The 144179-nt window shown below is 45.3% G+C and overlaps 2 protein-coding genes across 2 annotated transcripts; one reads left to right on the top strand and one right to left on the bottom strand.

Annotated features, from left to right (window-relative positions):
• The first annotated feature begins 26069 nt into the window (after positions 1-26069).
• On the top strand, positions 26070-103799 carry LOC137525463 (large neutral amino acids transporter small subunit 4-like). Its single transcript, XM_068246561.1, has 14 exons — positions 26070-26323; positions 41830-41895; positions 54134-54323; positions 54414-54469; positions 59828-59904; positions 72684-72776; positions 78240-78373; positions 79359-79516; positions 84837-84989; positions 93842-93968; positions 96268-96382; positions 97536-97609; positions 100325-100448; positions 101430-103799. The coding sequence occupies exons 1-14, from the start codon at positions 26191-26193 to the stop codon at positions 101571-101573; spliced, it is 1644 nt and encodes a 547-aa protein (XP_068102662.1). The 5' UTR covers positions 26070-26190; the 3' UTR covers positions 101574-103799.
• Positions 103800-111076: 7277 nt separating this feature from the next.
• LOC137525462 (phosphatidylinositol transfer protein beta isoform-like) lies at positions 111077-143670 on the bottom strand. Its single transcript, XM_068246560.1, has 12 exons — positions 143552-143670; positions 139687-139717; positions 137328-137473; positions 134246-134337; positions 134125-134132; positions 125865-125939; positions 124422-124505; positions 124267-124344; positions 123222-123332; positions 115832-115954; positions 115657-115745; positions 111077-112252 (listed from the first exon to the last, which is right to left on the bottom strand). Exons 1-11 carry the CDS (start codon positions 143569-143571, stop codon positions 115698-115700), a joined length of 816 nt encoding a protein of 271 aa, XP_068102661.1. The 5' UTR covers positions 143572-143670; the 3' UTR covers positions 111077-112252; positions 115657-115697.
• Between the last annotated feature and the right edge of the window lie 509 nt (positions 143671-144179).

Raw genomic sequence — 144179 nt, 5'->3', positions numbered from 1 at the left:
GGCCTTAAAGCTGCAGTGGCCAATTAAGTAAAAAATAGCCTGGTCTTTAGGGGGATTTAACACTGCGGTCCTCACTCCTCAAGTGGTTCATTTCATTTTTTGTGCTCAACGCGCAACCCAGATCCAAAATATTAGTTTTGGCCTCATTAACTTTGAAGTTGGAGCTCTGGCTAAATTTCTTCATTATTGCTCGACAGAGCTGATGTTTCTGACTAAAATCTGACTAGATTAGCCGCATGCTTGCTTCAGGTGTGTGATTCCCCAGAGGCGGGAACAGTGAGAGAGGGATGACTGAAATCTACACCCTAGCAGGAATAACTGGAAATAAACAGTGCATAGATTTCAATCATCAAGGTTCAGAAGAGGTTAAAGCACACCTGATGTGAGGAAACTTGCTTCAAGTTAGATACTTACCTATGACAAGGGAAGGCTGTGGATTCCAGAGAGGGTTCCTGGTCCTCTCTCCGTGCTCTTGTTCCACTGCTGTCCGCCATTCCAAATTTGCGCCTTTGGGACTCCTCGGAAAGCTTCGAAAGTACAGTATTTTTTTGGACTATAAGACTCACTATTTCTTCCCCAAAAGTGGGGAAAAAGGTCACTGCGTCTTATAGTCCAAATGCAGGGAGTTCCTGACTTGTCAGCGCCTGCCAATATGAACCTCCAACCCGCCGCAATGTCGGGGATTCCCTGTACTGTGCCCATGCAGAGGAGGACACAGGGGGACAAAAAGGGGCAGAGACAGAGGAAGACACAAGAAGGACAGAGGCGGAAATATGGAGGACACCGGAGGACAGACACAAGGGAGACAGAGGTGGACACATGGAGGACAGAGGAGGACACAAGGGGGACACAAGAGGTACAAGGGGGCATGAGGTACAAAAGGGGCATAATCCACAAGATGCCCTTTTACCATGGATGCACTAGGCTTATTATATATATATATATATATATATATATATATATATATATATATATATATTTTTTTTTTTTTCCCCTGGTTTTAGTCCTCTAAACCTAGGTGCGTCTCATGGTCAGGAGTGTCTTATAGTCCAAAAAATACATTACTTGCGTCCCCAATCTCTACAGACTCGCAGGCTGGGGATAATGGTCTGCAAGTATATTTAAAATGGCCACGGCCAAATTTAGGTGCAGGGTTAAGCCAAAACATGGCTCACCCGGCTCCTGCTAAAAACTATTCCCTCTCCGAGTTGTCGCAACTCAGGGGTGAACATGTATCGGTAATTTGTGCACCGGCTATTGTCTGAATGACCTCTTTTTTTCTGGTTTTCACTCTGGAAATTGCCCGCAAATTATTGACTGAGAGACATTATAGCCGTAATTCCCATTACGGTCTATGCCGGCACCCACGCGATCGGTGCAGTGCTACACCGAAATGAGCAGATTCGGCCCCAGCTAGCTAGTAGTAAAATAAGGCATATGTGGTATCATTTTAATCGTGAAGGGCCAAAGAATATATTGTTATGGGTTTTATAACTGTGGGACTTGTCATGTTAAAATTACGAAGGGTGAACACTGAAAAAAAGTGTATTTTCTGCATTTATGTCCAGTTTGACCTACAAAAATGCCTATGAAATAAAATAATTTTTGTAATAACTATTACTAATAGAAATCCTAGATTGTCCTGACAGAAATAATATATATATATATATATATTATTTATTTATTTTATTTTTTTTCACTTGGATGTTATAAACAATGAAGAAGTTATTTTGGTTTCAATAGCGGCACAGCTGAAGTGTCAGACTTGTCAAAATTTTAGAAGTCAGCTGAAATAGCTAATGCATGTATACTTATAGCCACTTCCATGGAAAACATCTTGTTTTAGTAGAAGAAAGAAAGGAACACGAGAGCCCAATGTAGTGTAGTATGTTAAGTCACCAAGGTATTCGAATCAAATGATGTATATGTATTAATACTCACAAAGGTGGGATACCACTGTGTAGGTGGGTGGGGAGATTATAACTTGACCCCACTCAGGCAGGGCCGGTTCAAGTAACAATTGGGTCCTAGGGCAAAATTAGCCTGGGGGCCCCCAACAGACACCCCTGACCAAAAAGCACCATTAGAGGCCCTTTGTTGCAGCCAAATTTCCCTCCTGGGCCCTGAGCTGGCTGCTGACCCTCCCCCAATCACCTCCCAACTTAACAGACTCTGCAGAGTCCCTGGGGAGCAACAGTTAAGATGGGGGAGGGATACCTTGGGGGCCCCTACAGGTTATGGGGCCCTGGGGCAATTGCCCATTTTTTCCTATGGTACCTCCGACCCTGCACTCAGGTTTAGAAGTTGCTCTCTGTAGACAGGAAATAAGGGGTAACACCCCTCCACCAGGGGGGGACTTAGCAATATGAAACGAAGCTTGGAACAGATGCGCCAAAGTAGGGTAAAAAACGTTAACAGAGGCGCTTGACTTTGATCCAGACCTGTACTAATTTTTCGCTCGCTGTGTTGCCTGATGAAGCAGGATAGAACCCGCGAAACATGTTGCAATTGGAGTACTTGAATACATGGTATGATTGTTGAACTTATACCAACACAGTCTTTGTTTATTTGATGAGGAGGTAAGTCTACCACTACTGCCCCTTTTTAAATGGTTTTTAAATGTTTTACCCTACTTTGGCGCCTCTGTTCCAAGCTTCGTTTCTTTTTTTAGTATATTGGCAAAAGTGAAGAATCCATTTGAACCTCTGCCAGATCATTACCACCGTCTTACTCTCTACTATTGCGATACCAAGAACTCAAATTTGAGCTCATAATGCCACAAATGAAAGAAGTGAACAACAGCAACACTTGCCAGACATATGACAGATGTTTTTCTGCTTTCTTCACTCTGGTCATGATGAAATCTACCCATTTCCTGTTAGGTTAGAAAAAGAAAAGTAGGAAGTTTTACTCCTGTGGGGTCTATCACAGCAGTATATATCCTAAATTAGTTGTAAGGTTTATTTATTCAAAATAAAATAATAAATAAATAAATAAAATAAAGCTTAGCGTGGAATTGGTACTTAAAGAGACTCTGTAACAAATTGTTTATCTTTATTTCTTCTATGCTATAAGTTCCTATGCCTTTTCTAATGTGGTCTGGCTTACTGCAGCTTTTCCTAATTGCACAGTAGCTGTGTTATCTCTGTTATATGATCTAATCTTCTCTCTATAGTCGGCACAGTCAGGCTGAGGCAGTCAGACTGGAATGTGCAGGGCTGCTTGTGATTAGCTAGAAGCTGTACACACCCCCTGCAGGCTCTGTGTGACTAACACACTCTGCTTAGCTGAGCCTATTAGAAGCTGGTTAGTTTGTTTGTAAACACTGCCTAAAACTGGCAATTACAAGCCAGGTTTGCAGCAGAGAATGGCAGAAACAGCACAGAGGGGACCAGGAGCACATAATGAATAGAATGGTATGCTTTTTATTGTAAGAATTTCAGAGTACAGATTCTCTTTAAAGCGGAAGAAACCATATACATGAAGACTAATAATAATAATAAAAAAATACTTGGTACTCTCACAATCCCTGTAGCAACTGCCCCTGTATCCAAAGCCTGGCTGGGACCATGGTAAATACCGGTCCTTATATTCATCCTGTCTGAGCATCTATCCAAAATTGCTCCAAAATCGCTCTAAAAACCACTCCAAAATAGCTCCATAAATTGCTAAAAGTTTAAGATCACTCCAAAACTGTCAACTGCAAAAAGGCAACAAGGCACTGTAGACGGCTGCCATGGCCACAGGGCTCTGGCTTCTTCCAGCATTTTTATGCCTTTCTTCCCCTCGTTCCCTGACTACTTGCTAAACTCCTGATTCCTCCTGATGCCACGAGCTCGGTGTGGCATGTGGCACCCATAAGATCCAGCTTCGGCTGGCATGAGCCAGCTGAAGAGCCAGCTGATGGGCCATGGGTGGAGAAGCTGCTCTGGGATGCAGCATGCGGTGCCTGTGCAGGCCGCAGCCACCGGGGAGCTCTGGGACTTGCAGCTCTGATGGTCTGTCCATTTTCTCGACACCGAACTGGAGGATCCAGCTGTGGCCTGCAGCCTGCAGCATCTCTTACTGCAGCTGTCCGCTGCATGGAGCCATCTGCCCTGACACCGCTGAATCCGATGCACAGGATCCATTCTCTGGGTCAGCTCCAGCCTCTAGACCTAGTCAGCTGGTATCCCGACACTCCAGCATTGCGGGAGTGAGCTGGGTGGACCAGCTGGCTACTGACCGTGGAGGATGAGCGGCAGCCTGAGGACCCCTAGTTAGTAGTAGGCATGAAAGTTCTGCTTGCTTCCGCTGCTGCCTGCACATGCCACCGCCTGATCCATCCATTCATCTGCATCTATCAACAATGCCTCTTGCCACTGACTCCATCCTGAGGGGAGCCATGCCACCACCTCCGACCCTGTAGTCAGTTTCCTGTGGGAGGGGTTTCACCACAATATCAGCCATACAGAGCCCCCTGATGATCCGTTTGTGAAAAGGAATAGATTTCTTATGTAAAAGGGGGTATCAGCTACTGATTGGGATGAAGTTTAATTCTTGGTCATGGTTTCTCTCTAAGCACAGAACAGCTTCACAGGATTCAGCTGGAAGGAGGAGCCCTTCACAAATCATGTCTAGCCTACACTGCACTAACTGTAGAACTGCTATTAAGCACTTCTTAATCTGTGGCAGTTTAGGAATGGATTTGCACTTTTCTGTAGTGAAGTTCTAGAAATCCACAATAACTGCCGCTATTAACTAGGAACTGAATTTTCTTATTATCATGCAGAACAGTTCCCCCTCCTGTTTAGAACTGTTTAAGAAGAAAAAACTGTCCGTAATGCTTTGATAAATCTGGCCCACTGCCTCGGTATGCTTACTATGTACTACCCCACCTCTTGTTCTCCCCCTCCCCCCATTCCTTTAGATTGTAAGCTCACAAGGGCAGGGCTCTCTCACCCTTTTGTGTCTTGGAATTACTGCACATGGTATTCATCATGTTACTTTTGTCACTGTAATGACCAATTCTGTACTTTGTATCAATTCTGCATTTTGTCACAATTCTGTATTTTTTAGATTGATGTATGCCATTTGTCTTTATGTACACCATGTCTGTTCTTACTTTGTACAGCGCCACGGAATATGCCAGCACTTTATGTCAATCATAATAATAATAATGCACATTTCACCATGTTTAACACAGGACTCCTCTTACAAATTCAAATCACAAAAAATCTTGGAATGTATTCTGTTTGTCAGTAGGGGACCGCCTGTAAATTAACCACTTCACCTCCAAGGGTTTTTCCCCTTAAAAAACTAGAGCAATTTTCACCTGTCAGCGCTTCTTCCATTTATTCGCCTATAACTTTATTACTACTATCACAACGAAACAATCTATATCTTGTTTTTTTTCGCCACCAATTAGGCTTTCTTTGGGGGGTACTTTCTGCTAAGACTTATTTTATTCTAAAAGTGTTTTAACAGGATAAATAAGAAAACAATGGAAAATATTCATTGTTTCTCAGTTTTTGGCCATTATAGTTTTAAAGTAAAAACCCACACATTTTATTTGTCCATTTGTCCCGGTTATTGCAACATTTAACATTTTTCCCTAGTACAATATAAGGTGCCAGTATTTTATTTGGACTAAAGGTGCATTTTTTCAGTTTTGCATCCATCCCTAATTACAAGCCCATAATCTATAAAGTAATAGTAATATACCCTCTTGACACACATATTAAAAAGTTCAGTCCCTAAGGTAACTATTTACGTACTTTTTTTATTTGTAAATTTTTTGTAATTTTTTTTCCCCAAAAAAATTTGGGGTAACTATTGGGGAGTGTAGGAGGTCACGAGTTAATTTACAATGTAAAAATAATGTAAAAATAGGTCCTTTATTGAAAAAACAAATATGTACTATTTGTCCACAATATGTCCTCACAGCTGACTTCCAAATGCGTAGTATTACTATGCAAAAAGGAAGTGGTACGTGGACGGTCTTTGTGAATGAAGGCGTCGTCTCATAGACAACTGCGGCCATTCACACGGGGACTTAGATCAATGAATGGTAACTGTCTTCCTATTAATTGACCTAGCGGCTAACAATCGGCTGCGGTAACTAGCGCAGGGGGGGGGGGACGCGAGTGGGAATGTGCGACGGGGAGGGACGTAATAGCTACGCCCCTGCACAGAGTTATGGCATTTTGCAGGAAGGCAGTTAATCGCCCCGGGGGAGGGGATGTGGTTAAAGTGAACCTTAAGTCCCCCCAAAAAAATGAGATGAACTCACCTGGGGCTTCCCTCAGCCCCCTGCAGCCGATCGGTGCCCTCGCAGCTCCGCTCCGATGCCTCTGGACCCGCTGGCGACGACTTCCGGTTTCGCCGTCACCGGTCGACAGGCATGGGAACGCGAGTGATTGTTCGCGTTCCCAGCCTGTATATCGCCCCCTATGCTGCTATTGCGACCTCCTGGCCGCAATAGCAGCATAGGGGGCGATATACAGGCTGGGAACGCGAACAATCACTCGTGTTCCCATGCCTGTCGACCGGTGACGGCGAAACCGGAAGTCGTCGCCGGCGGGTCCAGAGGCATCGGATGCGGGGCTGCGAGGGCACCGATCGGCTGCTGGGGGCTGAGGGAAGCCCCAGGTGAGGTCATCTCATTTTTTGGGGGGGACTTAAGGTTCACTTTAAACATCCTCTATGTTTTATATTGCTTTCTTATTGTTATCAGTGCGGTGTATACTATCTTTCTGTTGCTACACACGGATAGTGACTGCTTCTTAGTGCATTTATCCGGATGCCAAAAAATTATACATTAAAGAGAATCTGTAACACATAACAAACACGCCCAACCCCCCCCCCCCCCCCCTCCCTTCCCTCCAGGGGATTCTTACCTCTGGAATCTGGATCCTAATGAGTCTTCCCTATCCTCCTAAGCCTCATGGATTCAGCGCCGCCTCCCCCAAAAATACAGCAGACAAGGATGTCAACTGTAGCGCCTGCAATATTCACCTATCGCCATCCTTGGTAGGCACAGTAGCGGCTTTCCAATCAGGCTCAGGCGCAAATAGCCAGGCCAGACTGGGTCCACTCTGCTGCGCAGCCATGAGTAGCCTGCGCAGTAGAGCAGACCTGATCGGGCCTGGCTATTTCCAACTGTAACTATAACGTTGTAATTTTGATAACGATAATTATCGTTATCAAAATTGCCCCTACAGGGCACCCAAACCGTCCATTAGCCGCTGGCACCCACATTTCCTGTTTTCTTATAAAGACTGACATAGGAAATCTCTTGTACCTCTGTTCCCTTCCTCCCTGCCAGCCATTGTTCCCTATGGCCAGGGAGTCAGGATTCTCTATGTCAATAGAGGCGCTGAGCTTTGTACCAGACCTGTCTGAGTCTTATGCTCCTTTTATATTGCCTGATGAAGCCAGAAATGCTCATGAAACGCGTTGCACTTGCACTTTCTGTAATATATAAATACATCTTTTGTTGTTTGAATATACACAACATCCGTGTGTGTCTGCCTGGAGGAGGTAAGTCCACCACTGCCTCCTCATTTTGACAATTTTAGCAAATGTTATCCTTCTGTCACCTTTGTCTGCTTATACAGGATTCTCTATGTGCTTTGCTCAGACCTGCAGTGGCTCTGTCTATGCAGTGACCACGGTAATCATGGCTGCCTGTAACGATCGGTGTAACACAGAGAGGGTCTGATTACCGGTGATCTGCAGTATCACCGAGAATACAGAATATACCCGATTATTGATGATCTGCAGTATCAACGATAATCAGATATATCTTCTAACCTCTGGACACCTGAGAGATGAGAGTGTTTGGTGCAACAGTAATACTTTGAGGAAAGCACCTGTAGGATAGGTGCTAGACAGTAAGAGCTACTGCTATGGATCAGAATCCTTCCACAGGTCTGGTGCTCCCCAAGGGGCGGAGCCAGACTGAGACAGTGGGAAGGACAGAGCGTGAGTGACACCAATGGTGCAGTGTCACTGACTGGTTAGTGAACTATCTCCAAACTGGGACGATAGTTCTCGAGGTCGGACAGGCCAGGTCGGCAACAGATAGACAGATCAGATACAGAGACAGGAGACAGATGCAGATTCCAGAGACTATCCGAGTTCAGTAACAGAGTATCAGAATGACAAGGTACAAAATCAGAGATCAGAAGAATGGGCAGGGAAGCAGAAGGTCATAACAAATAATCAACAATGCCTAAGCTTGAGTGTGAGCTCCAAGATTCTCACACTCCAGGAACTAGACTAGAATATAACAAATAATACAGATGGTACTGAATTCCTAAACTAAGGTGTGAGTTCCTTGGCCATCAACACTTTGGAAACTGAACTAGAGAATAATACAAATAATATCAGATTTCCTAGACTAAAGTGTGAGATCCTTGGCCATCAACACCTTGGAAACTGATCTAAAGAACACAGATACTGACAAGGTCTGAGTGCTACCACGTAGTGATCGCAACGCCAGACACCAGATGAATGACCAGCACCTAGTATATATACACAAGCACTCTCCAGCACCTCCCCTAAGTGCTGGACCAATGAAGGTTGCTGGAATTGTCAGCTGACCGGCTTGGTCAGCTGACCCCCTTCTGACTGCCATAAAGGCCCTGCCTCTCTGCGCGCGCGCGTCCTCCTAAACCAATGTGGACTATCAGTCCCAGCCACACCAGTCAAGCGTTGTAATGTTTCTGCCGTGTTGGATGCGGAATCCGCCGCACCGCTGTCCGCGCTTTCTCCGCATTCCGCATCACTGAGAGGAGCAGGCCCATGCAAGCAACCTGCCGCATTGGACGCGGAATCCGCCGCCCTGTTGTTAGAGCATGTGGCGGTTTCTCCGCGCTCCGACTGCGCGCCAGCTTCCATGTTGAACGCGGAGTCAGCCGCCTCACCTTGAGTATTGGCAGCGGCTTTTCTGTGTTTTCTCACACTGCCAGAGATGAAAAAAAAAAAAAGAAAAAACAACTCATGAAACTCAAAAATACTCATGAATATCTCATGGAGGGAAGTTGATGCAATAATTTAGTCCTTCACCATAAACTCATGCCTCATGAACTTGAGTCACTAAATTTAGTTCTGCTGAGTCTGACCACAGTACTCTGTAAAGAGCTCTCTCAGGGTGTTATAAGTGAAACTATCTCTATTCATCTTCACTGGGCAGAAACCAACTTAGTTTAACTAAAAAGCAAGGGGCCTTCCGGTGGTGATAATTATGTGAGGTCAGTTATTGGACTTTTGGCAATTGGCTGGGTTCATATATTCTTTTAATGTTTGTATTTGATTACTGTGTGATTTTTTTATTGCAATACTGATTGTTTGATAAGTAAATACAAGTTTAGAAGTTTTTGCAACGCTATCCTCTCACTCATGTTTGCCCCTCCCCCAGGCCCAGATTTACATAACAGGAGCCTGTAGGCACAGATGCCCTGGCACCCTAGACCTCGCCCTCCATGACCCTACAAACCCCCACCGAACCGCACTGCAAATGTGCTGGATGGCCCAGCTGTCACTTTCCCCCTATTCCCCTTTCCCCCTGTAGGTAGCTACAGGTGCCCCTTAGTATTAGATAACAAGAAGTACCCTCAATATTAAGTAGCTTGAGGTGAAGTATTAAGTAGCTATAGATACCCCCAGATGAAGGGAGATCTTGTTAGTGGAATGCAGAGAGCAGGGTGAGTAACCTCTCCTTTACGCTCTGCTCGGGACTCAGCATAGGGAAGGAGAGAGGGAGGCGCTAGGGGAGGGGAGTAGGCCACCATTCCATCATCAGGCACCTGTAGGCACCTGCCTACAATGCCCAAAGGTTAAACACGGCCCTGCCCTCCCCTCTATACCACTTTTCTAATTGAATTATGTGGCACGGGAAGCCAGAATTAGTATTCATTTCATACACACACATATTATTTTAGGATTGAGCTACTCCCCCTCCCTTTTTTATGTGTTCAATTTACTAAGACTATAAGCAAGCAGCGACTAGAGTTAAAGGATACACAAGGTGACATGTGACATTGATGAGATAGACATGTACATTGCCAAGCACACAGATAACTGGGCTGTGTTCCTTTTTTTTCTTTCTCTGCCTGAAACAGTTAAACATCAGGTATGTAAGTGAAAGTTTCCGCCCAGTCAGGAATGGGCCGGAATATAGTAAACCTCACTGATAAAGAATTACAGCCATAAACACTTTCCTGGCAGAAAATGGCTTCCGAGAGAAGGAAGAGATAAAAAGGACCAATAGTTCATAGAGTTTAGCTTTGGCATACTTTAATGAATGTGTCATTGAGAAGAGACCATGTAGCAGTAAAAACTTAAAAAGTAGCTCTAAATCTATATACTGTACATAAAATCGGATGTATGTGTGTGTATGTATGTATGTATGTGCCACGATCACTCGAAAATGCCTTTCAACAAACCTTAGTATACAGATCCCTTACTACCTGGGATGATATGTTCTGGGGGTCTCGCGTCCCTTCTGCACACCTCGGCGGAGCTACAAACAGCCAATCAGATTTCACCCATTCACGTCAATGGAAAAAATGTAAAAGGCTGCCATTCTCATACTAATCAAGCCAGAGTCCCCACACTTGGCACAGTTGGTCACTTGGTGACCGAGGTTACAAGTCCAGGAAAAGTGGGCGGAGCATTAAACAGCCAATCAAATTTCAGCCATTAATTTTTAATGGGAAAATGTAAACTGCAGCCATTCTTAGACTGTTAATGGCAGGGTTCTCAAACTTGCCACACTTGGTCACTGGGTGAATGAGATGAAGATTCAGGAAAGTGGGTGGAGCCTACAACAGCCAATCAAAATTCACCAATTGATTTTCAAGGGGAATATTTAAACTGCTGCCATTCTTACACTGTTAATGGCAGAGGCTTCAAACTTGCTACAATTGGTCACTGGGTGACTGAGGGCCACATTCACTAAAGGGGCGGGGCCACAAACATCCAATCAGAATTCCTTGCTGGATAAACTGCTTCCATTTACACATTTTTGATGCCAGGAACCTGAAAGCTCACAAACTTGGATATTGAGTGACTGTGTGTCAATGGTACATAAAGTGGGTGTCAGGCGTTTTGTCAGACGGTTATTTAAACTGTTACCAGAAGTATGAAATCAATAATTTAAAGTTCCTTGAATAGTGGGAGGAGCTTTAAACTATGACACATGCCCAACTTTTGAGTTCAATTATTGTAGGTTTCTCACAGTACTGGTTCAAACATGAAATGTAGACCAATTTGGAAAAATATGAATTTAATATCAAATAAATATAACAATGTATCAAAATAATATAAAATTGCACTTTTGATTCATATAAGCTCGCAATATAATTTTTGCAATGAGCTGGATGATACGACTTCAATGGATCAATTAGCAAACAAGCAAATCCATTTCATATAAACAGTCTGTCATATTTACCTATGGTGCATAATTATGAATCAGCAGATAATGGGTGTTGTTCCTCATACAATCTATAAGCAATAAACTAAATGACAGGACTTCTATCTTTGTCTACGAATGACATATGTTCGCTAATAATAAGGGACAGGACAAATTGGGACTAATTTGAACTATCTAAAGGTGGCCACACACGATACAATACAATGATCCGATTTTACAGTAATTAGACAAAAATGATCGTATCTCTAGAAAAATCGAAAGCTTTTTTTTTCATTTCGACTGAAAAATCCGATCGGATTTCCCGTTTTTTTCGATTTAAATCGATCCGGAAAGCCAGATATTTCTCTTCAATTTCTACTAAAGATTGTATGGTGTGTATTGCATTGTCAATTTATTAATATACACACCCTAGCAATTTTCTCTGAGTTTCCAATCATTTTTATTATAATTAAGGAAAAAATTGAACATAAATGTGTGGTACATTGGTCATATTTTTGAAATGTTAAAATCAGTCAGAAAAATGTATTGCAATTCTGAAATTGAACAGATATTTAAAAAATTGTATGGTGTGTGGCCACAAAATTGTTCCATCTATTGTTCCATCTTTGAATTTTGAATGTGGTATTAATAGAATAAACTTTGATCTCCCAGTTCGTATAACCTTCCCATCAAGATTGAACAATGGTAAAATTCCCCAGTAGACAGCTATCTGATTAGAATTGATTACCTAGTGTCTCCTACGGGTTTATTTAGTGTTAGCTATCTAAAACTAGTTTTGTAACCTTCTGGCTTTTTGGAAGAATTTGACATTAAACAGTCAGGCCTGGAACCCACTGAAAACCGCAAACGCAAAACGCAACCGCTAGCGTTTTGTCTGAGCGGTTTGCAAGCGGATTCATGCGCGTTTTTGGTCGTGTTTTGCAACATTCTATTTTTTTGCCCAGCGGGTGCCTAGCGTTTTGCGTTTTGCGTTTTTATCCTGATTGGTCCTGTGAATTATTTTTCATTTTGTTACAGTGTGCTGAACCGCAAAACGCTAGCAAAACCGCTCAGTTTAGGTTTTGCTGAGCATTTCCGCTAGCGGTTCAATACTTTACATTGAAGCGCTAACGCTCCCAAAATGCTGCACGTCCTGCGTTTGCGTTTCTGAGAAACGCAAACGCTCCTGTGGAAGTTGCCCCATCCATTAACATTAGCCCAGCGTTTTGGCAAACTGCTAGCGTATCGCAGTGCTGCCAAAACGCTGCCAAAAGCGCTCCTGTGGGTTCCAGCCCTAATTCTCTGGCATAATGCTGAAAACACATTCTGAACTAATATAACCTCAATCTGTATATGAAGAATATAATATTATCCACTTTTATTATTAAGTGACTAGCGTATATGTGTCCTTATCGCAGTATATATATATGCAACTGCATATATGCATTTACACAATACACTCCCCTAATAAACACATTCCACACAGGTCAGCACAATATCAAAATTATAAGTTCACATAAGACATAACATTATTAACATTTAATATCTATCCCATATGATTCCATTACTGATGATCTGCATTGGATTAATTTGAAACTAATTGTCATGGTTTTAAGCAATACACTTCCTTATGAGAATTCACTCGTACTGATGGTTAATGGGTAATAACTAATAATGTAATGTGGGTTTTATCATTACCCATATAACAATTAAGACTGGCATAACATTTATTCCATTTATCATAATTAATACGATATATATATCATTTCAATGTGGCAACGATTAGCCTTATAGGAGTTAAATTATTGTCATTCTGACAATATTCCTCCTTGAAGCCTGGCTAGAATTTGTGAATCAGCAAATATATATATTATATATATATATATATATATATATATATATATATATATATATATATATAGCTTACTTCATAAAGGGAAAATTATTTTGATTTTATATGAGGTTTACATATAATTCTGGCTATTATACTGATATATATATATATATATATATATATATATATATATGTATATATGTATTTATATATATAAATAACATCCTAGGTATTTTATATTCTTAATTAAAGTGGAACCAAATTAAGCATACAAGATTTCAGAAATAAAATCTATTTTCTAAATTAGAATAATAAATAGCAGCCTTTTTCCAGTTGCATGATGACAAATATAAAATATTTTAATTTATTGGAGGAACCCCTCCCTTCCTTTCATATTGCCGGGACAGAACCCAGGCTGCTACTGATGATGTCACAGGGCAGGTGATCTCAGCTTGTGTGAGATGTCACATAGACAACGCCCCTGTGAGGGAGGGTAGCTGATGACAAACACACCCATGATCTAAAACCTCTTACTAAGCTCAGAAGTAATGGCTGCCCCCAGTATAACCCTAGTTATGCAAAGAGGAGGGTGAAAAGCATGTACTGAAATGCTCATAGGCTTGAAGGAGTGTTCATTTATCTTTGTATGTGTCAGAGTGGTTCAACTAAATATTTTGAATTAAAAAAAATGTGATTTGGGTCCGCTTTAAAGAGAACCCGAGGTGGGTTTGAAGATTATTATCTGCATACAGAGGCTGGATCTGCCTATACAGCACAGCCTCTGTTGCTATTCCAAACCCCCCTAAGGTCCCCCTGCACTCTGCAATCCCTCATAAATCACAGCCACGCTGCTGACAAACAGCTTGTCAGAGCTGGCTGTGTTTATCTCTATAGTGTCAGTCTGCTGCTCTCCCCGCCTCCTGCAGAACTCCAGTCCCCGCCTGCATCCCTTCCCTCCCTGCTGATTGGAGGGAAGAGACGGGGGCAGGGACCGGAGCTATGCAGGAGGCGGGGAGCAGCTGAGACTGACACTACAGATGTAAACACAGCCTCACAGCACGGCTGCGATTTATGAGGGATTGCAGAGTGCAAGGGGACCTTAGTGGGGTTTGGGATAGCAACAGAGGCTGGGCTGTATAGGCAGATCCAGCCTCTGTATGCAGATAACATTCTCTAAACACACCTCGGGTTCTCTTTAACATACATTTATATAAACTTGTTTTTCTTTTCAGTTCATTTTATATTAGACTTTAAACAGAAACACTTTGCTAAGACTATCTCTGTTTTGCATTCCAAACTTTGTTAGCTATTTGGGGTTGGGACAAAAGTCCAGGAATTTGCAAGGTTACTTAAATCTTTGACAAATATTCCAAGTCAACATTCTGTAGCAACTGTCTGTCTCTCTATGGAGAAATAGCCTGATTCATCTTTAAATCTTACTATAAAGTGTAACGAAATACCTATAATGTATAGCTAATACGATAGTTGTTTATGAATAACATTTAATCAGAACACCTGTATGAAAATATAATAAATCATACATCTCATGAACTTCACCTTCTGTAACTATAGGAAGTAAACATTATGCCCATCTTTATTCAATCATCTAAAAGAGTTCAGTTAATTACTAAATCGATGATCCGCCATATTGGATTATTCGACATGGGCAGAGCCAAAAACTAATTTCACTGGCCAAATATAAACTGCAGCCATTCTTATACTGTTAGTGGCAGGATTCTCAAACTTTGCACAGTTGGGCACTGGGTGACTGGGGTTATTATTCAGGAAAATGGGTGAAGCCTACAACAGCCAATCAAAATTCACCTGTTGATTTTCAAGGGGAATATTTAAATTGCTTCCATTCTTACAATGTTTATAGCAGATGCCTCAAACCTGGTACAGTTGGTCACTGGGTGACTGGGGGTTAAAATTCAGAAAGGTGGCAGAGCCACAAACAGCCAATCAGATTTTTTTAATTTTAATGGGAATTTACAAATTATTGATACCAAGGACCCCAAAGCTCATAAACTTGGTAGTTGCAGGGGAGGGGTTGAGCAGATCTTAAGCACTCACAGCCACTCCGGGTGCCAGCTCCTGATGAGTCAATTGACGAAACCGGTAGGGCGGTACCCGGAAGTGGCGGCAGAGTGCGAGGATCTGAGCGTTCGGTGAGGAGTGAACGGCTGTGCGCGCGGCAGCTGTTACCAGCCTCGGAAAGCCCTCGGTGGCCCACACAAACGGGGGAGAGCCCGTTCAAAACTCATGTGCTGTATACTACTTTTAACGTGTAAGTGCAATATTTTTTAGTATTAAAACTTTTAAAGCAGTATTACGCTATGTTGTGCCTCTCTTTGGAGGTTTGCATATAAGATTATATGAAGAGGAAAACGTAAAGTGGGAGTATTGGAGAACCATTGATCCTGTTACGGAGGTCCTAATATCTACAGGAGGCACTAGATCGATTGGTCGGGGGTGACCAGGGAATAACCCCAAGGCGCCATTAGACCATATTGTTGGTCTTACAAGACGGTGAGTCGCACTCTAATCGGGTGTGGTGGCGGTGATACAACCTGAATTTATAGCAAGAAAGAATATAAGGACTGTGTTGCGCTAGGGATCACTGATAAACTGTCTACATATTGAAATCCCAGCGCACTGCCTAATTTTTGGACACACTTGTTGGAGTACAGAGTGCGCGGTGTTATCTTTGATAATCATAAACTTGGTAACTGAGTGACTGTGTGTAAATGTTAGAAAAAGTGGGCGGCGCCAACAACTACGTTTTTTACATGGGAAAATATAAACTGTAACCATTCTTACACTGTTAATGGCAAGGTTCCGAAACTTGACACAGGTGGCCACTGGGTGACTGGGATTAATATTTAGAAAGTGGGTGGAGCCTACATCAGCCAATCAAAATTCACCTATTGATTTTTCAAGGGGAATATTTATATTGCTACCATTCTTACACTGTTAATGGCAGAGGCCTCAAACCTGATACAGTCAGTCATTGGGTGACTGGGGTCCAAATTCACTAAAGGGGTGGAGCCACAAACAGTCAATCAGATTTGTTAGATTGATTTCAGCCATTCTGTTATTGGCAGGGTTCTCACTGGATGATGGGGATTAATATTCAGGAAAGTAGGTGGAGCCTACAACAGCCATTTAAAATTCACAGATTTTCAAGTGGAATATTTACATTGCTGCCATTCTTATACTCTTAATAGCATATGCCTCATATCTGGTACATTCAGTCACTGGGAGACTGGGGTTTAAATTCTGAAAAGGGGGCGGGCTACAAACAGCCCATCAGATTTGTTTAATTTCGATGGAAAAATGCAACTTATTGATGCCAAGGACACCAAAGCTCCAAAACTTGGTCATTGAGTGAATGTATGTCAAGGTGAGAAACAGCCAAAAACAACTAACTTTTTACATGGGAAAATATAAACTGCAGCCATTCCTACACTGTTAATGGCAGGGTTCTCAAACTTGACACAGTTGGTTACTTGGTGACTAGGATTAATATTCAGAAAAGTAGGTGGAGCCTACAGCAGCCAATCAAAATTCACCTATTGATTTGCAAGGGGAATATTGAAACTGCTGCCATTCTTACATTGTTAAAGGGAAGGTTCAGGGACTGTTAAAAAAAAATAAAAATCCGCATCCACTTACCTGGGGCTTCCTCCAGCCCGTGGCAGGCAGGAGGTGCCCTCGGCGCTGCTCCGCAGGCTGCCGGTGGTCTCCGGTAGCCGACCCGACCTGGCCAGGCCGGCGGCCAGGTCGGGCTCCTTCCGCGTTCCAAAATGCGCCTCACAGCGGCGCGCTGACGTCATCGGACGTCCTGCGGGCTTTACTGCGCAGGCTCAGTAGTTCAGTAGGCGCCGAGGGCACCTCCTGCCTGCCACGGGCTGGAGGAAGCCCCAGATAAGTGGATGCGGATTTTTTTTTTTTTTAACAGTCCCTGAACCTTCCCTTTAATGGCAGAGGCCTCAAACCTGCTACAGTCGATCATTAAGTGACTGGGGTTCAAATTCACTAAAGGGGAGGAGCCACAAACAGCTTGCTTGATAAACTGCTTCCATTCACACAATTTTGATGCCAGGAAATCGAAAGCTCAAAAACTTGGTCATTGAGTGACTGTGTGTCAAGGTTACAAAAACTGGGTCTCAAAAACAGATCACCCTGGGAAAATGTAAACTGCAACCCATCTTCACTGTTAATGGCAGGGTTCTTCTCAAACATTGCACAGCTGGTTACTGGGTGATTGGGATTAATATTCAGAAAAGTGGGTGGAGCCTAAAACAGCCAATCAATAGTCACCTGTTGATTTTCAAGGTGAATATTAAAATTGCTGCCATTCTTGCACTGTTAATGGTATAAGCCTCAAACCTGGTACAGTTGGTCATTGGGTCACTGGGGTTCAAATTCAAAAAAAGGAGGTGGAGCCACAAACAGCCACTCAGATTTGTTTTTATTAATGCCAAGGACCCGAAAGAAAGCATTCCAGGTAATGTACTATGTGTGTGCCAAATTTCATTCAAATCCGTTCAGCCGTTGTTGCGTGATCGAGTAACAAGCATGCAAACATCCAAGCTTTCGCATTTATAATATTAATGAGATTGATGCCACACATACAATTATTTATCTCAGTTTATTTTTACTTCAGCGATCGCAGGTTGCTGTACATGTACTACATTTCAGAGAGAAATATATAGCGTGCGTACAACACTGTGGTTTAGATTTTGGCCACTTATGTCATTTCGTTTGACACCCCTGGACTAGTCTCTACAAAACATTACAGAACATTCATAAAATGCTTTTCTCCTGGCAGATTCAAAGCACCAGAGCTGCAACCACTAGGGTGCGCTCTATAGGCAGGAGCAGCATTAGGAAGTCTTGCCCAAGATCTCCTTACTGAATAGGTTCTAGCTTACTGAACTGGAAGAGCCAAGATTCGAACCCAGGTTGCCTGTGTCAGAGGCGGAGCCCTTCCCTAGTGCTATTCAGACACTGCCCCAAAAATAAACTATGTTAGTTGTTGGTTTAGGAAAATATAAATATGAAAGTGGACTAAGAGATCCTAGGTGGAAAAAATAAAATGTCCCCTTATAAATACTGTATATTTTGTTCTAAAAACAGTAAAAATACTAAAAACAATTAAATCATATGTTCTATTGAAAGGAGGCCACACACAATGCAACAAAAAGTTTTGATTTTACAGCAATTAAACAAAAAAAAAAAAAAGAGATTGCTTGTACAGAAAAGTTTTTTTTCTTCATTAAAAATTAGAAAACAGTCTGCAAACTTTTTTATTAATTAACAAGACTTCGTTTGATTGATGCTTTTTGCTTCCTTACCGACAACGCTACAAATGTTTGGAGGGTAATTCTAGCGTGTTTTTTTTTTACACATTCATTTTCACACATTTAGAATTGGTCAGAGTTTTAGTTGCTGGAGAAGCAGTCTAAATTTTCTTCTGTGATTACCGCAGGAAAGTACCATGAATGTTTTGCCCAGTAATCGGGCCAGCAGAGATAGCAATCTAGCTCTTCGTGGTGGTATTTCCCATTATTAGCCAGATCCATATTGCAGCCCGATTCCTCTCGGTACTCATTTTCACAATGATATGAAACTTTATTTATAAAGTGCTGACACATTACACAATAGGTAGGGTAGACATTAAACCAGTGGTGCAACTACAATTCATGGGGCCTCCAGCAAAACTTTGATTGGCCCCCAAATGTTCACACCCCTTACCTTGTCTCCACTTGGAGCCTTCATGGCCTTGAGGCCCATCTCACAAGAGTTATCAAACAAGTGTGGCCATCATGGTCTTCACACCCATAACTAGTGTAGCCACAAAACACCTGATCTGAAGTATAGTCCCCGGTATCAGAGGAAGGGAAGGTTGGTAGTTGGGAACTCCATAGCTCTGGGCCCCTCTGCGATCCTCTCTAGTTATGTCCCTGATTACAACTAGTGTTGGGCAAACACCTAGATGTTCGGGTTCGGGCCGAACATCGCCGCGATGTTCGGGTGTTCGCGCCGAACTCCGAACATAATGGAAGTCAATGGGGACCCGAACTTTCGTGCTTTGTAAAGCTTCCTTACATGCTACATACCCCAAATTTACAGGGTATGTGCACCTTGGGAGTGGGTACAAGAGGGAAAAAAATATTTGAAAAAGAGCTTATAGTTTTTGAGAAAATTGATTGTAAAGTTTCAAAGGAAAAACTGTCTTTTAAATGTGGAGAATGTCATGTTTCTTTGCACAGGTAACATGCTTTTGTCGCCATGCAGTCATAAATGTAATACAGAGAAGAGGTTCCAGGAAAAGGGACCGGTAACACTAACCCAGCACCAGCAGCACACGTGATGGAACAAGAGGAGGGTGGCGCAGGAGGAGAAGGCCACGCTTTGAGACACAACAACCCAGGCCTTGCATGAGGACAAGAAACGTGCGGATAGCATGCTTTTTACCGCCATGCAGTCATAAATGTAATAAAGATGAGAGGTTCCATAAACAGGGACCGTCAACGCTAACCCAGCAGCAGCAGACGTGATGGAACAGGAGGAGGCGCAGGAGGAGAAGGCCACGCTTTGAGACACAACAACCCAGGCCTTGCATGAGGACAAGAAGCGTGCGGATAGCATGCTTTTTACCGCCATGCAGTCATAAATGTAATAAAGATGAGAGGTTCCATAAACAGGGACCGGCAACGCTAACCCAGCAGCAGCAGATGTGATGGAACAGGAGGAGGCGCAGGAGGAGAAGGCCACGCTTTGAGACACAACAACCCAGGCCTTGCATGAGGACAAGAAGCGTGCGGATAGCATGCTTTTTACCGCCATGCAGTCATAAATGTAATAAAGATAAGAGGTTCCATAAACAGGGACCGGCAACGCTAACCCAGCAGCAGCAGCAGCACACGTGATGGAACAGGAGGAGGCGCAGGAGGAGAAGGCCACGCTTTGAGACACAACAATCCAGGCCTTGCATGAGGACAAGAAGCGTGCGGATAGCATGCTTTTTACCGCCATGCAGTCATAAATGTAATAAAGATGAGAGGTTCCATAAACAGTAAACAGAATGCTATATAGTGTGGCTGAGCGAGCGGTGTACTACTATTCCCAGCAGACACAGAGTGGCAGTAAACAGAATGCTATATAGTGTGGCTGAGCGAGGTACACAGAGTGGCAGTAAACACAATGCTATATAGTGTGGCTGAGCGAGCGGTGTACTACTATTCCCAGCAGACACAGAATGGCAGTAAACAGAATGCTATATAGTGTGGCTGAGCGAGGTACACAGAGTGGCAGTAAACACAATGCTATATAGTGTGGCTGAGCGAGCGGTGTACTACTATTCCCAGCAGACACAGAGTGGCAGTAAACAGAATGCTATATAGTGTGGCTGAGCGAGGTACACAGAGTGGCAGTAAACACAATGCTATATAGTGTGGCTGAGCGAGCGGTGTACTACTATTCCCAGCAGCGACACAATGACTGGGGGGACCCTGGCTAGCGTGGCTGGAGCGCGAACTACCCTGCCTGCCTACCCAAAGCTAAACCCACAGACAAATGGCGGAGATATGACGTGGTTCGGGTATTTATTTACCCGAATCACGTGACAGTTCGGCCAATCAGAGCGCGTTCGGGTCCGAACCACGTGACCCGTTCGGCCAATCACAGCGGTAGCCGAACGTTCGGGGAACGTTCGGCCATGCGCTCTTAGTTCGGCCATGTAGCCAAACGGTTTGGCCGAACACCATCAGGTGTTCGGCCGAACTCGAACATCACCCGAACAGGGTGATGTTCTGCAGAACCTGAACAGTGGCGAACACTGTTCGCCCAACACTAATTACAACGTTACAACATTACAACATTAGACAACGTTACACAGGCAGGGACATTACAGTGTCAGAAAAAGCTGAGAGAAGAGAAAAAAGCATGTACAAGATCGCATACATTTGCAAGCATATCTCACATGCTCACGGAGACACCTGACAAACGGAGCTTGCCTGGACTCCAGACCTACTATGTACCACTGTTGATGTCCCCTGCTGGCCACGGTCAATGTCCCAGGAGTGGAATATTGTGCATGTGAGATATGTTTGCAAATTTATGCGATCTTGTACGTGCATTTCCTTTGCAATTTGCAAACTGAATTTAAGGTATTGCACCATAGAGGCGCTCTCTTCTCTCTCCATTTTCTGATACAGACACTTGTCAAATCCCACCGCTGGGAGAGCTGTTCTGGATGCTACCTTTCCTCCTTTCATTCATTGTCTGACACTGGCATTGGAGAACTGATTCACTTTGGACATAAAATCTTTTAGTCCTGGTTTTAACATGCAGGGTGCATATACAGTGGCTTGCAAAAGTATTCGGCCCCCTTGAAGTTTTCCACATTTTGTCACATTACTGCCACAAACATGTTTTATTGGAATTCCACGTGAAAGACTAATACAAAGTGGTGTACACATGTGAAGTGGAACAAAAATCAAAAATGATTCCAAACATTTTTTACAAATAAATAACTGCAAAGTGGGGTGTGCGTAATTATTCGGCCCCCTGAGTCAATACTTTGTAGAACCACCTTTTTTGCTGCAATTACAGCTGCCAGTCTTAAGGGTATGTCTCTACCAGCTTTGCACATCTAGAGACTGAAATCCTTGCCCATTCTTCTTTGCAAAACAGCTCCAGCTCAGTCAAATTAGATGGACAGCGTTTGTGGACAGCAGTTTTCAGATCTTGCCACAGATTCTCGATTGGATTTAGATCTGGACTTTGACTAGGCCATACTAACACATGAATATGTTTTGTTTTAATCCATTCCATTGTTGCCCTGGCTTTATGTTTAGGATCGTTGTCCTGCTGGAAGGTGATCCTCCGCCCCAGTCTCAAGTCTTTTGCTGACTCCAAGAGGTTTTCTTCCAAGATTGCCCTGTATTTGACTCCATCCATCTTCCCATCAACTCTGACCAGCTTCCCTGTCCCTGCATGAAGAGAAGCACCCCAGAGCATGATGCTGCCACCACCATTACTGACATTGGGGATGGTGTGTTCAGAGTGATGTGCAGTGTTAGTTTTCCGTCACACATAGCGTTTTGCATTTTGGTCAAAAATTTCCATTTTGGTCTCATCTGACTAGAGCACCTTCTTCCACATTTGCTGTGTCCCCCACATGGCGTGTGGCAAACTGCAAACGGGACTTCTTATGCTTTTCTGTTAACAATGGCTTTCTTCTTGCCACTCTTCCATAAAGGCCAACTTTGTGCAGTGCACGACTAATAGTTGTCCTATGGACAGATTCCCCCACCTGAGCTGTAGATCTCTGCAGCTCGTCCAGAGTCACCATGGGCCTCTTGATTGCATTTCTGATCAGCGCTCTCCTTGTTCGGCCTGTGAGTTTAGGTGGATGGCCTTGTCTTGATAGGTTTACAGTTGTGCCATACTCCTTCCATTTCTGAATGATCACTTGAACAGTGCTCCGTGGCATGTTCAAGGCTTTGAAAATCTTTTTGTAGCCTAAGCCTGCTTTACATTTCTCAATAACTTTATCCCTGACCTGTCCAGTGTGTTCTTTGGACTTCATAGTGGTTTTGCTCTCAATATTCTCTTAGACAACATCTGAGGCCATCACAGAGCAGCTGTATTTGTACTGACATTAGATTACACACAGGTGCACCCTATTTAGTCATTAGCACTCATCAGGCAATGTCTATGGGCAACTGACTGCACTCAGACCAAAGGGGGCCAAATAAATACACACACCCCACTTTGCAGTTATTTATTTGTAAAAAATTTGTAAAAAATGTTTGGAGGGCATTACAGTAGTCCAGGCAGGAGATGACCAGAGCATGGACCAGGAGTTTGGTGGTTGGACCAGGAGTCGGGGGTTGGGTCGGGGTGAATTGTGGTGAGGTTGCATAGACAAGAGTCGCTCGACCTGGAAATGTTCTAGATGTGGAGAGTGAAGGAGAGTGCTGAGTCGAGGGTGACACCCAGGCAGAACGGGTTTGAGGGACAGGCAGATGGACATGTTATTTATAGTAATGGAGACATTGGAGAGAGGAAAGGATGAACAGGGTGGGAAGATCAGGAGTTCAGTCTTTTCCAGGTTGAGTTTCCAAAATCTGTTTGACATCCAGGTGGAGATAGCAGACAAGCCAATGGAGATTTCATCCAAGGTACGGGGGAGAGATCAGGGGTGTGAAGGTAGATTTTTAGTGTCATCAACGTATAACTGGTAGTTTAGAGTTGAGACAAAGGCCATTATGCAATTAACTTTTTCTCCTGAGTTTTCTTCCAGGTGATATATTTATATCTTGTCAATAAAATGCCTCTTTAACCATTTATGCCTCTAGGACGTAGTACCTACGTCCAGGAGGCCACGTACGCGTCCGCACGCTCCCGGCCCGCAGTTCGTTAGCCAGGCAATCAGTGAATCGGGCTATGGTGCCCGATCACTGATTCCTCTCCCCTGCTGAAAAAGCGACAGCTTCTCTCGGAAGCTTCGCTTTTTCTGGCTTCATGCGCCCCTCTAAGCGTATGTTACGCTTAGAGTGACGTCATGTAAACAAACTCATGGCTGCCATCTTGTGGCCCAAAAGTTTTTTAAATATGAATGTAAAGATCAAATAGTTCTATTTTTTTTTTACTTTTAAACTTGTAAATAGTGATGGATGCAAAACGGAAAAAATGCACCTTTATTTCCAAATTAAATATTGTCGCCATTCATTTTGATAGGGACATAATTTAAATGGTGTAATAACCGGGACAGATGGGAAAATACAATACGTGAATTTTAATTATGAAGGCATGTATTATTTTAAAACTATAATGGCTAAAAACTGAGAAATAATGATTTTTTTCCGTTTTTTTCTTATTCTTCCTGTTAAAATGCATTTACAGTAAAGTGGCTCTTAGCAAAATGTACCCCCCAAAGAAAGCCTAATTGGTGGCGGAAAAAACAAGCTATAGATCAGTTCATTGTGATAAGTAGTGATAAAGTTATAGGCTAATGAATGGGAGGTGAACATTGCTCGGATGCATAAAGTGAAAACGACTGAAGGCTGAAACTGGTTAAACAACCAGCAAACAAGAAAATATTCAAAATAATTTTGGTATTACTTTTTACCTACTTTTAGGTGCTTTTTCAACTGCAAAGTGCTGAAAAAAAGTTAATTTAAAAATATGAAAAATTATCTCTTAGGAGAAAACTCAGGAGAAAAATGTAATTGCATATTGGCCCATGTGAGAGATGAGTTTGCCAGGGAGGAGGTTTAGAAAGGGAGGGGTAGTGGGCCATGGACAGAGCCCTGGGGGACAACAGAGAGGTGGGTGGGGTCCATATTTATGCTTTCATGTCTCAAAACTATGGCAAGTGCTCAGGTTATGCTAAATCAGCCTGAATCGTCCACCAATCACTATAATCCTTTTGTGTCATGGAATGTTATTAATTTAATTGCTTGCACTCTGTTAGACATTTATACATTTTAGTCATCATGTTAAAACCACTTAACGACCAGCTAACGCCCATAGGCGTCAGCAGGTCTTAAGTGGGTTACCATGGAAACAACAGCCACTCGATCGAGCGGCCTTTCCATGTCAGTTCACGGAGGGTGTCTCCGTGAACAGCCGGAGAGCCGCCGATCGCGGCTCGCCGGCAAAATGTAAACAAGAGGGGAAGAAATCCCTGCTGTTTACATCATACGGCGCTGCTGCGCAGCAGCGCCGTAGGGCAGATCGGCGATCCCCGGCCTCTGATTGGCCAGGGATCGCCGTCATTTGATAGGCTGAAGCCTATCCTACAATCAGTCCTGCGCACATCAGAGCCATAGCGAGAGGCAGGAAGGGAGGACGGAAAACGCTGCGGAGGGGGGCTTTGAGGAGCCCCCCCCCCCCCCCCGCTCGGCCACACAAAGCGGCGGCGATCAGACCCCCCCAGCAGGTCATCCCCCTAGTGGGGAAAAAAGGGGGAAGTCTGATCGCCCTGCAGCAATCACGATCTGTGCTGCGGGCTGCAGAGCCCACGCAGCACAGATCTCTAAAACACAGCCCGGTCCTTAAGTGGTTTTAAATCAAATTGTAATCAGCAGTGCTGTATCTTGTATCAGTGTTCATATTTGATGTATATCATTGTCTGTATCATTATGTATCTCTTGTTTGTTTTCTTATTACATATTCATTGTACAGCGCCACGGAATATGTTGGCGCTTTATAAATAAATAATAATAATAAAAATGTATTGCAGGCTTTGAACTTAACCCCCCCCCCCCCCCCCCATCATTTTGGGAGACCAGACACATTTTCTACTGCCTTTAGAACTCTCAGTAAGCGAACATTCCGCAGAGATCACCTGCCCAGTACTAAAGGTGCTGTCGTTTGTGAAAAATATCAGAATGTAAATCAGGGAGAGGAAAGATTTTACAATAAGCAAACACTGGCTAAATCATTTATACATGAATATTGTTAAAAGAAATAAGCAATTTTATTCATTATGTTATTTTGATGTCGGTCCCCCTTTAATATTCATCTTATTGTAGGTTTCTTTTAGTAAACACGCTGCATGTTCCTGACCAGTCTTGTTAATGTCACAGGCAGTAACGTAGCTCTATGATCTTCAGATACCTCTTGTTTATGAATTGCTTTGTAGACAAGTAATTGCTGTGTAATCTATGTGTGTTTATAGTATGCTTGTATTGTACACATGGCATTCCTTTGCCTGGCTGTGTCAGGTGGACCAGGATTGGCTGCTGTCATTGAGGGTTAGGAGAATAGCTGTGTCATGTGTAAACACGGGCTTGTGAAGGCTCAAAGCACCATCAGAACTTGAGATCAAGCGATTTAACGGACATCTCCTTCTGTGGACTATGTAGCCCAGCTCTCAAATAATCCCACAAGTGTGCCCTGAATTCTCCGGTAACCCCTCCGAACCACGTGCAGCGAGATGGGACGGAGACTCTGGGTGCTCGGCTCAGCCCTGCTGGAGACTTTGCTGTTTTCGGGATGTCTTCTTGGCTGGAACTCCCTGAGCCCCATCTTGATGGAGTTGGGGGTCCTCGCTCAAGACTGCTACTCAGGTCTGTATGGGTTTATTTTTGTTTGTGTGTAGGTGTAGGACTATAAAGCTTCAGACACATGCCAGACTGAACTCTAGTGATGCATAATCATAATTTCGCATCGTAATTCGCAATTCTGATGCGAAATTATAATGCAGAATTTCAAGAAAATTCATAATTAATTTTGCATGTAAATGTAATCCAACTGTAATTTTGCATAATTACGTTAAATTTTATGTAATTTTGTGCCAAATTTGGCGGTTAATAGCAAAGCCCCCATACATGCTATCATCACCAAAATTGCTATGTATGTTAAAGGAAACCAGAGACGTATTAAAGGATATCCGAAGTGACATGTGACATGAAGAGATAGACATGTGTATGTACAGTGCCTAGCACTGTACACAAATATCTATGCTGTGTTCCTTTTTTTCTTTCTCTGCCTGAAAGAGTTAAATATCAGGTACAGTATGTAAGTGGCTGACTCAGTCCTGACTCAGACAGGAAGTGACTACAGCGTGACCCTCACTGATGAGAAATTCCCCTTTTTACCTCGTTCTTGCTCTCAGAAGGCATTTTCTATTAGGAAAGTGTTTTATAGTTGGAATTTCTCATCAGTGAGGGTCACACTGTAGTCACTTCCTGTCTGAGTTAGGACTGAGTCAGCCACTTACATACCTGATATTTAACTCTTTCAGACAGAGAAAGAAAAAAAAGGAACACAGCATAGTTATTTGTGTGCCTGGCACTGTACATACCCATGTCTATCTCATCATGTCACATGTCACTTCGGGTATCCTTTAAACTAAAAGATTTCTACATACATACATACAGTACCTGGGGCTTCCTTATGCTCCATCTGCACGGATCACTCCCACGCCGCTGTCCTCAGTCTTCTCCCTCTTCGGTACCAGCCACAGCCAGTTTGCGCATAAGAAGTGCGCCCTCTATGTATCTCACCGGCGGATTTTTGAAAATAATTTTTCAAAAAGACCTTGTAGTTTTAAAAATGCAAAGGAAAAATAGTTTTTGAACTGTGACTTTTCTGAGTTTAAAAACCATTTGCCTTTGCATTGTTAAAATCGATTTTCTCAAAACCTGCAAGGTCTTTTTTTTTAATTATTTTTTTGACTTGTACCCACTATTCTTCTTAAAGAGACTCTGTAACAAATTTTTGATCCTTATTTCTTCTATCCTATAAGTTCCTATAGCTGTTCTAATGTGCTCTGTCTTACTGCAGCCTTTCCTAGTTGCACAGTGGCTGTGTTATCTCTGTTATATGATCTAATCTTCTCTCCTCTGTTGGGTCTGTCAGGCTCAGGCAGTCAGGCTGGAATGTACTGTGCTGCTTGTGATTGGATAGAAGCTATACACACCCTCTCCAGGCACCCTGCACACTCTGTATGACTCACACACTGAGCTACTCTCAGCCTATCACCTGCTATGTCTTTTGTTTGTAAACACTGCCTAAAAATGGCAATTACAAGCCAGGATCACAGCAGGGAGTGGCAGAAACAGCACAGAGGGGCACAGGACAACATAATGAATAGAACGGTATGCTTTTTATTGTAAGAATTTTACAGTACAGATTCTCTTTAATAACATATGTATCAATTTTGGTGTCCATAGCCTGTATGGGGGCTTTGATATTCACTGCTAAAGTCAGCACCAAATTACGTGAAAATTTCCGTGAAATTACAAACGACTATACGAAATCAATTGAATTTACAAATTGTAATTATGTACAGGCGTAATTGCGAAAATGTGCGCATAATTGTTATTAGCTGATTACGATCATCTCTACTGAACACCACCAAGGCTGCTGTTTAAGGGCTGTCTCAGTTGAGAATTGTGTACAATTGTCCATTGAGGTTATTTAAAGGGAACCTGAACCAAGTCAAATTATTTAAAATAAACACATGATGTACCTGTAAATGAATATTACATACTTACCTCACCGTCAGTTCCTCTCAGAAGCTCATCATTTTCTTCTTACAATGATTCCTTCCATTTCTGACAAGATTTTGTCAGAACTGAAATATACCAGTTGCTGCCAGTTATACATCAGGTGCTGTCAGTTATAACTGAAAGGACAACTGATGAGCAAGGTAATGTCCATGTTTCAGTATGGTTCAAGGGGCGATATTACAGTTTAACAGTGTGTTGACCAGGAAGCTGTTATGGAGTAATGGCCATTTTCAAAATGGAGGACGGAGAATTCCATTGATCATAGTGGACAAACAGGACGCAGGAGAGGAGAAAGAGATGGACTACACAGGAGGTAAGTATGTATGTTTATTTTGACTTTTGATTTTCAATTCAGGTTTGCTTTAAATAACTGACACCCCAGATCTTGAAGCAATGTCCAAGCACATTGTTCCCCTCCTTATGCTGCCCACCAGAAACCTCTCCATTGTGAACAGCACTGTCATCCCTCCTTCCATCCCCATAGCAACAGTATGCATGCTCAGCTGTAGCCAAGGGATGCATCTGTATGAGCTCCTGGCCAGAACTACTTCCCTACAGGTGTCACTTAAGGTGTGTAGTTTACACACCTTAAAAGGAACCCGAAGTGAGATGAGTGTGGAGGCTGCCATGTTTATTAAACGGGGGTGGTTAGGGTTAGGAGTTGGGAAGCGGGTTGGTGCAGAAGGACAGTTTTTGTCATCAGGAAGGGGGGCGGTTAGGGTTAGGCACCACCAGGGGGGTCTTTTGGTTATGCATCAGTGGGGTGGTCTTAGGATTAGGCACCCTCCAGGGGGGTTCTTAGGGCTAGGCACTAGAGGCCTGCATCGGGTGGGGTACCCGCAAGTTACCCAAAATGCAGATTGGGTTCGGGTACCCATTTGGATTTTTATTGGGTTGCGGGTCAGGTGCGCCCACCAGATTCAGCAGAAAGTGGGTTGCGGGTTGGGTTGAGAGCTGGTCTGAAAATTAGACCCACACAGGACATTAGGTTGGGTACCCGCAAGTTACCCAAAAAGCAGGTCGGGTATCTGTTTTGATTTAATCGGGTTGTGAGTCGGGTGCGGGTAGTGGGTCTGTGGGTGCAGGTCAGGTGCAGTTACCAGATTCACCAGAAAGCGGGTTGCGGGTCAAGTGTGGGTAGCGGGGCTGTGGGTGGGTCTTAGGGTTAGGCACCCCCAGGGGAGGTTAGGGTTAGGCATTGGTAGTGGAGGTATCTGTGTGAGGGTTAGGTTTAGCAAACCAGGTGATTTTGGCACACACACAGTATGGCAGCCTCCATATACTTCTCACATTAGTTGTCCTTTAATTGCTTCCATTGTTTGGGATAATGGCTATAATAAAATATCTGTTCACCAAATCAGGAATGTAGTTCTGTTTTTTATATGTATTGTTTAGAGGAATATCCGGATAGCCCTTTCCTTTACGTGTTCTTGTCTATACTTTTTCTCTTTTATATATTTATTTTTTATGATTGATATCATGTTACGTGCACTAGGGCCATGTTTTTTGTTTACTTATACTTTTCATGAGATCTCTGAATCGAAGGTATATGGAGGCTGCTTAAAAGGAATTAAATATGGCAGCCTCCATATCCTTCTTTCTTCAGTTGTCCTTTAGTTTAAAGCGCACAATGTATTTCCAACATTTTTTGATGACCCCCCCCCCCCAGTTCTAGACTTTTGGCTGCCTGAGGCAAACATGTGGTGCGTATATATTGGCAGATTTGTGGCGGTGGAATTGGTGGTTATGGTTAGGCTTCGGTGGGGGGTTATTTTAAAGCTAGACATCACTTGGGGGAATATGTTAGAGTTGGGCATCGGAGGGGGGAGATGGTTAGGCTTAGGCATCAGCAGGGGGGTTGGTTATAGTTAGGCATCGGCAGGGGGATTGGTTAGAGTTTGACATGAGAGGGGGAGCTGGTTAGGCTTAGGCATCAGCAGGGGGGGTTGGTTAAAGTTAGGTATCGTCGGGTTTTCTACGGAAATTCTGATTTCTGCCAATACCATTTTTTTTCTGATTCCGCAGATTTCCATTTTCCAATTTCGATTCCCAAGTCTTTTTTGGTCACTTTTTACATTCCCTTATTGGCCAAATAATTTCGAGTTGACTTTGCGTTTTCTGATTGGTCTAATGCTTCCAAGTTCTGTGACTTGAGTCCAATACAGAGTTGTGGCAATGCAGTATTTCTGAGCAGAAATGCGGAAATTTCATTTCCGCCGAATCTGAATGAACATCCCTTGTAAAATGTCCTTTCCCTCGACATTGTTTTGTGCAGACATCATGTATGGAATTATAGACCAGTGCAGATTCATTTTTAAATGTAAACAATGAATCAGAATCAGAATCAGAATCTTTATTATCGCCAAGCACGACTGGGTCGTGCCCGGAATTGGGCTTGGCACTTACAGGGTACTGATACAGGATATAGATACAGATACAGGACAAAACAAGCAGTCAGGAAGGAACACATTTGCAGAGAGAGACAATGTAGCATAAGTAACAACACAGAAAACACACAAAAAACAACCAAAAGAAAGTCAAAAGAAAAGTCGGCTTGAGCTAGAGCACCGTCTATGTGTAGTGTGCCGCAGTGCCGGCACACTGTTTGGTGTGGGGATGGGCAGTTACGTGGAGAGAGTTCAGAAGGTTGACAGCCGAGGGAAAGAAACTGTTTTTATGCCTTGAGGTCTTGGTGAAGATGGACCGGAACCAGAGTCTCCGGCTCGAGGGGAGGTGACTAAAGAAGCGGTGCCCTGGGTGCGAGGGGTCGCTGGTGATCTTTAATGCTCTGGAGTACAGCCTGGAATGGTAAAGGAGGTCCAGAGAGGGAAGGGATCTCCCGATGATCCTCTCTGCTGATCTGATGACCCTCTGCAGTTTGAGTCTGTCGCTGGCAGAGGAGCTGGCGTACCAAACCAGGATGGAAGAGCATAGGACAGATTCGATTGTAGCGGTGTAGAAGTTTGTCAGAAGTTTTTGGGCCATACCAAACTTTTTTAGTTGGCGGAGAAAGAAAAGTCTCTGTTGGGATTTCCTCTGTGTGGAGGCAGTGTTGGCCTTCCACTTCAGGTCATTAGAGATAGTTGTGCCCAAAAGGCGGACGCTGGGGACTCTTTCCACCTCCTTGCCATCGATGCAGATTGGGGGCGGGGTGGAGGCGCATCTCCTGAAATCAACAATCATCTCCACAGTTTTCGCTGTGTTTAGAACCAATCCGTTCTCTCTGCACCAGTGACAGACACCTTCAACCTGGTGGCGGTACTCTTTCTCATCATTATTGGTGATGAGACCGACAATGGTCGTGTCGTCAGCGAATTTGATTACTTTTACCGAGTCTGACGTGGATTTGCAGTTATTTGTATACAGAGAGAACAGAAACGGCGACAGAACGCAGCCTTGTGGGGCTCCTGTGTTGGTGATCCTAGGTTGTGAGGAGATAGTGCCCAGCCTAACAACCTGGGACCTATTGGTGAGGAAGTCCGTGATCCACAGGCGCAGGGTGGGGTGGACTCCTATTGCGGCCAGATTGTCTTGCAGTATTTTGGGGCTGATGGTATTGAATGCTGAGCTGAAGTCCAGTAGAAGGATCCTGGCGTAGGAGTCTGGTCTGTCCAGGTGATCATAGACGAGCTCCAAGCAGATGTTAATGGCATCATCAGTGGACCTGTTTGCTCTGTACGCAAACTGGTGTGGATCTAGCAGTCCCTCTGTGGAGTGCTTAAGGTGGGGGAGCACCATGCTTTCAAAAGCCTTCATGATCACGGATGTAAGTGCCACGGGCCTGAAGTTGTTGAGGTCAAGGGTACCCTGCTTTTTGGGGACGGGGATAATGGTGGACCTCTTGAAGCATGCGGGTACTTTGCCTCCCTGGAGGGACCTCGTGAGGATGGAAGAGAGGGTGGGAGCAAGCTGCCGAGCGCAAGTTTTCAGGCAGGCTGGTGACACACCATCCGGACCGGAGGCTTTCCTAGCATTTAGCCTTAGCAGGTGTTTCAGTACATCCGCCTCCCTCACTGTCGGTGGGGGCGGGTTCGGGCCCAGGGCGTCAAAGTCAGAGGATTGTGGGAGTCCCACAGGTGTTGGCTGGTTCTCGAATCTGCAGTAGAAGTCGCTGAGACTCTCTGCCAGCTCAGTGCTAGGTGTAGTATGCTGAGGGGGAGGTTTGTAGCTGGTGGCAGCCTTAAGCCCTTTCCACACAGCTCGTGAGTCGTTTGAGAGGGTGCTGTCACGGTCTGCTCGGATGAGGCTGAAACCTGGGAGCTGGAGGGCACTCTCAGGGATGTCGTCATGAAGCCACGTTTCGGTAAAGCAGAAGACTGGGGTGTTGTTGCCGAGTTCCCTCTTGTCGCTGAGGAGTCTCAGTTCATCTAGCTTGTTAGGGAGGGAGCGGACGTTTGCTAGGAGGACCGCGGGGATGGATGACCGCAGGCCTCTCCTCTTCAGCCTCGCCCGAACACCTGATCGACAGCCCCTGCGGCGTTGGTTGGTGTGAGGCCAGGACGTAGAAGCGGTGATTTCTTGGACGTGGTTCCAAACAGAGTTGGTCAGGAGCCTGTCCTCCGGATGAAGGGCTGAGATATGTTCCCATTTGAGTAGCTGTGCCCTGGAGTAGGAGGTACGAGGGGGGTAGAGTAGCGTTGGAGACATGGATGGTAACCCAGCACTGTGCAACATGGTATGTACACCAGTAATAGTGATGGTACTAGTGCGCACAGAAGTGCGCTAACAGGCCGTCTGTGGTGTGACATAGATGTAAAAATAACATGTGCAATACAGTCCATCCGCCGTGTGGCGCAGATGTAAGAGGCATGTGCAATACAGTCTATTGGTAGTGTGACTCAGATGTAAAGGGCCTGTGCAATAAACAGTCCATCCGCAGTGTGACACAGATGTAAAGGGCCTGTGCAATAAACAGTACATGACATTGACATTCCAGTACTGTAATGTCACTGAAAGACAAAAAAATGGTTGCATAAATTGGCAACAACAAAAAATGTACATAAAAAATGATTATTAATTGATCTGTGTGAGAAAACGCGGAAAAGCCGCCGCGTGTGCTCAGAACAAGGCGGCTGATTCCGCATCTAACGCGGCGGTTTGCACGCATGGGCCTACATCTGCTAGTATGGCTGAACGCGGAGAAACCGCCGCATGCCCTGATAGCGGTGCGGCTGGTTCCGCGTCCAGTGTGGAGGGTGGTACACAACACATGTCTGGTGTGGCTGGGACTGATCGTCCACACAGGTTCAGAAGGACGCGCGCGCGCGCTGGGAGGCAGAACTTTTATGACAGCCAGAAGGGAGTCAGCTGACCAAGCCGGTCAACTGACGATTCAATCAGTTCCCATTGGTCCAGTACTTAGGGGAGGCGCTGGTGAGCGCTGTGCTATTTATACTGGGTGCTGGTCATTCACTGGTTGTCTGCCATTGCAAACACTTACGTGGAAGCATTCAGACCATAGTCAGATCCTTACAGTATGTTTGAACCAGGGGTTCCTGGGAATTCACACTGACCCAGATTTCCTTGTACTGTTATTATTTGTTAGACCAGTTCCTGGGTGTTGAGATCAAGGCCCTCACACCCCAGACTAGGAATACTGTGTATCTTCTGTGTATTCTCTAGCATAGTTCCAGGGTGTTGAGATCAACGCCCTCACACCCAAGACTAGGGAACTGTATTGTCTTTGTGTTATATTCCAGACTAGTTCCAGGGTGTTGATGATCACGGAACTCACTCCCAAGACTAGGGAATTGTATTATCATTTATGTTATACTCCAGACTAGTTCCAGGGTGTTGATGATCACGGAACTCACACCCAAGACTAGGGAATTGTACATTCATTTGTGTTGTGCATCAGACTAGTTCCAGGGTGTGGAGACCACGGACCTCACACGAAGACTAGGCATTGTTTAATATCTGTACTACCTTGGGAACTATCTCTCTCCCTTAAGAGATAGTCTCCTGACCTGCTAGTAACATCCACCCTTCAGGTGTCTCTCCTGTGCAGGTTCCTCCTACCTTCAGCCTGACTCCACCCCTTGGAGAATCTCAGGCTGTTGGAAGGTTCCTGTGTCAGCATAAGCAGTATTCCAGGCTGCTTCTTATCACCTGCTCTGCAGGTGCATTACTCAAAGTATTACTGTTACACCAAACACTCATATACCTATTAGGTTTGCAATATATCTGACTATCGGTGATACTGCAGATCATCAATAATCGGGTATATATCTGCATTCTTGGTGATACTGCAGATCGCCAGTGATCAGATTCTCTCTGCATGCTGACAACAATCGTTACAATCTGGTTTTTATTTGGCTGATTTTGGCTCCAACTCCTTTACACAAGATTTGTTTTTGTTTGTCTTTTAGCTAAAGTGAGGTTTAGCTATTGATATATCTTCATAACATCTTTTTTTCTACTTTAACATTTATCAGTTGAAATTAAAATTTATTTGGTTGTAAACAATAAAAAATAACTGCAGAATAAAAGAAAAAAAAACCCGCCAGCACTCTACAGTTAATTAAACATTTAAGACTGCAATTATACATCATATTGTACAGAAAAACAATCAGTGTAATGGAGTAATATAAAATTTCCAGTCATTCGTAAAATGTTTCAATAAATGCTAAGTATTGGAAGAAGACTGCGCAGAACAGAGGTCAAGGCTAGAATGACTGAGTTCATAATTAACAAAAAGTTAACGAGCATCTTTAAAGATTCCCGTAAAAAGTGTTTACATGTTTGGTTGCCTTGGTTTCAGATAGGATTACCTGGCCTGGTTGCTGACACACACACCTCATATTAGAAGGATTAGAAGGACACATGAGTGTTGGCCAACCCTCTACTCAAGCCTTCCTCAGCCTTTTTATAATGGGAGAAACCCTTCAAATTATTTTTGGATCTCACGGAACCCCTGCATTAGTGGGGAAAGGGGGAGGGGGGGGGATTTATTTTGCTGGACACATGGGCCATATGCAATACACTTTTTCTCCTGAGTTATCTCCTGGGAGATCATTTTCATATTCTCTTTAAAATAACTTTTTCAGCATTGTACATTTAAAAAAGTACTTGTAACGAGAGAATCTGATTATTGGTGATCTGCAGTATCCCCAAGAATACAGATTTATACCTGATGATTAATGATCTGCAGAATCACCAATAATACAAGTATAACTAACCTCTGGACACCTGAAAACGTGTAAGTGTTTGGTGCAACAGTAATGAGTAGAATCACCAGAGGAGCAGATGACTCTAATCAGAAGAGTTAGACTCTACTGCAGTCAAAGGACTCCTAGAGGATGAGTCCCTGACTAGTTTGCAGAGAGGTCCCTCTTAGAGACAGGGGGTCCCTGCAGATGGACTGAACACCCAGGGGGCGGGTGACAGCCAGAAGGGTCGGTCAGATCGGGTCGGCAACACACGAGCAGATAAGGTACAGAGACAGAAGGCTGATTTGGTAACCAGGGACAGGCAAGGTTGGCAACAGGTAATCAGAAATGCGTAGGTACCGAATCAGAAAGCAGAAGGAGAGTCAGGAAAGCAATAGGTCATAACAGATATCAAACCAGGCCTAGTCTTGGGTGTGAGGTCCGTGGTCTCAACACCCTGGAACTAGTCTGAAGTATAACACAATAATAACACAGTATCCCTAGTCTTGGGTGTGAGGTCTGTGGTCTCAACACCCTGGAACTAGTCTGAAGTATAACACAATAGTAACACAGTAATCTGGCTAAGTGTGGATTCCCAGGTCCTCCTGGTTCAACCACACTGAAAGATCTGACTCAGGTCTGAGTGCTAACACATAAGCATTCGCAACGCCAGACAACCAGCAACTGACAGGCAAGGAGTATATATAGCAAAACGCTCCTCAGCGCCGCCCAGTTCCCTTCAGCCAATCCCCTGCCACGCCGGGATCAGCTGATCGTCCCGATCAGCTGACCCCTCTCCTATTGGCATAAAGAGCCTGTCTTGCAGCGCGCGCGCGCGCGTGTAGCTCTCCATCTGTGTGCACTACTAGGTTCAGACAAACCAGACGCATGCTGCTGCGGAGAAACCGCCGGTCTGAACGCGGTGTCTCCGCAATCCATTACAGTACCTAAAAGTTGATGAAAAAACACTATTAAATTTATTTTTAAGTATTTTCTTGCTTGCTGGGGGTTTAAATGGCATTTTGTGACAAGGGCACATATGCAATTAAGTTTTTCTCCTAAGTTTTCTCCTAGGAGATCATTTTTCATCTTTGATTTAGAGTAACTTTTCAGCTCTTTGCAATGGAAAAAGTACCAACGTGTAAGTGAAAAAGTACTATCAGAATTATTTTGAGCAATTTTTTTGCTTGCTGGTGGTTTAGAAGGCATTTTATTGACAAGTTTGAACATTTGACTTAGGAGAAAACTCAGGTGAAAAAGTTAATTGCATATGGGCCAAGGGGCCCTATGCAATAACCAAACTATAACCAAGCGATAAGTGCTGGCGAGTTCTCAAATTAGGAGTCAGTAAGGTCGCCTAATGCAAATGCATTTTACACCCCCGGGGCGGAAAATAACTCGCTTGGGCGATATAATCGCCCAGCAAGTTCCTTTCCCCCTATGCAATTGCATTTTTCACCCCCCGGGAAGCGATGCTTCCCGCCAAACATTGATGATAACTTTTCACCTGCTCTGAGCAGGCGAAAAGACCTATCGCCGGTGTTTTATGCATCTGGGAGCCTCCTTTACTGAGGAAACCAAAGATGCCAGGGATTTAAATCAGTCAGTTTTGACTCCTTACCTATTTAAAATGTAACCAAAAAACATACCTCCATCGTTCTGTCTCGCCGCATGTCCCACGCTGCTCCTCCGCTCATTCTTCCTCCATCTCTGTGCATTGTTGGAGCCGGCAAAGCATCTTTGAGTCTCCCGCCGGGTCTCCCCATTCGTCCACTAGGTGGCCCAATGAGAATCATCCTGATTCTTATTGGTCCAATTAGAATCAGGATGATTCTCATTGGGCCATCTAGTGGACGAATGGGGAGCCCTGGCAGGAGACTCAAAGATGCTTTGCCGGCTCCGAGAATAGAGATGGAGGAAGAATGAGCGGAGGAGCGGCGTGGGACATGCGGCAAGACGGGAACGATGGAGGTATGTTTTTTGCCAGGTCCTGCGGTAGCGACGAGCGGCAGGAGGCGACTGGTGGCGGGTAAGAGCCATGCGACGATGCGCGCGCATCTCCCGGGGAGCGAGGCTGCAGTGCTGAGGTGCTGAAGGACAGCTCCCCTGCACTAATGCCTCGCTCCACACCAATACCTAGTATTCACCTGAGTTCTGCTCCTTTACGCAAGGACATCGCTCAGGTGAAACTGGCAATTGAATTTGCCGGTAAATTCTGAGCGATGTGAGGAGATAAGAAGCTCGCCTGTTTTAACCTACTTTGGTTCCTGGACGTAGAAACTATGTCCAGAAACCATGCGCGCTACCGCGCGCTCTCGCGGCCAATCGCGCGCGTGCACTTGCGCTACCGGCCCGCGGTTCGTTAGCCAGGCAATCAGTGTATCGGGCTATGGTGCCCGATCACTGATTCCTCTCCCCCGCTGAAAAAGCGACAGCTTCTCTCGGAAGCTTCGCCTTTTCTGGCTGTAATGTACCCCATACGTCGCTCTAAGCGTGTGTTACGCTTAGAGTGACGTCATGTAAACAAACTCATCTTGTGGCCAAAAAGTAAAACTACAACTAAAAGTAAAAAAATTTAATTCAAACACACATTTACATTATAAATCACATGTTTACATCCCACCCTCCCAAAACTACCCAAATAAAATCTTTAATATAAAAAAAAAACATGTAAATATTTACATAAGGGTCTAAACTTTTTAAATATTAATGTAAAGATGAAATATTTCTATATTTTTTTAATTTTAAACTTGTAAATAGTGATAGATGCAAAACGGAAAAAATGCACCTTTATTTCCAAATAAAATATTGTCGCCATACATTGTGATAGGGACATAATTTTAATGGTGTAATAACCGGGACATATGGGCAAATACAATACGTGAGTTTTAATTATGGAGGCATGTATTATTTTAAAACTATAATGGCTCAAAAACTGCGAGATAATGATTTTTTTCCGTTTTTTTTCTTATTCTTCCTGTTAAAATACATTTACAGTAAAGTGGCTCTTAGCAAAATGTACCCCCCAAAGAAAGCCTAATTGGTGGCGGAAAAAACAAGATATAGATCAGTTCATTGTGATAAGTAGTGATAAAGTTATAGGCTAATGAATGGGAGGTGAACATTTCTCAAGTGAAAACGCGAATGGGTTAAGTTTCTTATCTCCTCGAATTGCAAGGTGTGAAAATATCACCTTGGAGAAAACTCAGGTGAAAAAGTGAATTGCATATGGGCCCTGGTCTTTAAAAGTTGGTGTGGTTGTTCATTGTAACAACCTTGATGTTTATTCCCCATTCTATGTTAGTGCTTCTTGTTATAGACTTCTTGTTATAGACCACACAATTAAAGTGCTCCCACATTTGGATTCAAGAGAATCTGTAACAAAAAAATACTCCCTCTGGGAGGTACTTACCTCGGGAGGTGGAAGCCTCTGGATCCTAATGAGGCTTCCCCCTTCTTCCTAAGTCTCGGCTATCCAGCACTGTCAGCCCCTGAACAGAACCTGTGGATGCGAAATAGAGCGGACCCGATCGGGCTCTGTTATTTCCACTAGAGCCCATTGGAAAGCCGCTAGTGGGCCTGCCTGGAGCACAGATGGTAAATATTGCAGCCGGCTACTGCACCTGAGCCACTGCCGACAAGGATGTTGACTGAGATTTTGGAGGCTGCCAGCGCTGGATCCCTGTGACTGAAGAAGACGGGGGAAGCCTTATTAGGATCCAGAGGCTTCCCCCTCCCAAGGTACGGACCCCGCAGGGTAAGTTGTTTTGTGTTACAGATTCCTTCTAAGGTGAAATGGGACCCTAGGCAAGATATTAACTTTGGACCTCTTTAATGGGCACCTGGCCTATATCTTCCCTGACATATCATTGTGGTACAATAAAATCGCCATCTTAGTACAAGGAATTTTAAGAGAAAAAATTTTGTGGACTTGTGTCCAATAAGTTGCAATGTGAGGTCAATCCCACCAGATGTGGTCAAACGATGCTGGGGTATAACCGTAACGCCAGAAATCCGCAGGGTAGGATGGCAGAATCGTATTGATTGCTTCAGGTGTTTTTTTGTGCCATCTAATGAGTACGGTATCTTATTCAGCCATGTCTTTTGACCAGAGCCCCTTTTAAAATCAGCCCCCCAAAATAAATAAATAACCATACCAAACCCCACCCAAGAATTTTTTTTAATCTTATTTGAGAAAGGAGGTTAGCAATCTGGGAACTCGGGAGCAGTGGTGACCTAAAATGCTGACATTCTTTTTGAGGTAATTTTTTTGCAAAAATAATGAAATATTAGACTTTCAAGCGCACATGCCTTCGAAAATTATTCCATAAGACTTGCATTTTTCCAGTTTTTGTCAAAATTTTCTAGCTGTTTTTGCTGTTATAATCTATATATATAAAATGTATGTGTATGTATGTGTGTGTGTGTGTGTGTATGTATGTGCTGCGATCACTCGAAAACGGCTTGACCGATTTCAACGAAACTTGGTATACAGATCCCTTACTATCTGGGATGATAGGTTCTGGGGGTCTCGCGGCCCCCTTGCACACATGGGCGGAGCTAAAAACAGCCAATCAGATTTCACCCATTTAAGTCAATAGAAAATATGTAAAAGGCTGCGATTCTCACAGTAATCAAGCCAGAGCCCCCACAGTTGGTCACTTGGTGATAGAAGTTACAAATCCAGGAAAAGTGGGCGGAGCAGCCAATCAAATTTCAGTCATTCTTTTTAAATGGGAAAATGTAAACTGCACCCATTTTTACACTGTTATTTTCACCTGTCAGTGCTCCTTCGCCAATAACTTTATAAGTACTTATCACACCAAAAAGATGTTTAAATTGTTTTTTTTCGCAACAAATTACGCTTTTTGGGGGTGACATTTGTTTTCAGTAATTACTTTACTTTCTATGCATTTTAAAGGAAAAAGCTAGGGAAAAAAATAAAAAATAAACTATTTTTACAATTCCATCCCATATAGATTTAAAATAAATAAAATAAACAATGTAGTTGTTATGTAATGTAAAAAATTAAACTACTATAAATAAAACACACACATTTTATTTGTCCCAGTTATTACAATGTTTAAATTATGTCCCTTAGTACCATATATGGTAATAATATATTATTTGGAAATAAAGGTGTATTTGTTCTGTTTTGAGTTTGTAATAATCACAAGCCTTTATTTACAAAAAAAATAACAGTAATATACCCTATACCCTCATGCCATACATAATAAAAGTCCCTAACGTAAATATTTACCTTTTTTGTAATTCTGTCTTTTTTTTTGGGGGGGGGGGGGGGGAGTTACTATGCAGGGGCAGGGGGGGAGGAGGTATTTATTTAATGTAAAAAGGTGTAAACTGTAGTGTAAAATGTGTATTTTTATTTTTGTATGCATTTTTTTTTACCACTACATGTCCTCACATGTACTAGTCTGTGTACTTTGAGCAAGTACACAGACAGTGTTTTTACCTGAAAGATCATTGGCTTACAGGCAATTTGGTTGGTACAGGGGACTTCTTCCCTTTCACCAATTGCGGCTCTCCGAGGTCCGGTGGGTACGTGCGTTAGGTGCGCGAATGGATGGCAGGGGTGGCGGAGGACATTTTAAAACCTCCTTTGGTGCCTTAAGTGTGACCAACAGGACGTTTTAATACTACTGGTGGTCTAGTAGTGGTTAAGCCATACTCCCATACTCAGTGTTTGTAGATTTTTTAGGACTTAAGTGGAAGGATGATAATGACTGCAGTGAGTCAATTTACAACTGTGGAAGCAGTGGGAACTGTTTCGAAGCAGATTAATCAAGCAGGGATCATACTGGGGTCAACATGCCTAAATTATTCAAAAGGACACATAGGCTAATAAATAATGTAAGTTTATTGGATTGCCCATAGATCAGGTTTATTATTGTAAGAAAATTTTAGCACATATCTAAAGAGGAACTCCTGTGAAAATAATATAATAAAAAAGTGCCTCATTTTTACAATAATTATGTATAAATGATTTAGTCAGTGTTTGCCCATAGTAAAAGCTTTACTCTCCCTGATTTACATTCTGACATTTATCACATGGTGACATTTTTACTGCTGGCAGGTGATGTCAGTGGAAGGAGATGCTGCTTGCTTTTTTGGCACTTGGAAACAGCTGTTATTTCCCACAATGCAATAAGGTTCACAGATGGAAAACTGTCAGGACCATGGTCATGACATCATACTGTGGGAGGAGTTTCACCTCAATATCAGCCATACAGAGCCCCCTGATGATCCGTTTGTGAAAAGGAATAGATTTCTCATTGGTAAGGGGGTATCAGCTACTGATTGGGATGAAGTTCAATTCTTGGTTACGGTTCTTCTTTCTGCTGCTGTAGCGTCTCTTTATGACATTATTTAGTGTGTCCTTCTCTCCACCAGATGCTGGGCTGCCTGAAGAGCGGAGTAACAATACTACACCACTGTATGATGGGAATGACACAGCTGGTGAGTATTACAATAATGGCACAACCAGCGCTAGCCTGTGTGACTCTGGGAGGGCCCAGAATAAATGAAATCAAGTGTTAGAATCTGGTGCTGTGTCCGATCGTGCGGCCATAAAATTTACGCTGCCCCCTATGTGCAGTACGATCCTGTGCTGCCAGATTTCCTATTCTATAATGGTGTGGGCCATATCTCCACAACCACGCCTCCTAAACTCCCCAAATTTTGAGGGAATGGAGGGGGACCCCCAAACTGCTTCTGTAGCAAATTTCAGCTCCCCAGCCCTGTTGATTCCTGAGATAGATTTATTTACTCTATCTCACGAACCAGTGGGGGACTGCAAGTTCAGGGTGTCCCCTCCGTACTTTAACCATTTGAGGAGTGTAGAAGGCGTGGCTGCGGAGATATTTGTGGTAATTAGTTTAAAGTCTTAACATGGGCATTGCTCATTGAGGAAGGCAGTTCTATGGTAGCACGAACAGACACTGCACTGGCACCACGTGGATCAGAACTTAACTACCTAACGACCAATGGGTGTGACCGCGGCAGCAGCCCCAGGACCGTCTAATGCCAATTGGCGTCAAGTCCTGGGGCCGGCTAATACAGGAGATCGCGCGCAGGCTGCATGTGCATCTCCTGCTTGGGGGAGCTTTGCCCTGCCTTCAATCTCCAGGCGGCGATCAACGTCTTTCTGCCAAGTACAGCGTTGTGATCTGCAGCAGCGGGCAATTAGACCCCACCAACAGAGAGCTCTGTTGGTGGGGAGAAAATGGGGGAGGATTACTAGTGTGCTGTGTTGTGCGGCCCTGCAGCTTGGCGTTAAAGCTGCAGTGGCCAATAGAGGTGTACCGAACGGTTCGCCGGCGAACGGTTCCAGGCGAACATTGGGGGTTCGCGTTCGTCTGCGCCAGGCGAACTTTTCCGGAAGTTCGAATCGCCCCATAATGCACTATGAGGGTCAACTTTGACCCTCTGCATCACAGTCAGCAGGCACATTGTAGCCATTCAAGCTACAGTAAGCCCTGGAGCCCCACCCCCCCTTATATAAGGCAGCCTCCGGCGGCCATTACAGTCACTCGTGTGCCTGCTAGAGAGAGGAAAGCTGCTGCAGACTTTTTCTCTTAGGGACAGATTAGTTAGGTTCTAGGCTGCTTTGCTTGTTCCTGACTGAATAATATTGCTTTTAAAGCACCCAGCAACAGCTCTTTTCAGAGCTCAACCTGTACATTTTTTTTTCTGACACTTTTGTTGCATGCACAGCCTTGCTAATTGATAGTGTGTGTGCCACTGCCAGCAGCCCAGCACATTCAGTGACTGACTGCCTGTGTGTGTGACAGGGAGCTGCACATTGTACTACCCAGTACTGCATATACCCCAGTACCTGTTGTGTTTACTTAACCCACCTCATCACTGCATATACCTAGCTTTGTGTTGAGTGAACCCAGCTCACTGCATCTAACTACCCAGTACCTGTTGTGTTTACTTAACCCACCTCATCACTGCATATACCTAGCGTTGTGTTGAGTGAACCCAGCTCACTGCATCTAAGTCTAACTACCTGTTGTGTTGAGTGAGAACCCACCTCACTGCATCTTAAGTACCTTTACTGTATACTGTTCAGTGAACCCAGCTCACTGCATCTAACTACCCAGTACCTGTTGTGTTTACTTAACCCACATCATCACTGCATATACCTAGCGTTGTGTTGAGTGAACCCAGCTCACTGCATCTAACTACCTGTTGTGTTGAGTGTGAACCCACCTGGCCACCTCACTGCATCTAACTACCTGTTGTCTTGAGTGAGAACCCACCTCACTGCATCTTAAGTACCTTTACTGTTGAGTGAACCCAGCTCACTGCATCTAACTACCTGTTGTGTTGAGTGTGAACCCACCTCACTGCATCTTAAGTACCTTTACTGTTGAGTGAACCCAGCTCACTGCATCTAACTACCCAGTACCTGTTGTGTTTACTTAACCCACCTTATCACTGCATATACCTAGCCTTGTGTTGAGTGAACCCAGCTCACTGCATCTAACTACCTGTTGTGTTGAGTGTGAACGCACCTGGCCACCTCACTGCATCTAACTACCTGTTGTGTTGAGTGAGAACCCACCTCACTGCATCTTAAGTACCTTTACTGTTGAGTGAACCCAGCTCACTGCATCTAATTACCTGTTGTGTTGAGTGTGAACCCACCTGGCCACCTCACTGCATCTAACTACCTGTTGTGTTGAGTGAGAACCCACCTCACTGCATCTAACTACCTGTTGTGTTGAGTGTGAACCCACCTGGCCACCTCACTGCATCTAACTACCTGTTGTGTTGAGTGAGAACCCACCTCACTGCATCTTAAGTACCTTTACTGTTGAGTGAACCCAGCTCACTGCATCTAACTACCTGTTGTGTTGAGTGAGAACCCACCTCACTGCATCTTAAGTACCTTTACTGTTGAGTGAACCCAGCTCACTGCATCTAACTACCCAGTACCTGTTGTGTTTACTTAACCCACCTCATCACTGCATATACCTAGCTTTGTGTTGAGTGAACCCAGCTCACTGCATCTAACTACCCAGTACCTGTTGTGTTTACTTAACCCACCTCATCACTGCATATACCTAGCGTTGTGTTGAGTGAACCCAGCTCACTGCATCTAAGTCTAACTACCTGTTGTGTTGAGTGAGAACCCACCTCACTGCATCTTAAGTACCTTTACTGTATACTGTTCAGTGAACCCAGCTCACTGCATCTAACTACCCAGTACCTGTTGTGTTTACTTAACCCACATCATCACTGCATATACCTAGCATTGTGTTGAGTGAACCCAGCTCACTGCATCTAACTACCTGTTGTGTTGAGTGTGAACCCACCTGGCCACCTCACTGCATCTAACTACCTGTTGTGTTGAGTGAGAACCCACCTCACTGCATCTTAAGTACCTTTACTGTTGAGTGAACCCAGCTCACTGCATCTAACTACCTGTTGTGTTGAGTGTGAACCCACCTGGCCACCTCACTGCATCTAACTACCTGTTGTCTTGAGTGAGAACCCACCTCACTGCATCTTAAGTACCTTTACTGTTGAGTGAACCCAGCTCACTGCATCTAACTACCTGTTGTGTTGAGTGTGAACCCACCTGGCCACCTCACTGCATCTAACTACCTGTTGTGTTGAGTGAGAACCCACCTCACTGCATCTTAAGTACCTTTACTGTTGAGTGAACCCAGCTCACTGCATCTAACTACCTGTTGTGTTGAGTGAGAACCCACCTCACTGCATCTTAAGTACCTTTACTGTTGAGTGAACCCAGCTCACTGCATCTAACTACCCAGTACCTGTTGTGTTTACTTAACCCACCTCATCACTGCATATACCTAGCCTTGTGTTGAGTGAACCCAGCTCACTGCATCTAACTACCTGTTGTGTTGAGTGTGAACGCACCTGGCCACCTCACTGCATCTAACTACCTGTTGTGTTGAGTGAGAACCCACCTCACTGCATCTTAAGTACCTTTACTGTTGAGTGAACCCAGCTCACTGCATCTAATTACCTGTTGTGTTGAGTGTGAACCCACCTGGCCACCTCACTGCATCTAACTACCTGTTGTGTTGAGTGAGAACCCACCTGGGTTCACTCAACAGTAAAGGTACTTAAGATGCAGTGGCATCTTAAGTACCTTTACTGTTGAGTGAACCCAGCTCACTGCATCTAACTACCTGTTGTGTTGAGTGTGAACCCACCTGGCCACCTCACTGCATCTAACTACCTGTTGTGTTGAGTGAGAACCCACCTCACTGCATCTTAAGTACCTTTACTGTTGAGTGAACCCAGCTCACTGCATCTAACTACCTGTTGTGTTGAGTGTGAACCCACCTGGCCACCTCACTGCATCTAACTACCTGTTGTGTTGAGTGAGAACCCACCTCACTGCATCTTAAGTACCTTTACTGTTGAGTGAACCCAGCTCACTGCATCTAACTACCTGTTGTGTTGAGTGTGAACCCACCTGGCCACCTCACTGCATCTAACTACCTGTTGTGTTGAGTGAGAACCCACCTCGCTGCATATAGCTAGCATACCCCCGAGATGGACAAAATGGACAAAACAGGTAGAAGAAGAGGTAGAGGCAGACCCAGAGGAATGCCACCAGGCACCGGCAGGTCTGTGGCTGTGCGAAGTGGTGTTGCTGTGATTTCATGCGGACCTGCCCCAAAATACAGTGCTCAGAAGAAGGCATGTGCCATCACTTCCCAAAATCGTGAGGAGGTGATTGAGTATTTAACACAGAACACCTCATCTCCCGCAGCCACCAGCGCTACAACAAGCACCACATCCGCTGCATTTGACACTTCGCAGGAGTTATTTGGTGGTGGTGGTGAAATCACTGATTCAGAGCCACTACTGCAACAACAACAAGAAGGCGCAGGTACACCACCTCATACGTCTGAGTTAGGTGGCGATAGTATGGACGTAACGTGTGTGGATGGGGATGATGGTGGACCACCTGAAGTTGGTGCACTTGAGGAGGTGTCTGAGGAAAGCGCAGCTGGCAAGGAGGATTATGATGACGATTATACGGATACCACATATGTTCCCGGTAGAGGAGATGACCAGGGAGACAGTTCAGAGGAGGAGTCAGAGAGGAGTAGGAGGAGACGACTCCATGATAGAAGCAGAGGGAGCTCGTCCTCAGAAACAGCTGGGGGCAGTGTCCGGTGCCATGTATCGCCAGCTATGGCCAGGGAGCACACATGCCCTTCAACGTCAGCTGCTGCTGATGCCACCGTAGCGCCATCACCCCAGGGGGGCTCAGCGGTTTGGAAATTTTTTCACGTGTGTGTCTCAGATCGGAGCAAAGCCATCTGTTGTCTCTGCCAGCAAAAATTGAGCCGTAGAAAGGCCAACTGTCACGTAGGGACAAGTGCTTTACGAAGGCACCTGGAGAGAAGGCACAAACAGCTATGGCAAGAACACCTGAGGAAAAGAAGCACCCCTCAAAAGACAAGCAGCGGAGAACAACCGTGGCAGCTGTCACAGGGGGCTTCTGCTGCTCCACGTTCCTATGGTATTGTTCGTGACTGGGGGGAGGAAGAATGGATATGGATACACTTTTAAACAATTTAAAAATACAACCATCTAAACTTTCAAACAATTTAAAAATACAACCATCTAAACTTTCAAACAATTTAAAAATACAACCATCTAAACTTTCAAACAATTTAAAAATACAACCATCTATCATTTTCAAAAAATTTAAAAAAAGGGCAAAAAAACTTGCCCTCCGTAAAACATTCTTGGCAAATGCTTTCGACTTGGTTTGTCTTCCGCTGGCTCAAGGGTCCATCTGACCACAGATGCCTGGTCTGCAAAGCACGGTCAGGGCAGCTACAGCATGGGTCTCAGCAGGCTCCCACTTCGGGCCGCAATCCAACCTTCATTCCCCGCGGTGACAATGGCAGACTTGTCCTCCATAACGGATTCCCGTTAAAGGATTTAAAGTTAATTCATTTCAAATACACAGCAGGGCCTCGAAAGTCCGCCTCCTGTATTGTTATTTTTGGTCACTACCTCGGGGCGGGCGTGCATGCATACCTGCTGCCCTCCTTGGATGTGTAGTGGTAGCCGTTTCTCAGGCTCCACACCGGATTCCATCCCTCATTCCCCGGCCATTACCCGGGGTCACAAATGACAGACTTGCCCGCCTCCATATGATTCTCGTGAAAGGAATATGGTGTCATCTTTGCCCGCCATAACTGGTTCTCGTTAAAGGATTTAAAGTACATTCATTTCAAATACACAGCAGGGCCTCGAAAGTCCGCCTCCTGTATTGTTATTTTTGGTCACTACCTCGGGGCGGGCATGCATGCCTACCTGCTGCCCTCCTTGGATGTGTAGTGGTAGCCGTTTCTCAGGCTCCACACCGGATTCCATCTCTCATTCCCCGGCCATTACCCGGGGTCACAAATGACAGACTTGCCCGCCTCCATATGATTCTCGTGAAAGGAATGTGGTGTCATCTTTGCCCGCCATAACTGGTTCTCGTTAAAGGATTTAAAGTACATTCATTTCAAATACACAGCAGGGCCTCGAAAGTCCTCCTCCTGTATTGTTATTTTTGGTCACTACCTCGGGGCGGGCGGGCGTGCATGCCTGCCCGCTGCCCTCCTTGGATGTGTAGTGGTAGCCGTTGCTCAGGCTCCACACCGGATTCAAACCTCTCATTCCCCGGCCATTACCCGGGGTCACAATGGCAGACTTGCCCGCCTGCACAGGATTCTCATTGTAGCGGCACTGAACAAGTACACAGCAAGTAGAAAATGTAAATTAAAAACAAAACGTAAGCTTTTTAACAATGCCATGGAAAGTTGAGAAGGAAGTCACACATTACCTGACATCACTGAGTGAGGAAGAGCAATCACGCCATGTTGCGCAGTAGTCCAGCATGGCCGTCACTACACAAACAGCTGTTTGCGGTGCGTTACACAGTGAGTTTGGTGTGTCAGTGTGAAGCAGTACTCTAATTACACTCCCTGTTTGATGTATACACATGCAAGATGTTTGAAAGCACGTTAGGCCTGCAATTTAGCATTCAATGTGATTTCTGCCCTTAAAACGCTGCTTTGCGTCACATCCAGATTTTTCACTGGGACTTTTGGCATGTATCCCACTCCGCCGTGCCCCCCTCCAGGTGTTAGACCCCTTGAAACATCTTTTCCATCACTTTTGTGGCCAGCATAATTTTTTCTATTTTTCAAAGTTCGCCTCCCCATTGAAGTCTATTGCGGTTCGCGAATTTTTCCGCGAACCGAACCTTCTGCGGAAGTTCGCGAACCCGGTTCGCGAACCGAAAATCGGAGGTTCGCGACATCTCTAGTGGCCAATTTAACTAAAAGTAGCCTGGTCTTTAGGGGGGTTTAGCACTGTGGTCCTCAAGAGGTTAAACAGCCACATTCAGCACCATTTCAGCACCGGACAGCAGGATGGGATGTGTTCCATTTAGCTCTGATACTTCCTGATTCCAAGCTGGGAGGAGGAAGTGTCACAGCTAAATAGAACACGCCCCATCCTGCTGTCCGGTGCTAAAATGGTGCTGAATGTGGCAGTTCACGTTCCAAACCACGTGGTGCCGGATTCTAACACCAACACTAATGTTTGTGGTGGTGGAGCACTCCTCTCGATGTTCAAGTTTGATGTGCCACGGCGTTTCTGGCAACACTCCAGAATCTAAGTATAAGGCAAAAGGATGAAGCCGGCACCATCAGATGAATTTATGCTCTTTTAATAGATAATGAACATGCCAACAGCCAATATGCGACGTTTCAAGGCACGCAGCCTCTTTCTCAAGCTAAGCTGTGCATGACAAAGTAAAACAGTGTATCGTCAGCTTTATATACCCACAACATGTGTTACTGACAGCCAATCCGGTTTGCATGTACAAACAACAACCAATAGAAACAGGTCCTACCTAGTGGACCCGATAGAGAACTATATGGCTGCCTACCTGATAGGGACGTTTGAAATGGTATCCCTCCCCTCCAGCATAACATCTATCTCCGGCGGAGCAAACTGCTTCCCTTGCCGGGCTGCTGTGCGGAAGTCCGTGTCCACAGGCCACACCCCCGGCGGACCACATGGGGAACCTACCGCACTACGTAAGGGAGAAGGCGGCACCACGCCGCCCACTCCCCTTCTGCCCGGCAACTTGTGACGCGAGCGGGAAAACCCCGCTCATTCGTCACAAAGATGTAAATAAGGAAGTAAAGTGTCTGCACCAATCGGAGAAAAATGTATGGGTCCGTGACCTAGCAACGGACCTCTTATTTACTATGTATCATATACTGTGTGCATTTTCTCAATGTTGCCCCATAGCGGGGCAGATCATAAAAGCTTATTGCAATATATAACGGCCGCAGCCCACATTAGAGGTAGTTGATGACCTGTAGGTGACAATGTCAGGAGTTAAATATCGGGGGGGGGGGGGGGCGAGGCAAGGAGACAGGAGGATTGTCATATAAAAGAAAGGGAGAGAGGGGAGAGAAAGACAAACTCAGGACAAAAGGCCCACCGTCTCAATACATAATAACAAATGAAAAATAGAAAAAGTAATAACCAAAGAAAATATAGTATTAGGGGCTGGACAGCATGGGACCGGGGAACCATCAAATAAAAGGTATAAGATCCAATTCTCTATTGAGACCCCTAGGCTCCATGGTGTCCAGTCTCTTGATCCAATGGGCCTCCCTCCACAGCAGTCTCCTCTCCCTATCTCCCCCCCTCCTCAACGGCTAGACCTGTTCTATAATTTGGAATTTAAGTTGGCTGACATGGTGGTTTGCTGTTACAAAATGATAAGGGACAGCCTGATCTACCAATTTTTCCCTTATAGCATGCTTGTGCGAGGATAACCTTTTCTTCAATTTTTGTGTGGTCTGACCCACATATAATAATCCACAGGGGCACTTTAAAGCATAGACCACATAAGCTGTATCACAGGTGAAGTGGCCATTAATCCTGAATTGTCTTCCAGTGTGTGGATGACTAATAAATTCTCCCTTAGTCACTGAGCCACAGTGCACACAGTTGAGGCACGGGAAAGTGCCCTTCCTTACTGACTCATATCTACCCCCTTCAGCGTGTCCCATATCTGCATGGACCAAACGGTCTCTCAAGTTGGGTGCTCTTTTATAGGACACCAATGGAGGACGCTGAAAAAAGGGTATTTCAGGGAAACTATCGGTCAAAAGATACCAATGTCTCCTAATAATTTTAGAAATGTCCTCACTCTGTGCACTGTACCTTGTGACAAAGGGGATACAGTCCATTGTATTTCTATTTCGTCCACGTCTACTCTCCAAGTCTCGATGTAGTCTGTCATGTGCCGTTTGTAAGACCTCAGTTGGATAGCCCCGATTAAAAAATGTATTTGTCATTTGTGATATTCTCTGTTGTCTGGTCGTCTCGTCGTCAACTATCATCTGTACCCGTCGTAATTGTCCAATGGGTATTGCTCTCCTGGTCATGTCAGGGTGGAAACTCCCATAGTGTAAAAGGGAGTTGACGTCAGTGGGTTTGATATAAATATCCGTTATTAGTCTGTCTCCCTGTCGCTGAACCAATGTATCCAGGAAATTAATTTCCTGTTCAGAACAATGGATTGTCAGGCGTATGTCAGTGCATCTTGTCATTAGCTCAGCTACAAAGGCCTCAAGAGTCGAGTGTGGCCCCGCCTACACGCAGAAAACATCATCGATATAGCGATACCACATTTTGGCGTATGTCTGGAACAGAATATTGGTATATACATACATATCTTCATATACTCCCATAAAGATGTTAGCGTAGGGCGGGGCCACATTCGACCCCATCGCTGTGCCTTTCTTCTGTAAGTAGTACCTATTTTCAAAACGAAAATAATTAAAGGTTAGAACAATTTCCAATAATCTACACACAAAATCAACTTGTTGTCTAGTAAAGTCAGAGGAGGTTTCCAACACATAACGTACAGCCTCTATACCCCCATCATGTGGGATGGAGGTATAGAGGCTCTCCACATCAAGGGTAACAAGTAGATATGGGCCCTCCAGCAGGGAGGTGTTACGTAGAATATTGAGGAACATCTGAGTGTCTCTCAAGTAAGATTTTAGGGCTACTACAAAAGGACTCAATATTTTCTCCAAGTATTTTGCTATAGGTGCAAAGACGGAATCTATTCCGGCCACTATAGGTCTGCCAGGGGGGTTGACTAAACTTTTGTGTATCTTGGGACATATGTAGAGAACAGGCGTGATAGGAAAGTCCTGAACCAGATATTTAGCAAGTTTATCATCTATTATGTCCGCTATCCTGGCAGCTGCCACAACAGATTCGATTTTGGCTTGGATCTCAGAGAGGGGATCTCTCTCTAGGAGCTGGTAAGTTGATGTATCCGAGATCTGTCGCAATATTTCCTGGCGATAAGTAACAGTGTCCATGATGACTATAGCCCCGCCTTTGTCGGCGGGCTTAATGGTTATCTCTGTGTTTTCTTCCAGTTGTCTGATGGCTGATCTTTCTTGTGCCAAGATATTATTGTGGCATTTAAGGCCCAACATATTGGATCTTCTCAATAGAAGGTCTATTTCGCCTTGCACCTTTTTGGTATATATATCTATAATCTGGCATGACGGTGGCTGAAAGTTGCTCTTAAGTCGTAGTCCACTGTCCTTCAATCTGAGTGTGTCTCCAATTTCTTCATTATCTGATGCTCCAAAGGGGCGTGGTATGGAGAAAAAATATTTGAGTCTAATAGCACGAAAGAATCTCTGTAGGTCCACATCAATTTCTGAACGTCCCTATCAGGTAGGCAGCCATATAGTTCTCTATCGGGTCCACTAGGTAGGACCTGTTTCTATTGGTTGTTGTTTGTACATGCAAACCGGATTGGCTGTCAGTAACACATGTTGTGGGTATATAAAGCTGACGATACACTGTTTTACTTTGTCATGCACAGCTTAGCTTGAGAAAGAGGCTGCGTGCCTTGAAACGTCGCATATTGGCTGTTGGCATGTTCATTATCTATTAAAAGAGCATAAATTCATCTGATGGTGCCGGCTTCATCCTTTTGCCTAACACCAACACTAATGAAATGTCTGTCAGGCAAGCAGTGGTTGGTTCAGTGCAAAGTTCACACAGCCAGACAGGCGACACCAGAGATGTATCTGCATATGCAGGTATTCCATTAAAGTCAGAGCAGGATCATCAGCCAAGCAACCTAAGCAGGTGCTTGGGGCCCAGTAGGCATCAAGGGGCCCACCTGCCATCTTCTTTGACCTCTCTCCACTTCAGCTTACCAAAAGGACCACATGGGGGTCCTGAATCGAATACCTTGCTTAGAGCCCCATTACACTTAATCCATCACTGATTGAAGCTTTTGCATTGCGTGCAAGCTCTAGCCACTGTTCAGTAATAAAGGTCTTCTCACACTCACACCTATCCAGCAACAGGCACTGCAGCTTCCACGGCATCCTCTGCCAGCACTGACCGTGACAATCAATGCTGTGAAGAAGGTCACTTCGAGACGTGCCCGCTTAGCGCCTGATATTGGCACAACTATAGCTGCAATGCTGTAGTCCATGCCGGCGTACCTATAATGGGGCGCTGGTGATATTCGGACCCTGAATTACAAGTTGCTACGACTCAGAGGGGAAATAGTATTTTACGCTTCAGGAAAGGTATGTTGTGTAAGTTTGGCAATTTTGGGCCAGGCTTATTTTGAGAAATAACATCATTTCTGTATATAACCAATCGCTATGTTATTGGTACTTGCAAAACTAATTAATCGCATAGTGCCCAACTGTCCCTCTTTTGGAAGGGCAGTCCCACTTTGGGGAGCCTGTCTCTTTGTCCCTCTTTCTCCCTCTTTTTTCCCTCTTTCATGCACAGATCTGCGTTGATCTATGTATTTTTCTAAGCTTTAATCCCATCCCTTAAAGGGGTTCTGTGGAGTTAACAAAAAACAAAAAACAGACACTTACCTGGGGCTTCTATCAGCCCCCTGTAGCTGTCCTCTCGCGCCGTCCTCCTCCGATCACCCATTCCCTGCCACCGGCACCAGTCATTTATTCGTCTAACAAGACGACTAGTGCGCACTCCCATTTGCGTATCCGGGAGCTTACTGCGCAGATGCAGTATGAGGTTTTCTCATACTGCACCTGCGCAGTAAGCTCCCAGAGATGCGAGCAGGAGCGCGCACTCACTGAAGCGAGAATTAGACTGGGACCAGAGTCGGGGAATGAGTGAGGAGGACGGCGCGGGACATGACAGCTACAGGGGGCCGATAGAAGCCCCAGGTAAGTGTCCGTTTGTGTTTTTATTTAACTCCAGAGAACTCCTTTAAACTGATATATTTCTTATTTTCAAATGTTAATATAAAGGAAAATTAACCAGGATATTAAGGACCAGTGTGGGTAGAATTATAAAACAACATATTTTTGTTACGAAATCTTTATAGTATGCGTGCTTAGGGGTGTGTTGGGGTGTGGTTAGAGGTGTGGCAGGGGTGTGGCTTAAGTATCCCTCTTTCTCATCTCAAAAAGTTGGGAGGTATGATTAATGTAGGACCTGGTCTTCTTATTCATATGAGGGAGAGGAGGGTGACTTGTCTTTGGCATCCAGATGGCCAGAAAACAGCCCTGCTGGCCAGCGGGTCTTCTGTCCTGTCTCTAATGGATTGGCCAGATAACTCTGTCTCTCTCCCATGCAGGTGATTGGCTGTCTCCGCCTCCTACGGTCGCGGCCTCCAGTCCGGCACCGCCCCAGGACCTCTGCCCCTCTCAGGAGAAGTATCTGAATCTGGGGTTCACGGTGGGCTCATTCTTTCTGTGGGGGTCTTTCCTGCCTCTGCAGCTGCTCTTGGGGTACGCCTACATCAGGTCATTGCGGCAGATTGGCGGGTAAGTGGCAGTTACCGGTAAGTTCCCGTATTATATGCCAGTCCTGCGCCAGTCATACAGCTTGCCTTTCACTTGTTTTCTGTTCCTCAGAGCCCTGGTGTCTGTGTCCTGCCTGATGCTGGCCTATTGCTGCACCAACCCCCCCAGTGAGTACAATGCTCTGCCTAGTACTGCTTCTAAGCACAGTGCCACTTCCCTTGTCCTGTATACATCTCTCAGTGTCTGTGTCCTGCCTGATGCTGGCCTATTGCTGCCCCCCCCCCCCCAGTGAGTACAATGCTCTGCCTAGTACTGCTTCTAAGCACAGTGCCACTTCCCTTGTCCTGTATACATCTCTCAGTGTCTGTGTCCTGCCTGATGCTGGCCTATTGCTGCCCCCCCCCCCCCAGTGAGTACAATGCTCTGCCTAGTACTGCTTCTAAGCACAGTGCCACTTCCCTTGTCCTGTATACATCTCTCAGTGTCTGTGTCCTGCCTGATGCTGGCCTATTGCTGCCCCCCCCAGTAAGTACAATGCTCTGCCTAGTACTGCTTCTAAGCACAGTGCCACTTCCCTTGTCCTATACACATCTCTCAGTGTCTGTGTCCTGCCTGATGCTGGCCTTTTTCTGCACACCCCCCCCAGTGAGTACAATGCTCTGCCTAGTACTGCTTCTATGCACAGTGCCACTTCCCTTGTCCTGTATACATCTCTCAGTGTCTGTGTCCTGCCTGATGCTGGCCTATTGCTGCACCAACCCCCCCAGTGAGTATAATGCTCTGCCTAGTACTGCTTCTGTGCACAGTGCCACTTCCCTTGTCCTATACACATCTCTCAGTGTCTGTGTCCTGCCTGATGCTGGCCTATTGCTGCACCAACCCCCCCAGTGAGTACAATGCTCTGCCTAGTACTGCTTCTATGCACAGTGCCACTTCCCTTGTCCTATACACATCTCTCAGTGTCTGTGTCCTGCCTGATGCTGGCCTATTGCTGCCCCCCCCCCCCCCCCAGTGGGTACAATGCTCTGCCTAGTACTGCTTCTATGCACTGTGCCACTTCCCTTGTCCTTTATGCATCTCTCAGTGTCTGTGTCCTGCCTGATGCTGGCCTATTGCTGCACCAACCCCCCCAGTGAGTATAATGCTCTGCCTAGTACTGCTTCTATGCACAGTGCCACTTCCCTTGTCCTATACACATCTCTCAGTGTCTGTGTCCTGCCTGATGCTGGCCTTTTTCTGCACCCCCCCCCCCCCAGTGACTACAATGCTCTGCCTAGTACTGCTTCTATGCACAGTGCCACTTCCCTTGTCCTATCCTATACACATATCTCTCAGTGTCTGTGTCCTGCCTGATGCTGGCCTATTGCTGCACCAGCCACCCCCAGTGAGTACAAATATTGCTGAGCTTAGTACCACTTCTATGTAGTGCATTTCAGGTGCCGATATTTAAAATGATTGCCAGTAATCGGGCACCTCCCCGCGCCGATACTTACCTACTTTTGCCACATATTGTGGCTTTGTGGTAGAGGGAGCAGTAAAGGTTAAGGAGGAGTTTAGGGTTAGGCACCACCAGGGGGGGTCTTAGGGTTAGGCACCACCCAGGAGGTCTAAGTGTTAGGCACCACCAGGGGGTCTTACGGTTAGGCACCACTGGGGGGGAGGTCTTAGGGTTAGGCACCACGGGGGGGGGGGGGGTGGTTAGAGTTAGGAACCACCAGGGGGGTCTTAGGTTTAGGCACCACCAGGGGGGTCTTAGGGTTAGGCACCACCAGGGGGGTCTTAGGGTTAGGCACCACCAGAGGGGGTCTTAGGGTTAGGCACAACCCAGGGGGTCTAAGTGTTAGGCACCACCAGGGGGTCTTACGGTTAGGCACCACTGGGGGGGAGGTCTTAGGGTTAGGCACCACCAGGGGGTGTCTTAGGGTTAGGCACCACCCAGGGGGTCTTAGGGTTAGGCACCACCGGGGGGAGGGGGGGTTTAGAGTTAGGAACCACCAGGGGGGGGGGGGGGTTAGGGTTAGGCATCGGTAGTGGAGGGTTCTTTGTGAGAGTAGGCTTAGGTTTAGCCATAGTAAAATATCAGTAAATATTACCGGTATTTTGCTATCGGAATTCAGTACTAGAATATCGTCAAATTTAGCGAGATTCTACTAGCGGCAATCCGCTGCATCCTTTTTTCCAGGTGCCTTTTTTTCAAGTATGCTATTGTTATACCAACCCTTACCTTTACCCTCCCCCGCCACCCCCTCCCCCCCCTCGTGAGAACAAACAATGCTGAGCTTAGTACCACTTCTATGCACAGTGCCACTTCCCTCATCTGATATACAAGGCACATCTCTCAGTGCCTGTTTGCCTTTTGTGTGTGCCAGCAATGCACAGTTTCACTTCTTGCTTTCTGCATGATGATGTAATTGTCTATATCTGGACTCTAAGGTTAGTAAAACTGCACAACTTCAGTAATCTTTCATATTCATAGTATACACAATGCACAGTGCCACGCCCCCCTGCATTCTGGGTGTATTGTATCTTTTATCATCCATGTATGGACACTACACAGCACCACTTCTTTTGTCTTCTATGCCAGTGTTTCTCAACATTTTATTGGTATGTACCCCCTTTAAAACCTGTGTACTCACCAAGTACCCCCTAGCATAGTAACCATTATGACAAGTACCCCTTAACAAATATATATTGAATCGTAGTGCATGATAATGGTTCTAAACAACTTCCAAGTATTTACTATTGCTTTTAATTAGCTAATATACTAATTTGGTGTTGTTTAAATAAGATTTATAATTTTTTAAAACTCTAAATTGGTTATTCTTGGTTAAGTGTATCAAGCCCGAGTACCCCCAAGAACCATCAGAAGTACCCCCTGGGGTACGCGTACCGCATGTTGAGAACCTAGGTTCTATGCTGAGTGTAATTCTATCTGCTCTTTTTCTGTTACTGCACAGTACTACTTCTATTGTTCTGCAGGGCCGGCGCTACCATGGAGGCAAAGGGGGCAATTGCCCCAGGGCCCCAGAGCTTGTAGGGGCCCCCAGTGGCTACAAGAGGAAAATAATTTTTTTCAAATCGACCTTATAGTTTTTGAAAAAATCGATTTTAAAGTTTCAAAGGAAAAAAAATACACATTTAAAAACCCGCAGACTTTAATGGTTAATAGCAAATCCACCTTGAATGCTAGAAACCCTAAATTTGCAGGATATGTTAAGGAGATCATTGGGAATAAGAGGAAAAAATATTTTTCAAAAAGACCTTATAGTTTTTGAGAAAATCGATTTTAAAGTTTCAAAGGAAAAAAGTATACTTTTAAATGCGGTAAATGTCACTTTTAGTAGCTAACCTAACGGTAGTGTAATTTTACATGCATCAAAAGAAAGAGCAATACATTTCCTGACGGGGTTTCCAGGGGGTCTATACGCAGCCGCAGCGCTTTGGCCAGGGACCGCAATATGGCTGTATGAAGATCCCTGGCATTTTTTCCTATTTTCCCAATTTTTTTTTTATGTTTAGAGTGTGGGAATTTTTTTTTTTTAAATTATGTGGGGTCCCCCCTCCTGAAACTTTTTAACCCCTTGTCCCCCATGCAGGCTGGGATAGCCAGAATGTGGAGCTTCGACCGATTGGGACTTCACACCCTGACTATACCACCAGCTGCAAAAAAGGTCCCCTAATGCTGATTTTTGTTCCGGGGTATCTGTTGGGGGCCCCCCAGGTTTATTTTGCACTGGGGCCCCATTGTTGCTTAAGCCGGCCCTGTTGTTCTGTTTGCTAGGTGTACTTCTCAGTAACTGCTCTTATTCTGTACTGTTTGTATGAACACTACACAGCATCACTTCTCTTATTCTGGATACTGGGGGTAATTCTATTTGCTTTTATTCTCTATGTATGCACTATTTACAACTTCTCTTGTCCTGGGTGTAATTCTCAGTAGCTGCCCTTATTCTGTACTGTTTGTATGACACTGCACAGTACCACTTCTCGTACCCTGTATGCTGGTAAATTGTAAATCTACGGGCGCTGTACAGTATTCATTTTATTGTATATATGTATGTTAGTTGCAATTCTCAGTATATATATATATATTTATCCTATATAATAAAACCCTATCCCTGTGTCATCCTCCCATCCCTGTGTCCATGGTTTTTGGCTACTGCACATGTGTAGGCGTTGGGACAGGAGGAGGACGGGGCCAGGGGGGCGGCGGACAGGTGTGCGCGCATACGCACTGACATGCGGCGGTGGCGGTGAGAGAGAGACCCAGAGCACCTTTTTTAAATGGGCTTACGTCTACTAGTATATATATATATATAGATAGATAGATAGATAGATAGATAGATAGATAGATAGATAGATAGATAGATAGATAGATAGATAGATATCACACTCATCTCGGGTTCAGCAATTGGCTGTCCTGCCGATCCTCTGCCTCTAATACTTTTAGCCATAGACCCTGAACCAGCATGCAGATCAGATGTTTCTGACTTAAAGAGAAACTCCGACCAAGAATTGAACTTTAGTCCAATCAGTAGCTGATATCCCCCTTTTACATGAGAAATCTATTCCTTTTCACAAACAGACCATCACGGGGTGCTGTATGACTGATATTGTGCTGAAACCCCTCCCACAAGAAATAGAAGAAAAGCATTCCGCAGCTACATCACCTGCCAACAGTAAAAATGTCACCATGTAATAAATGTCAGAATGTAAATCAGGGATTTAAAAGATTTTACAATGGGTAAACACTGACTAAATTGTTTATACATAATTATTGTAAAAATGAAGCATTTTTTATTACATTATTTTCACTGGAGTTCCTCTTTAAGTGTGACTGCATTAGCTGCATGCTTGTTTCTGGTGTTATTCAGGCACTACTGCAGCCAGAGAGATCAGCAGGACAGCCAGGTAACTGGTATTTTTTAGCAGGAAATAAATATGGCAGCTTCCATATCCCTCTGTCTTCAGTTGTCCTTTAAAGAGACACTGAAGCGAAAAAAAAAATATGATATAATGAATTGGTTGTGTACTATGAATAATTACTAGAAGATTAGCAGCAAAGAAAATATTCTCATATTTTTATTTTCAGGTACATAGTGTGTTTTCTAACATTGCATCATTCTATAATATATGTGCAGATTACACAACACTCAGCATTCAAAATGATTCTTTCAGAGCAGTCTGTGAACTAAAGACCTCTCCTCTGGCAGAGAAAAAGAAATTTGTTTAGTAACAGTTGAGATAATAAAAGTCAGAAAACAGCCCTCTCCAAGACTTTGAAAGTCGCAGAGATTAATGGCTTTTTTGCATAGAGATAACAACTGGAGTTTCTTAACTCTTCCTGTACTGGAAACAATTAGACTGATGTATCTGATCTTAATGTTTTATTTCTTAGCTGTACTACACATACAAATCATAATATCCTCATTTTTTTTTCGCTTCAGTGTCTCTTTAAACCTGATCCCTGTTGCTGCAGTGTTATCTATCTGCTCTTGTTATGAAATGTTTTCCTCTCGCCTCAGGTCTGTCCTTGTTTTTGCCGTTTGCGCTGGTCGCCCTGGGGGTCGGGGGAGGCTGCGTAATGTTCTCCTCACTAATGGTAAGACACACAAGATTATTCTCCATGATCTGCCAGAAGCTGCTGCTATAAATATCTAACCTTATCGCTGAGATTTAATATGTTTTCCCGGGAAGTGTGTGTACACAGGCAGTGAGGTGTGCTGTGTCATATAACAACACACTCTGTATACACAACAGCTTCATAGAATGAGCTCTGTTCACACCCAACATACAGGAACACATCAATGTTCTGCCTTATCCTCCGGATCACTGCCTCTCATGCACTGCGCTACCCTTTCTGAAGGACGCTGTTTACCAAGTGCCCCTGTTGTGGGTAACATCACCCCAACTACCCCCTGCCAAATACCGCACATACTTGCTGGAAGTACTCAATAATATGAATGTTTCCAAACAGCCTAATGCTTAATTAACTAAAACGTGTTTATGCTTGGCTCACGTAGATGATAGATATTGGCCTGTAAACTGCTCACGTGGAAGGGACTGACGGGCACTGGCAAGCAAGGTGGCACAGGCAGTGGTGTGGCATTTGTACAGGGAATGTATTTCAGAGCGGGCAGCAGCCACCTGTTACTTACTTCTTGTTAAAGGGCAACTGAAGCAAGAGGGATATGGAGGCTGACATATTTATTTCCTTTTTAACAATGCACATTGCCTGGCTGTCCTGCTGATCCTCTGCCTCTAATACTTTTAGCCACAGCCCCTGAACAAGCATGCAGCAGATCAGGTGTTTCTGACATTATTGTCAGCTCTGACAAGATTAGCTGCATGCTTGTTTCTGGTGTGACTAGTGTTGGGCGAACATCTAGATGTTCGGGTTCGGGCCGAACAGGCCGAACATGGCCGCGATGTTCGGGTGTTCGACCCGAACTCCGAACATAATGGAAGTCAATGGGGACCCGAACTTTTGTGGTTTGTAAAGCCTCCTTACATGCTACATACCCCAAATTTGCAGGGTATGTGCACCTTGGGAGTGGGTACAAGAGGAAAAAAAAATTAGCAAAAAGAGCTTATAGTTTTTGAGAAAATCGATTTTAAAGTTTCAAAGGGAAAACTGTCTTTTAAATGCGGGAAATGTCTGTTTTCTTTGCACAGGTAACATGTTTTTTGTCGGCATGCAGTCATAAATGTAATACATATAAGAGGTTCCAGGAAAAGGGACCGGTAACGCTAACCCAGCAGCAGCACACGTGATGGAACAGGAGGAGGGTGGCGCAGGAGGAGAAGAAGGCCACGCTTTGTGAGACACAACAACCCCGGCCTTGCATGAGGGCAAGAAGCGTGCGGATAGCAGGCTTTGTACCGCCATGCAGTCATAAATGTAATAAAGATAAGTGGTTCAATAAACAGGGACCACGCGGCAACGCTAACCCAGCAGCAGCAGACGTGATGGAACAGGAGCAGGCGCAGGAGGAGAAGGCCACGCTTTGTGAGACACAACAACCCAGGCCTTGCATGAGGGCAAGAAGCGTGCGGATAGCAGGCTTTGTACCGCCATGCAGTCATAAATGTAATAAAGATAAGTGGTTCAATAAACAGGGACCACGCGGCAACGCTAACCCAGCAGCAGCAGACGTGATGGAACAGGAGCAGGCGCAGGAGGAGAAGGCCACGCTTTGTGAGACACAACAACCCAGGCCTTGCATGAGGGCAAGAAGCGTGCGGATAGCAGGCTTTGTACGGCCATGCAGTCATAAATGTAATAAAGATAAGTGGTTCAATAAACAGGGACCACGCGGCAACGCTAACCCAGCAGCAGCAGACGTGATGGAACAGGAGGAGGCGCAGGAGGAGAAGGCCACGCTTTGTGAGACACAACAACCCAGGCCTTGCATGAGGGCAAGAAGCGTGCGGATAGCATGCTTTGTACCGCCATGCAGTCATAAATGTAATAAAGATAAGTGGTTCAATAAACAGGGACCACGCGGCAACGCTAACCCAGCAGCAGCAGACGTGATGGAACAGGAGCAGGCGCAGGAGGAGAAGGCCACGCTTTGTGAGACACAACAACCCAGGCCTTGCATGTGGACAAAAAGCGTGCGGATATAGCAGCAATGCTTTTTGCCGCCATGCAGTCATAAATGTAATACAGATGAGAGGTTCAATAAACAGGGCCCGGAAACGCAACACCATCCCAGATGTTCATTGGTCATGTTACTTGGTTGGGGTCCTGGAGTGTTGCGTAGTCATTTCCAATCCAGGATTGATTCATTTTAATTTGAGTCAGACGGTCTGCATTGTCTGTAGAGAGGCGGATACGCCGATCTGTGACGATGCCTCCGGCAGCACTGAAACAGCGTTCCGACATAACGCTGGCTGCCGGGCAAGCCAGCACCTCTATTGCGTACATTGCCAGTTCGTGCCAGGTGTCTAGCTTCGATACCCAATAGTTGAAGGGTGCAGATGGATGGTTCGACACAGCTACGCCATCTGACATGTAGTCCTTGACCATCTTCTCCAGGCGATCGGTGTTGGAGGTGGATCTGCACGCTTGCTGTTCAGTGGGCTGCGGCTGCATGGGTGTCAGAAAATTTTCCCACTCCAAGGACACTGCCGATACCATTCCCTTTTGGGTACTAGCTGCGGCTTGCGTTGTTTGCTGCCCTCCTGGTCGTCCTGGGTTTGCGGAAGTCAGTCTGTCTGCGTACAACTGGCTAGAGGAGGGGGAGGATGTCAATCTCCTCTCTAAAGTCTCCACAAGGGCCTGCTGGTATTCTTCCATTTTGACCTGTCTGACTCTTTCTTCAAGCAGTTTTGGAACATTGTGTTTGTACCGTGGATCCAGAAGGGTATAAACCCAGTAATTGGTGTTGTCCAGAATGCGCACAATGCGTGGGTCACGTTCAATGCAGTCTAGCATGAATTGAGCCATGTGTGCCAGAGTCCTACCAGAATCCTCATCATCCTCTTGTGAGCGTTGTGATAGTTGTTGTGATGCATCATAGTCGTCACCTTCCTCCTGGTCTGCTTCTGCTGACCATTCGCGTTGAATTGTGGAAGTCCAACGTGCACCGCTCTGGCCCTCGTCAGTGGTGGCATGAAATTCCTGCTCCAACTCCAGCTGTTCCTCCTCCTCTTCTTCGTCATAGCTGCTGGGGCCAGCGTTCCCTGAGGCGGATGGCCTGATGTTGGTACCATCACGCTGATCGTTTTCTCCTTCAGATTCCCCCAGTTGCATCATGACAGCTGTTTCCTTGATTTTTAACATCGACCTCTTCAGTAAACACAGCAGTGGTATGGTAATGCTGACTGAAGAGTTGTCACTGCTCACAAGCAACGTGGATTGCTCAAAATTTTGGAGGACTTGGCAGAGGTCCAACATGTTGGCCCAATCGGATCCACAGAAGCTTGGCAGCTGGCCGGATGCGCCTCGGTACTGCGCCGTCATGTACTGGACCACTGCACTCTTCTGCTCGCAAAAGCGGGCTAGCATGTGCAGCGTAGAATTCCAGCGCGTAGGGACATCACACAGCAAGCGATGGTGGGGGAGATTGAAGCGCTCCTGCATCTTGGCGAGTGCCCCCGAAGCAGTACTGGAATTTCTACAATGTTTGGACACTCGACGCACCTTCAACAGCAGATCGGGCACGCCTGGGTATGTCCTCAGGAACCGCTGAACTACTAGGTTCATCACGTGCGCCAGGCAAGGGATGTGTGTCAGCTTAGCCAACCTTAAAGCGCGAATGAGATTACTCCCATTATCACACACAACCATGCCCGGTTTCAGGTCCAGCGGTGCCAGCCACAAATCCGTCTGTTCCTTTATTCCCCTCCAAATTTCCTCCCCTGTGTGCTGCTTATCCCCAAGGCAGATTAGCTTCAGCAACGCTTGCTGACGCATGCCAACAGCTGTGCTGCACTGCTTCCACGATCCTACTGCTGCTGGGTTAGCGTTTCCGGATGAGGTACAGCTTTGAGATGCGTTGGAGGAGAAGGAGTCAGAGAGGTAGGTGCTGCTGTTATCCAGTGGGAGGGACGGCGGTGCAGCTGTTTGTGGCGTGGGCAACACCCGTGCCGTAGCAGGTGAGGAATCGCTGCCAGGCTCCACAAGGTTCACCCAGTGCGCGGTAAGGGAGATGTATCGACCCTGGCCGAACGCACTCGTCCAGGTGTCAGTGGTGAGGTGAACCTTGCAGGCAACGGCATTCTTCAAGCTTCGGGTTATTTTGCTGACCACGTGCTCATGCAACTCAGGCACTGCAGAGCGTGCAAAGTGGTAGCGGCTGGGAACCACGTAACGTGGGATGGCCACTGACATCATGCCCTTGAAGCTGTTTGTCTCCACCAATCGATATGGCAGCATTTCGCAGGCCAGAAGCTTGGCTATGCTGGCTGTTACTGCCACGGCCCGGGGGTCATTTGCTGGCAATTTCCTCTTGCGCTCAAACATCTCCGACACAGACAACTGAACCGTAGCGCTGCACACGGAAGGGCTGTTGGTTGTTGTGTTTGATGAACACTGGGAGACCTCAAGAGCACTACTCCGGAAAGTGACAGTGTCAGCGTCGTCTGATGTTTGTGAATGTTGTGAACCACGCAATGGCTGGGCTACTGCTGCTGCTGAGGCGGGTCTGGTGAACCCAAGGGAGGCAGTGTTGTTTCTGGTACCCTGTCCTGACGCGTTTGCCCAAAGAGTGGGATGTTTGGATAGCATGTGACGGCTCATGCTGGTGGTGGAGAGGTTGTTAATATTTTTCCCCCTGCTCAGGCGGGTCTTGCACACCTTGCAAATCGCCATGGTAACATCCTCAGTGCAGTCTTCAAAGAAAGCCCAGACTTTGGAGCACCTGCCTCCTTGCTGGCGATTTCTGTTTGCTCCTCTTTTGCCTCTCACTTGAACTTCCACGCTTGTGGTGCCTGAAATTGCGCGCCGCCTACCTTGTGGCACAAGGCGAACTCGTGCAGCAGTGTGTTCTTCAACAGACTCATCTGTGCTGCTGCTACGACGGCGATGTTCTCGTTCACAAACAAAATCTGGGTCTCTGTCCACATTGTCCATACCCTCCTCTTCCATCTCCTCAAACTCGTCATATGTCATTGTGGGCCACCGCCGTGGAGTAGAGCTCCCCACAACAACCTCTGCGCAGCACACTCCAACGTCGTCTTCCAGATCTTGTCGGCCGACCTCCTGCAATTGCAACCCCTCCTGCCCAAATTGCTCTGGGATTTGGGTTTCCGAGTCCTCTTCGGACTCGCCTCGTATTTCAGTGCGCGGTACATTTCCCACAGTTAACGGTTGTGAATCCAGGCACAACATTTCTGGCTGTTCCTCCATTGACCTTTGAAAGGTGGAAGTTTGTTGGGCTGGGAATAGCTCCTGCGAATACCCCATTGTGTCCTGAGGTAATTCATCGGACTGGTTATCTGGCAGTTGTGTGCGTGGTGTCGCTGCCGGTTGTGTCAGCTTTGTGCCCACTGGCTCCTTGTAACTGGCTGAGGACTCGGACCTCGTGCGTGATGTGCTGGTGCTGCTTAACCCACTGCTGGACGCTTGAGAGGTCATCCAAGTAATTATCTGGTCCTGTTCTTTTGGATTTGTGAGGGTTGTTGTCCTGGACAACATGGGTGGTATTGAGTGGGTTTTCTTGGGTGCTCCCCTGTGGCCTGTACGTGAACCGTCAGGGGAAACACCTCTTCCCTTGCCCCTCCCTCTTTCACCGGATTTCTTCCTCATTTCACTTATCCTTACAGTACACGCTGACTGGCAGCAGTACAGTGGCAGTACAGAAATGCTATACAGTACCACTATTCCCAGCAGCGACACAGAGCACAATGCTATACAGTGACGGGTGAGCGGTGTACCACTATTCCCAGCAGACACAGAACAGTGAACAGAATGCTATATAGTGTGGCTGAGCGAGCGGTGTACCACTATTCCCAGCAGACACAGAACAGTGAACAGAATGCTATATAGTGTGGCTGAACGAGCGGTGTACTACTGTTCCCAGCAGACACAGAACAGTACACAGAATGCTATATAGTGTGGCTGAACGAGCGGTGTACTACTGTTCCCAGCAGACACAGAACAGTACACAGAATGCTATATAGTGTGGCTGAACGAGCGGTGTACTACTGTTCCCAGCAGACACAGAACAGTGAACAGAATGCTATATAGTGTGGCTGAGCGAGCGGTGTACCACTATTCCCAGCAGACACAGAACAGTGAACAGAATGCTATATAGTGTGGCTGAGCGAGCGGTGTACCACTATTCCCAGCAGACACAGAACAGTAAACAGAATGCTATATAGTGTGGCTGAGCGAGCGGTGTACCACTATTCCCAGCAGACACAGAACAGTGAACAGAATGCTATATAGTGTGGCTGAGCGAGCGGTGTACCACTATTCCCAGCAGACACAGAACAGTGAACAGAATGCTATATAGTGTGGCTGAGCGAGCGGTGTACCACTATTCCCAGCAGACACAGAACAGTGAACAGAATGCTATATAGTGTGGCTGAGCGAGCGGTGTACCACTATTCCCAGCAGACACAGAACAGTGAACAGAATGCTATATAGTGTGGCTGAGCGAGCGGTGTACTACTGTTCCCAGCAGACACAGAACAGTACACAGAATGCTATATAGTGTGGCTGAACGAGCGGTGTACTACTGTTCCCAGCAGACACAGAACAGTACACAGAATGCTATATAGTGTGGCTGAACGAGCGGTGTACCACTATTCCAAGCAGACACAGAACAGTGAACAGAATGCTATATAGTGTGGCTGAGCGAGCGGTGTACCACTATTCCCAGCAGACACAGAGTGGCAGTAAACAGAATGCTATATAGTGTGGCTGAGCGAGGTACACAGAGTGGCAGTAAACAGAATGCTATATAGTGTGGCTGTGCAAGCGGTGTACTACTATTCCCAGCAGACACAGAGTGGCAGTAAACAGAATGCTATATAGTGTGGCTGAGCGAGGTACACAGAGTGGCAGTAAACAGAATGCTGAGCGAGCGGTGTACTACTATTCCCAGCAGCGACACACAATGACTGGGGGGGACCCTGGCTAGCGTGGCTGGAGCGCGAACTACCCTGCCTGCCTACCCAAAGCTAAACCCACAGACAAATGGCGGAGATATGACGTGGTTCGGGTATTTATTTACCCGAACCACGTGACAGTTCGGCCAATCAGAGCGCGTTCGGGTCCGAACCACGTGACCCGTTCGGCCAATCACAGCGCTAGCCGAACGTTCGGGGAACGTTCGGCCATGCGCTCTTAGTTCGGCCATATGGCCGAACGGTTTGGCCGAGCACCGTCAGGTGTTCGGCCGAACTCGAACATCACCCGAACAGGGTGATGTTCTGCAGAACCCGAACAGTGGCGAACACTGTTCGCCCAACACTAGGTGTGACTCAGACACTTCAGCAGCCAAATAGATCAGCAGGGTTGCCAGGTAACTGGTATTGTTTAAAAGGAAATAAATATGGCAGGCTCCATATTCTTCTTACTTCAGTTGTCCTTTAAAATGTACGTGAGATGAAATACAAAGAAGAATTCAGACATACCTGGGGCTTCCTCCGGCCCCCTTTGGGCTGATCGCTCCCTCGCCGCCGTCCTCTGCCTCCTGGATGCCCTGTTGTTGGTCCCGCTATCTGCGGCCAATCAGGCCAGTTGGTGCAGGCGCAGAACTCTCCCGCCCATGGGAGCGCAATGAGGAGTCACACTGCACTTGCACTGACTGGGCGGAGTTACCAGGACCAATAATGGAGGATCCAGGAGGCTGAGGAAAGCAGCGAGGGAGCATCCCGGTTAAAGGTGGCTGGAGGAAGCGATCAGGCCGAAGGTGGCTGGAGGAAGCCCCAGGTATGTCTAAACTTTAATATTTATTTCATCTTGGGTACACTTTAAAGCGGACCTGAACTCAGAACTCCTCTCTGCTCTAGAAGATACACAACAGCATAAAAAGGGAGAGTGGGACGAAACATCTGATCTGGCATTCCTGTACAGAGCAGGAGAAACATACCTAGAGCATGGACTTGGGTAAGATCCGAATGTGGAAAAGAGATTTTCGAGCATACCTTCTGTGTATGGGCGCATATGAAGGTGTAGAAGCAATGAGCAAAGTGCGAGCTACAACGCGGAGAAAATGCCGCTTAAACACGGATATTGGCGCTACATTGGTTTATATGAGTTGCTATGGATACTACTTGGAACGCAGAGCGGTAGTGAGGTGGTACGCACAAGCTTCCGCAAGTCGCGCTGAGCGGTGACGTGCGGAGGGACTCCCCGCCCTGCAGCCGCTGAGTAGAAAAGACAGACTGGGTATCCAATGGCAAGCCACGTACACCCTGACGAAGCTCGCAAGTGGGCGGGCGCAACGCGTCGGTGGGTGGGCCTAAATCACGTGTCCTGGAGCGCTCCTCAAGGCTGCAAAAAACGCTGGAAAGATATGGCATCAGTGCACGTTCCCCGCTGCAATGCAGCACCGCAGAGCGGGTAGAGCGGCTGCCTGAGGGCCTTGCTGTCCCATGGTCCCATGGTCCTAACCTATCGGAGACATCGCAGTGGTGGTAATCTAATTAGAGGACGACATGTGGTGAGACTATCTGGACTTTTCTTACCTAGCTTGCATGCTGAAGAGGATTTCCCCTTGGCTCTCCATACCAGTGCACTATGAACGTTCTCTCCCCCTCTCTGAAGATACGGCCAAATCGGTACCGGTACCGTTAGGGGTGAATGAGAGTGTGGTGTATGATGGAGGTGCGAATGGTGATGCGCTTTATACAGGCAAATTTTAATTGATTTTAATTTGGATGCATGTTTATGGAGTTGGAGTCACAATAAAGCTAATTTTTCAAGTTTTGCATATACCTATGATCTCTCCCAGTGTTATTAATTATTATCAACTACTTATTTTTAATGGGACTGACCTCTCGTACAGAGGTGAGGGTATAATAATTTAAGGTGTCAGTTGAGTTCAGGCAAACTTATATATGGTTTTTTACACAACAGCATAATAACCTTTAAACAAAAAACATTTCTTTGTTACAGCTGATACAAATCCTGCAATAAATCTGCACAGTTTCCACTTCCTGATTCATAGAAGCAGACATATTGTTAACCTCCTGTGCCTTCAAATGGGCTTATCTGCCATCTCTGCCATGGCAGTCATGTGACACAGGGGAGAGATCAAATTACAACTTGCGATTAGACACTGATGAGGGGGAATTAGACAGGCTAAACTCTCTAAATACACACTGGGTGCATTTCTGTTAAGTTTTCCTTCTGTCCTGTGCAAGAGTTCAGTTCCACTTTAAGGCTTTGGATTCCATAGCGATGAAGCTCTTCGACCAGCTTGTTCGAATACAGCCCACCTTGGGCTCCAATTGGGCAGTCTTCATAAGTACTTGCTTCCCCACTACTTACAAAGATGAGTGGATCCATATTGCGAACACGCGAGTCCGGGCTAGTGAATGCGAACTTCAAAGAGTATATGCCACTCTTTGGAAGTACTCGGAGATGTGATTGCCTCCGATGATTGCAGAGAAATCCTGTAGGCGCATGGGGGGACCAAGCAAGGACTGAGAAGCATCTATGGGAGCCAGAGCCTTCCTTCTCTACAGGTATCTCTCTTTTTTTTAGCGCCACTTCAGATTTGCTTTAACCACTTAATCCTATCTGAACAGATATTTGCGTCTAGATAGGCTACACTACTTCCGCTGACAACCGCGTGCTCCCGCTGCTTTCCGTTAGCCCGGAGATCAATGAAAGGGAATACATTCATTGATCTAAGTCCCCATATGAAAGATCGACGCCGTCTAAGAGTCTTTCACAAAGCTCCTACTGTTCCGTCCACGCATTGCCTCCGTTTTGCGTACTAATACTACGCATACAGAAGTGAGCTGGCGAGGACATCTTGTGGCCAAATAGTAAAATTACATCTGGAAATAAAAACTTCCAGATAATGACATTTTTTTACTTTTAAAATTAGCCCCTTACCTCCCACACTCCCCAATAGCTACACCAAAAAAAATACATAAATAGTTACCTTAGGGACTGAACTTTTTTAATATGTATGTAGTAAGGTATATTACTGTTATTTTTTAAATTACAGGCTTGTAAGAAGTGATGGACGCAAATTGAAAAAATTCACCTTTATTTCCAAATAAAATATCGGCGCCATACATCGTCATAGGGACATAATTTAAATGGTGTAATAACCAGGACGGCTGAAAACTGAGAAATAATTAATTTTTTCCATTTTTTTTCTTAATCCTCCTTACATAAAATCTTACATAAAAAGTCAGAAGTTTAGTTCGTTATTTACTTACTTTGTTATAAATACAGATGGTCCATGAAATGCTACTAACCACAGTCCTAGTCTAATGTCCCTAACACGGTGTAAGGCCAATCCTGAAATGGCGGGAGGGGGGGGGAAATGATCTTATCAGTGTGTTTGGGGGATGTAGGAGAGAATACATGCAAACATGGGGTGGATGTACAAACACATGGCGTCCAAGTCAACCTGGAACTGTAGCACTGGGAGGCTACGGTACTAACTACTATGAAACCACTCAGTGGCGTATCTAGAGGGGCGCAGGAGTGGCTTGTGCCATAGGCGCCACGGGACCCATGCCTGCCTCCGTGCCTTCCTGTCACTCAGACCTCTGATCATTGTCACTTCCTGTATGTGGAAGTATAGAAGGCTCACAGTAACCGTGCAAGTGAGTAAAAATGGTTAATAGAGGCGCCAAAATAGGATAAGATGGGTTAAAAACCGTTTAAAAGGAGGGGGTGGGTGGATCCACTACCCTCACTAAAAATGACCAGGCTAAATCTGTAGAGGCGCTCTAGCTTTCAATTGACCTACACTGGTGTTCTCCTACCTCAATTGCCTGATGAAGCGGGATGTGTGCCCGTGAAACGCGTTGCACTGTATTTGGAGACTAATAAATATTTTCTTGCATTATTTACGGCTTGATTTAGCCTGGTCATTTTTAGTGAGGGTAGTGGATCCACCCACCCCCTCCTTTTAAACGGTTTTTAACCCATCTTATCCTATTTTGGCGCCTCTATTAACCATTTTTACTCATATCTTGTCCACCCTGGGTGGAGGGGTGTTACCCCATTTTTTTCTTTCTATAGAGAGCGACTTTTTATACCTGAGTGGGGTCAGGTGATAATTCTCCCCATCTGCTATTACAGTGGTCGCCTGTGTGGTGACCCACACTTGTGAGTATATTCTCATTTATATACCTTTTCCATATTGGTCGTACTTACTACACTAGATTTGGCTCTCGGTTTTTTCCTGTTTTTCAAGCAGTAACCGTGCAACACACTTCACGTGTGTTGCACGGGTACTGTGTACCTTCTCTCTGTCTCTCTCTTCGGTTGCAGCTGATCTGAGGTCTGAGAGTAATGGAGAGCCCACTGACAACAATGCAACTCCCAAATGGGGGAGGGAGGGGGGCTTCCTATAGTAAAGGGTGCCATACACTCACACGACTTCCCGCCAATATATACAGCAGATTCGATCACTGTCAAATCTGCTGTGAAATCGTTGTGCAAACGCTGACCGAATGATCGATTTCCGGCCGAAATCGATCGTTCCCGTCGATCTGTCCGCGCAGAAGATTTTTCTTGTTTGCCGGCAGGTAGCGAGTGCCTGGATAGCGGCGTTCGAATGTCCAACGACCGACACTAGCGGCAATACATTACCTGTTCCGCCGGCGCGTGTCCCTGCTGTCCTCGCGGTCCCTTCTCCGCGCTGGGCTCCTGCTGGCTTCACTTACTTCCTGTCCCGACAGGAAGTTTAAACAGTAGAGCGCCCTCTACTGTTTAAACTTTCCTCGACAGGAAGTAAAGTGAAGCAGTAGCCCTGGAGCCCAGAGTGGAGAAGAGACAGCGGGGACTGGGGGACTCGCGTCGACTGGATCAGGTAATGTATGGGGGGGGGGGGAGGGGCGGTGGCGTCAGCTCCACAGATTGTGAATCGGTTTCATAGTGAAATCGATTAAAAATCTGTTTGCAGTGTAGGCAGCCAATAGATCCCTCTTTGATCAGATTCGATCATAGAGGGATCTATCTGCTGGTTGATCTGCTGGCAATCGACCAGTGTATGGCTGCCTTAAAGCGGACCCAAACCAAACATTTTTTAAATCAAAATATTTAGTTGCACCACTCTGACACATACAAAGATAAATAAACACTCCTTCAAGCCTATGAGCATTTCAGTGCATGCTTTTCACCCTTCTTTTTTCATAACTAGGGTTACACAGGTGGCAGCCATTAGCAATTCCTCCTTTGCCGGACACCTTCTACTCACCAGTCTCCCGGTTTCTGTCCCGGCAATATGAAAGGAAGGGAGGGGTTCCTCCAATAAATGTAAAATATTTTATATCTGTCACCATGCAGCTGAAAAAAGGCTGCTATTTATTATTATAATTTAGAATATAGATTTTATTTCTGAAATATTGTATTTTTAATTTGGGCCCACTTTAAGAGGAGTTTAGGGTCAAAGGGGGACACTGGGGCCAATTATTTTATCTGGATGTTTGTGACTTAATCATTTACTGGGGGGGCAGTGGCAACTTGATTAATTATATTGAGACATGAGACTACTTGATTGGGGGGCAATTTGAGTGTTTGCCATGGGCGTAATATTGCCCAGATACACAATTGCCACCACTCTGCCTATACAAGTTCCTTTTAAACATCAAAACAAGTTTTAGATTTTGGTGGCAAGTCCAGAGTATATAAGCAGGCTTATATGTTGCATGTATGATTTCCATTCAGGCGTTTAGAGCCAACAATCTCCTCAGAGCTTTGCAGATGACATCTTCCTTCCTCTCCTGCAGCTCCCGTATATCCTGCCGGATGTGACGCCCATCTACCCCTCCCTGGTCATAGGGTGCTTCACGGCCTCCGCCACAGTGTTCACTATCATCAAGGTAAGCCAGGAGGGGCAGGAGGCAACGAGGGGGACACAAGCTGGAGAACAAAGAGTGACCGACGCCCACTTCTGACCAGCCATTGTCATCCCTTATTAGACAACAATTAAAACATAAAAGGACAACTGAAGTGAGAGAAATATGGAGGCTACCATATGTAGTTCCTTTTAAGCAATACTAGTTGCCTTGCAGCCCTGCTGATCTATTTGGCTGCAGTAGTGGCTGAATCACACCAGAAACAAGCATGCAGCTAATCTTGTCAGATCTGACAATAATGTCAGAAACACCTGATGTGCTGCATGTTCAGGGTCTCTGGCTACAAGTATTAGAGCAGAGGATCAGCAGGATTTCTACAGGTAACTGTTATTGCTTAAAGGATACCCGAAGTGACATGTGACATGATGAGATAGACATGGGCATGTACAGTGCCTAGCACACAAATAACTATGCTGTGTTCCTTTTTTACTTTCTCTGCCTGAAAGAGTTACATATCAGTTATGTAAGTGGCTGACTCAGTCCTAAAAATTAAAACTATAAAACACTCTCCTAGCAGAAAATGTCTTCTAAAAGCAGGAAAGAGATAAAAAGGATCAATAGTTCATAGATTTTAGCTCTAGCATACTTCAATGAATGTGTCATTGAGCAAAAACAATAAAACAGTTAAAACTAAAAAGTAGATTTAAACATAAAATAAAACTGTGAAATATCTTAAAAAGTCATTTTTAGGAGAAGGAAGATAGATACAATCATTTATCTCATTAGTTTATTTTCACCCTGGGTGTCCTTTAAGAGCAAATAAATATGGACACCTCCATATACCTTTTGTTTCAGGTACCCTTTAAAATATTGATTGAGAGTGTAAAGCTGGCCAAGATTGTCACTCGATGTGGCAAAATGATTGATTCCTCTCTGATATAAGATGTTTTAATAAGGAATTGATTCCTACCACTCATTCACATCAATTTTCAATAGATTCCAGCACAAAAAAACAATCGTACCACAGTGCTGCGCTGTTCCATGCAGTAGTTATGGCCCATCAATCAGTTTCTGCTTCTGCCCGCCCCCAATTGCCATAGCTTTTCCATCGTGTCTGATTGATGCTTTCAATTGATATTTGTTCAAAATTGATCGAAATTTGAATGATTGGACATTCTGGGGGATATCAATTCTTCACAGATTAATTTAATAACAGCAGACAATCGATCAATTCCATTCTGTGCTTAATAAAGCAGACCTGAAAGCAGAACGCTCTTGGTGCATCGTTTTCTTTCTATACTGGGAAGTCCGGATCTTTTCAATGATTCGGATGATTCGAATCGGATCATTGAAAAGATCCAGATCTTTGAACCGAATCTTTTTACTAGGGAAGCCGGAAGCAGGGGTGCAGCAGAGTGAGAGGTGCAGGAGAATGAGGGCACATTGAGGGTGCTAATGGGGAAGGGAGAGGTGCAGCAGGAAGATTGTGCTTGTGCACAGACGCTGCAGTTCCTGTTTCTTCCAGACATCCACTGTGAACCGAATCCTTCATTGCGGTGATCTGGATGATTCGACTCACAAAAAAGATCTGGATCAAAGATCCGAATCGTTCATGATCTGGACAACACTACAGTGCAGTGAATATTAATTAGCCATGTGGCTAGACACAATAGCGACTCTCCCCTCCTCCTCTCCTGACATACATTACTGAGCATGTGCAGCCAGTCTAAAGCAGCCACATAGGAGTATAACGCACAGCATGCTGCACTTTCATTTAACCTGCAGCGTTCTACTCCTACGCAACGTGTGCACTGTGAACAGCCCATTGATTTTTAATTGCTGTGAGTTGGGCTGTGTTACAGGCTGCTGTAACGTGGGACTTTAACGTCCCACTGTGAAAGCAGCCTTAAAGAAAAACATTTATTTTTTACAGCTGATACAAATCCTGCAATAAATCTGCAATGTGTCTACTTCCTGCTTTCATGGAAGCAGACATATTGTTAACATCCTGTGTTTACAAATTAGCTGCTCTGCCAAGGCGGCCAGCTGACACAGCCAGGAGATCAAATTACAGGGGTAATTAGTCACAGATGAGGGGAAATTAGGCTAAACTCTCTTAATACATACAGGGTGCATTCTTCTATGTTTTCCTCCTGCCCTGTGCAAGAGTTCAGGTCCACTTTTTTATTGCGGTGGTGTTTTTTCTTTAATGTTTCCTTCACAAGCCTTTCATTAGATTAAGGCAATTAAAGGGGAACTCCACTTCTATTAAACATCGCTATAAATGTATATCAGAGCTCTACAAGACATTTGGTAATACATTTTTATTAAAAAAACATCTTTTCAATCAAGTTTGTAGCCATCTGTGAATTTCTAGACATGACGGAAGCTGAAATTAATTTTCTTTGACTGTTATTGTTTTGTGTTTGATTCACAAAATGTATCTTAAGAACCTTTAGGCTGCTTTCACAGTGGGATGTTACAGGCGAAGAGGAGGGGAGAGTCCGCTATTGTTAGCCACATGGCTAATTAATATTCACTGCACTGCAGTGTAGTGATGGGAAGTTTGGCTCGATTTATTGAAAAGAGCAGGACTTCCCATCATTACTGCAATGTTTACTTCCTGGAGCGGCCGTTGATTGGCTGGCGCGACCACGTGATGCGCACTGTTCCGATCACGTGGTCCCCGCAGAGTATCAGACAAAAAGGCGCACCAACAGCCACACAACGCGGCTCACTCTGGCATCCACCTCCAACACCACCAGGCGTTGCGTTAGGGGTACGTTATGCGACCTTAACGTCCCCTGAAATGCAACGTCTTGGTGTGAAAGAGGCCTAAATATAAGTTACGTTTTTGTCCCTTCCAAGCAACAAAAATCAACTCAAACTAAGTAACATAACTTTAAGTGGTACTACACTCAAATTCCAAGTATGTTCTAAAGCATTAAAGTAAACCTGAAAGTTTTAATTAAAAAAAACAAACAAAAAAAACAACAACAAAAAAAAATAACATACTTACACCTCGTGATGGGGAAGCCTCTGGATCCTATAGGGGCACCATGGCAAAAATGATGCTGTTCCATTATCCCCTCCATCAGTTATTTAATATGGACAACATACATTTGTCCATAGAGCTTGTGTTAAAAAAATAACTCCTAACACAAATTATTCTCTGAGCTGTGTCATTAAATCAGCTGTTCCTGAAAAGAATGCGACAAGCTGGCTGTTACCTGCTCTCTGCTAACTTCTAGCAATGGTGTCTCACTCTTCCCATAGCTTTATAAAGCGGCTCACACACTACAGAGCCCTGCTATTACTTTTCACATGTTTGCTATGATTAACCACTTCCCAACTGAGGGGTTTTACCCCCTGACCACCAGAGCAATTTTCACCTTTCAGCGCTCCTTCCATTAATTCGTCTATAATTTTATCATTACTTATCGCAATGAAATAAACTATATCTTGTTTTTTTCACCACCAATTAGGCTTTCTTTAGATGGGACATTATGCCAAGAATAATTTTATTCTAAATGTGTTTTAATGGGAAAATAGGAAAAAATGTGGGAAAAAATGTATTATTTTTCAGTTTTCGGACTTTATAGTTTTTAAATAATGCATGCTACTGTAATTAAAACCCATGAAATGTATTTGCCCTTTTGTCCCGGTTATAAAACCGTTTAAATTATGTCCCTATCACAATGTTTGCCGCCAATATTTTAGTTGGAAATAAAGGTGCATTTTTTTCAGTTTTGCGTCCATCCCTAATTACAAGCCCATAGTTTATAAAGTAACAGTGTTATACCCTCTTGACATAAATATTTAAAAAGTTCAGTCCCTAAGGTAACTATTTATGTTTTTTTTTATTGTAAATTTTTTATTTTTTTTTTAATTACAAAAAAAAAATAATAATTGGGGAGTGTGGGAGGTAAGGAGTTAATTTTTTGTGTAAAACAAGTTTATTTGTGTGTAAAAAATGGTTAGGGTATAGTTTTACTATTTGGCCACAAGATGGCAACATTACCAATTTGTTTCATGCGACCTGCAAGCGTCCTTCCGGACGCTTGCAGGAAGTAGAAAGAGGCTGGGACTTTGTTATTTTTTCACAATGATCGTGCTGCTCAGCCGAGCGGCAGCAGATCATTGCGGGGCTTAGATCAACGAACGGGAATGGATTTTCCCGTTCGTTAATCTCTGGGCGAGCGGGCGGCGGCGTGTTTACTAGCGGCGGGCGGCGTGTTTACGAGCGGGAGCGCGGGCAGCGGCGGGAGTGCGCAAAGTACGGATTTCTCCGTCCCTGGGGGTGAAAGGATGGAAAAAGGGGCGGAGAAATCCGTACGCGCGGGGGTAAAGTGGTTAAGGACCTCACTAGGTCCGAAACATGTCAGCATTGTGCATGTCTTTCTACTTCGGGATAAGTCCCTAATAAATGTTTGGAGACATTAAAGCGGACCCACTTCCTTTTTTCAACTTTTCACATGTAGCTATAATGTAACAAATTAAGTAACTAATTAGTAGCCTGTTTATTTATTTACTTAGCTAGTTACATGTGAAAAGCAACAGCAGGGCTCTGTAGTGTGTGTGTGAGCCATGTTATAAATCAGCTGTGGCAGTGTCTGCTAGCAGTTTAGCAGAGCGCAGGGAACAGACAGCCCATCACTTCTCATCAGTAACAGCTAATTTAGTGACGCAACTCAGCTGTGTAGGAGAGTAGAATTGGTCTTAGGAGCTATTTTTCTTAGTACAAGCTCTATGGGGAAATGTATGCTGTCCCTATTAAATAACTGATGGTGGGGATAATAGAAAAGCATAATTTTCATCATAACGCCCCTTAATGAGGCTTCCTCAGCCTTGGGGATCCTGCACTGGCACCCCCAAACAAAAGTAAGAACAAATTTACTTTTGCCACTGCGTACAAGTGCACTATTGGCTTCCCGCTCCAGTGGGAATAACGAGTCTGATTGGGTCCGCTCTACTGCACTGGCAGTAGGTGATTTTCGCAGGTCCTACTGCCAGTGGCGTAGCTAAGGAGCTGCGGGCCCCGATGCAAGTTTTGCAATGGGGCCTCCCCAAGCACTCTATACATAACAAATGATACGGCGCACCAAAAACCTGCCAATGGCAACTACAGTGTCAGAGGTGCAAGAAGGGGATGGGGGACAGTTTGTTAATAATTACCATTATTCAAAACATCTATAGAAGTGATTATTATGAGCACAGGACCAATAGAGAGCTAATAATGTAGTTGAGAGTGGGCCTTTCGGGGCCCCTCTGGCCTAAGGGCCCCGATGCGGTCGCTACCTCTGCAACCCCTATTGCTACGCCCCTGCCTACTGCTGAGTTACTGAGGAGGATGGGCAGAGCCTTTTCAGGCTTCCCCATCCCGAGGTAAGCATCAGCAGCAGTGGTGAGAATGTGTAAATAGGTAAAGAAATCAAGAAAAGTAAACTACTTGTTTCCTCTCCAATGTTTCTCTTTGTCTTCTTACAGGTTATTTACAATGCCGGGGTCCCCTTTGTCCCCATACTGTTGGGGTACGGAGCCATTTCTTGCGCTATGTTTCTGAACAGCTTCTTCTGCTGGAACCTGGAGAAGAAAACAGTCGATGAAGAGAATCTATACAGGTGAGGAGGGCTGCATCTTCCAGCACATTGGCAGCATGGACCACATGACTTACCATAGAGAATAGCAGGAAGGAAGCAGAGTGGTAGGCCATGCCACACCCCCTCTATATCAGAAGGAACTACAGGCCAGGTGACCTCTTGGCAACACATAAGCTGAGCTAAGTCGCCCATCCTTTTGCATTGTGCTTGTGTCCACCAATTTGACACGATTTTCTAGAATTTTCCCAGCTGTTTAAAGGCGCTGTTAGCAAAGTATTTGTAAACTCATGAGCTACTAAAATTAAAAATAAAAAGTGTGATACTCTGTCAGTGAGCATTGTTGTGTTAGCTTACGTTGCTCTGTATGTGGGTTATAAAGTCAAAATATCACCCTGATGGTGCCCATACATGGAACAATTTTTTCATTTTTTTCGTTTGGATAATTTTGTTCGATTATTCTGTTAGATCAAATATAAAGATTTTTCCAACAAGTCCGATCGGATTTTTATTGAAAAACCGGGATAATCGTTCATTTTTCTTGATCGAATGAAAAGATTATTTCTGACTTTTATTCAATTCGATTGTTTTGGTGGGAATAAAATCAAATGTTTTTATTGTACCGTGTTTGGGCATCATAAGGCAGTGTTGACACTTATCCATGCAAATTCCCCATGTGATTTTTTTAACAAGTCCAATTCAGCGTTTTGTGATTTTTTTAGGTTTTGCCCTTATAATATTTTCCTCTGTGATTTACGTTTCGTTGCACATACCAATGAAGTTAATATACATGAGAAGGTATGTAATTAATTATCAAATCAGATAATATTTTTTGCGGTACTCTATAATGTGCTGTTCTGCAGGACCGCGCCCCCCCCCCCCCCACTCCTGGGACCTCCCAGATCTCAGGTGCCCCCCGCAATGTTGGGGGTTGTATGGGCTATTGTTATACCCCTGTGGATGATGGGAGTGATAGAATAAGGACTATAATGGTTATTTTCTATTGCAGGGTACACTTGCGCCTTAATTGCTACAATGCAGTTCGGAAGGAGCCTCAGGAGAAAGAATGGTGCCAGGTTTCTCTCAGACATAAATTCCGGGCCTCTCTGAGGGACCGCGAGAGGATACTCAGCCAGAGGAGGGCACTAAGCTTCAAGAAGCCAGAAGGTAAATGATCACAGAGAAACTTCATGTTCTATGACATAACAGTGAATGACTTACACAGAAATCAGTATTGTTCACATGGAAAAATGTATTTTTACCTTTAAAAAAATCAAATGTCCTGCTTTGGTCCCGCCCCCTTTGAGTTTTCAGTGGCTGTGGAAATGTATCACATTTAATTGCCTGACTTCCATATGAAGATGATAATGAAACTCATTAACAAGCAGTGCCATCTTGTGGTAAGCTGAGAAAATAACATGTGCTAACACAGTGGTGACTGAAGGATAATTTTATTACAATAATCAATGTGGGTTCGAAGCCACTCTAAGTGTGGTTCATTTTTTTTAGATGAGGTTCTACTCAATAGTGTAATTTGCTTGCGTTACTGATTTTAACTTTGTTTTAAAGAACTGGAAGAATTGGCATAAGACTTATGAATTATTTAATTTAATTCACATTAAAAATAATTGATGAATAGTCCTTATAAGAGTGCTGATAAAATCTTCACAGCTTTGATATACAGAGTGTGACGCTGGGTGTTGGTGTACACACAGAAATACAATAAATCGAGGTCAGGTCGTAGCTTAGGTCATACACAAGAAGTCAGAAATGTGCGGTACAGAAGGATTAATGCAGAGCTAGGTCAATAACAGGCTAGGGTCGATACACGGTAATCAGATGGCTACAGTACAAGGGGTTGAGACAAGTGCTAAGTCAATAGTCAAGCCGAAGTCATACACATAAGTATGATATTTGAGGTACAGATAGAGATGAGACTGAGACAACGTCGTTAGACTAGCCAAGGTCTATAACGGGTATCAGATGACTGAGGTACAAAGGGATGAGACTTTAATCAGAGTGGTGGACTTGCCAGATCATACACAGAATACAATACAATAATAATTACAATTACACAGTTCTAGACTAACTACAGTACATATATATCACGGAGTGCACTATATATGAATGTAGCTCTCATATAACTATCTCACATTCTCACTAGGATAAGGACCAAGAACCAGCAAACTGATTAGTATCAAGGCCGACGAGCAAATGACATCTCCTGCCTTAAAGAGAAACTCCAACCTAGAATTGAACTTTATCCCAATCAGTAGCTGATACCCCCTTTTACATGAGAAATATAATGCTTTTCACAAACAGACCATCAGGGGGCGCTGTATGACTGATTTTGTGCTGAAATCCCTCCCACAAGAAGCTCTGGGACCGCGGTACTCTGGGCAAACTGCCACAATGTAACAAGGTTCCCAGACAGGAAATAGCTGTTTACAGCTGTAACAGCCAGAACAGCTAGGAGCAGCTACATAACCTGCCCACAGTAACAATATCACCATATAATACATGTCAGAATATGAATCTGGGAGAGGAAAGATTTTACAATGAGCAAACACTGACTAAATCATTTATGCATAATTATTGTAAAAATGAAGCACTTTTTTATTACATTATTTTCACTGGAGTTCCTCTTTAAGTAGCCAAGACACAGGGCAGAAGCCCACCCCCAGAACTGCCAGCTCCTCCTGCAAAAAAGGTGTCAGTTGATGACATCACAGCTGACACTTATTTGACACGCCTTCTCAGCCTGTACAGGCTGCTCTGCACCATGCATGCCCGTCTGGCCGCATTGCGCATGCGCCGAAGTACCGCCGCAGGGGTGCTGGGGATGCAGCTGGAGGACAACCGAGCGGAAGACCCAGTACGCGAGCGAGTCCCGCCTGAGAAGCCGCGGGACTCGCTACCGGAAGGTAAGTTTGTTACACAGAGCAGATAAATTAGAGAGGGAAATTATAACTGTGGAAACTGTGCAAATAATAACAATAAAAGCCGGGGGCATAACCAGAGCCTGCGGGGCCCCCTAGACAAAATAGCGTGGGGCCCCTTCGTAAAACCCAGTCCCCCCCCCTCCCCCAAGCTTGCACAGTATAACGTTCCCTTTCCATCAGTGTGGGGTGGGCCCCAAGGCTGGATTTATACTTTTGTGCCCCTAGGCCAAATATGTAGTGGCTCCCCAGTCTTAAGCAACAGCGCCCCTCCTCCATGTGTATCATCCATGTACTACAGCCCCTCTCTTTCATGAACAGCTTCCTTGGGCATCAGTTTCCCCTTTTCATGTGCTCCTCCCCATTCAGCCCCCTCTTTCACATGTAGCAACCCCTTTTTCATATCCAGGTGCCCCATTGGGCTGCAGCCGCCCAATGCCTGGGCCTTTGTGACCTTTCCACACAAAAAATAAAATATATAAAGCCCTGAGTGTGGCCATTACCCCCTCCCACTGATCAGTCTGTGTGCCTGGTATTGTGGTGAAACCCCTCCCACGGTATGAAGTCAGGACCATGGTCATGACAGTTTCCTTTCTGTGAACCTTGTTGCAATGTTTCCATATGTACTGTATATCTAAAAAATAAAACAACCTTTTAGCCTATCCTATTCAGGGCCGGTGCTACCATGGAGGCAAAGGGGGCAATTGCCCCAGGGCTCCAGAGCTTGTAGGGGCCCCCAGTGGCTACAAGAAGAAAACTAAATTTTCAAATCGAACTTATAGTTTTTGAGAAAATCGATTTTAAAGTTTCAAAGGGAAAAATATAAAAATATATCACATTTAAAGGGACTCCGAGCTCACCCAAAAAAAGAAAGTTGTACTCACCAGGGTCTTTCTCCAGCCCAGTGCTGGTTGGGAGGTCCCACGCCGGCGTCCTGGCTCCTCTCCTTCTCCCCGCTCCGGAATGGCTGACAGGCCGCAGCCCGGGCGACACTCGGCAGAGTGTCGGGCTGCTCCTTCCGCGTATGACGCGGCTGACGTCACACGCCGGCCGCCTCGCGTCATCACGGCGGCCGGCGTGAAAGTACTGCGCATGCGTGCTTTAATCGCGCATGCGCAGTACTTTCACGCCGGCCGCCGTGATGACGCGAGGCGGCCGGCGTGTGACGTCAGCCGCGTCATACGCGGAAGGAGCAGCCCGACACTCTGCCGAGTGTCGCCCGGGCTGCGGCCTGTCAGCCATTCCGGAGCGGGGAGAAGGAGAGGAGCCAGGACGCCGGCGTGGGACCTCCCGACCAGCACTGGGCTGGAGAAAGCCCCTGGTGAGTACAACTTTCTTTTTTTGGGTGAGCTCGGAGTCCCTTTAAAAACCTGCCGACTTTAATGGTTAATAGCAAATCCACCTTAAAAGCTAGAAACCGTAAATTTGCAGGATATGTTAAGGAGATCATTGGGAATAAGAGGAAACACAATTTTTCAAAAAGACCTTATAGTTTTTGAGAAAATCGATTTTAAAGTTTCAAAGGAAAATAAAATACACATTTAAAAACCTGCCGACTTTAATGGTTAATAGCAAATCCACCTTAAAAGCCAGAAACCCTAAATTTGCAGGATATGTTAAGGAGATCATTGGGAATAAGAGGAAAAAACAATTTTTCAAAAAGACCTTATAGTTTTTGAGAAAATCAATTTTAAAGTTTCGAAGGAAAAAAGTATACTTTTAAATGCGGTAAATGTCACTTTTAGTAGCAAACCTAACGGTTGTGTAATTTTACATGTATCAAAAAAAAAGAGCAATACATTTCCTGACAGGGTTTCCTGGGGGTCCATACGCAGCCGCAGCGCTTTGGCCAGGGATCGCTATACAGCCGCAATATGGCTGTTTGAAGATCTCTGGCATTTTTTCCTATTTTCCCAATTTTTTTTTATGTTTAGAGTGTGGGAATTTTTTTTTTAATTATGTGGGGTCCCCCCTCCTGAAACTTTTTAACCCCTTGCCCACCCCCCCCCCATGCAGGCTGGGGTAGCCAGAATGTGGAGCTCCGACTGATTGGGACTTCACACCCTGACTATACCAGCTGCAAAAAAGGTCCCTTAATGCCGATTTTTGTTCCGGGGTATCTGTTGGGCGGGCCCCCTAGGTTTATTTTGCCCTGGGGCCCCATTGTTGCTTAAACCGGCCCTGATCCTATTGCTACTGGGTGTGTTTATAGATGATGGCAGTTGGTGCTGTCTGTTGTTTTTTTTTCCGTGTCTGCCCGTAGTAAAGATGATGACCTGCAGGTTGATTGTAGATTAAACGATATGAACGAATTACATGACGAATATTAATCCTTTTTTATCTCTCTTCTGTGTTTTAACTTCTCACTTTGCAATGTATTTATTTTTTTTTCCACTCTACTACTATTTTTCAGTAAAGTTCCTCTTTAAAGGACTTCCGAGGCGCGGGGGCTTAAACACATTTTACTCACCTAGGTCTCCTTCCAGCCCATAGCAGCCGTTTCGTGGCCTCGCCGCAGCTCTCGTTGTCCTGCTGGCTACCCGTGAAGATCGCAACCTCGTCGGGTCTTCTGCGTCTGTGCGGACATTCATGCCCACGTCATCTAGCGTATACTGCACCTGCGTGGTAAATGTAATAGTAGATGACGTGTACGCACGGGCATGAATGCCAATGCAGGCGCAGGAGACCCGACCCGCCGTCGGGCAGCCAGCGGGACAACACTGAGGACCGGGGCTGCGGTGAGGGTATGAGATGGCTGCTATGGGCTGGCATTTGTTTAAGCCCCCGCGCCTTGGAAGCGCTTTAAGCTTTCCTGGTTCCTGTGTCTCAAAAGAGGAAATATTTGTCTTTGCACAGTCACTGACTGTTCAATAGATCTAAGGCCCTGTTCACATCTGAGCGTTTTGCCTGCGATTTTGGCAAAACGCTCAAGCGCTAGCGCTTTTTAAAGCTCTAGTGCCATAATACCCTACAGGCCCGTACTCACTTGGGCGATTTGCGTTAATCGCCAGAGATTACCGCAAATCGCCAAATGTAAATTTGCAACCGGCACCATTTTGAGGTGATTTCACGGTGATCGTGTTTAGTGCTATGGAAGCGCTAAGCGCGATTGGGAAAAATCGTGTGGATGGCGATTTTTTTGCGTTAAACGCCAAAAATCGCCATAGCAAAATGCTAGCAAAAGCGCTAGCGTTTTGCAAGTGTGAATGGGGCCTTAAGAAAGATTAGCACAAGCCTTAGGCATCACTATTTCCCATTTGTTCCCACCGTTGGGTGAGTTATAGGGTAATCTCAGTGAAAATGCAGCCAGGGGTTTAATGACAGCATTCACACTAGCATTCAACGTCGATGTTTCCTCTTTGTTCTCATCACTGAGCAAGTGATAGGGGACGTCATTAAAAAAGCAAACATGGGTTCAATGGCAGCGTTCAGACTTGTGTTTGATGTCAACTTAAATTTGCATTTGGGCCCACGCTTATGTCGCTCTGCAGCTCCACCTCTGGTTAAGGATGGGGTTTAACAAGAAATAAGTATTCCGTGTGTTTCAGCATCAGTGGTTCCTCCACTCCAGGAAAGCCTAATGACTCCGACTTTCATTCTACACCTCCTCGCCGACTCCATCCTGATTACCTGGATGTACTTCTACATCTCTACACTCAACTTACATCTCAGGAAACTGACGGACGTCCGGCATCAAGCTGGTGAGTAGTCCTCTGCCTTACACCATGTGTAACCATGTGTGAAGATCCTGGTCCTCAAGGACATGAATTGGACAACCATGGTCTAAAGGCACAGATCAATGATACAATCTTAACTGTACAATCTTGCCAAATCTATGAAGTACAAGGGTAAACTGAGTGCATATACTTTGCATGGATACTTTAGGTTGTCCCTCATATTACATAGAATTGGTAAGATTGTACAATTAAGAAGGACACCCTAAAGTGTGTGTGTGTGTGTGTGTGTGTGTGTGTGTGTGTGTGTGTGTGTGTGTGTGTGTGTGTGTGTGTGTGTGTGTGTGTGTGTGTGTGTGTGTGTGTGTGTGTGTGTGTGTGTGTGTGTGTGTGTGTGTGTGTGTGTGTGTGTGTGTGTGTGTGTGTGTGTGTGTGTGTGTGTGTGTGTGTGTGTGTGTGTGTGTGTGTGTGTGTGTGTGTGTGTGTGTGTGTGTGTGTGTGTGTGTGTGTGTGTGTGTGTGTGTGTGTGTGTGTGTGTGTGTGTGTGTGTGTGTGTGTGTGTGTGTGTGTGTATCACTTGAAAACACCTTGACCGATACGAAACTTAGTATACAGATCCCTTACTACCTGGGATGATATGTTCTGGGGGTCTCGCGTCCCTTCTGCACACCTGGGCGGAGCTACAAACAGCCAATCAGATATCACAGATACTTACCTAAGTAGAGGGAACTCCTCCTCAACCCCACCGCCACTTGTACATGGAGAGGAGCGTGGCTATGTAAACATCTCCTCTGGTTGGATATGTGCAGAGGTTCCCAGCACTGAATTGGTGGGGTCTTGAAGGACATGAGCTCTGGACTATCCAGAGGCTTCCCTCTGCTTACAGGGTCAGCGGAATATAACCCTGCATTTCAACTTTGCTCTAAAATATTATTTACAGCATATTATATGCAAAAAGCATTTTTTTTTTACTAGACCAGCATTGGAAGGGTTAAACACAGAGGTTTAAAGTTCCGTGGAGAGATATGCAGAAGTTCAGATTGTTACATTCTATTTAGTTATATGTATCTATTGAGAAATGTTACAAATTCTTTGGCTGTCCTCCAGCTCTTCTCAGTCAGAGTGAGTGAGTCACATTCAACACTTAGATACATTTATGTAAACAAAATGTATCTATGTCAGCTTTGGATGCGTCTGCAGAAATCTCCAGGAACTTTAAAGCCCTGTGTAACCCTTCCAATGCTGGTCTAGTAAAAAAAAAATGCTGGTTGCATATAATATACTGTAAATAATGTTTTAGAGCAAAGTTGAAATGCAGGGTTATATTCCGCTTTAAGCCACCCGGGAGCCCTAGCGCAAAAGTAACTTGCCCCTCCCCACCCCATGAAAGTCAGCTCCCAGGACCCTTGCACTCCCAGTGGCCTCCCCCGACTGCTCCCCGTGGTACCCATTCGGTCATTCTTGAAATCTCTCACCTGTCCCGGATGCTGCACCGTCCTGATTTTCGTCTTCAGCCAAGTTGCCTGCGTCTTCTCCATCCGGTGCATGTTATGAGTAAATAACATGCACCGGGCATAGAGTAGAAGCAGACAGCGTGGCTGAAGACGGAGATCGGGAAGTAGCAGCTGCTGAGACTGGTGAGATGTTTCAAGGCAGCTGAACTACCAAACATTCGGGGCCACGGGGAGCAGTTGTAGGAGGCCACCTGGGGGATCCAGTGGCGTGGGGGCCTCTGGAGTGGTCAGGGCCCTGGGTCAATTGCCCCCTTTGCCTCAATGGCAGCGTTGGCCCTGTCTGCTTAGCTAAATATCTATTTTTTTATCAATGTAGGTTTTGCTTTCAGGAAATGCTGGATAGACACAAGTGGTAATGGAAGTTGGTAAACTACATAATGTATAAGATGGTGATGTGCATAACTTAGGGTGACACTGGACTACATTGGCCTCATTTGTATGCCTGTCTGAAGATGTGAGTTTTTAGGTTACATTGGTAGACATAAAACATTGGGGGGAAGGGGTCTTAAACACAGCAACCTCTAAAGATATACAGTAGTTGTATGTAAATCTATGTACCTCTACAGATGCGGCACAAAGAACGGAAGGCGAGAGGGAAAAGAGGGGATTTTTTTTGCAGATACTCGAAATAAAGGTTTGGTATAAACGTCCCGGTCAACATGCAAGATTAAAAATCCCACTTCATTCCAAAAGACATAATAAGGAAGGATGCTAGACCCACAATAGTGCAACATATAAATATACAAAAATCTTATACAAACTCAGCTTTTAGATGTGGTTTGGTGACCATACAGACAGCTGCTGATGTGTTGGCTGCCAACTTGGGTACAAAACCTCAGAATGGAGGAAGTACTTTGAGAGATCCCCAAAATACGTTGCTATAAGTTGGTCATCTAAATTAATACAACAACATCATATTGTGAAGTAGCGGAAAATATTTACCGCCATGGACAGTTTGTTGCATAAAAAAAATAAAAATTATGTAAGACAATCCAATGAAGCCATCACAAAATGGCCAGACGTACGTTTCGCGAATTAACTTCCTGTCTACAGAAGCCAGTAAAGGAAGTCAAAAAACATTGTCATGGATTTCTCTGGTAAAAAGCAAGAGACACAGTATATTAGTAACCTTTAAAATGTAAAAATAATTTGTCACGTGCCTCAACAACATGCCTCAACCACAAAAGTCTGGTGCAGAAGCTGAGGATGCAAGGATTGGGGAAGAATCTCTGTATGCATGGATAAGGAACTGGCTAATGGACAGAAAGCAAAGAGTTGTGAATGGATTATATTAAAAATGGGTGACTGTTAGCAGTGGGGTCCCACAGGTGTCAGTACTTGGTCCATTACCCTTCAATTTACTTATTAATGACCTAGTAGATGAAGTACAAAGTAATGTTGCTATTTTTGCAGATGATACAAAGTTGTGCAGAATTATCAGCTCTCAGGAAGATAGTGACATATTGCAGAAGGATCTGGATAGGACGGCTATATGGGCACATAAATAAATGGCAGATGAAATTCAATGTTCAAAAATGTAAAGATGCATTTTAGTCGCACCAATGGTCTAGCACCATATAAAATAAACAGAATACAAATGGAGACATCAAACTTGGAGATGGACTTAGAAGTACTCATTGACAAGTTTAAACTCCTGAGTGTTACGCCGCTCAGGACGTTTCGTTAGTTTGTGCCTCCAGGATTAAATAATTTGCTCTCATGGCAGTAAAACCTTTAGCTAGCACTAGGCTAGCTAGTAAAGGCACCCCCCGATCGCCTGGGATCTCCCCGATCGCCTGGGATCTCCCCGTTTATACATTACCCAGCCTGTATCCAGCGATTGGCACAGCCTCCCCGCACAGCTCCTGTCTTCACTATGGGGAGAATCGCTCATGACGTCATGCGCAAACCCGATCCTCCCCATAGAGAGACCGGAGCTGTGCGCGATCGCTGGATCCAGGCTGGGTAATGTATAAACACTGGGATCAGGGGGGATCCCAGGCGATCGGGGGGTGCCGGAAACCTTTACTAGCTAGCCTAGTGATAGCTAAAGGTTTTACTGCCATGAGAGCAAATTTATTCATTCTGGGGGACTCCTGAGGACAGAAAGCGGTATGCCTGACACAGTGTCGGGCGTACTGCTAAGGAGGTTAATAAACATTTGCAATGCCAGGCAGCTGCAGCAAAAGAAAATACAATTTTTGGATACATTCAAAGGAAAATAACAACTTGGGATGCTAGCATAATCTTGCCACTGTTTAGCTGTCTTCTAAGGCCGCAGCTAGAGTATGGAATTCAGTTCTTGGCATTGCATTACAGGAGGGACATTGTAATTTTAGAGCAGGTGCAGAGACAAGCAACAACACTGATTCAGGGCTCGTTTCCACCATAGCGAATCCGCATGCGGCGACGAGATGCGGATTCGCTTGTTACACTGAAGTGGCCGGGGCTGTTTCCACATGTGCGGCGTGCGGGAGCGATTTGGCGGCGGGCCAAATCTGCACGACGGGACCCACAGAATTCGCCTGCGTCGGGAATCCGTGCGAATCGCCGCTAATGTATTTAATAGTAAAAACGCATGCGTTTGTTACATGCGTTTTTACCCGCGATTTCGCACCTTTTTCAATGTTATTTTGCCCTGGCAGTGTCATGGTTAATTTCGCATGGCACCCTGCCATGCGAAATCGCACGCGAAATCGCGGGTAAAAACGCATGCGGAAACGCATCCGCATGCGTTTTTACAAGCGTCGGAATGCCGGCGAAATCGCGTCGCAACAGTGGAAACGGGCCCTCAAAGGATGGTAGAAGGTCTCACTTACTAGAAACTAGTGATGGTCAAGTAGATGCAAATAACTTTGAGTTGATGCAAATTTTTGTGCAAATGTATGCAGCTTGAAAATGAACCAAACTACTGAGGTACAATTCGATTGGTTCATTTTCAAGCTGCATAAATTTGTATAAAATGTGCATACATTTGCATCAACTTGAAATTATTTGCATCTACTTGACCATCACTACCAGAAACAACGCCTTAGGCCACATACACACATCAGACCATAGTCTTTTGAAAATGAAAGATCACAGACCAATTGTACCCCCTTCCATGTAGTATGAGAGCCATACCTACAGTCTATTCTATTGAGCTGAACTCCCCATCAGACAGAAATCTTTGCAAGATGCTGCACACACAGATGTTGTACACATTCAAAAGATCTGTTCCTGCAAAAGATCTGTTCCTGCAAAAGATCCGTTCATAGTCTATGAGATCTGCAGATCATCATACACACCTTGTTTAACTGACATTCATCTGCAGATCAGACAATCATCTGCAGATCTGAAGATCCATCCTGGTGGATCTGATCTGCAGATGAATGTCTATTAAACAAGGTGTGTATGATGATCTGCAGATATCATAGACTATGAATGCCTTTTGCAGGAACGGATCTATTGCAGGAACGGATCTTTTGCAGGAACAGATCTTTTGCAGACACTGATCTTTTGAGTGTGTACGGGCATCTTTGTGTGCAGCATCTTGCAAAGATTTCTATCTGATGGGGAGTTCAGCTCCATAGAATAGACTGTGTAGGTATGGCTCTCATACTACATGAAGGGTGTAAGATTGGTCTGTGATCTTGCCTTTTTCAAAGACTTTTATCTCAAGTGTGTATGAAACATTAGAGGGGATCTGATTAACATGTATAAATACATCTGAAGACAATCTAAAAACTTGGCAGATGTGCTTTTTGCCCCTAGGCTTTTAGAAAGGACTAGAGGATCTGTGCATGGAGGAAAAAAGTTTTACCCATTTATTTAGGAAAGGGTTCTTTACAGTAGAGGTGCGTACACACATGCGACTATAGTCGTTTGAAACGATCGTTCCCCGATCATTTCAAACGACGATCGTTTGACAAAAAGCAACCAACGACTATTAAGTCTAACGACGGACTAGCTAGATCGTTCAAAACGAACTATCTAGCTTGGCGGATTTTTTCCAATGACGATCGTTTGCTAAAAGTAGCACATCGTTGGAAATGGTCGTTCGTACTAGGCTTGACATGCGCATGTCACTATTTCTACATGGAACTTTTCATTTTTATGCGCAAGCGCAATAGTTGCTTTACGTGATGTAACGTTCGTTCTAACGATCAGATCATTACACACCTTTTAAAACTAACTTTACTTAGGTCGTTTTTTTTTTTCAATTAAAAGTTCGTTCGTCGTTCATAACGAACGATCGTTGTCGCATGTGTGTACGTAGCATAGGAGTGATTAAATTGTGGAAATAGTTATGGCAAATTCTATATCTGCTTTTAAGGGGGTTGAGATGCTTTCCTTGCACTGAAGGACATCAATGGATACTGTATAATTACTAGGTAATGCCCGGTGGTATTGATCCTGGATTTTATCTGACTGCCATCAAGAGTCAGGAAGGAATGCATGGGGATAGGTTAAAAAGAGAAGTTAAGGCAGGTACAGTATTAGGAATAAGGTGGGTGGGAATGGGATTTAGGAAACAAGTGAGAAGGCAGGACAAGGAAATTTGAAAGAATAGCCTTTGTGCAGAGCCGGGACAAGGTTCTTCAGCACCCAAGGCTGAGACAGCAAAGTGCGCCCCTCCATCCCTCCCACCCCAGCTGTCACACACTGATTGCTATTAGACTAAGAGGTGCCCCAGGGCCCCCAACATCCCCAACACCTTAATCTCTAGTTATCTGTCTTGCAGTCACTGCTATGTATGCCCTTTTCTTATTTATTTGTGCTTCAAACACAATTGGGAATGACAGCTGAATGAATTGTGCGCCCCCTCCTACACTGCGCCCTGAGGCTGGAGCCTCTTCAGCCTCTGCCTCGGCCCGGCCCTGCCTTTGTGCACTTCTATGAATGAAACCGGCTATATAGAAGGGAATCTGAAGTGAAAATAAACTTATGATATAATAAATTGTATGTGTAGTACAGCTAAGAAATAAAACATTAGAAGCAAAGAAAAGAGTCTCATATTGTTTCCAGTACAGGAAGAGTTAAGAATCTTCAGTTGCAAAAGAGCTTCTCTGAGCTCTCTGACCCAGGTGAGAGTGATATGGAGGAATATGTATTTCCTTTTAAACAGTACCAGTTGCCTGGCAGCCCTGCTGATCTATTTGGCTGCAGTAGTGAACTGAATTACACCAGAAACAAGCATGCAGCTAATCTTGTCAGATCTGACAATATTGTCAGAAACCCCCGACCTGCTGCATGCTAGTTCCGGGTCTATGGTTGAAAGTATTAGAGGCAACGGATAAGCAGAATAGCCAGGCAACTGGTATATTCTGCTTATGGCATATGGCAGCCTCCATATTCTCACCTCAGGTTTGGTGTTGATCGAACACCCAGTTATTCGGGCTCGGGTCGGCTCGGCCGGACATGGTCCAGATGTGCGGGATATTGGGCCGAACACCGAGCCTAATTGAAGTCAATAAGGACCCGAGCATGCCTGCTAAAGCATTGACTTCAATTAGGCTCGGTGTTCGGCCCAATATCCCGCACATCTGGACCATGTCCGGCCGAGCCGACCCGAGCCCGAATAACTGGGTGTTCGATCAACACTACTCAGGTTCCCTTTAGGTTGGCTACAGTGCTGTGTGCTGAAGCACTTATCTCAACCTGTCTCTCTCTGTTTCTTGTTTGTTTAAGGTTTTACTGCAAGGAAGTTCAAAGGGTCATTAGCTCTGCTCTGTTTCATCGTTTAAAATTTGTAAACTGCAAATATTACAGAATGGTGCAATGTTATTAAAAAAAGCTATATAACTGAAAATAAAAATATGAAACTTTTTTTTTTTTGCTACTGTTATATTAATTATCCATACTACACATACAATGTACTTTATCATAAGGTTTTTTTTTTCACTTCAGTGTCACTTTCAGGAGGTTTCTGGACAGAAAGACTGGTTGTATAGCAAAGCTGTTACTAATCCTGTTATTTTTTATCTGTAAAGGTGCGTACACACATGCGTAGTCGCATAGTCGTTTGAAACAATCATTCCCCGATCATTTCAAACGACGATCACTTAAAAAAAGCAGCCAATGACCATTAAGTCTAACGATGGACGAGCTAGATCGTTAAAAACAAATATCTAGCTTGGCGGATTTTTTCCAACGACGATCGTTTGCAAAAGTAGTACATAGTTGGAAAACGGTCGTTCGTACTAGGCTTGACATGCACATTTCACTATTTCTCCATGGAACTTTTCATTTTTATGCGCAGACGCAATAGTTACTTTTACGTGATGTAACGTTCGCTCTAACGATCAGATCGTTACACACCTTTAAAAGCTAACTTTACTTAGGTCGTTTTTTCCTCAATTAAAAGTTCGTTCGTCGTTCACAACGAACGATCGTTGTCGCATGTGTGTACGTAGCTTAAAGGGGAACTGAAGAGAGAGGTATATGGAGCTGTCATGTTTATTTCCTTTTAATCAATACCAGTTGCCTGGCAGCCCTGCTGATCTATTTCTCTGCAGTAGTATCTGAATAAAACCAGAAACAAGCATGCAGCTAGTCTTGTCAGATCTGACTTTAAAGAGACTCTGTAACACCAAAAAACTCCCTTGGGGGGTACTCACCTCGGGTGGGGGAAGCCTCCGGATCCTAATGAGGCTTCCCACGCCGTCCTCTGTCCCACGGGGGTCTCGCTGCAGCCCTCCGAACAGCCGGCGACAGAGCCGACTGTCAGTTCAATATTTTCCTTTGCTGGCTCCAGCGGGGGCGCTGTGGCGACTTTCGGCTCCGAACTAGACGGAAATACCCGATCTCCGTCGGGTCCGCTCTACTGCGCAGGCGCCGGAAACTTACGCCTGCGCAGTAGAGCAGACCCGACGGCGATCGGGTATTTTCGCCTACTTCGGCGCCGACAGCCATCAGATCGCCTGCGCAGGTGCCAGGAAGGTAAATATTGCGTCACCGCTGTACGGAGGGCTACAGCGAGACCCCCAAGGGACGCAGGATGGCGTGGGAAGCCTCATTAGGATCCGGAGGCTTCCCCCACCCGAGGTGAGTACCCCCCAGGGGCCTTTTTGTCGTTACAGTTCCTCTTTAAAGTCTGAACCACTGAAACACCTGATCTGCTGTATGCTTGTTCAGGGGCTATGGCTAATAGTATTAGAGGTAGAGGATCAGCAGGGCTGCCAGGCAACTGGTATTGCTTAAAAGGAAATAAACATGACAGCCTCCATACACCTCTCTCTTCAGTTCCCCTTTAAGTTTTATGGCAAAATCCTCAGCTGTAATCCAGTGTTTGTGGGAGGAGGAGAGTGAAGTCAGAACAGAGTGTTGCTGTAAAGATTTCCTATGTGGCAGGGTAATACCTTTAACAGTGTTTTGTCTCACTAGATCTCTACTCATCTGTATTTGGGGCTCTGCAGATGCTCAGTCTGTTACTAGCCCCCTTCATAGGCATCCTACTGAATAATTACAGCTGTCTAAAGATCCCCAGGAAGGATGAAGCAAACAAAACAAGGTTAGCAATACCAGCTTTTAGGCTACTTACACACCAGGACGTTGCGTTTAGGGGATGTTATAGGGCACATAACGTACCCCTAACGCAACGCCTGGTGCTCTCTGATATGGACGTCGGAGTGAGCCGCGTTGTGCAGCTCATTCTGGCGTCCGTGATGCGTACTCTTGGACGCATGCGGCATCACGTGGTCCCGCCGGCCAATCGCCGCACAGAGCGGCCGCACCAGGAAGTAAACACTGCACGCCACACCGTGCAGTGAATATTAATTAGCCATGTGCCTGGCCTCTCCCCACTCCTCCCCAACACTACTGAGCATGTGCGCACAGTCTAACGCGGCTTAGCCGCGCATAACGCACAGCATGCAGCACTCTCAACGGATGTGCTGCGTTACAATGTAACGCAATGTGTGCAGTGTGAATGGGCTGATTGATTTTTCATTACTGTGCAGTGGGGCTGCGTTACAGGCTGCACTAACGTGCGCCTGTGTAAGCAGCCTTATAAAGAAGACCTGTCACAAACCTGGGCAGAGGAAGAATAAGATTTTTTTTTTTAAATGTATACTTATGACCTGCTGTCATAAGTATAAAAGTAAATTTAGGCTGTCAGATTTTAAAGGACAACTGAAGTGATAGGAATATGGAGGCTGTCATATTTATTTCCTGTTAAACAATACCGGTTGCCTGGCAGCCCTGCTGATCCCTTTGGCTGCAGCGGTGTCTGAATCACACCAGAAATAAGCCTGCAGCTAATCTTGTCAGATCTGACACTAATGTCAGAAACATATGATCTTCTGCATGCTTGTTCAGTGGCTATGGCTAAGAGTATTAGAGGCAGAGGATCAGCAGGACAGCCAGGCAATGTGCATTGATTAAAAGGAAATAAATATGGCAGCCTCCATATCACTCTCACCTCAGTTGCCCTTTAAAAAATTCCTTAAAGGGAAGGTCCAAGCAAAAAAAAAAAAATGAGATTCACTTACCTGGGGCTTCTACCAGCCCCATGCAGCCATCATGTGCCCTCGTAGTCACTCACTGCTGCTCCAGTCCCCTGCTGGCAGCTTTCTGACCTCGGAGGTCAGGGCCAAATTGCATACATTTTTACACATTCCCTCTAGTGCAGGAACATTAACACATACATTTTTACGCGTTAGTGGTGAAACGCGTACATTTTTGTTCCTACACTAGCTGGAATGCGTAAAAATGTATGCAATGTGGCCCTGACCTCCGAGGTCAGAAAGCTGCCAGCGGGGGACTGGAGCAGCAGTGAGTGACTACGAGGGCACAGGATGGCTGCATGGGGCTGGTAGAAGCCCCAGGTAAGTGAAACTCATTTTTTTTGCTTGAACCTTCCCTTTAAAGAGGACCTCCATGAAGTATCCTCTGACTGGGCACTGCATATGAATGATCTTTGCAAATTATATCTTTTAAATGACTTTATTCTGTGAAAGTTATTGGTGGCAAAAGCTGCTTACATTTGCATAAAGAAGCATGAATAATTCTGTATCCTCTCTGAATTATTTCCACTCTATGGATGCTCACTTGTGCGGCTCCAGAACTTCTCCAGAGCAGCCTCCACTCTATGGAACTCCCTCCCTACCCCCCGTCAGGCTCACACCCAACTTCCCAACTCATTTATGCAGGCTTGAAAGACCCATCGGTTCGCTATTGCTTACCTGGCATATTTATAGCTCCATCTCCCTCCCTTGGACTTTCACCCCACCCTTCTTATGTGTCCTTATCCCCAACCCGTATAACCCATACACATGCTTGATTAAAGATGGATGAGGCGACCAATACCGACCACCTCAGCTGATAAACTGGCATGTGTACAGCAGGTCTCCACCCGACCCTGCATGTGATCCACCAGGCAGATTAATTTGGCAAAGTAGCGGCTGATACCTTTGTGCTGACGCTTGCCTCACCTGCCGCATCTGTCGGCCCTCTGCCCCCCCGACTCCATGTCTGTATAGCGTTGGCTCAGCGATGTTGACCAAAGCAATATCAATCCACCGTGTGTACGGGCCTTTAGATTATACGCCTATTTGTCAGGGTCCACCTCCCCATGTGCTCTTCTCCACCCCCATACAGGCTAAGTGACTCGTCAGCTATACTTATCCCTACATTGTTACATTAGTGGACCATTGTTGAACGCAAACATGTCCCTGTGTTATTATATTGTTTAAGATTGTAATGTCTCCCCTCTCTAGTGTACAGCTGTGAGTAATGTTAGGGCTTTATAAATAAAGTTTAATAACAATGTCGGTATATTCAGTATTTGCAACTTTCTGACTATTTTCCAGGGTTACCCATAAGAGGCTGTGCTCCGGGAAGAGGCTGGGTGTGGTCTATGGCCTCCGGATTCTCCTCATGTGCTGCTTTGCAGTCACCTCACTCATCTCTTCTCTCCAAGTCCAGGTAAAGGATGTCTCTTAATCTCTCCTCAGATTTAAAGAGGATCTGTAATTTAAAAAAAAACCTCTGGGGGGTACTTACCTCGGGAGGGGGAAGCCTCTGGATCCTAACGAGGCTTCCCCTGTCCTCCTCCATCCCCCCGTTGCTTTGCCGGGACGCCCTGAATTGCGGCGAGGTAACTATTTTCCTACCGCGATCCAGCGCTATTTCCACCTAGCCTGAACGAAGAGCTGCTACTGCACCTGCGCTGGATCCTGGAGAGGTAAATAAACATAAATAAAAGTAGTTAAATCAACGCATACCTGCCGTAAAGTCATCTGTGCATTACCGCATGATCATTGCCTGCCGCATGGATTATGCAGTAACGCAAGTCTATGGCGAAGCAGTAAGTGTAAATGACGGAGAGCAGTGCGATGGACTGACGGGTGCCCAGTGACGTACTTCCTATCCAGCAGGAAGTACGTCACAGAGCGGGGGCAGGCCTATGCATATTACCGACGGCTCTGTTTACCACAGGGAAATATGAAAGGGGCTTTGGTGCGATGTGACAAGTGTGAAACTGATCTTAAACCTAGCTCCAGCAGAGCCTCGCTAGGAAAACAGACACATTCAAAAGTCTCCTGACTCTCTGTATGATTTCCCTGTATGATACTTATTCTGAAACTAAATAAGCAGAGAGGAAATCCACAGAAATTCAGCACGTTTCTGATGCCAAAAGTGAAGTTTTTGGGGAAGTGAACAGCTCAGATACTTCTCAAATTTTTACAAACAAGGAAAACTTCTTTCTTCATGAAACTCTCCCTGCTCACCCCGTCTGCCCTCCACCCCGCCCCACATAGCAACAGAACACATCACTAGCCTCTAGGCTAGCAGCATGTCTGTACATGTCAGCCCTGTAATGGCACCAGTGAACTCTTTCACAGGACACAAGGAAAACAGAGAGAAATGCACCCTGTGTGTGTTTAGAGAGAAGAGCAGGTCTAATTCCCTCTCATCTTCAAGTACTCACAAGTGTTGTTAAATTTTTATTATTTTTTTATCCTTAAAATTGAATATGTGTTTTTATGCTGCCCCACTATCAAGGTCTAAAGAAAAGGCTTTTTAATTTTGCATCTTTAATTGTAGCAACCAAAACCATTGTCCATTTGTCTTTTAGGTCTTGGCGTTCATCCTTCATATTATTGTGCGGACATCGATGTTTATGGTGAATACCACCCTGTATCAGTGCATGTAAGTACTGGCATAGCCGTGTGACCACATTACTAATACACACGCTCAACAATCAAACAGTCTTTTAAATGCACAATTATCAAACAACTTTTGTTGTTGAAACAAACCAAAAAAGTTTTTTGCTAATGTTCAAACAACTGATAAGACGCAGCTCAAGTCAATCCAACAGTTGGATTGACTTGAGCTGCGCCTTATCAGTTGTTTGAACAATAGCAAACAACTTTCTTAGTTTGTTTCAACAACAAAAGTTGTTTGATAATTGTGCATTTAAAAGACTGATTGATGATTGTGTGTATGAGGCTTTAGGGAGGGCGTCTTTAGGTGCGTACACACGTCGGACTGACACAAGCTACCAGTCGTCAGACCCGCCCGCGGGCAGACGTTCTGACGACAGTTTCCCCGTGTGTGCAGTCTGTCGGCAGGCTGCCCGCCGAGGGGATCAATCAAAACCAGCCTTATCAGCTGGCCGACAGACTGTAGCGTACACATGCGGAAATGTGTACGCTACAGTCTGTCGGCCAGGTGATAATCCTGGTTTTGATTGATCCCCTCGGCGGATCGATCAAAAACAGCCTTATCAGCCTGCCGACAGACTGCACACACGGGGAAACTGTCGTCAGAACGTCCACCCCGTGGGCGGGTCTGACAAGTGGTAGCTTGTGTCAGTCCGACGTGTATACGCACCTTTAAAGTGAACCTGAGGTCAAAATAAACTGATAAGATAAACAATTGTATTTATCCTCCTACTCCTAAAAATGATTTTTTTTTTAACAAAGGTTTTATTGAGTAAAACAAAGACATTTCACAAACAGTGGAAATTTGTCAAACAAATAAATTTGAGACATGCAATAATTGCAAGGCATACATGTAAGAATGCTTCATTGAAGGACACAAGGAGACATATCAACTAAAACTGTACTCTTCTTCTCGAAACAAAAACATACATACAGGGCACCCAGCCCAAGCTTGTTACCCGCAGATCAGGAACAGAGTCTGGGGAGAGGGGAATCTAACACTCCAGGGAGACCAAACTGAATCAAACTGTGCTTCCTGATTAAAGGGGAACTTCAGCCTAAACAAACATACTGTCATTAAGTCACATTAGTTATGTTAATAAAAATAGATAGGTAAAATCTCTTACCCACCCTGTTTTAAAAGAACAGGCAAATGTTTGTGATCTCATGGGGGCAGCCATCTTTTTCATGGGGCAGACATCTTTTTGGTTGAAAGGAGGTGACAAGGAGCAGGAGACAGTTCCAACTGTCCTGTCTCCTGATCACACCTCCCAGCTGCACGCGCTAGGCTTCAAATCTCAAATTCAAAATAAAAAAAAAATAAAATTGCACCAAAACAGCAGAAGGACAACAACATCAGAAATCCCATCATGCTTTGCACAGCATCAGGGGAAAAATGCCCGGGCAGTTTTCTTCTGTGCAGCTAAAAATGAGGCTTGTATAAGAGAAACAAAGTTCTCATGCTGTGAAACTGGTAAAGAAACACCAAGCCTTTCCAGTGCTGCTGAGTAGATTTCTAGTCTGGAGGTTCACTGTAAGATGGAAAGGGGTAATCTTGTTCATCCAGTAGTACTCGTTTATTTTATGGGTTAGGACAGGGAAGGGGATAGTAGGGGACCTCCAATACTTTTGCTATGATAGCTTTGGCAGCATTACAAAAATGCACCAATAGCTTGTTCTCACAGTTAGACGTGAAAGTTTCTTACCAAACAGGGCCATCCAAGGATTGGGGGGGATATCAGTGTCCAGAACTCGGGAGGCCAAACTAAAGCAATCGAACCAGAACTGCTGTACAGATAGACAAGACCACCAACAATGTTACTGGTCTGCAGGGTGACCACATCCTGTAAAGCAAGTGTCTACAGGCGCTATACCCCTCTTGAACAGAAGGGGTTCTGTACCAGTCATACAAGATTTTATAACCTCTCTCTGAAATCACAATTAATAGAAGATTTTGCTAAATCAAGGAAGATATCATCCCATTCTTCAATAGACCAGGTATCACACAGCCTATCCTGCCATTTGGTCATGGCAGGTGTCACATGAACAAGTCGGTTATACCAAATTTCAGAAGAAATAAGACCTGGGGTATGAGTATGAGTGTAATTAATAAACTTTTTCGACTGGTGCCAGTTCAGCGTCCAGCCCTGCTCTAAGGCAACTTTGGACAAAAATGTCTCACCTGGAGATACCGAAATAGATTAGAGGATTGTAGATTGTATTTAGCTCTAAGGCTAGGCCAGGGAATACATCATCTATCCCCCCCCCCCCCACCCCTCCAACCAAATCTTGAAGCATAATGGGTACTCTGGTAAATTAATTCTTCCAAGAGATTTTGATTTGGGGGTTCTCATTAGATGTGAGCCATAATCATCAAAATTATAACAAATAAAGGCTTGAGATATCTCGCTTTGCATGTAATGAGTCTATTTCATATATTAGTTTCACCTTTTAAGTTGAATGACTGAAATAAATGGACTTTTGCACCTGTGAGTATCCCTGTACTTTCGGGAGGGATAGCCTCTGGATCCTAATAAGGCTTCCCCCATCCTCCTAAGCCTCGGGGATCCAGCGCTATCTTCCCCAAAAATACAGACAAGGATTTTTTCAAGTTTCACCTGTACAGGTAACATGCTGTATTATAAAAGTATTTGAGTCGTGGCTAGCAGATTTTTTTAAACTTTTTTTTTTGTTTGGTCAGGTTCCATAAGGATCACTTCGGATCTCTCCTGGGAATCCACACCATTATCTCATCACTCCTGACGACTCTACAGCATCCACTGTACCTGCTGCTCATTGGTCCGCTCCAGGGCGACCCCTTCTGGGTAACTGATGGTCTCACCTAAAAATAATGGTTTTTGCAGTAGCATTCCACTCATTCTTCTGAGTTAGCTTAATGAAGAATTTCACTATTGCATAATATACAGTAAAATCCAGGTTCCCCACTATATAGTTATCCTACCTGCCTCTGTCCCAGAGTGATGTCATCATGTACAAATTACATGTTTCCTTTCACATCAGAGTCAAGCAGTGCTGAGTAGTATTTAAATTAGATAGAGCTGATGCATTCCACTTACCGTCCAAGTAACTCCACTACTTCCTCCTTCAAACTAAGATGGAGAAAGTAGTTGAGTTACATGGACCATGTGTGGAAGAAGGAAGTAGTTGAGTTACGTGGACCACCAGTGAAACGCATCAGCTTTAGGCGGCACGGGTACTTTAAACCCCCCCCCCCCCCCACCACCACCACCTTTGACATGGACATCACTATCTAATTTAAATTTCGATTACAAGTACGGTAGCTACATAGATACTTGTAGTGCACAACACTAGTGCTGAGGGCAATCTTTGCATTGGTACGTTTGGTACTTCTGTTTAGTGAGGAAAATTTGCACTCTTCTGCTTACAATCTGTGAAGCTTTCACACCAAAGCTCTCTGTTGTGTTTGCAACATGTCAGTGCTTCATACAGTAGTAATTTGCCAAAAGTATCTGCAGGGGCGTAACTAGATGTGGGAAAGTGTGCGGAACCAAATGCACAACAGAAGATATAGGAACAACATGCATCGACATACAATGGAAACTGCCCTGTTACAGCTCCATTGTGAAACCGTAAAGCCTGAACCCGGCCTAAGACAGGACCATATGTCCTAATAAGCTGTTCTCTTCTGGACAGAACCTTGACTAATGTTAATGTGAACTCTGTGTTTAGTCTTCGGTCTTATCTAATTTATTCTCTCAATCATTCTGTACTTTAGGCATAAATAAAAGAATAATAATAATGGTTCTTCTTGTGGTGTCTTTCAGATTCACTCTGTGTTCCTGGCACTCTCTCTGGGATCAGCAGTGGTTCCAGTCTGTCTGATGGTCAGAAGATCAAAGCACCATCATCGCTTCTCTCGTCCTACACACCTCCGCCTGGGAGCCCACCCAGCTAAGACACCTGCCTAACATCACTTCTCTTGTCCTACACACCTCTGCCTGGGAACCCACTCAGCTAAGACACCCGCCTAGCATCACTTCTCTTGTCCTACACACCTCTGCCGGGAAGCCCACCCAGCTAAGACACCCGCCTAGCATCACTTCTCCCACCCTACACACCTCCGCCTGGGAGCCCACCCAGCTAAGACACCCGCCTAGCATCACTTCTCTTGTCCTACACACCTCCGCCGGGAAGCCCACCCAGCTAAGACACCCGCCTAGCATCACTTCTCTTGTCCTACACACCTCCCGCCTGGGAGCCCACCCAGCTGAGACGACCCCCTGACATCACTTCCTTTGCCATACACACCTCCACCTGGGAACCCACCCAGTTAAGTCGCCCCCCCTGACATCATCTCCTTTGCCATACACACCTCCGCCTGGGAGCCCAAAGATGCCCCCGACATCACTTCCTTTGCCATACACACCTCCGCCTGTGAGCCCACCCAGCTAAGACGCCCCCTGACATCACTTCCCTTGCCATACACATCTCTGCCTGGGAACCCATCCAGCTAAGTCGCCTCCCTGACATCACTTCCTTTGCCATACACATCTCCGCCTGGGAGCCCACCCAGCTAAGACACCCCCTGACATCACTTCCCTTGCCATACACACCTCCACCTGGGAACCCACCCAGTTAAGTCGCCCCCCGGACATCATCTCCTTTGCCAAACACACCTTCGCCTGGGAGCCCAAAGATGCCCCCATCACTTCCTTTGCCATACACACCTCCGCCTGTGAGCCCACCCAGCTAAGACGCCCCCTGACATTTCCTTTGCCATACACACCTCCGCCTGGGAACCCACCCAGCTAAGTCACCCCCTCTGACATCACTTCCTTTACCATACACATCTCCGCCTGGGAGCCCACCCAGCTAAGACGCCCCCTGACATCACTTCCCTTGCCATACACATCTCCGCCTGGGAGCCCACCCAGCTAAGACGCCCCCTGACATCACTTCCCTTGCCATACACATCTCTGCCTGAGAACCCAGCCAGCTAAGTCGCCCCCCCCCCCCCCCCGACATCACTTCCTTTGCCATACACATCTCTGCCTGGGAGCCCAGCCAGCTACGACTCCCGCCTAACATCACTTCTCTCACCCTACACACCTCCGTCTGGGAGCCCACCCAACTAAGACATCCTCCTGACCACTTCTCTTGCCATACACACCTCCCCCTGGGAGCCCACCCAGCTAAGACACCCACCTAGCATCACTTCTCTCACCCTACACACCTCTGCCTGGGAGCCCACCCAACTAAGACGCCCACCTGACATCACTTCTTTCATTCTACACATTTCCACCTGGGTCAGGTGAACTGGCTAGCCAATCAAGCAAAGTGATCTCAGTCAGGTATCTGTGCTTTTGGCAATGTGAGCAGGTCCCAGGTCTTGCTGGAAAATGAAATCAGCATCTCCACAAAGCTTGGCAGCAGAGGGGAGTGTCACAGGAGCCCTCAGTGGCTGACCGCACTTAGCCTTCTAAACGGTGCCAGCGCACAGATCGTGCAAACTCTGGTCGCAGTCAATGCGCAGGAACCGTTAAGAATTAGCCGCAGACAACTCAGAAGGGAGCCTGTGAGACACGGGTGATTACAACGTCACCTACTGGTTCAGAGTAAACTGCCACCACCGCGGTTACTATGGGACCGTGGGGCCCACTAACTGACTGACTAATCCTGCGAATAAAACGGTTAAACACACGATATTCTGTCTAGCCAACAACAAACAAACAGTAGCGTATCTTCAGAGACCCGGGATCATTTCTGTGTGTGCTGATAAGCAGGGTAGCGAAACAGTGAATGACTTGGGAAAAGTCGTTTATTCACGCAATATAAATAATTAATATATACAGACAATTATGAAAATCAACAATTATGAAAACAGTAATAGCCAGTATGAAAAATAAAAGAAGGGAGAAAAATACTTAGTTCCTGGAAAGATGTCCTTATTGTGGGAAGAATCATAAAGTCCTTGGTTTCAAAGTCCAGAGTTCAGACCAGGTGGATGCCAGCATATCCTCAAGCTGGCATCTGATGAGTGCAAGATGTTTCAGTGTGGAGGACTCCGAGTTTTGGCTCCTCTCCCATTCTTATGCCCCTGATTCAGTAGGAGGAAGTGAGGGCGGGCCCACACACCCCCTTAGAACATGAGATGAGTCCTGCCCTTGTCCTGGAGACCAGAAATCATGCCTTAACCTGCCTGGCGTTCTATTAAGATCGCCAGGCAGGCTGCGGGAGGGTTTTTTTTTAATAAAAAAAAAACTATTTCATGCAGCCAACTGAAAGTTGGCTGCATGAAAGCCCACTAGAGGGCGCTCCGGAGGCGATCTTCCGATCGCCTCCGGCGCCCAGAATAAACAAGGAAGGCCGCAATGAGCGGCCTTCCTTGTTTTGCTTATATCGTCGCCATAGCGACGAGCGGAGTGACGTCATCGACGTCAGCCGACGTCGTGACGTCAGCCGCCTCCGATCCAGCCCTTAGCGCTGGCCGGAACTTTTTGTTCCGGCTGCGCAGGGCTCAGGCGGCTAGGGGGGCCCTCTTTCGCCGCTGCTCGCGGCGAATCGCCGCAGAGCGGCGGCGATCAGGCAGCACACGCGGCTGGCAAAGTGCCGGCTGCGTGTGCTGCTTTTTATTTCAGCCAAATCGGCCCAGCAGGGCCTGAGCGGCAGCCTCCGGCGGTACTGGACGAGCTGTGCTCGTCCAGACCGCCCAGCAGGTTAACCATATATGGGCTCTATCTCACAGAACCGTACAGGTCAGGGCAGATTTACTAATATTTTCAGGTCTGCCTCGATGTACCCAGCAGTCTGATACCAAACATGAGGGGTGGGACCCCTGTGGTACCATTAGGGCACTGTTGAACTGCCTAACGGGCAGTCTTTACCTCAGAAGGTTCTGAAATGCGCTCAGAACCAACGCCAGGCGGGGCCCTACCTGCTCTGTTAGTTTGGAGGGTCTGCCAGCCTGGCAACACAGAAAATATGATACATATAGCAGTTTATGGAATATGAGAGACCCCTGGGATTTATACCAGGTCATTCCCAGGCAAAGGTTCTTTGAAGTTGGCAGCAGCAAGCCACATGTCGGCTCCCTGCTGGGAAAAGGAGTCGGAGTGTCTGAGTTTCCTCACTCTAAATTGGTTCTGTCATGGTGTTTGTCACCTTATACCTGATGGATGGGCCATCAGCACAGCTTGAAGCCAGGGACTCTCTGGGCCCAGGCTCATTAGCATATCAAAAGGGCCAACCAGCATTTGGAATGGTGCTCTCTTTGCTAAGAAAAGGACTTTAGCTGTCCCTACACACTCAACACATATTGTACCGTTTTGAAGCGCAATCGATGCAGGAATCGAGTGCGATCGTTCTTTTCTTCACGGGCGGTGCCAGGACGCGCCTGCGTCCCCGCAATCGTCTGTGACAGGGAGCGTGAAGTAAAAAATTCCTGGTTGACAACTGTGCTGACTTAATGGACTAATAACCAGCAGATGAGGTGGCTCCCCAAATTCATCACCGACTGTGGAAACTTCACACTGCACCTCAAGCAACTTGGATTCTGTGTCTCTCCACTCTTCCTCCGGACTCCTGCTTTCCAAATGAAATGGTCAATTTTACTGTTATCTAAAAAGAGAATTTTGGACCACAGAGCACCAGTTTATTCTCTCCTCAGGCCCGGTTCACATTAGCATTTGCCAAGGGAACCGGCCATACGGTTCGTGGTCCGTTCCGCTGAGCGGACGAAAAATTGTTGCAGGCTCCAATTTTCACGGACCGTTTCGCTCAGCGGAACGGAAGGTTTTTCAGCATATAGGAACCAATGAAAACAATGTTTTACAAACACACTGGCTGTAAAACAGACCGTTTTCACCGGATCCAGCTGGCCTGATCCGTATGTCCGGTTCCATAAAAACCACTAATGTGAACCGGGCCTTAGCCAGATAAATTGCTTCTGGTTCAGGAGTGGCTTAACATGAGGAATGCGACAGCTGAGGCCCATGTCCTGGGTACGTCGGCATCTGGAGGCTCTTGAAGCACGGAATCCGGCCTCAGTCAACAATATTGAACTTTTTCTTTACTTTTAATTTTCTGAGATACTGTAGTTTCGTTTTTCATTAGCCATCAGCCATGATCCACAAAATAAAAATAAATGCTTGAAATAGATTACTCGGTGTGCACTACAGAATACCCAGATGGCACATGGTGACCCAGAATCACTACCACTAGGGAAGTCACATGGGTAGAGAAAGAGCAAGTGCTCCGGGCCAAGCAGCACCTGCCCTAATGTCTCAATTGCATGCAGTTCTCAGCACCTGTGTATATGGGCTGAGAAGTGCATAAACTTTATGGCCTTGTTCACACTGAGTGTTTTCATTTTTTTTAAGGGCTGGCATTTTTTAAATCTCGATAAAAGCGCTTGTGCAATGTTGCAGTCCGTGTTCTCACCAGAGCCTTGAGCTTTCTTTCCGATCGCAAACACGGCTCCTGCACCATTTCTAGAGAGTTTGCGCTTCAATGCAAGGTATAGGAAAATTGCAAAGCACTTAAAAAAGCGCTTTGCAAAGTGATTTGGTGAGCACTAAAAACAAAACAAAACAAAAAACTACATTGTAATTAATCAGTTCCAGGGCAAAGAGTTCACTTCCTGATTATCATCTGGAAGTAAAAAAAAAAGTAAAACACAACAAAAGAGCATTGAAAAGAGTTTATAAAAAGGGCTTAAGTAAGCGCAAATCCTCCAGAAAGCACTGGGGAAAGCGCTTACAAAAGGCACTCACCACTTGCGGTTCATAACGTGAACAAGGCCTAACTGTGCATTTGCAGGAGGCAGTAGTCTTGTTCACCGATACAGAGGACAGGTGTTACTTGGTCCAGAACACTTGCTCTTTCTCTACCCGTGTGACCACTAGGAAAATACAGGGGGTTAAAAAAAACAAAAAAAAAAAAAAAAACCCATTACTAAAAAGCAATGCTGAATATAATTTTGCCTTCTTATCCATTTCAGTCCACGGGAATTTTTCACCTTATGCATCAGAACAATTTTCACCTCCCATTCATTCGCTAATAACTTTATCACTACTTATCACAATTTATTGATCTATATCTTGTTTTTTTCCGCCACTAATTAGGCTTTCTTTGGGTGGTACATGTTGCTAAGAATTATTTTTTTATTAATGCATTTGAACAGGATTAATAAGAAAAAAAAAATGGAAAAAATTCATTATTTCTCAGTTCTCATCCATTATAGCTTTAAAATAATCCACGCTACCATAATTAAAACCTATGTATTTTATTTGCCCGTTTGTCTCGGTTATGACACCATTTTTTATTTGAAAATAAAGGTGCATTTTTTTTCCGTTTTGCGTCCATCACTATTTACAAGCTTATAATTTAAAAAATGTTCGTAGTATACCCCCTTCAAATGCATATTTAAAAAGTTCAGACCCTTAGGGCCCTTTTACACTTAATCAGTTGGTGTGCGTTAGTATGCGTTGTTACGCGTTAGTGCACGTTGGTATGCGTTTTCCCATAGCAGAGCATTCAGAAGAAGATTTCAGTTAAAACGCATTAAGTGTGAAAGGTGCCATAGGAAAACATGGGCATTACTTTGAAACTCAGTTTTCTTTCCGTTTTAACTGAGAGCAACTGATTAAGTGTAAAAGGGCCCTTAGGTAACTCATTTTTTTTTCCCATTAAAAATGTTATTTGTGTAATATTTTGGTGTGGGAAATAAACAGTTAATTTTTAATGTTATATGTGTAAATTTTAATGTAAAAAATATGTAGATGTAGTTTTACTATTTGCCCACAAGATGGTCATCTTAAGTTTGTTTTTTTCTCCTTGTGCTTCTCGCTAACCGGTAGCACAAGGAGGACGGGGAAACTTTTTTTTGCAGAAAGACTGAAGCCTCTAGTAAGAGTGCTTCGGTTTTTCTGCTGGTGACACGGATCGGTGATCGGGAACCATGTTCCCGTTCACTGATCCCAGGGCTACCGGGGGACAGCATGGGGAGGCGGGAGCGCGGCACCGCAGCCGCCTGGACGTGAGGATCACGTCCAGGTGGCTAAAATGGTTAACCTCCTTAGCGGTAATCCCAAGTCAGGCTCGGGGCGGAAAGCTACAGAACAGGGTGGAAATCCCGTGCCTAAGTGAGTTTCATGCAGGAGCTTCTGCAGACCTTTCTGATGTATGTTTTTAGGGTCTAAAAGCTTATGAAAAAATGCACAGCTTTTAGTCCCTAAATCTGGAAATAATAACGCCAGGGAGGTTGAAAGCAGAAAGTATTTGCGATTATTCAGCTTTAAAAGACCATGATCGCAAAACATTATAAATACATATAAAATGTACATTTTTTTACCGAGTGAAATGCACCATTTTTTTTTTCTTAGGTTACTGTCACAGTTGGTAGTAAAAACTTAAAGATTTTGGACTAGTCCATCTCATAGGAGATCCTCAGTATTCTCTTTATTCTTTACAAATGATCTACACAAAGATGTTAAACACCTTCCCTACTCGCTTGCACACTATTTGGCAGTTGAATTTAGCAACTGCCGTTCAGTAAGTGCTTTTGTAAATAAAATAAATACTGAAAACAATTACTTTAACTACTTCAGCCCTCAGTTGTTTTCACTTTATGCATCCGAGCAATGTTCACCTCCCATTCATTAGCCTATAACTTTATCACTACTTATCACAATGAACTGATCTATATCTTGTTTTTTCCACCACCAATTGGGCTTTCTTTGGGGGTACATTTTGGTAATAGCCACTTTACTGTAAATGCATTTTAACAGGAAGAATAAGAAAAAACGGAAAAAATTCATTATTTTTCAGTTTTCGGCCATTATAGTTTTAAATTAATACATGCCTCCATAATTAAAACCCACATATTGTATTCGCCCATTTGTCCCGGTTATTACACAGTTTAAATTATATCCCTATCACAATGTATGGCGACAATATTTTATTTGGAAATAAAAGTGCATTTTTTCCGTTTTGCATCCATCACTATTTACAAGCTTATAAATTAAAAAAAAAGAGAAATATTTCATCTTTACATTGATATTTAAAATGTTTAGACCCTTAGGTAAATATTTACGTGTTTTTATTATTACTGTAATTTTTTTTTTAACATTTTATGTTTGTATTTTTGGGAGGGTGGGATGTAAATAGTATTTTTTTTAACGTAAATGTGTATTTTTTTTACATTTAGATGTAGTTTTACTTTTTGGCCACAAGATGGCAGCCATGAGTTGGTTTACATGACGTCACGCTAAGCGTAACATGTACGCTTAGAGGGACGTAGGGGCACGCAAGAGGCAGAAAAAGTGAGGCTTCCGAGAGCAGTGGTCACTTTTTTTTTTGCAGGGGAGAGGAATCAATCATCGGGCACCATATCCTGATTGATTCCTGGGCTAACGATCCACGGCCCGGGAGCGTGCGGGCATGCACATGGCCTCCTGGACGTAGAAGCTAGTCCAGGAAGCTTAAATGGTTAAGTGATAGCAACATAGGAAAAAAGTAATTTATAGCACACTTTACTCTGGGAGAAATGTACATTTAGGCTGCTTTCACAGTGGGACGTTACAGGCGCACGTTAGAGCAGCCTGTAACGCAGCCCAACTCACAGTAATGAAAAATCAATGGGCTGTTCACAGTGCCCACGTTGCGTTACAGTGTAAGGCCTCGTTCACATCTGCTGCGCTGAAAAACGTGTGAAAGCGCGTGGTTAAAAACGCATGTGCTTGTGCGCGCTTTAGTGTGAGTTTCTTTGCGTTGCGCTGCGCACATTTTGCTTGTTGTACCAGCAGCAGTTGTCAATAAAACTTTGTTTTTGTATGTAAATGTATTTTTTTCTCCAATTAGGGGTAAAAAACGCATGCGCTTCTACGCGCTAAAAAAGCACACCCATTCACTTGCATTGATGTGCGCTTTCCAGCTCAACGCACAAAAATGCATGCAAACCCTACGTTTCTGTAACGCTGCTCAGCGCATAGATGTGAACCAGCTACATTTAGCTGTAGTAGTAAATACCTTGCTGATCGCACAGGGCAGGGCGCTGCAAAAAGCGCACAGAAACGGACCTGATGTGAACGAGGCTTAATCCTGGACGTTCAATGAAAGTGCAGCATGCTATGCGTTATAGGTGGTTTTAGCTGCGTTAGACTGTTTGCACATGCTCAGTAAGGGGAGAGTCGCTATTGTGTCTAGCCACATGGCTAATTAATATTCACTGCACTGTAGTGTTGTCCAGATCATGAACAATTCGGATCTTTGATCCGGATCTTTTTTTGTGAGTCGAATAATCCGGATCATCACAATGAAGAATTCGGTTCACAGTGGATGTCTGGAAGAAACAGGAACTGCAGCTTCTGTGCACAAGCACAATCTTCCTGCTGCATCTCTCCCTTCCCCATTAGCACCCTCAATGTGCGTTCATTCTCCTGCACCTCTCACTGCACCCCTGCTTCCTGCTTCCCTAGTAAAATGATTACACTTCAAAGTTTCCTTTTGATGATTCAATAAAACAACTTAACAAAATATTAAAAATGAAGAAAGTATTTGGCTGAATTATTTCAAAATAACTTGCAAATGATGCTGGGCCTGCAGTTTGTAAATTCTTGGATAAACAATCAATTGCTTTAAATATATATTATATATATATATTATATATATATATATATATATATATATATATATATATATATATATATATATATATATATATATATATATATATATTACTATTCCGTTAGCCGGGCGCATACGGCAGGTGGCGTTAATAACTATTCCCCCTCCAGGCCCATGGATAGTAGTGAAAGATGTAATTCTGGTGGAGTTTTATCGCCACCTAGTGGATGTGCCCGGCTAACGGAAAAGAACCTTGTATATCTGGTAAACGAGTAATAAGGATGCTAACCAGGTAATCCAAAAGTTGAAATCACTATTACTTTTCTTGTTGATAAAATGATCATTCCCCAGTTTACCGGACTTATTTGGTACACACAAAATTTGGTACACAAAAAGGAAGTTGCAGGGCATGCTGGGTTGTCCTTTTTTGCTTCTCTCCTTCCCCTCAGACTTAATGAATGCAGACTGATTGGCTGAAGCCTCTTTACCTCCTGTTTTCCCCTCCCACACCTCTGTTCCTCTCTGATTGGTCAGTATTTCTCATGCTGAGATAATGTACTTTCTATAGTGGAGGGCGGGCAATGCATACACAATCAGGCAGAGGAGAGTAAGGGAGGAAATGACATCAGGATTGGCTTCAAAATAGCCACACTTAAAATGAGAAATGCTAAGAAGGCTTTTCTGGTTTTTTTACTGTAGAAAAATCACTAAAACCAAAACATGGACAGTGCAATACGTATGTTATGCAAGTAGAGCAAGTAATTATCTACTTATATATGTGTTTTTTCCAAGATTGTATGGCTGACAGCTCCTCTAAGAGTGGAGACAAAATCACCGGAGTCACACATTACATGATGATTTTTTTTTTTTATTATTTCCATAAATGCTGTCACATGATACCTTTAAAAAAAAACAAAAACAAAAAAATTACTAACACCCCCTCCTCCCCTCACAGGCAAGATAATAACCCCGCCCACCTCCCCAATGAACGCCCTTCCTGGTCCCTTCTCAATAAAACAAATATCACCATTTTCTGGACCCTGAATATGGAAAAAAATGGCACTTGTAAGCTTGTCTGCTGAGTTTCGGGCAATGCCAAATTCTGTTTCTCTTACGCATCCTCCGTTTTCAAGAAAAAAAAAAAAAAAAAAAAAAAAAAAGACGCCATAGTGATGACTCCTTGAACTGCAAGGACCTTTGGGAAGATACATTGTTAAAGTGCACCAGTTATATACAGAGGGAGAGCAGCCATTTTGAGTGTTTAGACTATATGCTTGGCCAGTTAGTTTGCTGAGACCTCGAAGCTTTCTGTTCTTAGCGAACTGATAGGCTACACTGTCTGACGTAGTTGCCTACTGTACAAAATGGCCGCCATCCCGCCAAGGAGTACAGAAGCAGATTAGTTGCCCTCTGTCGAAGGACGATATATTCTACAAAGCCGATGAAATCTTCTGACATTTCTTATCCGGAGCCGAAAGGACGTACTATTAGTTTAGGTGGCGGCACTGTTGCAATTTCCTGCTGTGAGGTTAAGCTTGGCATTTGAACAGTTAAAAGAAAAATACAGCGGAAATGTGGAGGGACTTAAACCGTTAAAAAAAGTCAGTGGATGTAACTATGTAATCCATAAGTGGGTTAATTTATGCTTAATAAAGCATGCTGTTCCCTTTCTGATGTGCATTGCTGGATTTTGGCAGAAAAAAGGGATTCATTTCATGGTCACAAACAAAAACGAAAAAAACATGCCACCTCTCCAACAAGGGAGCTGCAATAGCAGCAAAGATAATCTTGCATTATTAAAAATGGCCGAGCAGGGGCAGGAGGTGGCCAAATCCTGGCCCCTGCAAACCTGGGCGAGTATGGACAAAATGAAAGTTTAACTGAGAGAAGCCAGGGAGGCAAGACAACAATGGAATAGGTGGGGAGGAGTCAGCAGTCCTTCCTCTCCTTTCATCGCAGTTCTCAGACACCCTCCTCATGCAAGTCCAGCCAATGAGAGGAAAGAAGATGTGGCAGACTCCGCCTATGAGGATCAGAAACAAGAAACGGTTACTCCGATTGTCCTGCAGATGGCAATATCCTCAGGTCCGAGCACATGGATTGTGGCAGCACAATCCTCTATGATTTTTTTTTTTTTTTAACACTTCTGTTTTGGGAGTTGTACATGTAACTACAATTGTATGTCTACAAATTATTATTACTGAAACAAATGTCAGCAGTCAAACATAATTATACAAGTGTGTTAAAAATAAACAAAAGTTTCACACGAAATATTCAGAATATGTGGTCTTCTTGTCAAAGTTTACATCTCAAAGGACAACTATAGCGAAAAAAGTAAGCAGTTAAAATTTGTCAGAACTGACAGGTTTTGGAATGGTCTATCTTGCAGGTTCACCATGCAGAAGGGTGAACCAACCAGAGCAAGGACCTAGAGCATGCTCATCCAATAAATTGTAGAGCAATCCAAAAAGAAACGGATGCGGGGCACTGCTCCTTTAAAAACCCTTTATTTCACTTGGGTATACAGCAAGTGTTGAAAGCTGATTCGCAGGTGACCTGCTTCTTCATAAGGCAAAAATATGTACTTTTTGCCTCTGAAGAAGCAGATCACATCTGCAAAACAGCTGTCAGGCACTTGACACCCCCACTGTTCTGTACTTGCTGTATACTGCTCTGTACTTGCTGTATACCCAACCTGGAATAAAGGGCTTTTAAAGGAGCAGTGCTCCACATTTTCTTTTTGGATTAGCCTCCCTACTCACTTGGCAGTTAGACTTAAAGGGGCACTACAGCGAAAAACTGTAAAATTTAAAATATGTGCAAACATATACAACTAAGAAGTACATTTTTTCCAGAGTAAAATGAGCCATAAATTACTTTTGTCCTATGTTGCTGTCACTTACAGTAGATAGTAGAAATCCGACAGAAGTGACAGGTTTTGAACTAGTCCATCTCTTTATAGGGGATTCTCAGGGATATATTTATTTTCAAAAGCACTTAGTGAATGGCAGTTGCTCTGTCCAACTGCCAAAAAACTGTGTAGCAAGCAGGGAAGCTGGCCAGCATCATTGTTTAAATCCTTTTTCGGAAATATCTTTATAAAGAATAAAAGCCTTGCTGAGAATCCCCTATGAAGAAAAGGACTAGTCCGAAACCTGTCACTTCTGTCAGATTTCTACTAACTACTGTAAGTGACAGCAGCATAGGAGAAAAGTAATTTATGGCTCATTTTACTCTGGAAAAAAAAGGACTTATTTGTATATGTTTGCACATATTTTAAATTTTACAGTTTTTGCTGTAGTGCCCCTTTAACAACTGCAGTTCAGGAAATGCTTTTGAAAACAAAGAAAAAAAACTGAGAAGCCCCCATGAGGAGATGGACTAGTCCAAAACCTATCGGTTCAGTCAGATTTTAACTGCTTGCTTTTTTCGCTATAGTGGTTCTTTGAAAACATGGCTGCCTCCAATAACCCTCGTTTTGGATTGCCAAGAACTAGGTAATAGGTAGAAATGGCCAATGGGATGGCAATAATTATGAGTCGATGTGAGGTTAGGAAATATCTCAAACGCAGCAGCTGCTGTATTGGATTGTTGCGATTTAAAAATGGCATCACATTGCAAAAACTTCACATAAATTTGGATTATTAGCATCTTGTTGGCGGTTACAAATTCAAATACACTGAGCTTCCTAACTAAAGAGTATGTTCTGCTAAACCCAGCCAGTCAGTCTCCCAACACTCTTAAAGCAGATCCGAGATGAAAAACTAACTATAACAAGTAACTTGTCTACATATCTTATCTAAAGTTTAGATAGATTACACAGCAAATCTAGCTGCAAACAGCTTTAATAGAATATGATTATTTCTTCCTGTGATACAATGACAGCAGCCATTTTTGTAAACATTACACAGAGGCAAGCTTATCTGTATCTTGAGCAAAAAAAAATAAAATAAAATAAACACTAATCCCCCCTCCTCCTCCTCCCTCTGAAATCTCTGGCTAGTAATACATCCCCCTCCTCCTGCCCAGACTGAGCTCCCATGAGCCCTGGCTACTGTCTGAAAGTGCCATGGCTCTCTGAAAACCTGTGGGGGTAGCTTGTTTAGATTATAGGGAATTAGAGTATTAAAACAAAAAAGTATTTGGCTTGAGGCATGTCCCATAAACAATAGGAAAGGAACCCAATTATGCAATAAGTAAAAGTTCATCTCGGATCCACTTTAAATCAAGAGGGTCATTTTCATTAAAGCGAACCCGAGCCAAGGCTGGGGGTCAAATTACACCATTAGCATGATGAAAGGGAAGCCGCAGGATCCTATTGAGGCTTCCCTTGGTGGTCCGCAGTCCCCCAGTCTGAACGCGGTCTTCCTCCACATCGTGGCCGAGCGGTCCCTCTTCCGCATTCATGGCGGCACATTAGAAGCTCGAGCGTCTACTGTGTGGCCATGAATGCGGAAGAGGGGCCTCGCAGCCACGATGTGGAGGAAGACCGCGCTCAGACTGGGGGACTGCGGACCACCAAGGGAAGCCTCAATAGGATCCTGCGGCTTCCCTCTCTTCGGATCTAGTACACTTTAAAGGATAACCATCCCCTGAAGAGTTCAATTCTCCAAAATGATCTCCCCTTGCAATGCTGAACGCTCGTTTATGTACGCCGCCGGTCAGTGAGCCAAATGACAGCTCACCCCGCTGCTGCTAGAATTCCCAGTGGCGTAAAAAACGGATCCCACTCTGGTTATTATCGAATCTGCAGCACTTTACAGTATTCATAGATCTCACAATCTTATTCCTACCATAGTCGTAGTCCAATGTCCTCCTATGTTATGTAATAATATAGCACTGACATCTTCTGCAGCACATTACAGAGTACATAGTCATGTCACTGACTGTCCTCACAGGAGCTCAGTGTCTAATTCTACCATAGTCTAATATCCAACCATATTCTACCTACCGTCTTTACGGTATATAGCGCCGACATATTACGCAGCGCTGTCACTAACTGTACTACCAATCTTATTCTACCACAGTCAGTCTAATTTCCTGCCATATTTTTTATCATGCATTTATATAGCACTGACATCTTCTGCAGCACATTACAGAGTACATTGTCATGTCACTGACTGTCCTCAGAGGAGCTCACACTCTAACCCTACCAGTCTAATGTTCAACTATATAATTATGTATTTATATAGCAGTGACATCTTCTGCAGCACATTACAGAGTACATAGTCATGTCACTGACTGTTCTCAGTGGAACCCACAATCTAATCCTTACCAGATTATTGTAATATACAGCACTGACTTTAGCAGCACTTTACAGAGCAGCTAGTCATGTTACTGACTCTCCTCAGAGAAGAAGCTCACAACTTATAGCTATGTACTGCCACCTAGTGGCCAACGTAGCAATAGCAGCAACAGTAACCTCACCTGTTGAGCCCATGGAGCCAAGTAAAACATAAAAAAGATGTTTAGTCGTCCTTTGCAGTCATCCCCCTGACTTGTCCTTTTTGCCGCATCTGGATAGAAAGAATGGAAGCCATTAGCTATGCAATCATTCACATGACCATCACTGCCCTGACAGGGCCTCTGCAGCCTCCATCACCTCATCAAGTTCTTTCTGTGTCTCGTCTTCCATGCGGCGGATGTCGTCCATGTTCAGGTCCACCCATCGGTCCAGACAGCAGAAGAGCTGGCGGTGGAAGTTTGTGAAGAGGCGCTTCTCTTGCTGGAGAAAGAGGACAGCGGGGCGACAAAACTGAAGGTGATGTGCACAGCTCAGACCAATCAGAGGCAAGCGTTAATAACAGGGAGTTAAAGAGAACCCGAGGTGGGTTTTAATAATGCTATTAGGACATAGAGGCTGGTTCTGCACACTAACTCCAGCCTCTGTTACTATATTGTTCTCCCCCAAACCCCCCCCCCCCCCCCCACACACACACTCTGCTGTCCCCCATAAATCAAACAGCCATGCTAGCGACATACAGCGTGTTGCTAGCGGGCTGTTTACACCCAGGATGTCACTCTCCGCCGATCCCCCGCCTCCTCTATATAGCGGCTCCCCACCTGCATCCCTTCCCTCTCCGCCTCTGTAAGCTGATTGGAGGAAAGGGACACGGCGGGGAGCGGCACTATAGAGGAGGCGGGGAATCGGCGGAGAGTGACAGTCTGCATGTAAACAGCCTGCTATCGACACGCATGTCGCTAGCACGGCGGTTTGATTTATGGGGGACAGCAGAGCGCGGGGGAGCCTGGGGGGGGGGGGTGTCACATTATAGTAACAGAGGCTGGAGTTAGTATGCAGAACCAGCCTCTGTGTCATAATAGCATTATTAAAACCCACCTCGGGTTCTCTTTAAAGGACCACTATCCCAAGAAAAACGTATGCATAGGTATAACACAAGAAACAAAAACATACATTTGTTCCGGGGTAAAATGCTCTATAAATTGCTTTGTTCCCATCCCCCAGTCAATTACAGTAGGTATTCAAGTTCGGACAGATCTGGCAGGTTTTGGACAAGTCTTTCTCATGGGGGAATTCTTGGGGTTTTATTTTCAAAAGCACTTACTGAATGGCAGTTGCTCAGAACAACTGCCAAAATAGCGTGCAAGCAAATAGAGAGACTGACTGGCATCACTTATATACAGTGCTGGCCATAATGATTCATACGCCTGGCAAATTTTGACTTAAAGTTACTTTTATTCAAACAGCAAGTCATTTTTTGATGGGAAATGACATAAGTGTCTCCCAAAAGATAATAAGACTATGTACAAGAGGTAGGTGTGTGTGTGTGTGTGTGTACGTGTGTGTGTGTGTACGTGTGTGTGTGTACGTGTGTGTGTGTACGTGTGTGTGTGTACGTGTGTGTGTGTACACGTGTGTGTGTACACGTGTGTGTGTACACGTGTGTGTGTGTGTGTACACGTGTGTGTGTGTGTGTACGTGTGTGTGTGTACGTGTGTGTGTGTACGTGTGTGTGTGTACGTGTGTGTGTGTACGTGTGTGTGTGTACGTGTGTGTGTGTACGTGTGTGTGTGTACGTGTGTGTGTGTACGTGTGTGTGTGTACGTGTGTGTGTGTACGTGTGTGTGTGTACGTGTGTGTGTGTACGTGTGTGTGTGTACGTGTGTGTGTGCGTGTGCGTGTTACATTTGAGCAAAAACTGTCCAGTCCAAAATTATTCAAACCTTTCACAAACTGTCACAGTCCGTGGGAAAATCCAAAGTTCTATACCATTCCAAAGCTGTTCTAAAGCATCCTAATTACCCTGATTAATTGGGAACAGCTGTTTTAATCAACTCAACAGGTGAAAAACAGCAGCTCTTTGCAGTTGGTTTGTGGACAGTCATGGCTAAGACAAAGGAGCTCAGTAAGGACCTGCGGCTGCTCACAAGTCAGGAAAGGGCTACAAGGCCATTTCTAAAAGTTTTCCAGTTCCAGTGGCTACAGTGCAAAGTATTATTAAAAATACAAGATGTTCTGCACTGTGGAATATCTCAGAGGACATAGCCGGAAGCCAAATGCAGAAACTGAAAGCAGAAGTTCTCTTATTGTCTCTCACTGCCCCTAGTGACGAATGGCCATAAATACACATTACAGCAATATTAATTAGAAGCTAGGAAATGTAACATAAGAGATAAAAAAAAAATGTGCCAAAACAAAAAATTGGCCTGGAGTACTTGCAAGTCTCTAAATAAATTGGCTGCTAAAAAGAAAACTGAAGCAAGAGGTATATGGAGGCACACTTGTCTGTGCAGAAAAGAGGGTGGTGGGTTACGGTGCCACTAGTTTAACCACTTGAGAGGGACTTAACGCCTTAACGACTATACGTCCTCTACTGGAACACAAGGAACACACTACCCACGATCACTGGTGGTGGCCGTTAGCTTGGAATACCACACTGAGCATACTGAATCTCAACAAGTGATGCCAGTCTGAATATCTGCTGGCCGTCGGGAGACAGCAGAGGAAGCAGGACCGCAGTAACGGATTACCCTTGCCATCCCAGCACAGGGAGTGCAGTCATATTTTCTCTGCAACTTCTGCAAGAAAATACAAGAGATGACAGAGGAGCAAAAAGGAACAAACGTCTACATTTAACTTAAAGAGACTCCGTAACAAAAATTGCATCCTGTTTTTTATCATTCTACAAGTTCCAAAAGCTATTCTAATGTGTTCTGGCTTACTGTAGCACTTTCTACTATCACAGTCTCTGTAATAAAATCAATGTATCTTTCCCCTGTCAGACTTGTCGGCCTGTGTCTGGAAGGCTGCCAAGTTCTTCAGTGTTGTGGTTCTGCTATGAACTCCCCCTTCCAGGCCCCTCTATGCACACTGTGTATTATTTAGATTAGGGCAGCTTCTCTCTTATCTTTTACAAGCTGGATAAATCGTCCTCTGAGCTGGCTGGGCTTTCACATACTGGGGAATTACAGACAAGGGCAAAGCAAGAAGAAAAGAGCAGCCTGAAACTTCAGTGCATGAGAACTGCAGGGGGAAAGAAACACACAAATGATCTCTTGAGATTCAAAAGGAAGGGTGTATACAGCCTGCTTGTGTATGGATGTATTTTCTATGTGTGGACATACTGTACATCAACCTACTTCCTGTTTTGGTGGCCATTTTGTTTGTTTATAAACAAACTTTTAAAAACTGTTTTTAACCACTTTTAATGCGGCGGGGAGCGGCAAAATTGTGACAGAGGGTAATAGGAGATGTCCCCTAACACACTGGTATGTTTACTTTTGTGCGATTTTAACAATACAGATTCTCTTTAACATAAATAAAGTTGTGTCTCTTTTACCCGGCGCTCAATTTTAAATCAGCGACAAGGGTGTGACTAAGGCAGCCTTTCTCAACCTTTTTACCTTGGAGGAACCCTGTAAACAACTTTTGGATCTCAAGGAACCCCTGCAAACAATGCCACAGAATCCCCCATGAGGAGATGGACCAGTCTAAAACCTGTCAGATTTTCACTAGCTAATACTAGTAAGTAACAGCAACAAAGGAAAAAAAAGTAGTTGATAGTGCATTTTACTCTGGGAGAAAAATATAAAAAAAATTTACGTTCTACATGTACTTTATATTTAAAAAATGTTTTTGTGATGTTCACTAAAGGTGAAAAACTGTAATTAAGATCAGTACCTGTGTGCATTTTTGATCTATGGGGGACGTCATCCGCGCCCTCCCTTCCATTCCACGCAGTTTCCGTAATTGCATTCAGACCCAGGTCGCATCCCAACCCCACAGCACGGGTCGGACTAGCTTTCCCCGCGTAAGATGGCCACCAGGATTGCCGCGGCTGCGCAGCCCGCAAAGACGCGAGTGCTGATGCGTAGCTATAGTGCCGCCCTCCCGACGAAACGCCATACAGGCATGTGCGAGCGAGAACACGGCTGGAGGAGGCACTGAAGTTGCGCATCTGCACTTGCGTCTAAGCGGACTGCGCAGCAATCCTGGCGGTCATCTTATGCGGGGAAAGCTAGCCCGACCCGTGCTGTGGGGTTGGGATGCGACCTGGGGCTGAATACAATTACATAGATCAAGAATGCACACAGGTATTGATCTTAATTACAGTTTTTCACCTCAAGTCCTTTAAGCTCCTGAAACTTGTGGTGGGATGCGCACAGCTTCCAGCTGCTGAGAAGTAATTTGGCAGTATGGCAGCACATGCCCTCACACTGCTGAGAAGTAATTTGGCAGTATGGCAGCACACGCCCTCACACTGCTGAGAAGTAATTTGGCAGTATGGCAGCACACGCCCTCACACTGCTGAGAAGTAATTTGGCAGTATGGCAGCACACGCCCTCACACTGCTGAGAAGTAATTTGGCAGTATGACAGCACACGCCCTCACACTGCTGAGAAGTAATTTGGCAGTATGGCAGCACATGCCCTCACACTGCTGAGAAGTAATTTGGCAGTATGGCAGCACACGCCCTCACACTGCTGAGAAGTAATTTGGCAGTATGACAGCACACGCCCTCACACTGCTGAGAAGTAATTTGGCAGTATGGCAGCACACGCCCTCACACTGCTGAGAAGTAATTTGGCAGTATGGCAGCACACGCCCTCACACTGCTGAGAAGTAATTTGGCAGTATGACAGCACACGCCCTCACACTGCTGAGAAGTAATTTGGCAGTATGGCAGCACACGCCCTCACACTGCTGAGAAGTAATTTGGCAGTATGACAGCACACGCCCTCACACTGCTGAGAAGTAATTTGGCAGTATGGCAGCACACGCCCTCACACTGCTGAGAAGTAATTTGGCAGTATGACAGCACACGCCCTCACACTGCTGAGAAGTAATTTGGCAGTATGGCAGCACACTCCCTCACACTGCTGAGAAGTAATTTGGCTGTATGGCAGCACATGCCCTCACACTGCTGAGAAGTAATTTGGCAGTATGGCAGCACACACCCTCACACTGCTGAGAAATAATTTGGCAGTATGGCAGCACACGCCCTCACACTGCTGAGAAGTAATTTAGCAGTATGGCAGCACACGCCCTCACACTGCTGAGAAGTAATTTGGCAGTATGGCAGCACACGCCCTCACACTGCTGAGAAGTAATTTGGCAGTATGGCAGCACACGCCCTCACACTGCTGAGAAGTAATTTGGCAGTATGGCAGCACACGCCCTCACACTGCTGAGAAGTAATTTGGCAGTATGGCAGCACACGCCCTCACACTGCAGGAATGTGAATGTACTGATCTGTGTGTAGCCATTGCTGAGGGCACACTACAGCTACAAGCGAGCTCTTTGATCATGTGATCCCAAAGGCGGGTGTATCAGAGGGCAGGTGCGTTTTGCAAATCAAACTTCCTTTAGATTAAAAATAAAGAAGGCGGGAAAGAAGTGTTAGACACATAAGACGTTAGAAAGTGCTAAGGTGGCCACACATTTTCCAAATGTATTTTCAATTCAAGAATTCAAATCAATATTTCCCGATTGGTTGTGTTGAAAGCAGCGCTGCGTAATATGTTGGCACTTTATAAATACAATAAATAAAACACTGATAAAAAAAAAATTCATACATACGCACAATTTTTTTCCCCCAATTATGAAAAAAAAAAAAAAAAAAAAAAAAAAAAACCCACAGAAGTTGAACACTCCTAATCTTTAAAGGGCAACTGAAGTGAGGGACGGCCATATATTTTTCCTGTTAAACAATACCAGTTGCCTGGCAGCCCTGCTGGTCTATTTGGCTGCAGTAGTGTCTGAATCAAACCAGAAACAAGCATCTAGGTAATCTTGTCAGATCTGACAATGTCAGAAACATCTGATCTGCTGCATGCTTGTTCGGGGTCTATGGTTAAAAGTATTATAGGCAGAAGATTAGCAGGGCTGCCAGGCAACTGGTATTGCTTAAAAGGAAATAAGTATGGCAGCCTCCATATACCACTCACTACAGTTGTCCTTTAATCGAAAAAAATAAATAAATTGGGAAATTTGTTTGGAATTCTCAAACAAAAAAATCCTTTTAAATTTTTCTGTACTATGGATTGTTTCTATCGAATTGCCATAAAATGTGATATTTTATAGTATTGTGTGTGGCCACTTTTAGGGTTATTAGGTCACAGGTTAGTACTTCCATAGGATGGAGACATTAGGGTCACGTTTTATGTTCTGTGGGAGAGCAAAGAGAATATTGGGGAATTAAAGATTAACTCCACCCTCCTGTGCTCAGATGGCCTAGCGCATTATTAACACTTCCTGTCTGAAACCTGTCCCCCTGGAAACCGAGCCACTGACAGAGTTCCTGGATGTATGGGCCGCAGGGGGCACAGCATTAGCTAAACATTTACCATAACATCGTTTTACATTAACTATGCATAAAAAGGTTCCATAAAACAAGGAAAAGGATTGCTGCGCCAATCCTTACATCCTCAGCGACAGACAGCTGCCTGCTTGCAGCAGTTTCACCTGAAAAAAGCTACTTTTTTTAGTCACACGAGTAAGGAGGGAGACTGACTGCTGTCAAGTAAAGCCCCACCACACTGCTGACTTTTGGGGTAGAGGTGAGAGGACAGGCAGCTGGCAGTTACTGAGGAGCAAGTTATCAGTTATGAATTGGTACAACTGGGATTTTGTCCTTATTTTGCACTTAATCGTAAAGGGAACCAGACGAAGCACCCTCATGTATTTTACCATATATATCAGTGGGAACATTAGAGAGAACACCTCCCTTACTTTCTGTTTCATTCTGCACTGCACAGCTTGCGTCTAATCAGACCTGATAAAATCCCCGACTGAGCATTCAGTCTGGCTTTGTTCATGAATATTTATAGCTCTGTCTGTGTTCTCTCATGTCTTTTCAAGTCCAAGGCTGCCCCCTGCTGGCTCTGCTCAGCAATCATTATAGCTGAGTCATTATAGCAAAGCCAGCATGAATGCTCAGTCATGAATTTTATCAGGTCTGCTAAGAAACAAGCTGTGCAGTGCAGAATGAAACAGAGCAGGGTAGGTGTTTTCTCTAATGTTCCCACTGATATATATGGTAAAATATATGAGGGTGCTTAGTCTCTGGATCACTTTAAAAAAAATAAAAAAAAAAACCCTTTTCATGCGCAATTCTGGTAAGACGACGTTCTATACCATTTTTTTCCCCCTCGCGCCACATGTGGGTTTTTTTGCCTTCTGGTCCTCTACCAGCATGAGGGTTCTACATAGTATCTTAGCTGTTTCCCAGCACTGCCCTCTTGTGGTCAGACATTTCTGATGCACTTGGGATGTGTTGGGAGTCTAGCTTAGGAGTAACAGCCCCCAATGCTCCGACCATTACAGGGACCACTTTGGCCTTCACATCCACTCCAGTTCCTTCTCCAGGTTCTCCTACTACTCCTTCCTGGTGTTTGCATCACTTGGTTCCACATCTATGGCAGTGCTGTCTTCTGCATCTACAACCATAACTGGCTGACTGACCAGTACCTGTCCACAAGCTTTAGTCTTGGAATCTGATGTACTCCGGGACATGCAGTGGAGGTCTTACCTTGTGAATAAATTTCTCCATCCTACCCTGAAGGCCCCACCATCGGAATTTGACAGTCACTAGCTTGTAGGCACACATGTGAGGACAAGTGGGGTTGTTCAGAACCTCGTGCTGCAACCAAACAGAATAATCATTAGATCAGTCTTAGCCCAATGTAACACCATGCACATTTGACATGGGCTGACCAGAAGACAACTCAAGTAGATCACTGAAGGGCTGTGCATAGAAGAAAGTCTAGAGATGCTGCATTCTGACTTTAAAATGGATCTGAGATGAGAAACTAACTATAACAAGTAACTTGTCTAGATATCTTATCTGAAGTTTAGATAGTTTACACAGAAAATCTAGCTGCAAAAAGCTTCAACAGTTTCATGTTTATTTATTCCTGTGATACGACAGCGGCCATGTTTTGTTTGTCACATTACACAAAGGCAATCTGATATGTACCTACAGCCCTCAACCTGTGAAACCTTAACTCCCCTCCGCCTCTGAAATCTCCGGCTAGTAACCACCTCCTCCTCCTCCTCCTGCCCAGACTGAGCTCCCATAAGCCCTTGCTACAGTGCCAAGACTCTCTGAAAACCTATGGGCGAGACTTATTTTTTTGTTTTAATACTCTAATTCCCTATAAACTAAACAAGTATTTGGCTTGAGGAATGCCCTATAACCTATATGAAAGGAACACAATTATGCAATGAGTAAAAGTTTATCTCGGATCCATTTTAATGCCATCTGATATAACTTCTCAGAACATGACTGATTCTATAAACAGGTGTACTGCGATATCCCACAAGATACTGCGTTTCCCCAAAAGTAAATGACAGTGGGGTGGATTCACTATAACAAATAGCGTTATCAGAGTAGCATAGCGAGTGATAAGAACTTATGGCTGATAATTGGCAATGACGAGAGCTCCACTTATCCTGCCCTGAGCTCCTGTGCGTCCAATCACTTCACAGGACATTATTCCCGCACTTTGATTGGCCAAATAGGCTGCCTGTCACTTGACTTGACATTTACAGGTGGAGAGAAAGAGGAGATTTACCATCCAATCCTTGGTTAGCGGCCCTCTCCCTGTCTTCTCCGATCTGTACACTGCAGGGTCCTCTTCTGGTTTGTAGTCCTAGGAAGAAGACCTGGTTACCCAATGAGTGAAATCCCAGACGTCCTGGTAACTATCCATGCAGAATGTATACTTACGTCTTCTGAAATGTCAGAGCGATCTGCAATGTCGATTGGCACAACTTCAACCTCATTCCAGGTCTCTGCGTCCAATTCATGTACCTGTATAAGAGGTGGCGTATGTCAGAGCATACAGAGGAGAAAAGTCTTTGTGGCAAACTTGTTTAAAGTGAATCTGAACCAAAAAAAAAAAAAAAAACTAAAAAACAAAGGGGAGGGAAGGCTCTGGGTCCTATAGAGCCATCCCCTTCCTTTCTTCATCCTCTAGTTCCCCTGCAGGCCCCAGCTCAAATCTCCAGCCAGCGGAGGCTTCAGCAATCTTCAGGAGCCCGAGTGCCCCAGAAGACGGGTGACTTCGTACTGCGAATGCGCCAGAGAGTGTGCTCACTCATGCAGTGCGGAGCGGCCCGTTTTCGGAAGCTCGAGTGTTCCCAAAGCCACCCACAGTGGAAGAGAGCAGCCTTCAACCGATTGGTCAAGAGTCTGCTAATGGGGGTTCCAGTGCAGGAATGACAAGGCTCTATAGGACCCAGAGGCTTCCCTCTCCTTAGGCAAGTATCTTTTTTTCTGGGCTTCAGACGCCCTTTAAAGGACAACTGAAGCGAGAGGGATACGGAGGCTGCCATATTAATTTTCCTTTAACCATTTGCCAACCTCTCAACGCCAATTAGCGTGAAGTCCTGGGGGCGTGTCTTGCAGGAGATCACGCTTAGTCATCGGTCTACCAGTGGCGAAACCGCTGTCTATTTACATTGTACAGCGCTGCGATCTACAGCAGCGATGTACTGGGGACTGCCGTGTCACCCGGCTATGCCTCTGGGAGGCTAAGGAGCGATCAGCTGTCATACTCTGATTTCTATGACAGCTGATCGCTGTGATCGGCAAGCGGGGGAAGGGGGGGGAGTGAGGGCAGGGGAAATAGGCAAATTAATAAAAAAAAATAAAAATACACAAATACATAAAAAATAAACTTAGCAACAGCAATCAGAGCCCACCAACAGAAAGCTCTGTTGGTGGGCAGAAAAGGGGGAGGGGGAAAATCACTTGTGTGCCGAGTTGTACGACCCTGCAGCGAGCCCTTAAAGCTGCAGTGGCCTAAATTGTAAAAAAATAGCCTGGTCACTTGGGGGGTGTAAGCCTATGGTCCTGAAGTGGTTAAGCAATACCAGTTGCCTCGCTGTCCTGCTGATCCTCTGCCTCTATCTTTAGCCACAGCCCCTGAACAAGCATGCAGCAGATCAGGTGTTTCTGACATTATCGTCAAATCTGACAAGATTAGCTGCATGCTTGTTTCTGGTGTTATTCAGACACTACTGCAGAGAAATAGACCAGTAGGGCTGCCAGGCAACTGGTATTGCTTAAAAGGAAGTAAATATGGCAGTCTCCATATTCTTCTCACTTCAGTTGTCCTTTAAAAAGTGATCATCTGGCTATTGTAGTCCAAGGATACAAATTTCTTACATTTTCCAGGTTCCCAAAGTCGGGTTTATGCCAGGTCTCGATTTTGATAAAAAAGTCATCTTTCATGTATTCATTCTGGAAAAGCAAGGAAGGATAAAGGGTGAAACAAGAGTAAGTCATTTACATGGTTGAGATGTTTGCAACTTCTACTTTTCCACCCCACTGCTTCATTTACACCCCTAGTAATGAAAGGTTATGTTCAAGAGAGAAGACACAGAACATTTGTACCGCACTTTTCTTCTGGCAGACTCAAAGTGCCAAAGCTGCAGCCTATAGGGTGCGCTCAGTAGGCACTAGCAGTGTTAGAGCGTCTAGTCCCAAGTCCTCACTGAATAGGTGCTGGCTTACTGAACAGGAAGAGCCGAGATTTGATCCCAGGTCCCCTGTGTTTGAGGCAGAGCCCTTAAAGTGGATCAGAGATGAACTTTTACTCATTGCATAATTGTGTTCCTTTCCTATTGTTTATAGGGCATTCCTCAAGCCAAATACTTTTTTTTTTTAATACTCTAATTCCCTATGAACTAAAGAAGCCACGCCCACAGGTTTTCAGAGAGCCTTGGCACTTTCAGACAGTAGCAAGGGCTCATGGGAGCGCAGTCTGGGCAGGAGGTGGGGGAGGTATTACTAGCCAGAGATTTCAGAGACAGAGGGGAGGAGGAGGGGGGCGGGGGGGGGGGGGGGGAATTAGGTTTTTTTGCTCAAGATGCAGATAAGTCTGCCTCTGTGTAATGTTTACAATTATGGCTGCTGTCATTGTATCACAGGAATAATCAATCATATTCTATTAAAGCGGTTTGCAGCTAGATTTGCTGTGTAAACTATCTAAACTTTAGATAAGATATATAGACAAGTTACTTGTTATAGTTAGTTTTTCATCTCTGATCCGCTGTAACCAGTACAGGTAGTCCACGACTTGTGAACGACGCGCTAATACGAACAGCATGATTTCTGTGTTTCCATGGGAACAAGTCAAATTTTTTTTGATTCAGGATAAGAACAAACCTACAGTCCCTATCTCGCTCGTTAACCGGGGACTACCTATACACTAACCAACCAGAATCTTAATACCTTGAAGGATACCAGAACCAAGGCAATACTACCTATGGTAATTTGTGAGCTTACCTCCTCCTGTCAAGATTTTTCAAGAAGTTAGAGGGACCAGAGGGAACAAGGAGGGGTATGGACAATGTACAGCGAACTACAAGTCCCATGAGGCATTGCAATACTCTGACAGCTCTAAGCACAACTTAGGGAGGCAGAGGCATGATGGGATTTGTAGTTTTGTCACAGCTGGAGTGCCAAGGTTAGCCATCACTGGCGTATGTGGATCCCGCATGCACACAACTCTGTGCTTACCTTAGCTAGCTTTGTGGGTAACGACAGAAAAGGGAGTAGCAAACAGACCTTCTGAGATTTGTAGTTCTCCAATAAAGTGTTGTGAATTCCTGGGCCGGCTCAGCTATGCACCTCCCTGTAATTCACTACAACTGGGGATGGTCAATAAGATATGCTAATAATCTCAAACGTTCTAATTTTATACAAATTTATGCAGTTTAGAATCCAATCAAATGCAGCGGCTGCTCCATTTCCAAACTGCAAATAATGTCATCAGTATGGACTTCTTAGTACAGTGGAAGCTTGGATTGTGAGCATTATTCATTCTGGAAACATGCTTGAAATTCAAAAGAGGAACGGTCGCGAAAATCTTACAATTTGTAAACACATAACAAATAAGAAGTACATGTCTTCCAGAGTAAAATGAGCCATAAATTACTTCTATCCTATGTTGCTGTCACTTAGGGCTCGTCTCCATTAGTGCGGCGTGCGGCTCGCAGACGCACGCCGCACTGAGCGGGATCGCAGGCGAATCCCATGAGCCGTGCCATGCACTGCTATGGGATTCGCAGCCTCCGCGGCGAATTCTGCGGGGGGGGGGGGGTTCCGGCCGAATTGCTCCCGCAAGCGATTCCGCCGCGGCCCCGTCATCACCTATGGCAGAGTTTCCTCGTGCAAATCATGTGCGGGGAAACTCTGCGAAATCGCCGTAATGGAAACGGGCCCTGAGGGCCTGTACACACTGCTGCGCTTGCGTTGCGTTTTTAAAATCGCAAGGTCTTTTGAAAAAGATTGAAAATCGTGATGACTTGTACACACTGGTGCAATGCGTTTTTTTGAAAACCGCAATCGCAGTGCCTGCTGCGCTTTTTTAAGCGCAGCGCTTGAAAAACGCATTAAAAACTCATGCGCTTGCGTTCTTGCCTGCGTTTTTCAGAAGTCAGTATCCCAGAAGACTCTGCAATTTCCTGATTCCTTTTGAAATGTAAACTAGAAAAAAAAACAAAGGATTCTTTAGCCAATCAGCAATTACAAGAAAAACACAAACGCATCAAAAACGTGCGTTTTTAAAACTACATGCACTTGCGATTTTAAAAACGCATGCGCTTGCGATTTTCAGTGTGTACAGGCCCTTACAGTAGGTAGTAGAAATCTGACATTACCGACAGATTTTGGACTAGTCCATTTTCTCATAGGGGGGGGGGGGGGGTTCTCAGTGTTTTCTTTATTTTTTAAAAGCACTTAGTGAATGGCAGTTGCTCCGTCCAACAGCCAAAATACTGTGCAGCAAGCAGGGAGGCTGGCCAACAACTTTGCATTAATATTTTTCAGGGAATGTCTTAATAATAAAGGCCATGCTGAGAATCCCCCATGAAGAGATGGACTAGCCCAAAACCTGTCGGTAATGTCAGATTTCTACTACCTACTGTGAGTGACAGCAACATAGGAGAAAAGTAATTTATGGCTCATTTTACTCTGGAAGAAGTGTACTTCTTATTTGTCTGTGTTTTAAATTTTAAGACTTTTTGCAACAGTTCCTCTTTAAAGCATATAGAGAGAGTGAGTGTGTCATTGTTCAGTCCCTGCACTCAGATTAAAGGATACCAGAGCCCAAATGAAGATGAGAAACTGTAGGAGCAGTCATGTATAATGAGCTGTCCTAATGCTCACCGCTCCCCCTGTTCTCCATTCTGCCCCTCCGCTGCCTGTAATTGCCCTCTGGCCCCCTCTTCTGGTCAGCCGGGTATCACTGCCCCTGTGCTGGCCAGGCTGCTCGTGTCCTACAGAGCACCACTAAAAATAAATATGGCAGCATTCATATCACTCACTTCAAGTAGCTTGTGTACTAATCAATGCAGTAAAAAGCTGCACAAGTGTCCCCTTGCAGCTCCTGTCCAATAGACAACCTCCCCTAATCTTTATTACATACGAAAAGTTTCTAGTGATCCCTGGTTCCTGTTCATTTTATCCCTCCCCTCCCCCCCCCCCCCCCCCCAGTTCTCGGTGAGTATTGTTGGTTTCAGTGACGTGATCGCATGCAGTGCGATATGGCTTGCTGTAGGAGCAGAAGTGAAAGTGAAAGCCTGGCTGTGACGCAGTGTGGGCGGGGCAGGTGGTGGCCGTAATCAGAAACCAGAAGAACCACAAACGTCACCCTTTCTGCCAGGCAAATCTCTCTCAGCATTACTGACTGCTTCCAGGAACACACAGGGCGTGGCAGCTCTGGGCTGTTGTACTGGGGAGAGATTCCTAGCCAGGGTGTGTGTGTGTGTGTGTGTGTGTGTGTGTGTGTGTGTGTGTGTGTGTGTGTATAGTATGTGTGTGTGTGTGTGTGTATAGTATGTGTGTGTGTGTGTGTGTGTGTGTGTGTGTGTGTGTGTGTGTGTGTGTGTATATAGTATGTGTGTGTGTGTGTGTGTGTGTGTATAGTATGTGTGTGTGTGTATAGTATGTGTGTGTGTGTATAGTATGTGTGTGTGTGTGTATAGTATGTGTGTGTGTGTGTGTGTATAGTATGTGTGTGTGTGTGTATAGTATGTGTGTGTATATAGTATGTGTGTGTGTGTGTGTGTGTGTGTGTGTGTGTGTGGTGGGGAGCTGCAGCAGCAGTGATCCGGAGGGCTTCTAACTCCTTGCACAACAGCAAGGAGGCAACCTGGCATCAGGAGGAAGGACCGATACCAGGTCTCGTGCTGTGGCTCCACCCCCATAGCATACATGCCATTATTCAGACTTAATCTGACAAATTGATCTACATAGTGTAGGGCATGTCCCCCCCCCCCCCCCGAGTGCTATACAGCCTTAATTCCATGCAGGCCATAGCTATGGTGCCACCTGCAGGGGAATCCTTACATTGTCTCTCTCCCTCCCCTCCATCCCAGCCACCGATGATCAGCCACCACTATGCCAGCAGCAGTAACAGCCACTGATTAGTAGCCGCCACTGTGCCAGCAGCAGTAACAGCCACTGATTAGCAGCTGCCACTGTGCCAGCAGCAGTAACAGCCACTGATTAGCAGCTGCCACTGTGCCAGCAGCAGTAACAGCCACTGATTAGCAGGCGCCACTGTGCCAGCAGCAGTAACAGCCACTGATTAGCAGCTGCCACTGTATTAAAAGCACTATGCCTGCATACTGAAAGGGACATGCTAACTGCACACGGTATATGGGTAATTTCCTGTGGAAAGGTTTTATAGATCCCTTGCCCCCAAAATGGCGCATCATCCAAACTGTGGCGATCGGCATAATAGGATTGTTTAACCCGCGCCAGTGGTAAATATAGTCCGACGAGCTGCACGCTTTACTTATTGTACAGGGTTGCCATGATTACCAGACGCTCTAGCGGCAGCCCCCATTGACGCCCTTGCTGCCTGGGTTTCCATGGCAGCACGTCCGAACACAGGAAGTGATGTCACGATTATCACGGAACCTCCTATTCTGTTCGTTACATGCAGCTGATACTGCGGTACACAGAGACAGGGATGCAGGCTGTCTGAAGCGAACACCAATGGGAGATGGGAGATACCTGCAAGGTGTATAACCAAAAGGTAACGCTGCTCTGACTCCTCCTCGGGGGCGGGCAGATATTAATTATCACCCTCATTTAAACCACGCTCCAGAAGCGTTTGGTTAGCTCTGAGATGGGCTGTTGGACGGTTGCAGGGGGACACTCTGTCCAATTGTACAGCTGGTGGGGGGATGTTTTTTGTTGTATATAGCACTTGCACTAGGTCACTTTTCTGATGAAGCCTTTTTGGTGAAACCGGTCTAAAAGCTATAGGAGCACTGTATTGTATAGCACCCATGTAGTTGTCGGTAGAGTTTCTACCCCCTCCTTCCTCTATCTGTGCTGTGAACGCTCATTTGAGCTATTGGGACACTGAAATCGCACACAGTGATCTCATCTGCTTCATCTATTTTTTACACTGTCTACTCGCTATCTGAAGGATAGCGAGTACAGCGGTGTAGAGGGCTAGCTACACTTCACAATGAATGACTAATGAGAGTGTAGGGGGATCAGCATTGACACCCTTTATCATATGCGAGACAGTGTTCACAGCACAGTACCATTGTTACAAAAGTACATGTCGAGACACTCAAGATTGTGGGCTGGAAGCCACTAGAGCGATTTTTTGAGCGTTTAGGGAGCGTGAGAAATCGCTAGCGATTTCCCTAAACGCTCTGCCAATGTAAATGGATGGTGCAAATTCCACAAAAGCGATTGCGATTAGCAAAATCGCAAACCCAGGACATGCAGCATTTTGTTAGCGTTAGCGCTTCAATGTGAAGTATATAAATCGCTGGCGTAATCGCTCAGCAAAACTTGCATGGAGCGATTTTGCTAGCCAAAATTTCACAGGTATAGTGTACCTAGCAGCAATCACCAAAATTTAAGTGTTGTAATACCGGGACAAATAGGCAAATCAGATTTTATTTTTTAACTACAATGGCTGAAAGCTGAGAAATGGTGAATTTTTCTTCTTCTTCCCTGTAAAACGCATATAAAATATAAAATTCTTAGCAAAAAAGTACTGCCCAAAAAAAGCCTAGTTTGTCCTGCAAAAAATATATAGATCATTTCAGTGTGCTAAGTAGTGATAAAGTTATTACCAAATGAATGGGAAGAGCTTTTGAAATGGAAAAAAAAACCTGTGGTAGTAGAGGGGTTAAAGGGGAACTGAAGTAAGAGGTATACGGAGGCTGCCATATTTATTTCCTTTTAATCAATACCAGTTGTCTGGCAGCCCTGCTGGTCTATTTCTCTGCAGTAGTATCTGAATAACACCAGAAACAAGCATGCAGCTAGTCTTGTCAGATCTGAGTTTAAAGTCTGAAACACCTGATCTGCTGCATGCTTGTTCAGGGGCTATGGCTAATAGTATTAGAGGCAGAGGATCAGCAGGGCTGCCAGGCAACTGGTATTGCTTAAAAGGAAATAAGCATGGCAGCCTCCATATACCTCTCTATTCAGTTCCCCTTTAAGATGTAGAATGCATTGCCACAGGAAGTAGTTATGGCAAATTCTAGATTTGCATTTAAGGGGGGGCTTAGATGCTTTCCTTTGCATTGAAAGACATCCATGGCTACAACTACTATAATTCCTGGTGGTTTTGATCCAGGGATTGTATCTGATTGCCATCTGGAATTTTTTCTCCTTTTGGGGCTAATTGGACCATGCCTTGTAAGGATTTTTAGCCTTCCTCTGGATCAACAGGGATATATAAGGGAGCAGGCTGCTGTTGTACTTTATTTTCTGGTTGAACTCGATGGACCAAGCCCCCCCAACTATAACTATCGTCGCGCATTGAGCGCACCCTAGTGGCTGCAGCCCTGAAACACTTGAGTTCGCCAGGAGAAAAGTACAATATAAATGTTCTGTGTCAGCTTTTGTGAGCAGGAGGAAGTGACGAGTAGGGCTGCACGATTTTGGGTAAAAATTGAATTCTGTCAGAAATTGTGATTTCGATTTTTTTCACGATTTTTTCCAAAACAAGATTCAGCTTGTCCTAGTGTACAGTGTCGTGCGCAGCGGGTTTGGGGGGGGGGGGGGCTGGGGTGCAGCGGCATAGCTAGCATAGTAGCCCCAATATAGGGAGTTTAGTTGCCCCAGTGTGGCTAGTATAGTGCTCCAGTATAGCTAGCATAGTGCCCCAGTATAACTAGTATAGTGTCTCAGTATAGATAGTATAGTGCCCGGCAGTATGGGTAGGTAGTGCCTCAGTATAGCTAGTATAGTGCCCAGTATGGGTAGGTAGTGCCTCAGTATAGCTAGTATAGTGCCCAGTATGGGTAGGTAGTGCCACAGTTTAGCTCGTAAAGTGCCCAGTACAGGTAGGTAGTGCCCCAGTATAGCTAGTATAGTGCCCAGTATGGGTAGGTAGTGCCTCAGTATAGTTAGTATAGTTCCCCAGTATAGTGCCCAGTATGGGTAGGTAGTGCCCCAGTATAGCTATAGTATAGTGCCCAGTATGGGTAGGTAGTGCCCCAGTATAGCTAGTATAGTGCCCACTATGGGTAGGTAGTGCGCCAGTATAGCTAGTAAAATGCCCCAGTATAGCTAGTATAGTGCCCAGTATGAATGGGTAGTGCCCCAGTACAGCTAGTAAAGAGCGCAGTATAGGTAGGTAGGTACGCCGTTGCGGCCATGCCCGCGCCTGGCCATGATCCGCTTACCACAGCCGCTGCGCCGTGCCACAGAAGCAGTGCATATTTATGATGTTAATGAGCCGGGCAGCGGGGGGGGGGGGGGGGGGGTGTGGAGAGTTCAGTACAGAGCGGCACACAGCTTCTCCAATCGCTGGATACTGATGGTATGACGGCAGCGGTAGGCGGAGCTGTACTAGAGCGTACAGCTCCGCCTACTACCTCCGTCATTCCATTGCTATCCAGCGATTGGAGAAGCTGTGTGCCGCTCTGTACTGAACTCTCCACCCCCCGCTGCCCGGCTCATTAACATCAATAAATATGCACTGCTTCTGTGGCTTGGCACAGCGGCTGCGGTAGGCGGATCATGGCCATGCGGCCAAGCACTAAAGACCGAAAACCGCCGGATCCAGACGATCCCAAAATAGTCTTCACAGGAACCGCGGTTTCGGTTTAAAACCGAGAAATCGTGCAGCCCTAGTGACGAGAACCATTCTGATGAACAATAAGAGATGTGAATGATTCATTCTACTCTGTAAAGATCAACAGAAACTGATTAACAACATAAATCTGTGTATTATGCAAGGAGCCTCCTCAATGTTTTGTCCAGCAAGCTAGAGACCTCTTTTTTTTCCCCCATAGCATTTTAGTAAGAAGGCTTTTTGGTCCTTTGTATCCCCCTTACACCCTCCTAGATGTTCTGGTTCACCATGAGCATGCTGGGTAATCTGTAACTGTCTATAGAAGAGACAAACAAGTAAAACATTCTTTGCTATACTTACTGTGACAACTGGAGTTCCGCAAGCAATGGTGGTGAACGGAGAGAGGGGGAAACAGAGAAACACATCATGAGTTATAAATGACTTGTACTTTCATACACACATCACAATAAGCAGCACCTACTTGTGCGGCAGTAGGGGTACGCATTCCAGGCCTTCTCGTGAAATACCAGGGAACCTTCCGGGGCGATCATCTTCACAAAACTGGGAACTCGACTGCAAAGCACAACACAGGAGGCAGAGTCAGGTGTAAGAGGCCACAGTGCTGGTCACCAACCAGGGTCTCAGCTACATCCTCTGACCACCACCAGGGGGCAGCACGCTACACTGAGAGCCATCATTTGTCCAGACTAGAAAATGTTTATTTACTGTTATATAGCGCCAACATCTTCCATAGCGGTGAACACAGTACAAAACAAATAGAGGGGGAGCATAGACACACGAGAAGTTCAAAACTCTGTACAACCAGAACATCCAGCAATATAAATGCATACAGTGCACCCGGAAAATATTCACACCATATCACTTTTTCCACATTTTATGTTGCAGCCTTATTCCAAAATGGATTAAGAGCAATCACATGCACTTAAAATAAACCTCCGGACTAAAAATCTACTCAGCAGCACTGAAAGGGCTAGGTGTTTCTTTAACAGTTTCACAGCATCAGAACTTTGTTTTTCTTACCAAAGCATCATTTTTAGCTGCATTTTTAGCTAAGCTTCACCCATCAGAAAACTGCCCAGGCTTTTTTCCCTGATCAGCACATAGGACAGTTGGAACTGTGTCTCATGCTCCCTGTCAGCTCCTTTCCACCAAAAAGATGGCTGCCCTCATGAAGTCAAATATTTGCCTGTTCTTTTAAAACAGGGTGGGTAAGAGATTATATTGCCCATCTATTTTAATTAACATAACTAATGTAACTTAATGACAGCAGGTTTGCTTAGGCTGAAGTTCCTCTTTAAGTATTCACAGCCTTGGCTCAATACTTTGTTTATGCACCTTCGGCAGCAATTACAGCCTCAAGTCTTTTTGAATATGATGCCACCAGCTTGGCACACCTATCCTTGGCCAGTTTCACCCATTCCTCTTTGCAGCATCTCTCAAGCTCCATCAGGTTGGATGGGAAGCCTCAACGCACAGCCAGTTTAAGATCTTTCCAGAGATGTTCAATTATATTCAGGTCTGACCTTTGGCTGGGCCACTCAAGGACATTCACAGAGTTGTCCTGAAGCCACCCCTTTGATATCTTGGCTGTGTGCTCTGAGTCGTTGTCCTGCTAAAGGATGAACTGCCGCCCCAGTCTGATTTAAGGGCGCTCTAGAACAGGTTTTCATTCAGGATGAATCTACACTGCTGCAGTCATCTTTCCCTTTATCCTTACTAGTCTTCCTGTTCCTGCCCCTGAAAAACATCCCACAGCACGATGCTGCCACCACCATGCTTCATTGTAGGTATGGTATTGGCCTGGTGATAAACAATGCCTGTTTTCCTCCAAAACGTGACACCTGGCATTCACACCAAAGAGTTCAATCTTTGTCTCATCAGACCAGAGAATTTTGTTTCTCATGGTCTGAGAGTCCTTCAGGTACCCTTTTGGCAAACTCCAGGCAGGCTGCCACCTGCCTTTTACTAAGGGAGTGGCTTCTGTCTGGCTACTCTACAATACAGGCCTGATTGGTGGATTGCTGCAGAGAAGGTGGTTGTTCTGGAAGGTTCTCCTCTCTCCACCAAGGACCTCTGGCAGATTGACCATCGGATTCTTGGTCACCTCCCTAAGGCCCTTCTTACCCAATCACTCAGTTTAGATGGCTGGCCAGCTCTAGGAGTCCAGGTGGTTTTGAACTTCTTCCTCTTACAGATGATGGAGACCACTGTTCTCACCAGAACAGTCAAAGCAGCAGAATTATTTTCTGTAACCTTCCCCAGATTTGTTCAGAGATAATCCTGTCTCAGATGTCGACAATTCCTTTGACATCATGCTTGGTTTGTGCTCTGACATGAACTGTCAAACTGTGGGACATTATATAGACAGATGTGTGCCTTTCCAAATCACGTCCAATCAACTGAATTTACTGTACAGGTGGACTCCAATTAAGCTGCAGAAACATCTCAAGGATGATTGGGGAGACAGGATTCACCTGAGCTCAATTATGAGCTTCGTGGCAAAGGCAGTGAATACTTATGTACATGTGCCTTCTCAATTTTTAACCAGTTTACCCCCGCCCGTACGTATTTCTCCATCCCTTTTTCCATCCTTTACCCCCAGGGACGGAGAAATCCGTACTTTCCGCGCTCCCGCCGCTGCCCGCGCTCCCGCTCATAAACACGCCGCCGGCCGCCCGCCCGGAGATCAATGAACGGGAAAAATAGTCACAGTACACTAGGAACATAATTTAAACGTTGCAATAACCAGGACATATGGGCAAATAAAATGTGTGGCTTTAGCCACAGTAGCAAGTTTTAATTTAACCTCCTTGGCGGTTATCCCGAGCTAGGGTCGAAGCGGAAAACTGGAGCTCAGAGCGGTAATCTCGACCTCTGCTCGGGGTAACCTCCTGGAGGCTGTGTGCAGAGCAATGCGCGCAGCAGGCGTTATTACATACCTTGCAGGGGATCCCAACGTCGGCCGCCATTCTTCCGCTCCTCCGAAGCTCTGCTTCCTCCGGGTGAGATTGACGGCTGTTGTCATGACGACAGCCGGCAATTGCAGCGCAACCCGGAGGATGGAAGCAAAACTGCAGCGCTGGAGCCAGGGAGGTGAGCGATTGCTGGGGCTGTGCAGAGCTCCCTGACAGCATGATTTTTTCCAGGATTTAGAGTCTGAAAGGATGCAAAAAAATTGCACCGCTTTTAGACCCTAAAATTTGGAAAGAATCATAATGGCAATGGGGTTAAAACTATAATGGCTGACAACAGAGAATGATTTTTTTAGCAATTTTTTCTTATTCTTCCTGTTAAAATGCATATAGAATAAAATAATTCTTAGCATAAAGTACCACCCACAGAAAGCCTAATTGGTGGCGAAAAAACAAGATATAGAGCTATTCAGTGTGAAAAGTAGTGAGAAAGTTATTGGCGAATGAATGGGAGGAGCACTGAAAGGTGAAAAATGCTCTGGTCCATAAGGGGAACACCACCTGTAGTGTTCAAGTGGTTAAAACCACCATTAGCAAGCTGATTAGCATGAGCAGAAGCAGCCCTCTCACCTCTGTAAGTGATAGATCTTGTGAGTGTATTGTCCCTTTTCTCCCTCCCGCTCATAAGGCTCATTCTTCAGCACTTCTATGCCCTCTCCACCGCCTGTGTTGTCCTTGCTGGCTTCAGCCACTGAGAAGAGCTGACCCACCTGGTACTGGAGGGAGGAAACAGAGAGAGACATAAGACATCAGGGCTACAGGAGGCACCTAGAATCATATTCTTATACAGGTGCTCTTAGTTTACTTGCATCTCTTACTGCGGTAAGGCTGCTTTCACAGTGGGACGTTACAGGCGCACGTTAGAGCAGCCTGTAACGCACAGCAATGAAAAATCAATGGGCTGTTCACAGTGCCCACGTTGCGTTACAGTGTAACGAAACGTCTACATAACGTACTGCATGCAGTACTTTACACGCGGCTAAGCCGCGTTAGACGGTTTGCACATGCTGTGTAGGTTTTTTTTTTTTCATTTTATGGGCGGAGAGGAGGCGGGGAGAGACCGCTACGTAGCCAGGCACATGGCTACTTATTATTCACTGCAATTGCAGTGTTTACATCCTGGAGCAGCCGCGGATTGGCTGGCGGGACCACGTGATGGAGAGCTCCGCTCACGTGTTCTCCGCAGTGCCTCCAACAGAGCAGGCGCACCAAGAGCTGCTTGTAACGCGGCTCTTGGTAGTGTCCTGCTCCAACACCACCAGGTGTAGCGTTAGGGGCACGTTATGCGACCTCAACGTCCCCTCTAACGCAACGTCCTGGTGTAAAAGAGGCCTAAAACACACATCTGAATACAGCTCTGACCTCACTGGACATGTTGGGCCTCAGAGGAAGCTGTTGCAACAAGCCGTGAAAAGTGCTTTAGCCCCTATCACAAAGCAAAAATTACAGAGACATTGGCTCAAAACTCACAGATAGCTAGCGACTTCCATACGAGGTTACAGGTTCATGGCCCTATGAGCAAACCTAAGATAATCTGTTCTCAGGCTTTTTATCCTCTATCAGACGTGTCCAATCGTGGACACGCCCATTGTATGTATAGGATGCGGAGGCATCCACCATTAGCATAGGGACCCCTCTGGATTGGCCTTGAAACAGGCTTAGGGGGCTTAATCCGTGGTGATAACAGCTGCCGATATGATTAACGCACCCCGACAGTGCGCCCCCCATGCAGTGTAAAAGGCTCACCTGTCTGTCGGCAGGACTCCTGGCCTCCCCAGTGTCTGGCGTCACAGCGAGTGTCTGTACCACGTCACGATGGCACATATGGTGAAATCCTACATGAAGCAAGACACACGGTGCAGGCGCGTGCAGTGACGCCAAGCACGGTAGGAGGCCAGGAGTCAGGGCAGCGAAGAGGTGAGACTTTAAAGAGAAACTGTGAGCAAGAATTGAACTTCATCCCAACAGTAGCTGATCCCCCCTTTCCCATGAGAAATCTATTCCTTTTCTCAAATGGATCATCAGGGGGCGCTGTATGGCTGATATTGTGGTGAAACCCCTCCCACAGTGTGATGTCAGGACCATGGTCGTGGCAGTTTCCTGTCTGTGAACCTCATTGGATTGTGGGAAATAGCCGTTTACAGCTGTTTCCAACTGCCAAAAAAGCAAGCAGCAGCTACTTCCACTGACATCACCTGCCAGCAGTAAATTTGTCACCATGCGATGAATGTCAGAATGTAAATCAGGGAGAGGAAAGATTTTACAATGGGCAAACACTGACTAAATCACTTATACATAATTATTGTAAAAATGAAGCACTTTATTACATTATTTTCACTGGAGTTGTACACACTTGGAGGGAGGCGGTGGCTCTATGAAATTTATTAGAAATCACCGGGCAGTGTGTGAGCAGGAAAGAGATCAGAAATGAATCTAATGGTCGATCTACCCCATACAGCAAAGGAATGTATGGGAACCTTAACAGCCTAACCTGGGTTGAGCACAAGGAGGGCTCCCTGTTGGAGATAGATCAATTAGATGCAAATCATTTTAGGTTTGCATGGAGCTTGGAAACTGGCCATGTACATTTGCTACTGTACGCGATTGGCACAAATCAAAGCTGGGTACAATCTGCATGCAAGCCAGAAGTATCGGAATCTCCGCTCCCTATGTGATACGACCTCAGGTTCTATCCTAGGATTGGCACAACATAGAGAGCAAGCAATAAGACAGGTTCTCTTTATCCCTCTGCCTGGACATTACCATACTTCATACAGACACAGATAGGAGCAATACGGCACGGAGGGGTCAGGACATACGCTACAGGAAGCAGGAAGTTCCCATTTTTGTTGTAACTTTGTGATTACGCAATTCTAGTCTTGTGTAACCCAATCAAAAAAGCGTAAAGCTTTTGTACACCAGCACTTACCTCTTCTACAGATATGGGCAGACGGACACGACTGCGAGGGGAGAAAACAAAAACAGCATAAGGATCATGGCAATATAAACAACACCCCAATACTGTCAGAATAAACTACACCCCAATACACACCACATGGGACCCAAATCTATAGCGGATCCATTGGAACTTTATGCCCCTCCACGCACCCTCCGCTCTGCCAGCAAGATGAAGCTGGTTATTCCCAGGATACACCTAACATTTGGTGCTCGGGCCTTTTCCTATGCAGCCACTACTCTATGGAACTCACTTGCACAATCAGTGCGAGAGGCTTCTTCTCTGGACAGCTTTAAAAAAACTGACCTCTTTATCCTAGCCTTGGAGACTGCATAATGCAGGGTCACAGCGCTTTGAGTCCCCAGGGAGAAAAGCGCTATAGAAATATTATTATTGTAATACCGGCAGAATAAACTATGCCCCACCACTGGCAGAATAAACTACGCCCCACTACTGGCAGAATAAACTACGCCCCACTACTGGCAGAATAAACTACGCCCCACTACTGGCAGAATAAACTACACCCCACTACTGGCAGAATAAACTACGCCCCACTACTGGCAGAATAAACTACGCCCCACTACTGGCAGAATAAACTATGCCCCACTACTGGGATGTGTAGTTTCCCAACAATTGGAAGAAAAACACTAGGACATATAGTCTCCGAACACCTAGAAGGGGATGCTGGGACGTGTAGTCTCCCAACAACTGGAAGAAAGTAATGCCTAGTACACACCATACAATTTGCTGTTATGCTGGGAATACACGGCTCATAGATTTGCGCTCGATTCCACGCCCAATCGTTTTTCGCGTTCCATTCTGAGGGTGATTCTCTTATCTTTTGCTAATTTTTCTTATCTTTTTCCATTGTCTCCAGTTCAGAATCGAGCGAGGAAACGATCAGGCGGGAGATCGGACGTGTCGGAAATTATCAATTGAGCCATCTGAATGGCTCTATATCAAGCCGTGTATTCCCAGCATTATGCTGGGATTACACATTACGTTTTTTGCGTTCGACTCTGCACGCGATCTAATAGCCATTCGATTCTCTTAACTTCCACTCGTTTTTCTTATCTTATTTCCATTCACTTCTATGAGAAATCAAGCAGAAAAGAATCAAGCGGAACATCGGACATGTCGGAATTTTATCATCAAAGGCATCTATCGGAACGATTCTTCGCAAAAAACGTAACGTGTAATCCCAGCATTAGGTTTTCTGTTAGATTTAAGGTGTGTACACACGCACCACTACAGAGAACAACGGGTCCATCAGCCCATCCCGCTCAGCGGATTGCTCAGAAACAGCCTTATCAGTCCGCCAACAGCGCGTACACACGCGCGCGCTACTGTCGCCTGAAAGTCCGCCCAGCGGGAGGGTCTGACGGACCAGTCATTGGCGGCCGTAGTGCGTGTATGCACCTTTATGCTGGGAATACATGGTTAGATTTGTCTTATCAATCGAGCCGCTGATGGCTCGACTGATCATTTCCGACGGGTCCGATACCCCGCCGGATCGATTCCGCGCTCGATACCGGCGGGCAGAACAAAAGAATAATAGGAGCGGAAGATAAGAAGCTGCCCGCTGGGACGAGCGGGTAACGATCCGGGAGCCCGCGGGGAAGCGCTGGAATCTGTCGTGCGGCTCGATTACACGGTACCGTGTATTCCCAGCATTACAGAAAAATCTAAGGAAATTGTATGGTGTGTACTAGGCACAGTCTCCCAACAATTGGTAAAAGTTGATGGTGGGACAGGTAGTCTCCAAACAACTGGAAGAAAGGAGTGATGAGACGGCTCATCTCCCAACAAATGGAAGAAGTTGATGCTGGGACGTGTAGTTATGCAACAAATGGAATAAATGGGTGCTTGGACAGCAGTTTAACAACAGAAAGAGGGGCTAGTTTTCTTCCAGAAGAGGAAACGGACAAAATGGGTCTGGTGTCAGTCCACCAACAGGAAGAAGATGCTAGGTCAGGAGGTCTCCAACCAATAGGAAGAAGGGGATGCTGATATTTATTTTCTAGCAGAAGAAAGGAGGGTCTAATGGGTCTGGTTCCAGCTAATACAAAAAAACGAAAATCGGGGACATGCGGTCTCCAAGCACCTGGAAGGTGAGACCGCTGGGACAGGTGGTCCCCCAACAAAAGACTGCTGGGGTATGTAGACCTGCCAACACCTGAAAAGTGGAATTGCTGGGACATGTGGTCCCCCAACACCTGAAGGTGGGACTGCTAAGACATGTGGTCCCGCAACACCAAGAAGGTTAGACTACTGGGACTTGTGGTCCCCCAACAGATAGGAGAGACTGCTGCGGCATGTAGCCCCCCCACCTCCCACCAAACACCTGAAAAGTGGGACTGCTGGGACACGTGGTCCATCCCCCCCTGGAAGGTGGGACTGCTGGGGCATGTGCCCCCCCCCCCCCCCCAACACCTGGTAGGAAGGAATGCTGAGACATGTAGTCCCCCAGCACCTGGTAGGAAGGAATGCTGAAACATGTAGTCCCAACATCTGGTAGGAGGGAATGCTGAGACTTGTGGTCCCCCAACACCAGGTAGGAGGGAATACTGAGACATGTGGTCCCCCAACACCTGGAAAGTGGAATTGCTGGGACATGTGCCCCCCCCCCCCCCTGGAAGGTGGGACTGCTGGAACATGTGGCCCTCCCTAACACCTGGAAGGAGGAACTGCTGAGACATGTTTCCCCCCAACACCTGGTAGGAAGGAATGCTGAGACATGTAGCCCCCCAACACCTGGTAGGAAGGAATGCAGACATGTAGTCCCCCAACACCTGGTAGGAAGGAATGCTGAGACATGTAGTCCCCCAACACCTGGTAGGAAGGAATGCATAGACATGTAGTCCCCCAACACCTGGTAGGAAGGAATGCTGAGACATGTAGTCCCCCAACACCTGGTAGGAAGGAATGCTGAGACATGTAGTCCCCCAACACCTGGAAGGAATGCAGAGACATGTAGTCCCCCAACACCTGGAAGGAATGCAGAGACATGTAGTCCCCCAACACCTGGTAGGAAGGAATGCAGAGACATGTAGTCCCCCAACACCTGGTAGGAAGGAATGCAGGGACATGTAGTCCCCCAACACCTGGTAGGAAGGAATGCAGAGACATGTAGTCCCCCAACACCTGGTAGGAAGGATTGCAGAGACATGTAGTCCCCCAACACCAGGTAGGAAAGAATGCAGAGGCATGTAGTCCCCCAACACCTGGTAGGAAGGAATGCTGAGACATGTAGTCCCCCAACACCTGGTAGGAAGGAATGCTGAGACATGTAGTCCCCCAACACCAGGTAGGAAAGAATGCAGAGACATGTAGTCCCCCAACACCTGGTAGGAAAGAATGCAGAGACATGTAGTCCCCCAACACCTGGTAGGAAGGAATGCTGAGACATGTAGTCCCCCAACACCTGGTAGAAAGGAATGCAGAGACATGTAGTCCCCCAACACCTGGTAGCAAGGAATGCAGAGACATGTAGTCCCCCAACACCTGGTAGCAAGGAATGCAGAGACAATCAACAACTAGCAGATAGGAATTCCAGGACAGGCAGTCAGAGGCACTGGACGGGGGAATTCAGGGACTGGTGTTCCTCCAGCTGGAGGGGGGGGATGCTGAGACATGTAGTCACTCAGCACCTGGATTACAGAAACTCTATAAGTGGCCCTAGATAGCACTTTGCTCTGCCACAGTGACAGATCAATACCGGCTGTCAGAGAAACACCCCACCCCTCCCCCCGGCTGTGCTGACAGCAGCCCTGCCCATGCCGCCCCAGCACTGTCACCCCGAATCCCAGCCGCCCCCCATCCTCCCCGGGTCACTTACTACTCCTTAATGAGCACCATCCTTCCCTCCCTGCGCCGCTCTGGCCCCTGGAACACAGGCCGGAAACCGGAAGCCGCCCAGACTCAGCCAGGAGGAGGAGGAACGCATGCTTCTGCCGGGTGGAGGGAGCCGGCGCGACGCTCTGACGTCACCCCTTCTGCGACTGAATCTGAAAGCGCTCTATCTCCGCTCTGGTTGTTGGGCAACTACTTGGGAGGGCGGAGTTCAGGAAGGGCGGGGTTGTGTACTGATTACTGAGCTCCGTGACGTGTGGAGCAGCCAATGACGGCCCAGGGCGCGGGGAGAGAAGGGGCGGGGCCAATAACTGCATAGTTTCCTTGGCCGAGTTCCTGGCTATATATGTGCTTACTTCTGCTGCTCTTTTCCCTGCTGATTGTCCATATGTGTGCTGGATAGGGGCAAACCCCTATTTAAGGGATGTCTCCCTCAGCCACACAATCCAGTATACTAATATGGTAGGACATCATGCTGGGTACACATAATGCAATTTCCCGTCAAAACAGACTGACAACGGGATCGCTCAGGAGCAGTTTGGATACAGATAATAATGAGGACAGCTGACATAAGTAATAAAGGGGAAAGTGAAGCATTCACACAGCAGGGCACA

This window comes from Hyperolius riggenbachi, chromosome 7 (assembly GCF_040937935.1).
Source record: "Hyperolius riggenbachi isolate aHypRig1 chromosome 7, aHypRig1.pri, whole genome shotgun sequence".
NCBI classification, from domain to species: Eukaryota; Metazoa; Chordata; class Amphibia; order Anura; family Hyperoliidae; genus Hyperolius; species Hyperolius riggenbachi.
The sequence above is the reverse complement of the archived record's forward strand: the minus strand, read 5'-3'. Positions and strand labels throughout refer to the sequence as shown.

What these genes read in the sequence shown, in the direction of transcription:
- LOC137525463 (XM_068246561.1), top strand. Translation starts at nt 26,191, where the DNA reads ATGGGACGGAGACTCTGGGTGCTCGGCTCAGCCCTGCTGGAGACTTTG. An exon ending in TCATTGCGGCAGATTGGCGG is followed by an intron (nt 54,324 to 54,413) that starts GTAAGTGGCAGT and finishes TCTGTTCCTCAG; the next exon opens with AGCCCTGGTGTCTGTGTCCT. An exon ending in TCCAGGGCGACCCCTTCTGG is followed by an intron (nt 100,449 to 101,429) that starts GTAACTGATGGT and finishes GGTGTCTTTCAG; the next exon opens with ATTCACTCTGTGTTCCTGGC.
- LOC137525462 (XM_068246560.1), bottom strand. Translation starts at nt 143,571, where the DNA reads ATGGTGCTCATTAAGGAGTA. An exon ending in GCTCTGACATTTCAGAAGAC is followed by an intron (nt 124,345 to 124,421) that starts GTAAGTATACAT and finishes TCTTCTTCCTAG; the next exon opens with GACTACAAACCAGAAGAGGA. An exon ending in CGCTAACCAAGGATTGGATG is followed by an intron (nt 123,333 to 124,266) that starts GTAAATCTCCTC and finishes GTTTGGTTGCAG; the next exon opens with CACGAGGTTCTGAACAACCC.